The sequence below is a fragment of the Hyalella azteca genome, unplaced genomic scaffold, assembly GCF_000764305.2.
Source record: "Hyalella azteca isolate HAZT.00-mixed unplaced genomic scaffold, Hazt_2.0.2 contig3508, whole genome shotgun sequence".
Classification (NCBI taxonomy): Eukaryota; Metazoa; Arthropoda; class Malacostraca; order Amphipoda; family Hyalellidae; genus Hyalella; species Hyalella azteca.
The window spans coordinates 85,863-230,041 of NW_025933756.1; the positions used below are offsets into that span (position 1 = coordinate 85,863).

The window sequence follows — 144,179 nt, forward strand, 5'->3', positions numbered from 1 at the left end:
GGTGACTCACTGTTTTATTTCGACCGCCTCTAGAATAGAAATACCAGCTCATGTTGGCGCTATGCTTCAAGGCTTAGATCTATAACTGAGATCTGTGTGTATTTCTATGTGTGTGTGTGTGTGTGTAACACGGTAGCATTGTATGCAGGATGTATATTTTACAGTCGGTCTGACCTTGGATAACGTCGAGCGTATTAACCTTTCCTCTGCACCTACCTTCGCCTGCTGGTGTAAATAAAACGTAACAGCTGCACAGTATTTTTTATTATGATTACAAAAAATTCAATTAGGCTGAATTAATTTTCATCTTGATCAATATCTAGATGAAGACTTCTTCATCAACATTTATCAATTCCCAACGAAATCCAGAGTAACTTTTCGTTCAACTGACATTTCATAAATGTCAGTGGTGAATGAGGAAATTAAAATTTCTAATAAAAAAATTAATTGTAACGTAAGTGTATTAATTATTCGAACGGCATGCAAAATTCGCTTATTCGTTGGGAAACTTTATTCGATATAAAAGTTTGCGATTTACATGTAATTGGCTTAGCCAGACTCGATTGATTGTCCGCCTCTCTTGGCCGACGTAAGTACCGACATTAGTTGCATTCTTGTGCAACATTCACGAGTGTTTTAGTGACACCGATGGTGATTGGGCCGAGCTTTTCATTAGGTGTCACTAGCACGCCTAGAGCCGCGTTAACGACCCTCGTGAACGTTTGGCTGTTCGCGTGTAAACGCCGGTCCTGAGCGTGTGAAAATATTCTCTTTTGGTCTAAGGGATCTTTTCAGATAGAAAGTGATTAACTTCTTTTCTCGCCTTTTTAGCGCATTTTCTCATTTATGGAAAAAATGCACTATTGTGCTCGCCATGTCCGTCTGTCTGTCTGTCCGTCCGTCCGTGACCTCAAGTTTTCGTCGACGAGAAAATGCGCTCTCTGTCACTCATGGCAGTGAGTACTGAGTTATATTTTTTCGCATTCATTCTACTAGAGTAGCCAATTCTGCATACAATTGTCTTAGTCTGATAAAATAATTGGAATGAACACAAGTTCGTAAATTCGTTTTCATGCAGTTTATTACTGCTCGTGAACACATTATGAGTAGGCTGTGTTGATGACTGACGTGCTAACACCTTCCCTCGAATTACAGATGATTTTGTACTGAATTTTTAAGACATTCTCCATCGTCGAAACGGATAAGCCGTTGCATCGCGAAAAGACATGTGCCTCACCTTCCGTGTTACATAAAGTTCGAAAAGATAAGTCAAGATATTGGCGAAAACGTCTCGCATGCAGATTCCTTCAATAATAATTATGAATGATTGCATACCTGCAATGTGATTCTCCTTACAAACTGTTTGTATTTAAGATAAAACCATATATGTAAATTTTTAAGTAGCTAGGTATGCATCGATTAACATGGATTCTCGTGATCGCTAATCCGAAACTGTAAGTATCGGAAGAGAGCAATAATAAATTGTTAATAATAATTACTCTCTGGTTTTCAACAAAACTTGCATATAAAAACCAAATCTGCCCAACTATACCAATATTCGCACTCGGGACCTGACGAATCCATGATCCAGACGAATATACTTCTCGGCGTTCTCGCTTCGAGTCACCGACATGTGGAACAGCCTCCCTGTTTATATCATTGACGCTTAGAGTACGAACGCGTTCAAGAACACACTAGATAAAGCTATGGAGAAATATATGTTCAGAGTTGAAATGGCTAGCACCCTACGGACCTGGTAGATAGAAGTCTGCTAGCTATTTCTAACCAACGTCTGTTTTGAAAAGATGTTGTCGAAGACCTCTTTTTAGATCTGTGAATAAGTCACGAAAAGTACAAGAATCGGCGACTGGCCACACCAGACCTATTCTTCAACGCCGATATCGCTATGCTATTCTTCGAGTGAGAGATACAAAATAAAACAATGCAAACAATTCTTAATCACACTTACTCCCAGGTCTTCAATAAAACATGCATTATCGAACTGTATACCTATCAGGATCATTGGCACGTATCGGTCAATTGACATTAGAAAAGCCATGCATTGATTTACAGTTTTCGTCCCCGCAATAACCTCCCTCCCTTTCAAGTTTGAAAATCTGCAAGAAATGACCCTTGCCACACCAACCGCCGTGGGGATGCTTGCAACGAAAAGTAGTGCTGAGGCTATTTTTTGTTCTTACCCGCCCAGTCTTTACTCTTTACTGGCCAGCCCATATCATGATAAGGGTGAGGTCACTTCAATAAGTAGATATGATATTTTTCGCGCTTTGACAGCGTAAGGTTGATTTGGCTTCTCAGTAATCAATCTACTGGCATTTTTAGCTTTCGACTTTGGTCAAATATTAAATAAAAGTTTTTATTTAGGAATCATTTATTTAGTGAATGTGCTCAAAGCAGTTATATTTTTAATGTTGCAAATTTTTAAATATCTTTATCTTTTTCAACAGGTAAGCGGTTCAGTGACGCCGCCTGTTCAAACGTGTTCATTAACAACGAGTTTCGTGAGTAAAAACCTTACTTTTGTCGAAGCCGTTGCCTTATTCAGTAGTAATTATTGCTACCCACTAGTTCATAGACTAAATAATCTATTGCGCTTCGACATCTATTTTAAATCACCTTTATTATTTATCTATAATAATTAATGACGAATAAAAATATGTTTAGTCATTATAGATAAAACAGATCAAGAACAAATATTTGTGCTGAAGTTGTGTGAACAAATATTTGTGTGAAGCTTGCATGCAAGTTAAAGTTATTTTCAACTTGTCATGGAGTTGCTCTCTTTTTTGTACGGACATTGGAATATACATTTTAACATTATCATTTGCAGTTTTGAAAAGTTTTAAGAGTAGCCAGCATTCAAGATGATGTTCACCCCGTGCGTATCACGGGCGCTTGTACGTAAACATAATTCTCGTTCAAAAGTACCGAATACGCGGAACAATAACTTGGGTGATGAACTTTCAACTGCCGTGCATCCGATTTCACTCACGCGTGATACCTTCCTTGACTTACCAACGCTTACCATCAGTTTGTTAAAGTGCGTTCCAACCTCTTTCCGGCCGACTGCTTGTTACCGTGTGTTCCAACATGTTTGTAACCTTCTTTTTGTTACCGTGCGTTCCAACCTGTTTGCTGTTGTCTGTCTGTTACCGTGCGTTCCAACCTGTTTGCTCTTGTCTGTCTGTTACCGTGCGTTCCAAACTTCCAACCCGTTTGTTGGCGTAAATTTGTTACCGTGCGTTCCAACCTGTTTAATGTTGTGTCTGTTACCGTGCGTTCCAACCCGTTTGTTGGCGTAAGTTTGTTACCGTGTGTTCCAACCTGTTTGTTACCGTCTGTTACCGTATGATTTCACAAGACAAGTCCCAGGACTGGAGCATGCAGCAGAAAAAAGGCANTTAAAATGCGCGCAACATTCAGGTAGTTATTCCAGAATTTATTTTTACTTCTGAAGGAAGGAATTGAATTTTTCGTAATAACTTTGGACCTTCTTCCATTCAAGTTTGCTTATTTACTTAGAAAATTTCTGTTAAATAATGAATAATCTGAATGTAAAAGAAATTCACTCAAATGTTTTTTGCATGCACTTACTTGATGCCCTGTCATTTAGCTGAATCATGTTAGAATTTCCTCGTTTGAATTTAGGTTTTGTCTTAAATTGTTTAAATTAATGTGAACCACTTATAATTGTTATATGGTGGCGTTATGAACATTCCCCCCCCTCCCATATTTGCCCTAATGTACTGAGAATTTTTCGTCTAGACCGGCAGTGAAAATTTACAACGTCTCGCCTTGAGCGGATGTTTACAGGAATGTATATCTTTGTTTACTTCTGGGCCTGCCAAGCTCAACTTTCTTAATTCCTGTAGCATTCAAAAATGTATGCAGAAAAAGCACTGAGCGTGTATCAAGATTTTTGCGTAATTTTCTATTTTCAAAGTTTTTTCTCAAATAAGAATTTTCAACGCTTATATTGCTGTACTTGAATGATTCATTCTGTATTATCATTATTTATTTCAATGGAATTTCATTTTCACTTTCTCATACAAGTTCACGTGGGGTTTAGGCTCCTGAATCGCTTTGCTATTGACATTATGATGCTTAGCCTCACAGATGACTTTCATTGTTCCTCAATTTGAGCTTTTTTGCGATTTTTTTTTTCTATCCTGCTTGGTTCTTTTTAAGTGGAGGAAATCTGTAACTGGTTATCCTAGATCGCCTCTGCATGTAGCAGCTGTAGAGGCTGCATGTAGCAGAAGTAGAGGCTGCATGTAACTGAAGTAGAGGCTGCACGTAGCAGCTGTAGAGGCTGCACGTAGCAGCTGCGTGTAGCAGATGTAGCACCGGCTATTCCACACTTCCGGCTCCCATATAACTCATAAGCTACCGACACCTCGCTCACTCACTCCCGTCCTCCTTACGTCTGGCTTCTTTCTTCGACGTTTCCGACGGTTCAGCATGTGGGCAACCTCATTGCTTCTCAAATGTCGAAATGGCAACTTGCGATAAATATGAAAAAACGGGAAAACTTTTGATCATGTTAGTGATCTACATCTTTTCTTTCAACCATGTAAATAGAGTAAATTTGACCAAATAAATAACGAGGAATGTTTGAAATCACAAGTGTTTTACTGAATATTAAATTAGGATCTGAATTCCTATCATTGTTGTCACTTCGGTTGCTTCCCAATTCACACGAGTTGCCAGACTTACTCGTGATTTCCATCGATTTTTGTACTTTTTACACCCTAGATTTTTTTGGAGTACTCGCACGCAGGCCACCGGATGTGCCTCCCGTCACCGCTGCTCGGGAGTGTCGAGCTGCTGTAGCTAGCGTATCACTTCTCAGCGACGTGTTCTTCCTTCGATGTTTAGTGTATCCGATTTCTTTACCACTCGCTCTGAAGTCTTGATATTCTCTCACCGGGTTCAATGCTCTGTGTTCGTTTATTGAATTTCTTTCTATATATCTTGGTAATCAAATATCCAACAACTGAACTTATTTACAACAATCCCATGCAAGGGAATGTTACTTCTCGAGTCAGGGTTTCGTACTAATTTTTTTTTTTTCAGTTAAGAACTGCTCGCTGGTTCTTTTTTTAAGCCAGCTGCCTCACATTTTTATGGGAGATCTTATTATCGCGTTTTTTTTAATTTGATCATGAATTTCCCGTCCGTTCATCATAAATATTTTGCCATTCATAATATCCCCGAAAATCTTTACTTTAAAATTGTTAAACATTATCATTAAACAACTCTTCGTACTCTCAAATACAACTTCTTTGAATAACTTGTATTAATTGTAATATCCATGTAATTCCAATTATGTGAAGTTCATGACTAATGGATAGATTTTGTCTCAAATTCGCGTGTGCTGTAGAAGTCACGTAGGAATTTGTGTGCTGTAGAAGTCACGTAGGAATTTGTGTGGCTGACGCAAAGGCTGCGCCTCCCNGTAGAAGGCACGTAGGAATTTGTGTGCTGTAAAAGTCACGTAGGAATTTGTGTGGCTGACGCAAAGGCTGCGCCTCCCGAGACGCTGCTGCCAAACCAGGGGCAGAGGGCAAACATACACTCAGTGAAATAAGAGAAGCCTGTCTAAACAACGATACTACACTTTTCACCGGTGTATGTGTCATCATGACCCAGTTTGACCCGGCAAAAGGGCGTATCAGTGCTACGTTTGCTTAATTTCTGCTAGTGCTGTATGTAAGGAAATGTATCACTACAGGACAATTCATTCATTACTCTGAGTGTATGTAGAAGTTGTGCCTAGCTCTAGCTGCGTTATTTTGCTACATATTCATTTATCTCATATTCGAACATAACGACAAATATTTCTGCTTGTTACTATTTTTATCATATGTTCGAGAAATTTTGCGCTACCTTAAAAGGCTTTAATTAACCTATGAAGTTCTTTTCGTTTAAATTTTTTTTTTCTTTGCCTCGAAGGTTATGATATAAAGTTTTGTGTGTCAATTAATGTTTAATGTTCGTAGACGCACTAGGAGTAGGATTCGTCTTTGTCTCATCATGCAAGAAAAGTAGAAGTCCGTTATTGCGATGGCTGGCAACTTGTTCTGAACCGCGTGTCGTAACATAGAGCTTTTCATGAACTAGTCTCAATCGACTCGACTTATCGCTGGAAAATATTTATCGATAAACGTGAGTCACTGGGTAGCTGTGGATATGGATGAGAATATTGCTTGGTAGTTGAATTTGGATTTTTCAATCGATATCAAATCTTCTCATTGGATGGGTTCATCAATAAACGTGAGTCACAACCGTCTTAATTTTCGTAAGCTATTCTGAAAATGCAACTTTATAATTTAAACTGAGCTCCCTGGAGCAGCTGTGTACCCAACCGTTGGAGTTCGAAGGCTTGTCGGACGTTCAGTTCATTTGGACCTCGGTAGAGGCAGAGCGCACAGCTGACAGCTGCTTGCATGCAGTACGACCCGTGCCGTCGTAAGGGCAGGTTGTGTGGTGTTTGTCTGTCCAGCAATCGCGTGCCTAGTGTTCTCTTATTGACAAGCTATCCAACCTTTGCTGCTTTGCCAGTGATACAATACATAGAATTTTTTGAAGTTCAATATTTATGCGAGTGATTTACAATACATAGAATGTTTTTGAAGTTATGCGAGTGATTTTCGACTGGATTACAACAGTTGTATGTCACAGGGATTTGATTTTTTTCATGTCGAATTTCTAAATGTTGTTTCAAATTTTTTATTCGACAAACTCACATTTATAATTATTCGTAATGAGTAAGTTAAAGTTTTTTCGATTTCAGAATACCTTGCATTCGTGTTTCTAGCGTGTTCTGTGTTTCAGGCCTCAATCGTAGACCAATTCAATTACCGGAAATTTTTTTCCTGAAAACAAACAATTAAGTTTTGAAAAAGTGGAAGTTTACTGTGTTTTCAGTACGTGAAAATAATTTGAACGTGTATGCGAAATGATTGCTTAAAGATAATTAATTAGTTCAAGAGATCTTGTTTCTTTGTTCCATTTCTAAACTTCATGTCTCACTGAGTATTTACTTCAGTGTTAAACCGATTTACAGGACCGTTCAATCTGATGATCGATTTGATGTACTAACAACAATCTCTGTTGTTGCAAGGCAACTGATTAGCGGCGTAAATTTCCGATTCGGAACGCTGATGAAGTGAAAATTCTAGTTAGCAGCGACCACTGTCATTGACAAATGACGCTACTTAATTTAAAATGAAAGTTTCATTTCTTTAGTCAATAAAATCGCACTTGCAAAAATTCAATATCTATCGAAAGTAGGAAGTTTAAATAAAAAAATTCGATATCCATCGAAAGTAAGAAATTGAAACAAAGATGCAGATTCGCAATTGGATTTCATTCACTAGTTCGTCGAGCGCCCACAGCTCCCCTGCTCGGCATCGCTCTCCCACACCCACGCCAACGTTCAATTCTTCGTCGCCTCTGTCTCTTTCTTCGTCTCTGTCCTTCCGTCCCCGTCTCAGGGCCCAGTCCCGCGATGCCAGAGACAGAGCGGGGCCCAGAGCTACCGTCTCTGGCCGAGGACTGCATGGCCGTCGAAATCTGGACAAAGGTAAATCCGGAAAAAAATATAATTCAGTACTCACTGCAGTGAGTGACAGAGAGCGCATTTTCTCGTCGACGAAAACTTGAGGTTACGGATGGACGGACGGACAGACAGACGGACATGGCGAGCACAATAGTGCATTTTTTCCATAAATGAGAAAATGCGCTAAAAAATTCCATGGTAATTTATCCTAAAATGATTACCTTCCTATAGTGCCTAGTACAAGCCTTTACTCCGCAATACTTTTTTGGGGGTTTTGTTTAAAGTCATTGGAGAAAAATCGCGTACCGTGTTTAAATAATCCGTAAATTTTGTATAGAGTATTTAACAGAATTAATGTTTTGCAATAATGGAAACAAAATATTTTAGTATTAGATGACATAATTTACTTGTTTATACACGTGCGATTGATGATGAAATCAACGAATTCTCTGGTCATATCAATCGCACGTGTACAAAATATTTTATATACATTTTCTAGGCGTTTGAAGCTCAAATGGTGCTTCAAAATTGGCCAAAGTGTTGAAATAAAAATAAAATTCTACGATTCAAAGCTTCATCAGCAACTTCAGTTTGAAATTCCTGTATATACGCTTCAGAATAAAATAAAAACTTTAAAATTTAAAGTTACGTATATCTTGACGGAACATAACATCAGGATAACCGCCGGCTATGTTATGAATGAGCTTCACGTTTAGTTTACGTGAACTAAATTTTTTCGCCCTTCCCTGCATTGCGTGCTAACAGCTCTGATTCCACCACATGAAGAATTGATGTTTCTCTCATTTCGTTGAAATTCTTGAAGTGAATTGTTATTTGGTGACCAATTCAAAAATTAGCAAAATTTGAGTTATGTCTCTTCTTGCTTGTGCATCAAATTCGAATGCATTTTTATTATTATCTATGCATCTTATGGCCACATGAGAGGTTTATGTGTCATTTATATGAGAACAATTTAATATCTGTTGCTTGCCATGAGAAATTCATTTGTTTTTAGAATATTGCTTAGCGTTAGCAATGTGGACGTCAACTTGAAAATTGGGAGTTTTTACCTACTCCCAAGTTGGTATTTTTTTTTTTTCTTGGCTTATTACCATTTAATTTTGGGTTTTTAGTTTTTGCCTGGAACGGTTGGTTTGCATTTTTGCGTTAACTTTGAAATTTGGGGTTTTTTCCCTTCTCCGATCGCGCTTTTTTTTTTTTTCCTCGCCTAGTAACAATTAAATATCTTAGTTATCGCCTGAAACGCTGAGTTGCAACGGCACGTCGTCCTGTGAACGCTGACCGTGGGAACGCCCACGCGCGTTCGCCTGCCCACGTTCCTCTGCGCGCATGCCTTATCAAGACGCGCATAAAAGGACATTATAAAGGTGGTATCACGGATACGTCCTTAGCTACTGGTTGTGCACAGGCGCTTCTTGTAGAAATTAAAGATTATGCTTGGTAAAACAGTCCTTGTGTGAGGCATGTCGTTCTTTCTGCAGCTCGGTACGAAGCTTACTGGAGTTTCTTTTGTCGGCGTATGGTATTAAAACCTGAAATATGTGAGATTGTTTTTGAGTCATTGTTGTTTTAGTTACGATTGATTTAGTTTCTATCAATAGATGCCTTGGATGTGATACAGCTTTTTCTAAGTCTTCTCGTCCGGAAGAAATTTCCCCTGTTAATTTTTGTTTGCAATTTTGCAAATGAACCAGGCCGTATCATTTTGTATCGAGTCGGCTAATTACTTGCTCGCAAATAAACAAACTTTTTACCTTCTGATTATTGTTATTATTCATTGGCCGCTTTGTTGGTGGGCGTATATAAAAAGGAGAACCTTGAGCGTTTTTTGTTTTTGGCCTCCAGCAAAGTATTCTGTTATTAATTTTTCTTTACTGCACACCGATGCATTTTGTAAGCAACTACCTTATAGTCTGCGTTTTGCCTTATTTACAGTAGAGTAAAATTTTGATTGAATTGCGTTTCATGGGCAGTTGAAATTGTACATTGCATATTCCTAATTTTTTTATGTGATTATATATAATTTCAATATATTAAGTTGAGGTTTATACTAGTCAAATGTGAATGAATCACATGGGTGAATTTATCATTTCCATCATTGTTTGGTTCCATGCCTCATGTATGGAAATTGTTTTTTAAGGAAAATTCAGCTCAAATTCATCAAGTTTCATAGAGAGGGCTATGTAAACTATAAACGTAGCAACTCTATTTTGTCTAATTAATCCGCAGCACTTGCGTGCAGCCCGACTTGCGTAAAGCCTGACGCAATAATGCTCGCGTTTTCTTTTCAACAACTGTGATCGCCCTCAAGGAATTTAAAAGCAAAGAAAACGCCAAGTAAATTCACCATATCTATATCGTTATGGTGAATTTGCTTGGCGTTTTATTTGCTTTTAAATTCCTTGTGAACTTGCGATATAAGCAGACTGATAATATAAGTACTCGTATATGATCGCCCTCACATACGCGCTATCATTTTCTAAATAAACTGTTAGTGACGTCGAATTTACCTGGAAGAATTAGCTGTTATCAGCTGCCGTATCTTAACTACTATGCGCTGCCGTCGTCCCCTGTACACATTTATCGACCAGAACTCGGAGCTTCTTCGACGTTTTATCGACCGACGTTCTCGCTATACGTGGNACGCGCGTGGCCGTTGATCCATTCTGTAGTGAGGACACTAGAGCCTTTCAGTTTTTGAAACATCATTTCCATGGAAATTTTAGGTTAATTTTCTTATTTCTGTGTACTGTTTCGTCGATTTTTTTGTCAACCGATGAATAAATCATGTTTCGATTTTTTTGTACGTTGCCCCAAACGATTTATTCAATAGAAAATTACGCATTTCTACGGAGATGATTTTAGACAAATTTTGTTAGCTAAATAATTCATTTTTTATTTTCTTTACAATTTCCTTGCATTTTGGCAACGAGCGTATGCTGTTAGCTTAATTCTCACGTCAAATGTAACCTATGAATCATAATCCTTTACGCAAAAAAAAGTTTTTTCTTCCACTGCAATGCTCCTCTTTGTTTTTTCGAAAAACTTTTCTGAAAGTTCATTTTCCTGCCTGCATGTTACCGTGTCCCATGTTTAGAGTTCGATCCGTGTGTGCTTCTTTCTTGGTTTGGCCGAGTATTTTTTCTGGGACCATACTTTCAAAACTCGCTAAGTGAACGTAAAAACTTACGCTCTATTTTCTTGTCTATGATTGATGGATTTTCTTGAAAGGCCGTCAATGATTGGCTGATGAACTTACGATCTCTTAACTTTTTTTTGAAACCCTGTAGCTCGAAGCTATGCTCAAACGTCATGAAATGATGCAAATCTCAGTCTTACTTCAGTCTCACGTCAGTCTTACACGACTACTGTTAACGGCCTATGTGTGTCGTAAATGCACTGCATTCTAACAATTGGTATAAACATTCATCTCCTCGACAAATTAAAATATGAACTCCAGGCATTCTCGCATTCGACAGGACACAAATGTTCTGATTGTACACTTTTCATGATTTAAATTTATATATCTATTACGCTTTTAAATTTTGGGTGGCCTCTCTGTTCAACATGCTTTGGGGTTACTTGTATAAAATTCAATTGGTTTAAAAAAAGTAAAAAATAGGTTTCGGTCATGTCGCTACTTAGAGTGGCATTTCTTCTTTATACTGAACGCGAATTTTTTCCGTTGCTGTTTGATAACAATATGAAAGATTCTTGGGTCACAGGCGCTTGTAGTTGGCCACGCATGAATCAGCTATAAAGCCACTGTATTCTTCAGTCCGTGAAATTTATCAAAAAATATAACTCAGTACTCACTGCAGTGAGTGACAGACGAGAATAAGTCACGTTGGTATTTTGAAACCTTCTTACTGATGTCATCTTGGACTCGACCGAATGTCTCGTTCTTAGAGCTTAATTTTATACTAGTTATTGTTATTTTTCTCAAAGTTATTGAAGTTCTTCTCAATAATATATGTATGAAATTATAAAATCATCTACGGTAAGTGTCGTATTTGAAAATTGGACAGATGAATTGTCTATTGCATTCAGAATATGATAATCATTCTCGCCCAATTTTTCCAACGTTTTCTGAGAGTGCTTCAATCTTAAAATTCAGTCTGTTATCGCGAAGGATATAATTTCAATGTGAAACTATCTTGTACATCGTTTCGCATGAACCAATTTATAATTAATTATCAGCCTGTTAAACCTAGGATCAACGATGACCTATATTGCTATGAACTGTTATGTCGGCCAGTCTCTAAAGAGTTGTCATAATTACTTTTCTTGGTGATTCCAATTTAATTGTGGGAATCTTCTGGCGAATTTTAATATCCGATAATGATGCAGGAATTCGCTTTATTGATATTTTTACTGTGCTTAAGTGAGATAACTTAACGCTGGACCAAGATCTGTATTGACCTTGTTAGTTTATTTAAGCTATATGATGTGTAATTCTCCATGATCTGCTAAAATAAATAATCATGAGAGCATAACGAACGATTAACTGCCATGCGTGTGTATATAAGATACGAACATCTCCGGCGTGCACCGGGCCATAACATGCGGTATTCGGTGTCCAAGTCTCTCACGTTACGGTGCAGTTATATCTAGTTGGCCCTGGAGTGTGATCTTTCTCGGGTCCGGTAATTGAGCGGGCCTTTGGGACCCTATCTGCCATGGCCCGCCCACGCCATTCTGTGCCACTGCTGGGACGGCAGAGCCGGAACCGATCGACTGTCCCACTAGATCTTGTTACCGATCCCATCACTTTATTTACCAGTGGTCTCCATATCTGCCCTGTTGCCTAATGACACGAGTACTCAGTCTTGTCATGGTTTATTGCTCTATAGAGGCTAGAAGTGTGCGTATTGTGCTGCTGAGATGTACTTGAAACATAACCAAAAGTCCATTGTTGAAAGGACGAGTTGAGACATTTACCCTAACATATCTTCAAGGGAAAATGTGATGAAGACGTGTCAGATGTAGAGGATCCTAAATTATCCCGAAGCTATGTAGGAGATTCGGAGGCAATTCATTGGATTGCGATGCTCAAGCCAATAAGTCTGGGCCGAGAGATGCATGGGCGGGCAAACCGTCCCCTCTGCACGATTGCCAGAGCCTCTGAGGACGGTAATAAATTTGCAGTGCCTCTGCCGGCCGACCCCCTTGACCAACTAATGTATACTTGCATGGCGATGCGGTGCTCTACATGCTCGCCATGCTCTCACTTACTGATGCTTTTTACCATCACCAATTCACGAGGATAACGGACTTAGTTAAATATAAACTAAGGATTAATCATTCATGATTACAGGCTCGCTAAAGTAAATTCCTTCATCGTGAAGCGTGCGTGAATTGAGGTGGACACGGACTAATTATTATCGGAATATCAGCATCAGACCATCCTAAAATGCTCTATGTGGAAACGAGCGTTACGTGGATACCCCAATATATGTTACCCAATGCACTCGTTTCTCGTAGTATGAAATTACAGCGAACGTATAACGCAAATTTACCCAAGCGGTATTCCTCCCTGAGCCAAAATACTAGACTGGTTCAGGCTTCAACCGAGTAACTGTGATACGTTGACAGCGAACAAATTTCATGATATAGCGACTTATATTTCATTCTGATAAGCCTGCATACAAATGATTATATTTTTGTTCGATAATGAAATCAAACTCTGGATATTGATTCTCTATAGTTCTCTGTCTTAGCGGTCTGTGGAGGAACACGCTTCACGCGCTGCCTGTTCACCTGCGATTTGAAAAAATGTCGGTCCACTGTTTGGAAACATATTTTTTTATCTAAATTTTTTTTCGAATATTCTGGATCACAAAATACATATAACATTTTATCAATATCAATATCCGGTGTAGAAAGTAAATATTTCATCACTGGTGTAAGGTTGTTAGTTACATATTAGAAGACACCGAAAGGAAATCGTTCTTAACGACTGACCTAACGCACGGTAAGTAATTCATACGTGGAACTTTAAAAAAAAGTGCGCAATATCCGGTGATATCAATATCCGAATATCAATATTATTCTTACATGAAACTTTGAAAAAGTGCGCAAGGAAAATGTCTAGAAAGATACCACTTTTGTTCACAGGGTTAATGTGTTGGTTTATTTGAGTGTGTCCGGGATGGACTGTAGACTGTAGAGTCTCCTACGCGTGCCTGCCTTCTGTTCTCGGCCTTATGTTCGCTACCCATCTGTCGCACCCTGGCGAGTTTACTACCTGACTGTAATGCTTGTGTCATGTGATGCAAATGTGGTTAGAATGTGATGCGTATGTGAAGCCGTGTGATGTATCATGAAAAGTATGAGAAATTATTTCTACGGGACTGCTAAACTTCTAAGTTACATTAAACCCAACAATCATCATTTAAACAAACGATGTCGGTTCAAGTTTCGTTCTTTATGGAAATTTTTAATTTTGATGTCACTTTAAATTTCAGTTAACGTCATGACTATCGAGCATCTGTCTTCAAATTTAACGTTATGACTCTCGAATCTCGATCATCTTTCTCTAATCGTGAAGTAACCAACCACAAACATTACGACCACAACCTTACGTCTGACTTTCATCTTTGGCTAGCAAGGTATTAACCGATGGTATCCGTACCAAACGACCTGGTTACGAAAGTTACCGTCAGAAGACGAAGGGTTTAAGATCACCACGCAATTAGCGATACTCGTGAACTCGTACAAAGCTGTTGAAATTATTAATTATTCACACGTGGTGAGTGTTAGGGTTAACACCGAAGCACGTGGTCCGTGACTGCCAGCTGCCGTCGCTCGCTCCCGTTGTCGTCCTTTATATATAATTTCAATTTACAAATAAGAATTTTCAAATTCGGTTTATTTGTATATTTTCACGTCACAAGGTTTGCGTCTCAAGATCCCGCATAATGAAAGTGTTGCACTAAATTGAAATAAGTATCAAGATATCGAATTATACGATTCTTGAACATGATTATTGTTTTTATTGTCAACCGAAGCGTTTTTTGTAATAAATTTCTGGATTTATTATGACTTTTGAATATTATTGTTCGCGCACATGAATGCTCCCAGCTTATCGGCCATTTTTCTATTAATGATATACGCCTTTCAAGCATTCATCGGACTTAAATACTGCAATTTAAATAACTCATTCCTAGCAACTTAACACACATTATTACTTGCATCAACCTCACATTTCTACTTACGTCAACCCCACATTAATTTACTATTTACATCACCCTCACATTACTTATTACATCACCCCCACCTTATATACTTATTACCCCAGCCTCACATCACTACTTACATCACCCCCACATCACTTGTTAAATGAGCCCCACATCACTACTTAGATTAGCCCCACATCACTTAATACCTCAGCCCCACATCACTACTCACATCACCTCCACTTTACTTATTACCCCAGCCCCACATCACTACTCACATCATCACCCCCACATCATTACTGCTGCTATCAACTCTGTATAGCATCACCTGCTCCCAGCATCATCTGCTGCCGCCTAGCGCTGCCCCGCACACCACCTGCCTGGCCGCACGCCCCGGTCCACGTTGAAGTTGAATTTTTTTTTCGTATTCTCCCTTGTTGATATTGAATTATTTTGTATTTTTTTGTGCCCTTCAACGTTGAAATTAAATTGTTTCGTATTTTTTAGTGCCCTTCATTATAGAAATATTTTCTTCATAAATTTAATCTGTTGTTTATGATATCTCATGTTATCAAGCATTGTAAATTACCGCGACAGCGGGAACATTTTGAGATTATTAAATTTAGGTCAAATCGAAATAACTGGTGTAAATTCTCTCTGTTTGATTTCAACATGTTATGAACGCTGAAATTAAGCTGCATATTATGTTTTGACGTGTATTTTTTTATTAGATTTAATTAATGAACGGATTTTTTCTAGAACCGTGAGGCTAATTTGATTCGTCTTCACAAGACAATTCTTGGACAATACGAAGATTCTTGGTTACGTCGCGTCCGTCGATCAGCTTTACTTTACGTTTGCTCTTGAATTTTATTACTAATTAAAAGTTAAAACTCACCATTTGTTCCGCTGGTTCTCAAAAACTTTTCTTTGAACATGGGAATTTCTGTTTCAAAACTAGTTTTGTACATGCAACCTCTTATGTAGTTATTTATATCGAGGCAGATTACTGCTTCGTCTGATTGCTTGCAAAATCATTTTTGGTTTACACGCACGAGTCGAATATGTGTTGACCAATTTATCTTTGTACCTGTATTGTGGTTATCAAGACCGTATTCATTCTGGTAGTTTTAGTATAGTATCTTCGGCATTAAAGAATAGGCCTGGATAGGCCTGTCGCCGATTCTTGTACTTTTCTTGACTAGACTGGCCTTTTGATCAGATCTTTTCAACGGACGGTAGATTTAAAATCGCTTCTAGATATCAGTTTTGGGCAAGCATTGTTGTACAAACTAAGCAAACTACTTTTAAAATGGGATATCTGTCGAAACACATTCTTATTAGCAGTTATAGTTGCCGATATTTACTATTATTTTAAAATTTATTTTCTGTGAAAACAGTGGCTCAGATTTTGATCATTTAACTTGGAGCTCATGCAGGGTTTCCAAGCTCAAGCGAGGTTTGGTATCCTGGAGAACTTGTTCCTCCATCAATTTGCTTTTGATCGTCGAATTCTGGGATGAAATGGTCCTTTTAAGTGCCTTTCTTTTCTGCTGTGACGGATGCCAGGCGGTTCTAATCCTTGCATCGTGACCCATGCTGCTACAATGGCAACATCGTGGAGCCTTGTCTAGCCTCTTACTATTTTTAGCGCATTTTCTCATTTATGGAAAAATGCACTATTGTGCTCGCCATGTCCGTCTGTCTGTCTGTCCGTCCGTCCGTGACCTCAAGTGTTCGTCGACAAGAAAATGCGCTCTCTGTCACTCACTGCTGTGAGTACTGAGTTATATTTTTTCAGTTTTTGCCTCGTAGTAAAATTATGTAATAATTAAGTTTGTGGCTTTCGATTGAATTTGAGAGATTTCAGCCTGGGAAGTTTGTCTTTTTATTTAAATTAGGTGCTCGCGTATGAATGTACTCACTTTTTTCCCATGTTCTTCTCTTTCCAGTATCATTCATTGTGCTGTAATTCCCCATCTCCCAACACTTTATGCTTCTGAAGTTATTTTTTTTCAAAATTTTCATGCTACATTTCTTTTATTCTGTAGGATTTCTTCACGAGGTAATAAACATGGATTGTTTCTCCCGAGTTAGGGAGCTCCGTATTTTGCCTCCATTTGTTCCTGAAAGAATAAAGAGGGGACCAGAAATTTCACATTATTTGAATTGCTTAAATTGTTTTTTCTTTCGTATTCCAAGTCTGTTATGTCCTTTCTTACGAGCAGAAACATTGATGCTGCATGTACCGCGTTGATATTTCACTTATTATTTTTCATTTTACATACTTGTGATGGGAATTGGCCTCATTTCTAACACGTTGAACCACAAAAATTTCTTACGAGCAGAAGCATTGATGCTGCATGAACCGCGTTGATATTTCACTGATTATTTTTCATTTTACATACTTGTGATGGGAATCGGCCTCATTTCGAACACGTGGAACCACAATAGACTTCATTTGATGTTGTCGCAAGCGTCATCTGATGGCATGTACGGGCGCTCTCAAACCAAGGAACGTCCGCACTTTGTATAGCTTATCCCTTTATTTCTGGCAGTTTTCCAGCGGATTAAGTCTCGGAAATGGCTGGTTTGGATAGCACTCCCTAGACGCTCGTGAAATGCTTACATAGGCCGACTGAAATGACTCGTAGTGCTCTGAAGGCTAGCGATACGACCATGCAGCATCGCGCTACCAGACATGTTCCTTCGAAACGCATCTGGTTGTGTCCCCATGAACCAGCAGCAAATTTCGCTTGATTCTCATCGCATTCGGTCTGGATTGTGTCTGGTGCATAAAATTGATCTGGATGGCTGGTGGGTTTGGGCGACCAGCCTAGTTTTCTCGGAGGTTTATAAGAAACATATTATTTTGTCTGGATCGAGACCTAGTCGGGACATTGCTTCTCCCTCGCATAAATTTTCATGGTTATTCCATTGGAATGTGACTATCTAGTATATGAACACAGACAATTTGAGCGTCGGCAACGAGTGTGATTTGCAGCATAATATCTAGCTAATTTATAATGCGATTCCAATTCAAATTACGTGCCGTTATTGAAAATTATCTCTGCTCTAGCTATTCGTAACCCTCTCAGATCTGTTACATGTCTGTCCGCTGATATTCGTTGCCTCTCTGAGAACTGTTGCGTCGTCTATTCGTTAATATTCGTAACCTCTCTAAGAACTGTTGCGTCGTCTATTCGTTAAATCGTTAATATTCGTAACCTCTCTGAGAACTGTTGCGTCGTCTATTCGTTAATATTCGTTACCTCTCTGAGAACTGTTGCGTCGTCTATTCGTTAAGATTCGTTACCTCTCTGATAACTGTTGCGTCGTCTATTCGTTGATATTCGTTACCTCTCTGAGAACTGTTGCGTCGTCTATTCGTTAAGATTCGTTATCTCACTGATAACTTATGCGTCGTTTATTCGTTGATATTCGTATTATTTTACGTATAACGTTGTCTACAAGTCGCTGCGATTTCAATTTCTGGGACCGCACTCGGCTGTATTCGGGGTCGTATTTATCGCTCAAACCCGGTCTTAATCATCTCAGTCTGCGGACATTAAACTCTCCCCCGTGCCGCAGTAGCTGAGGAATAAAGGCCTAAGATCAACGAGCCTTGCCAAGTCAAATTTATTGCTTCCGAGAGCCTCTTCGAATATTGCTCTTGCGTGTACGCCAGCGAAATTTTGAAATTCTACGCATACACTTCAGTTCGAAAACTTTCGCGATTTTTTTTTTTGTAATTTCATCATTTGTCCCTTAATAATTTGGAACCAAACACAACTTGTGGCTTCTTATAAGTCAATTCCTTGCTATTTTAATTCAGTCTCTGTCTCCAAATTGCACTATAGACTTAGCATGCGAATCTGAATAAATAATTCTTGAAAGCACACATATCAGTAGTATACAATACTGTATGCTGCATTCATATTTGATGATTAATAATTCTGTGAATGAGATTCCTGACCTCTTTGTCTTGCGTGCAGCCTGCTGTGTTTTGTGGAATATACTGAGGAAGAGGACGATTAGAGTTTCCGTTGCGAGCGCCAGGCGAGACTTCGTTACGCTGGCAAGATTTCTCTGTTGTCTTCCTCCTTATAACTATCATTCGGCGCTGGGTCATTATTTGAAAAATGTATTCAGGAGCATACAATTGTTTATCTTTACGAAAATGTAGATGTTGAATTAAATCGTGATTTATTTGTTCGGCTACTCTTTTATTTTTGCATATGATTATTTCTTTCTACTCGCTACGTGAAACAAAAACATTTATTATTTACGTCGTCCCTTGTGGCAAAATAATAGGATTTTTATGCTTTAAAGCCATTGATCTAATAGTTGGAAACTACCATCTCTTTATTCACGTATCAAATTAGCCTTTGTAGTTTTTCCTATCGCTATATTCATTGAACGCAAAGCTCCCGTGATTACACGAGATATCGTTGATTTCTACATCTTAGACGTTGTTTTCATCTCCTTGATTTCTCATAGTTACTTCCTCATTTTCGGCATAGCAAATCACAGGCTGTCATTTGGCAACGTCGTCGAAGTAGAAAGGGTATCCGAGGCTGCAATTTACATGCTAGACTTCAAATGTTTACTCCACGAGTGGCGCTTCTGCATCTCCTGAAAGCCCCTATACGCGGATGGGAGACGCGGGGAAAGCGACGTCGCGTTGCAAAATTTTCAGCTTTTCGGTAGCCTGCGTGCATAAAGATATGCTCAGCCAACCGAGCCGCATCTTCAATATTAAACTGTGACATTTACTGCTGGGTTCTGATGTATTTTTTTGCTCTTTTATGTCTGTCAGACCACCATGTCTTCAAACTTACGGTGCCGTATAGAGCATGCATTCCAAGCTTTTTCAGGCTCGAGGGCGTGTGTTCGGTAACGCTAAATGTCAATCGTCCACAATGACAGTGATGAAGCTTGCTGCCTTATTTAATGCGGTGAGTGCTCTACTACTCGCTACAGTTTCATATTAACGAGTGAACGTCGGTTTAAATTATTATTTTGTAATATTATGTGCACGTTACTGTCGTTCCTAAGCACGCTATGATTTTTTGTCATTTATACCATCTTCCCATATTAACGATTTGAACCGATGTTCCCTAGACATCTGATTGAAAGTCGAATAATAAGTCTTATCGATTATCGTAATTATTGAAATAGCTCTTAAATCAATTAGTTATTTTTAAAAGAAGACCGTTGCCGTCTTTCATTCATATTCCATTTAACACATTCCCCGTGCATTGTGCCATATGTGTGCCAACAATGATATTCCACTGCTGCGTATTGGGACACCATGGAGTGTACCAAATGCAATATTTTACGCAGTTTCGATAAAACACAAATATCTCGAAATTTCGTTCGTGAACTTTCTCCTTTAGGAATATTTGTGTTCACATGAAAGGTACCCCCCGGGGCTATTCGGGACACCCCGGAAAGCACATTTACAGTAGAACCTCAGTTAGCAAAGGCTCCAGTTAAGAAAAAAATTGATTAAAAACAAAGAATATTGATTACATTTACCTCGCTGAGCGAAAAAAAAAGTTCTCTTAACTGCAAAAGTTGTGGAATCCGGATACGCGGGGAACGTGTTGAAACATTTATTATTTTTATACCCATACATCAATGGATACATTAACAATTGTCAATATTGTTGGTCTCTAATGGCCAGTGGTAAAGTGTCAGTAGACAAATGCTTGATGTTATCCTAGTTTTCGACTGCATGGGCTTATACATATGCACGCTTACCTGTGGATCGCAGTTCACTGCGGAAGAAGTTCATAAGCATGTGGCAACTGGCCACAAAATCGATTGTATAATCAATACCGATAATTAAGAAAGGAACTTGGAGCGTATATGGTGATGTGAGGAATTTTTACGCCAGTTCCCACACTCGGGCTACTCACTGAATGTGAAGAGCGGAGAACACTTGCGTAACACGTGTTGTAGCTTGATCTTCTCACGCGTTATTTATACAACTTTCTTTAGTCGTTGTAAATATGAGTTTTATTTATGATAGCTTTGATGTTCTAATGCTCGTGAGCTCTACACTTCGCTCATATTAATTTTCTAATCTGTTAATCGACTTTTATTTCGCTTGTTATCGTGTTTTTAGAAGCTTCACTTCAAAAAGAGAGGCAGGCAATTAATGCATGAGCTTTGCTTGTTTATACGTTACCAGAAATAATATTGTCGAATATTAAGCGACATTGCACAGTGTTGAAGATAATGAGATCGACGATAAAGTGGAATGTTTGCACTGGTGAAGATCAAAGCTCGTGAACTGTTTGGTGTTGATGCAGTAGGTGTTCTTGTCAGTTATCTCTTATCTACTCTTTGATCTCGCGCTTAATATCTTGCAGAAGCAACAGGGTCCCGCTACTGTACGTGTCGACCAGTTCTATGTTTAGTGGGTCTCGCTTTTTTGCATCTTCAAGAATAGCGCGTAGAGCATCGGCGAAATTCCTCTCCGAGAATTCTGTGGTATTTATCTGTGTTGATTTTATGATCATTTTTTGCATAATATTACTGATTAACATCAACCGAATTTTGTTAAGACGTTCCTAAAGTTAGCCTGGACAAATATTTTAGTATAAAATTTACTATGTGATTTAAATTTTCAAATTAATACTCGTTCAGAATTCTACCAATTTAGTGTTTCGTTTTTTTTACTAACTTTGAGTGTGACTATTCGCTCATGTTTGTATCCATGAGTGCGCAGATCAATAATATTGACTTGTGATGTCTTGTAGATAGACAACGATTTTACGGCGTTGTAGCTGTCATGCATGCACCATCAATTTTTATGATGGTTTAGATAATAATTATTCCAACAACCGTGCCACATGTCGGATCATTATTAATGAGGGTATTTTACGTCGTTACGGTACTATATTTCAATTATGTGTTCAAATATCATTCGGTTGCATTAGATAACTTTATAAACTCTGAGCTTATTCTAGAACACGATTTTGAGACTTACTTCCGTTTTCATTCTTCATTCTAACATGATTTCAGAAATTATTGATGATCATTAATTTATCATAAATAGAAATGAATTAAGTAAGACGATTGTGTCAAATGACTCGTCATGACGCTAACACGTGATTTTATAATAATTATGTTGCATTCCCATCTAAACTTTAATGTAACGGCACTGTATCCCATGCACATTTGCTGTTTTAAATTTGATAATGAACGTTTTATGTTCGACTAAATTATTATATGGTCAAAGGTTCTAGTTGCGGGTGAAGAAAACAATTGAAGAAAACCTCGGCCATTGAATTTTTACCAGGTCCTGCAATTTGCCAAGTCATTTGCGTGCCTCATCCCTCAGAAATCTTCGATGCTTGACTGCACGAAAACATTGCTCATAAATTTGGCAGGCGTCACGTAGAAGGACTGGCATAAAGATGAAGGGTCCTGTCTTACGTCTCTTGCTACGCCACACTGACGACGTTAATTGGCTCTGACGACCGGAATACCGCAGTTTGTCTCTTAAACTAATGTCATATCGGCACACAACCAAGTTTGCAAGATTTGGAATATATATCGCCAAAAGTACTGTGACGATTAGTTTAACCAAGCTTCGTTAATATATTTTTGGGATTAACCGTAATTTCATGTTACCGTTTCATTTAAAGTTGTTGCTGTTGCTGGTACACAACCAAGTTCATTTGCGAGATTTGGAATATATATGGCCAAAGTACTGTGGCGACTAGTTTAACTTATCTTCGTTAATATTCTTTGTGGGGTATTAACCGTCGATCATCTCATGTTACATTCTCTTGTAATGAATAACGAAAGCGGCTATCACCTTCAAATCATACTTGGTTGCCTATGTAATAAACACTTTTTGGAGAAAAATAAATGTTCAAAAAATACAAATTAATAATGTAATAAATCATAAAACGAACATTCATAGTAAGAAGCTCATAGTGATGGCGTACCCCGCCAAGTCTATCATGCTTTCATGATATTGCGATGTGTAGCAAGAAATTTCCCGCGGTGAATAATAACGTATCCAATATTCCTGTCTCTTTCCCGCATGATTTTATGGCTCTTTTATTACCTGCGATTCTGCATCCATCGCAATATTCGTGCATACATCCAAGAAAACATTCTACACTATTCATATAGCATCCTCTTTTCAGCTACTACTTTTACAGATGCTGAGTTACGAAGGATGAATGTTCATGAAACATGGAAAATACATCGACTTGAATTGTATTTAAAATATGAATGCGGAATGTGTTTCCAATATCGTAAAACACAATCGACTTGAATTGTATTTAAAATATGAATGCGGAATGTGTTTTCAATATATCCGCTTTGACATAGTAGAGCTAAATGCTGATTAATAAGCACGTACTATTAATTTGTTGTTTCGGCCAAAAAGCCCTTTATTATCGAACCTTGATTGATAAAGACAATGCGTCTTGCGCAAAGAATTCGGTGTACAATGTACATTGTTTGACATTTCCTTATTTCGCATCGATCAAGTAATCAGAACTTGCACGTCTTATTATCAAGATGGAATTATTCATGAATTATTCTTTTGTTAAAAACAATCATGGAATGGTTGATATGGCAAATTTTTAACTCGTGGTGCAGTGTCTCAGCAGTGATTATGCCACCCCTGAGAGGAGGTTGGTTCCTAAACCGGGCACCGGCCCCTAGCCTCTCTCTCCTTATGCATCACTCGCATCCGACGTCTCTTGAAGCTTCTGAGGCCGAATATGGAGAGAACTCGAGTGCGTGTATCGGGCGTGTGTCGTAAGGTAGGATTGCTTGTCCTCGTCGTCTATGTTAGTGGAAGTTGTGAGAGGCGACAAGGTATATTTATAATAAAGGGTGCATCTGGCACAAAAAGAGACTGCGTGACAGTTTTATATTTGGGGATCCTGATTCAGGATTAATTCAGTAAAAAATTCTGAAAATATGATTTAGATTAATTTGTGAAGATCGATTCAGTTTGCGCTTTAGTTGAAAAGAAAATGACCCGGTGACTGAAATAATATCCTGCGTTATTAACGATGTACTATTTTGGTAGTTTTATGTAGTATGCTTAATTTCAATTAATCGTCAATCATCTCTAGATTTATTTTCTTTAACGTTAATTGTATTCACGCTTCAACTTTGAGTATCGCAGAAAACTTATTAGTCTAATCTCGACTGACTACCATAAAAACGATGTCCGTTTCATTCCTCTGCAAGCATAAGGTTATGGATTCCATATCAATATAAATTCTACAGCTTAAAGAGAGCCGCGTTAACTTGTACGGAATGTAGTCTGTGTCAGCGAGGACATTTTGTGGGCCCCATTTTAGTTGCCGGTGACCTTAACGCAGGTCACAACCCCGGACCCTAGCGTTTGTAGGGTGCCTGACTACACTGAGTGTAGTCTGGCATACACTACACAGAGTGTGCAGTGTGCATTACACAGTGTGCAGCGTGTGTGGCATCTCTACTGACCGGGCCGGCGCATGGCCCAGGTCACAATGATGCTGCATGCTTGTCGGGCCTCTGCAGACCGGGCCGGTGCATGGCCCAGGTCACGATGATGCTCCATGCTTGTTGGGCCTCTGCATGGCCCAGGTCACGATGATGCTCCATGCTTGTTGGGCCTCTGCATGGAATGATGCTGCGTGCTTGTCGGGCCTCTGCAGACCGGGCCGGCGCATGGCCCTGGTCACGATGATGCTGCATGCTTGTCGGGCCTCTGCAGACCGGACCGGCGCATGGCCCAGGTCACGATGATGCTGCAAGCTTGTCGGGCCTCTGCAGACCGGGCCGGCGCATGGCCCTGGTCACGATGTGCTGCAGGCGCACTGCGTTACGCACGAGTTTGGCGCACCCTTCTCATTCCCACGCGCGTTTCATTTCTCAAATGATTTTCTCGGCAGTTCGCCGGTCAGCTCAGTGCAAATTGTTGAGAATAGCTTCCTATTATCTTCATGATTGGAATATACGAGCGTACAGCGGTGAACTCGTTGCAGAACTTGTCGTGCATTTCATTCGGCGGTAGAAAAATATTCGCAGCACTCGAAATATATTTTTTTTTATAGCTTGCAGTTTCTTCGATTCAAAACCAATAGCCATATCGCTTCAAACCTGCGCCGTGATTTGCAGTGGCCAGTAAGGCTTTTTATTTTATTGTGCATCAAATTTATCGCTTACAACGACAATCGGTCTAAAAGCTCTGGTAATTTGCACCTTGTTTTCATTGCTGTGCAGAGTATTGTACACATTCCTCTCTCGAGCTTTCAAATGTTATCACCGCGCAATGTTTGTTCAAAAATAGTTGCAGGCTCGAACTTCATGAGCGAAGATTTGAGCTGTTTTATGGTGGCAGCAATTTTCATACTGAGCTTTCTTTCATCGTAATTGTTATTTTAAAATAAAAAAAAATCTATGTGATGCATCTAGCAACACGTCTGATATACTTTATGGTTCGAAAAAAAAAACATACATATCGTGATTCTTTTCAATCCTGTAAGAATGAGCACTTGAGCGCTTTGTGCGCGGTATATCCACTAACACATCTTCCTATACGACGCCATCGCTCGCCACTACACATCTCCCTTATTGTTATAGCCGCATTTCGGTGCCCTGAGCTCTTCTCTGTCGTTCCGTTTCCATGTAATGCTTTCGAGCGTTCGAACGCTATTTTCCTGAAACCTCGAGTGTTAGATATGCTTCTGTCTCGATTTGTTTAGCTTCCAATATTTTTTTAACTTGGTCAATAGTTATTTTAACCCTTTCGTTTCAAAACAAAATCTACTTTGTTAATATGTTTCCCATTCAAGTTATAGTTTTGCAAAAATTCCTTTATATATATGATATCAATTGACATGAGAGGGCTGCAGTTTTTTTTATAACGATGGCCGTGCTTCGGCTTGTTCATCTTATGAGCTCGCCGCCAATTAAAACATATTAATGATTAGACTGAATGTAGATCCTGAACAAACTTTCATTGTGTAAGTGAACTTTAAATACGACTGTCTGCGTTTGCTCAACGTGCTTCTTCAACACATCCCAGCGGCTGCGAACTCAGTCGGCTTCTCACGATCTCTCGAACATTTGTTCATGTCTCGATAGTGTTGATTATACACTTCAAAAGTTATATGAAACATTTCATTAAGTAACCACAATCAATTGTTTCACCATCAATTGTTTTCTGAACTGGCTGCTCGTCGAATTATTGATTATGTTTATTTTTCGTTGGCGTCTGGATTGTCATTTATTGGATGTCATTACATGTCTTACATTTGACATTTACAAATGTAAAATTACATGTCTGGATATCATTTATTTTTCGTTGATGTCTGGAACGCCTCATCAGGGTTAAAACATTTTCAAGTCATTTGGCAAAATTTTTTATTTCTCTCCTAACTTTTAACGCAAATCTTCTTTCCTGAATCCGTGCCTTATCGGACGGCTCTTGAAACCTGACGCTCTCTCTCGACGTCACGATGCAGTTCATGCTTAATGATTATCACTATTATTTGAATTTACTGCTCTGTTAATCATATGGTTACGCAATAGCCATCTGCTTCACTTTCCCAATTATAATTAAAAGTGGAACAACACTGGCCTCTCAGCTTCTTTATTCCATCGATGAAGCACTTTAAATTTCAAATTCTATTCGAGTGTCAATAAATTTCATTCTACTCGAGTGTCAATAATGACTTATTATTTTATTACCATTGTTGTATGGATAATTTTGCAATGTTGCATTGTTTCAAATTTCACGACGTTAGTCACGCTCTTTAAAGCTGATATTTATATTCAATAATCATTAATTGGTACAGTTTTTTTCAAGTTTTTTAGTTATTGAAAGTTATTCGAATATGCTTGCTTGTACAGTTGGTTAATCTCGTTTTATTATTATTGGATGCGATATGGTAGCAGTAATTATTTGTGAAAGTGGACCCGCGCCACAAGTTTTTGTCATATGTCGTAATTCGCTTCGGTTTTTGTTTGATGTCTCGTTCAAAATGAGGTTGACTTCGACTCCTGCGTTGCCCCACAAACTGAATACTTTATTGCGGTATATCATTATTCATACGCGATAGCTCATCCAGTCACCAGTAAAGATCACATTACTTGATAAAACAATTTAAAAATTGAATGGATGGTGAACAAAATGAACTTCTATTTTTTTAAGTTTCATCTTCTAAAATGTCGAAGTGATGTTGAAAAATCTATGATTTTCGCAGCGTTTTACGTTCGAATGTAAAACGCAACAGAGCAAAATTATCAAGGGATACTCACTTATAGCGAGTATCCCTTGTCGTGAGTGGCACTGCGACGCAGCCTAAAAATCGTACGCACTGAACACCTCGTATCCTCTAACAGAAAGTTACTCGTACCTCACTGCAATAAAAAACAATTTGCTGCGGACGCGGCCGCCCCCATATAACGGTGGACTTTTTCCTCTGCCTTAAATGGAACTTCTGCTGGAAAGGTCGTGACCTGCTGCCTCCCGCTGATCAGGCGAGGGCTGCCCTATCAAGACACCACGTAGCGTCATAAGTATACGTAGCGTCATGAGTACACGTAGCGTCATAAGTACTGTATACGTAGCGTCATAAGTATACGTAGCGTCATGAGTACACGTAGCGTCATAAATACAAGTAGCGCATATAAGTACACGCAGCGGCATAAGTACACGTAGCGGCCGATATCTTTTCTGTGTTTGGGTTCAGCCTAAAAAGCCGTCAGTGATTGGCTCATCTCAATAACATACATATCAGTTATTTGCACGATACAGTTTTCTAACTCCTTCAGTTCGATATACCTAATTAATTTCGATGCATCAAAGAGAACATGAAAAATTTCTGCGCATCTAATTAATATTACATTGAGTCTTTTTCAAGCTGAGACAATTACACGTGCTAGCAATTCTCGCCCGTTGTCCAGCGTTAGCTTTTCTTGTATAGTTACTGAATGGATGGACTCCAGGGGCCATACTTTCAAAACTGGCTAAGTGAACGTAAGTACTTACGTTCTATTTTCTTGTCTATGATTTTTGGATTTTGCCGTCAAGGCCGTCAATGATTGGCTGATGAACTTACGATCTCTTAACTTTTTTTGAAAGTATAGGACCAGCAGGCACGTGGGATGCGTGCGCGGTTACATCTCGGCAAAGTTCGGTTTACTCCGCAGCTTCTTGGCCCATTATGTTGCCCTCCGCCGACGCTGCGAAAGTGATGGCTGGGACTAAGAACAAAGAACATGGAGAAGTTACGTACTGGTCGTGTGTGTTTCTGTGCTGTGCATGAGCGGCTGACTTTGCTCCGGCTTCCGTCTGAACACACAACAATTTGCACGTGCTTAGAATATTGTGAATATGCTATGCACGTGCAAATTGCACGTGAATATTTCTATGCACTAATTCACGTGCATCAAATTCGTCATCAAATTCAAATGCATTCACGTTCAATTTCTAATATTCTATGCACGTGAATATTTCTATGCACTAATTCACGTGCATCAAATTCGTCATCAAATTCAAATGCATTCACGTTCAATTTCTAATATTCTATGCACGTATTCTTGCACGTGAATATTTCATATTGAAGATCGGTACTCCTCAACGATTAATACTCTTCATCACTAAATAAGAGCTAGGTATGCTATTGTTTTTCGGCATTTAATTATTCCGTTGAAGAAATTGGACGATGCTCTCTTCTCTTTAATTATTGTATTAGTTTCCTTGTGAATAAGTTCTTCGAAAAATAATATTTCAATTCTTCTTGCATTTCAATGAAAGAAAGAAATATATCTTACACTCCTGAACGCCGTGATTGATATGAGCAAACTTCACTTCTAACGCCGACGTCTGCGCAATATTGCTATCGCTTGGTAATTTTGCGTATAGGGTATTCATCTCGTTGCATGGTATCGCTTAAGTGAGTTATCCTATTGTGCTCTTATATGTTTAGAATTTTTTTACCTTAAGCTGTTCTTGTACGCGTCACATCTATCGCATCCAGGGATCACGTTTCATATTCCGTTCTCGCTGTTGTCTACGGCCACAAATTACCATATAATGGGTTTATTCTAACGTTCGTGCGTCACGCGCACTTTCGAGGAACGTAAGTGCGTTCTTAGCGGTCTTTTGATGTGGCTAATCTAACTTATTTTGTTATTCCTTTTACCTCTGCTGCTGATTGTATGCAGATATTGCACAGAAGCTGAGAGATGACGCGTTTAGTACTTGACACTTGCGTGTGAAAGCTGCGATAAGTCCTCGAGTCTACTCAGGTTTCGTTTTGTGGTTTTCATTTAGTGTGTCTTAGTAGATTATTGTTGCATTTGCAAACGAATATTTGGGTTCTGTATTATGTTTTTTTTTTCATTTGTTACGAAATTTTCATATATCTACCTTTTTACCGTTCAGGAAATTATTAAAAGAGGTCTTCGCAGTAGGCGTTTTGTAATTACGTTAGAAACCTTTGCTTTTTTCGTGTTACAAATTCACTGGTATTTTCATGATTAATTTGTTCTAGTATTCTTGTAAAGGACTTGGAGCTGAAGTTGCCTACTTTCCGATGCCAGTTCGTATCCCGCCGCCGCCCGAGAGGTTGGAGCGGTCGCCTCTAGCTTCCTCGGTTCATGAATTCTTCAAGACTTAAAAGGGCAACCTTTGCCTGGTGCCTTCTGTCTCACGACCATGGCTTCCTTTGAGCGCTGAATGTCGCGCATGTTTCATCAACACTCCGAATCCAAACATACATGATTAGTGAACTAATTTATCGAAATGTGTCCTGCGCGCAAAAACCGTTTCAACTTTTCGTCGAAAGATGCATTAACAGTCGTCAATGCTACTCGTAAAAGGCCGGGTTACTTAATTATGTTACTGAAAATGGAACAAGTGTTTGATGTGGCATCTCGACCTTCGATTTACTCACTTACCACGTATTTTTTTATTATAAAAATACATGTTACTTGTGTACAGCTGCATTCACATGCAATTAAGTCTTTTAGTCCTACTTTTTCATAGGTCTGACGAAGTATATTAAGCAATCGCAACACACCAAGCAATGAATCGTAAGCGGTCGTAACCGTGACTTGCACTGATGTTGCTTGCATCACTTCACACTTTTACGCGATAAGATTTTTATTTGACACGTGCGCTTCGTTATGATAGTAAAGACAATTTCGTTGCTTTAAATTGAAGGTTTGTGGACATCGTTACTCGGCTTTCATAGCTTTTCGCGGCGTAACAAGCTTAACAAATTTAGTAAGTAAGCTCCCTTGAATATCTTGCAACTTTGCCTCGTCATTTCACTCATTGGTGTTCACGATGTTACTACAAAACGTGCAACGTTAACACTAAAAATTGAATTATAAGCTGTTGTGTTTGTTCCTCCGTTTAAGCATCTGCGTCTGGTGCGCCCGAATACCATTCACAATTGCGTGAGCATGCGTGACTAGAAGCATGAAGAATAGAAAGCGCATAACGTTATGCGCATGCTCGCATGACGTTAGCGAGCTTCTTCATGCGCGATTCCGTGCTCTTCTTCGTACGCATTAGTGTGCGCTGTTCTTCGTGGCGCATCGCTCAGTTGCGAGGTCCACCTCTGGTTTTCGGGCAATATTTTTTTATTCTATCATTGGTAATGTTAATCATACTAACCACCCCCTCCTCTCCCCTAGTAAAAAAAGTGTTCTCATTCGTCGTGTGTATATTTATCCTCCATCACACACAAAAAACTCGTTAATTGTCCGTACTTTTACTGTTTGAGCGCGCTGTATCGAAATCAACTCGCATATAAATGGTTGAAAAATTGCCCTCGGTTAAAAAAAACTATGATTATGTTGCAAAAGTTACTACTTGACTATAGAGCACTCAGCCCAGAAAAATGTTTAGGTACTGAGCTGTGCTGGCTGCATTAGTTTAACGTAAAAACATTACTTTATTCACATGTTTAAGTTATTATTTAATTCACCTTGTATCATATCATTATTGTATTGCTGTAACATTTTTAGATCAGTTTCTTATTCGGACATGCTCCGAGACGACACAATCTTCATGAACTTCCGAAGCCCAGATAAGCTGTTCATCATTTCCTTGCTTGGATTCTTCCCGAAAATTGAGTGTTTAGAGTTTAGACAGTTCTTCGTATGCGTGAGACAATTCACTGTAGTTAGGTTGCGGAAGTTGTTAGTATGTGCACGGCAGTTAGTGCTCATTTAGTGGAAGAGAAATGCGTGACGAGAAGTTCATTGTGCACGCTGGGTGCTTTTGTCTTGTGACTTTCCGCTAGCTAGTGCATCAGCTGAACTTTAGATATGTCCATTTTTTAATGTGGTGTTAAAAATATGAGTTTTATATATGATGGCTTTGTTGTTTTAACGCCAGTGAGCTCTACATTTCGCTCATATTTGTTTCTAATCTGTTAATCGACTTTTATTTCGCTTGTTATCGTGTTTTTAGAAGCTTCACTTCAAAAAGAGAGGCAGGCAATTAATGCATGAGCTTTGCTTGTTTATACNTGCGTTGACATGAGTGGGATGCGAGAGTTGGTGCGTTGACATGAGTGGGATGCGGGAGTTGGTGCGTTGACATGAGTGGGATGCGAGAGTTGGTGCGTACGCATGAGTGCGATTTAACCAATCGTTCTATCAAGATTTATTGACTCACACGACTATTTTTACCTTTTGTTCACGAAAATAATGGCCTTATTATTATCTCGTTTGCAGACACATCCTACGAGAAAGCTTGCGGCTCCGACAGACGAGGCTCTGCCCCCGCCACCCCCATCCTCGGGGGGGCTCGGTCCCCCCTCCACAGGGACGCATCGCTGTGAGTACAGTTGTACAGTACAGTTGTACAGTTCAAGAGTACAGTTCAGTAGTACAGTTCATATGGATTTCTATAATGTGTTGTTTTCCGACAAAAAATAATGCAATTCCAACGGAGTTATATTCAATATCCTAGTATCGCAGTGTATTGTTCATATTTAGCCACAAATACCATGACGTGCAACGATTATTGTACGTTTTCCTTCAATATTATTCAAATAAGCGCGCAAAATATTCACGTCATAGAGCTAGTTTTTTCTTCATTCTAGCCTCTTACGATGCTGTCGAATATCGAATTCCTTTCATACCCGCGTATGCAATTCGAAGAGAGACATGTGCCTGAGAATCTTTCTTCGGCGTATTTGTCTACGAAATTTCTCTTATAAAATCTAGCGTTGTTCTATTGATTTATTATAGCCTTTTTAGCGCATTTTCTCATTTATAGAAAAAATGCCCTATTGTGCTCGCCATGTCCATCTGTCCGTCCGTCTGTCTGTCCGTCCGTGACTTCGCGTTTTCGTCGACGAGAAAATACGCTCTCTGAGTACTGAGTTGTATTTTTTATTCTATATTTTATCCGATTAATCGAGCGTTTCCTGCGTATACTCTACTTATATTCAACTTCTGCATGTCTGTGTTGATGAATCGTTGCATGGCGCTGCTACCAAGCACCCATAATCCCATAGCCTTTGCTATGCAAGTTACCCATAACTATAGCGCTGCTACGAAGCGCCCATAATCCCATAGCCTTTGCTATGCAAGTTACCCATAACTATATAGCGCTGCTACCAAGCACCCATAATCCCATAGCCTTTGCTATGCAAGTTACCCATAACTATAGCGCTGCTACCGAGCTGTACTTACGAGTCCGTTTCCTCCATCGCTGCCACTATTGCTGCCAGTTTCTCATTGCTCCGTGTCACGCATGGGTTTCCGTGAAGCTTTTTGCCGCGCGCGATTCTGTGGTTTTCGAACCTTTTTATTTTTTTCCCTATTTTACTATCCCGCAATTTCCCCAATGAAAGATATTTTATTCGTGTTATTCTGCTAGAAGATTATGTGTGAACCCATGTATGACCCTCGGAAATTAGCAAGCTGCTTTTGAGGGAGTTAATTTCCTCCCATTTGAAAAGTGGCTGCTAAATTCTTGCCCTGCAATTTTCGCCTTCTTTTCGATTGTTCCCGCCTTGGCTTTCTCCTTGTTCGCGACTGCGTATGGGTCGTTCAACAGTTTCTTTCATTAAATCGACTGTCTGTGGTTTGACATGCTTTGAGACATACTCGCTTGATAATTTTATGAGCAAAAACTTTCGATAACTTTTATTTGGTACATTTGCAGTAAAAAATACCTTACTCTGATCTCGAGTGTGTTGTGCAGAGCCAAGTTTATCGCGCACGACAGGATGTTTGGTTGCTCGAAGCAGGATACCGCCTGGCGCTTGAATGCATTTGCACTTCAGTTGTGCTCAAACCAGCGCCCTTTGTGTGTCTGCTGGTGCTTACATGTAATCCCTGTACAATTCATCTGAACCAATGTAACTTGTGCTCTCTGAATTGCTGGTGTTATCAGTGGTTTGAGCACCGAAAATATAATACTTCATCGATACTGGAAAAAGTGATACTCCACTTAGATTAGATTTCCCTAAAAAGCGAGTTTCTTCTGTTATTATAGATGTGTGTATAGGTAATTATCTCGTTTGTATTCAATTGTGTATAATTCTTTATTTTCATTTTCAATTGAATTGTGTTTAATTGCGTGATCTATACAATCCTCAACTCGCGACGCAGCAGGTCGCCAAGTTCATAAAAACTCTAAATTCAAGCGATATTCAACACACTTGATGCACGTGATACCAACAGAGACATTCACACGTATAGCATGCGGGAGCGCTAGCGGATTTCCCTAGACAAGATCAGTGGACATTGTTTTGCTATTTTCTGAATATTTAGTAAGAAGTCTTAATATTATGAGCTCATGAAACTAGCTTCTCAAGTGTCTTCACTGGTTACCTTGTTCTGAGAACTTTGCTAGATAGATCGTTCTCAAGTGTGTCGGCCTGTGTCATGCCTTTAACATTGGCATAATGTAGCCAGTAGCTACTCGACTGAACTGTTTTCCTATAGCCTTTGAAATCTTAATACTTCTAATTATTCTATTCCATTGAAAATAATTTTTTTAAATAAAATTGAAAATTCCATTTGAATTGAAAATTTGAAATTCCATTTGAAAATTCCATTGAAAATAAAATTTAAATTCCATTAAAAATAAATAATTCTTGTTTTTATAAGGTTCATAGCTACCATTATAACGTATTTTAGTCGATTACTTTACGTAAATTAGGGATATTCGAGCTTTATCTGACCGGTCCAGTCGACCTATTAGCGACAAAATTTTAAATAGATCTGTCTTTCATCAGTGTTTCGTGCAAAACTCAACATAATTACAAAGGTCTGTTTTGATGCATTCCTGTTGTCTGAATGACCTCCACCTCACTCGAGAACTTGGATGTCGAAAAAATCCCAGTGAGAAGTTACAGACGCGGCAGCTTCTGATTCGGACTACCAGAAGCTGGGGCGACTCTAAATTTTGTTACCCAGTGAAAATTTACAGACGCGGCAGCTTCTGATTCGGACTACCAGAAGCTGGGGCGACTCTAAATTTTGCTAGGGATGTAGAAACCTAGTACGCCAGATCGTACGTGACAGACCATGCCCTTCTATCTCGCCTCGGCCAATTCTTCAGATTTCTTTTACGAAGCTGGAAAATCGGTGAGTGTTTGGTGACATTTTTCTTGAATTACCTACTCGTGAATACAAATGAATACAAATGAAAGGGATAAGTTGTAGCTCGCATCTCATGTTCTCGATTTTCTAACACTGTGGAAGTTGAGTACTGAAATTATTAAACGATCCTTAAGAATCGTTTAAATTACAGGGACGATTGTATGTGTTTTTTACTAGACAAAATTTAGGGATGCCTTTTTTTGACTGCCACCTGTATATTATTATGATAGCTGTTGCATGTGCCTGGCATTCTTCAATTACGGTCTAATCAATTCAGATAAGATATCATATCTGAATTCTAACATTATGAGTCAACAGTCTCATATGAAGGATCGTGATGACATGAACGTTCGGCTCTTGTAACACTAAACTATAGCTAGCATTCACTTAGTTGTGGAGTATCGCTTGAGACACAACTCGCTCTTTAGTTCCAAGTATTAAATCAAAAACTGGTCTCGAAGTAAGAAAGTTGAGCTTTATTTCTTCAGTGTAGTGACGCTGCATGTTCTGTTATTGAGCATTCGCAAAAAGTTTCTATTCAAACGCGTGTTTTCTTCAGTTTTGTGTAATTATTGAGCTTTATTTCTTCAGTGTAGTGACGCTGCATGTTCTGTTATTGAGCATTCGCAAAAAGTTTCTATTCAAACGCATGTTTTCTTCAGTTTTGTGTAATTTGACTCGCATAAAAGTGCTTGTATCGATAGTTTGACTCATCATTTGTTTGCTTAAATCGCAAATAAAGCAGGAATTTATGAGCAAAGAAAATACCAAGTAAATTCGTCATCATTTATAATTTGGTCATAAATATCATCTAGTAAATTTTAATTTCACTCGTGGTGAATTAACTTTGCATTTTTTCTATTTTTTGTTTAATTCGGGTGGAGATTTTTAACAACGTTTTGTTTGTTGTTAAAATTACATGCGTTTATTGCGTTCTTACATCTTCACTTATATAACTATGGATCATTTGAATACCAAAAAATGTTTACTTAGATTTTCAAACAGTGTGTTAAAATTCCATGAGTGCCGCGACTGTTTCATTATTCTGACGAAATTTCATTATATGAGAGCAACGACGTGGAAATTTCTATGTTATCTTGAATTAATCAATAACTTATATATTCCTTTGTTCACGATAGTTTATTCCTAACGATTCGCGCAATCCCCGATTATCGAATTGATCGAATTCTGTCTTTATTTTGGATCAACTATACGTGATTACATCTAGCCTTGATAAATTTCACCTCCGGTTTACTCTTATCATAACTGCACGGGCTCTTCAGAATACATTGACAGTGTTGTAGTGGTGTCGTCAGCTTTGATTAGGCCATGCTAGTCTATGGCCGATTCTTGACCACTCGTCACCTCTTCGATTTCGACCTGAATTTTCACAGCTGCTTGCGGGTTTCGAACGCCTATTGCTAGAATCTTAGTGACCTTAACCACTCGACCGCTCCGAGCTCAAATTTTAGTTTCCATTAAAGCTTTCTCATTTTTTATCCCAGCGCCAAACGTGCTCCGTCTAACTCAGTTTTCGCTGCCTGATTTTCGGAGGTCGATTTCCGTTTCCTTAGCTCAGTCTTGCTGTTGCCTGTTTAAATCTCAGGCGAAATACAGACGGCCAACCCTTGTCTGTTGATCTATAATACTGGACTAAGATCTGCCTTCATGCTTTTATAGATTTATACGAAATTTATATTCCCTACATATTTTATAAGATTAGCACGATTTCGGTACGATGACTATCTTGATAATTTTTCTTATCATGATAATAGGTATCAGAGAATTAATCGTGTTAAGACCTCACTTGTACTCATAAGTTACCGTACCATCATTCCGCAGTGTCTTGTCGTACGTACGTCTCGTTGTGTTGCGCTGATGACGTTATGTAACGTCTTCTACAAATGCGAAGATCATCATTTGTTGTAACCATCTCTGTGACGGATGAAGATTTGTTACTTGCTCAATTCACCAGTAATTTACATTTTGCTTTTTTAAATTAGCAATGTCATTGTTTTTCATTTTTTACGATTAAGTAGTTGATGGTCTATACGCTTTCTGAAATTGTTGTGCGCGTTCTATAACTTGTAGGTTTATTTATTGTCAAAATTTATATATAATCATTTATGCCCTGCTTGGAGTTAAGAAAACTCTTCTCAGGTATATTTTCAACTGCTATTAATATTAAAATGTAACTGTGTCGAAATGTGTGGGCATTTTTGTTCTCTCCACTTGCAGAATCACTTCAGATTTTAGTGTGCGTGATTTCTTGCTGCATAATAAGCGCAATCGTTTTTTCTACAAATGATAATCATAAATAATTATTACCCGCAATTTATGCAGCATTTTTCCTCTTCAGCTGCAGCATTAGTTCATATTTTATTATGCGTGGTTTTCTCTGCATTCGGTTTTCTCTGTCTCTCCGTCGTTGAAGACGCGTTGTGTGCAGCCCAACCGCAAGGTTCCATCGGTTATGGCTGAATGCGTTGCATCCGCCCTACTGTTTCACGTTTCCTCTGCAGCACTTTTTGTAAAGCCCTCGAGGGCAGAGCCCGTCTTGAAATTGCATGCTGCTCATCACGATTGGTCACTCGGGTTGTGATGGGTTCACCCCAAGGCGATGAACACACTTCTAATCGGACGCGTCATACCAATTGAAACAAAACTTTATTTTGAACAACATCAATGACAGTAAAAATAATTGTTCTGGTTGGCTGAAATATTAATCGTAATCAATGCATGCAGTTACCAAGACACAACTGATACTTACAACTGAGGCTTAGTTACAACTGATATTTTTGACTCTCAATTAACCCTCTACCGCCTGCCATGTGTAACCGGAGCAATATTGTCGCAAGCCTACTTTCCAAAAAGGGTACGTTTTAGTGGGCGCAAAATGACTTGCATTTGATGGTTGCCGCCACGTACGACAACTTTAAAATGTTCTCTGTTGCGTACAAATGTCTTCGTGTTACTACACTCAATAGTTTATGTATAATTTAGTTTGAAAGTTATGTTCCCGGAGAGTGACACACGGCGGTAGAGTGTTATGCACCAAACTCACGATAATAGCGTTTCATGATTTTCCAAGAGTCAACTGGTTTTCCTGGAAAATAAGTGTTGTTGATAATAGTGACGAACTCACGTAAATGTAACGATTATTTAGTATTTTCTTAACTAATTAATACAAGTAGAATTCGACACGTTAGCAAGAAACATGCACCCTGACCCTGAGGAAGATCTCTGTAGGTACTCATTTATGGTATCTTTTCATTGTGATTGCGACAGGATGTACGACAACAATAGCTCGGTTAGACGTGCGCAGGTGTTAACGGGCGTAGCCGCTTTATACGTCTTCTGCGATCCGTTCATACCTCACTTCATTTGTTCTTTCTTGTGTCCAATCGGTCGTTTTAGGCTGATTTTTTTTTTATTACTTCACTTTTCGCTAGAGATATACAATATGCATGCAAAAATTAATCGTTTGGAATCCTTTTTCGTGAAAGCTTTTCCAGCAATGTTTTTTTTATCGACGTTGTGGTAATCATTGTTGTTCATTAAATGCTTGCTAATGAGGTTTGGCCTTCAAAATTGCCAATGAATGTTTTGATTCTTATCATGCCATGAGAATCTCAAACTTATAACATGACGTTGAAGTGGTGATGTTAGATCTCGCATCCGTTATGCAATGTTTTATCTAGTTTCAGGAACTTGCACGCAATTGTTCTTGTAGTGAAAGTCTTGCAGTTTGAAATTGACGATGTAAAGACGCCGCGTTTCGAGTTCGCTGCATTGGACGCAACAAAGAAAGGAGCGGCGTGTCTTAGTTGTGGCTTTTCGCCGGATGTTGGCCTTGGATATTCGCTGGATTTCTGTGTGTGTCTGTGGAGACTTTAATCAGGCTTGTCTGGCTGCTGGTACCAGAACTGCGAAGACAGCTAGCGACCAACAATGTAATCTGTGACGCTTCCAGCAAAACCTTGGAATTGCAAACCGCTCGTCGCTTTCAATTATCGTTTCCTTTGTTGGATTAGACTCGCTTTAAAATACTTGGTTTGGAATTGAGGCTTGTAAGAACCTTCGATAATAGTTCAAGATTAAATTGATTATTCAGACGGAAGATTTTTTGTGGAGTGCAGTTGAATTTTATCGCAAGTGAAGATTGGAATGCTTTTTTGCCAATTTTCCGATGCGACTTCCTTTTCTAGCCAAAAACAAGCTTAATTTTTCAGAGTTTTCGATTTCCAGTGCTGCCGTACATTCTTTGTTGACCAGCTCTTATTTGGGGCGTAGTTTTTTTGTTATGTTCGTGAAATGATTGAATTGCTTGTGTTGAATAGATTTTGATTAATTTCGTTTCCTAGTATGCCGCTTTTCTTTCACTTGCAAATCGAATAGAGTACAATGATATCAAATACTTGAGAATCAAATGCGAAACTGAAATGCATAACCATGAGTAATGCAAATGCATAACCATGAGTAATAATGCATGATTCAAGTTGCTTGATCGATGTACTTGTGCCATTTCTTTCTCTCTGATCCTGTAAATCAGTATTGAATCTTATTAGAGTTTATTAATCGCGTTGACTCCAAACTCGCTTACGTTGCAAATAAGTATCCATGATTGAAGGTGATAGCAGTTTGAAATTTTAACCATCAATTAAGGGCTCAGGATATTGAAGGAAAACAAAACGTTTGGTAAAATTGTAGATGAGGTTGATACCTAATTTATTTTTCGGGGCTTCTTATTATCAAAATATGTAATAGGTTTAACATTTAGCAAGCTAACGCTTTATCTTCAACTTGTAGGCTTGCCCTGCACCGTCCGGACTCGGTACTTTCTGCAATTTTCGATTTCCAATCCCGTCATTCACATAACCCCTAATCCCTTTAATTACAACAAAGGTTATGTAGTATGTATTCTAAATAAATAAAGATCCCTTCAATGCAAACCTTTACGTTGAAGATATGGCTCCAATTTTCTCTCGTTCTTATTTGAGAAACGATTTCGCGTTTTTTAACTTGAATTAGTGCATACCAATTGCAAAATCAAATTTAAATTTTTGTTTTAATTCATTCTATTCTTAAACTGAAAATAAAATTTCAGATACAGAAATCTGGTGACGCGATAAGTATCCTGGATAAGCGCCACAACAGTTCCTATATATATTGGTTTCAAACACTTACCTAAACATTGATAAACATATAAAAAATAGAGTTTAGACGTTGTTGCGGATGATAGCAAGCATATTTCCAGTATGTCACTGAGGAAACAAACTTGCCGAAGAAAAACACTTGTCAGTAAATCATATTTATCACAGTTAACTGAGGGTTCAAAAAATTATTCTAGCTGAATTCCGGTATCGAAGTGGACAAACGAATCTAAGAAAAACTCCCGATAGATAAAAAATCAGCTGCTTCACAATTAACTAATCAGAGACAGACAAATGAGTATTTCTTACCATATTTATGACGAATATTGCTATTTAAACGCCCGTCTATATGGACCATGACTCGAACCACAGAAGCGATGTGAACTGTAATAGTTAGGGTCGAGTTTTCATTAAAATTGAAATTTATTTTTAAGAAATATTTTCAAATTAATAAATATATGCTGTTGATAGAATCTTTCTGTATGGTATTTTCGTTTTGTTTGGAAGAAAAGGTTCTATGGAGGTTGAAGTTTTCCTATTAAATAGTGAGATAATAATTATTGATGCATTTTTTGGTTATTTTTAGAGGATAAGATTGGAGAAGGCATTTTCTGTGGGGCTTAATTAAGATTTGCCAGTACTCTTTATAATCTAAGGCTTCTTATTCTGCAAACTTCATCTCGGGATCAATTTAGTGTTTAATCTCAAGGTTTTAGTACTTTAATGATAACGCAATTTTAATCGCCACCTGCACAAATTTTTTTATCAATTACAACTCGATGAAGACGGTTGTTAATGACGTTTAAATTATTAGGTTAGTTATACCACGCTTTCGCTGAAATGATTGTCCAGCATCATTTGAACGAACTATAACGAAATCACCATGTAGTTATGTTTCCATACCTTCACTTTTTTCTTCTTTTAAATCATTCGCAATGTTTTGATTTTTTCAAATTTTGTTACAGAATTTCTTCAGCAAAAGGTCCATCAACCTCCCTCTGAAGCGAACAAAATCCGTCACGAAACTAGAGCGCAGCAAGCGTGGTGGAGCTGGTCCGGTATCTTCAAACCAAAGCATCCAATCTTCAGACGTCAACCAGAACGACTCGAGCAACGACCACACCGAGTACCCAGTGTACCAGAAACAATCTCATCATCTCTCGAGTACCAACTTGCACAGCACCGGCCTAGCTAATGGTACTGCTAATGGTGACAGCAATACCACCAGTACGGGACTTGCTACGCGCTTGAGAAGTTCTCAGTCGCATGAAAGTCTGCTTGCCTCTCACAACCAACAGATGATGAATACGCTCGAATTGGCTGCCGGTAAGACGCTTTACAACATTTTTAAAACTTGCAATGATGTACACTTTCCTAAGTTCTTTCCTATGTCTGTTGCTATCGTCTCTTTTTACCTCAATTAGATTCATCTTATGAAATCGTATTGCATTGAACAGAACCGTTTTGTATTCAAAATCTTGTGACAGTCGCCATTACCCTGGTTTATTCTACCGACTTACTCATTGTGAAATGTCTAACTTTTTGACAGACTTATTCATTGTCGAATTACCGTGTTATTGCAATAAGAAGTCGGAGATCTTATTTCCTTATTTTAAAAACTAATATCAAATTTACCACTTTTAACTGTTCAATCAATTCATCCTTATTGTTAACCATATCACAGGCGAGGCGGTGATCAGGCCGCTTCACGATAGCGTCCTCGGGCAGAAGTTCTGCTTCCAGGTGAGTTTCCAGTCTGCTTCTCTAGCGTGTAGTCTGATGTTGAGGCCTCGGCATTATAGTGTGTCCCTCTACCGTGTCATGCTAGAGTCTGATCTTTCTTATTGGTAATAATGTAGGCAACTGTGTTTTACCTTTAACTTTATTTTCACTCATTCTGTATCGAGTTGTTGGTATTTCATAATCAATATATCCGCTTCTTAACCCATGAACCCTTTCATACCTTGCAGTGCAATTCTTGTCCATCGGTTATTTCTTCTTCTTCACTTCATTACCATGAAAATTTTTAAGGTTCATCATTTTTAATATATAAAGTGTTAAAAATTGTACGTTCTTCTTATTATAAATACTTTATAGCCGTAACTTCTTAGTCAGTGATCACAAATAACTTGCTGCTAAATGTCAGCAATGTACAAGTTCAGAGTACCAGGATTGGAACAGCAAACTATGGGTTTGATCCCAACTTCCTGCGACAGTTCTGGTCAAATTTGTGAGGAGGCCGGGTTGTTAGGCTACGCAAAATTGGAGCAGTAAGTTGCGTGTTCGAGATCCGCAACAAACTGTGAATATTCTGCGACATAAGGAATCAGCGACTGGTCTAAGTACCTAATTAACACTGACATCGCTATACTACTAAACTCGTGTACAGATATCGACACCCACGGGCACGCGCTACTACAGCTGCCGCACGGAGGCGGAGCGCGATAAGTGGGTAGAGTCCCTCCGTCGCGCCATCAACCCTAACGCTGATTCCAAGAGTCGGGTCCACAACGCCATCCACACCACCATTGTCGAGGCAAAAGGCATCCCTCCCAAGAAAAGGTTTGAAGACTTCTCTTTTCTGCACAGTAGCATATAATTACTTCCTACATCGAGATTATGTGCATACTTTTTCTTGGTCGTGTTGAAGGAGAGACCACTAGCGCACAAGCTGCAGGAACTTTGTGATCGTGATTAAAATTGTCTACAGTTTTAATGATCGTGATATACGTACAACCATGGTCTACCACCAAGAATTACAATCTTTATCAATACCAGTATTACTAAGGTAATATTAATGTGTCCCAGAGCATTTCTACATGACATTAGTAATATTGAGAAATGACAATGGCCTAAAATATGTCGCCTGATCTAATGGTTATAGCCGAATCTCAACCCGAGAGTCAAATTTTGCTAGTTTTAACGAAGCATTCCTTCTAAACGAACGTATGCTACATTCTCGAGCATATTTTCTCTAATGATATTAAAGTAGTAGCAAAAATTCAAAACAAAGGAACTGAAATTGGTTGCACCTACAGGTACTTTTGCGAGCTGAGACTGGACGGCAATTTGTACGCCCGGACCTCGACTAAACTGAAGACTGATTTGTGCTTCTGGGGTGAACAGTACGATTTCAAGTGCTTACCCGCCGTTAACACGGTCACCATTAACATATGGAGGGAGGTGGAGAAAAGACGAAAAAAGGTGAGACTTTTTAATTAACAGGGCTTCTCGGATGTTATATAATGTACCTGCAATAGTTCCCTGAATTTAACTGTTCGAAAATAATTGGAATGATTGATACATCTACAGTACGAATCATATGTTCACTTTGGGGTTAGATGCCATACATTGTGCTGTAGTGTTGTTATGACTTATGAGTAAGACATGCCCGGCTTTGTACAACCACACCTGAATTCACAATGAAAGTCTATGAGATATAATTTATTTCTACTGCTGCTTCTCGTTTTTCTGGTTGATGCTCTCTAAATGCTGGCTGTAACAACGTTCTTGAATTGCCAGACCTCTGCTCTGGTCGGTCACGTGGACATCCCGACGAACTCGGTGTCTGGTCGTAGCGTCGTCGAGAAGTGGTATACCATCAAGCTGGACGCGGGTCCCTTCAAATACAGGAACAGTAAAGGCAACGCACCGTCTATCAGAATCAAGTGTTTCTACCAGACAGCCAACATTTTGCCCCTGGAAATGTACAAGGATTTCCATCACGTAAGCCTAGCAGTCTTTATTCCACCTTGGAGACAAATGTCGCAACTCAGAATTATCATTTTATTTAGTTCAATAGCAGGACTCAATGATGCATACATTAAGCATCATTGAGCATTATGCATTAAGCATTAGAACAGGACATTAATGATGCTTCCTTTACTTCTCTCAACATTCCGAGCCCCGAAAATAGTTCAGAGGATAGGCTGGTAAATTTTCGATTAATATCTGATTAGGAATAGATGACCAAAGTTAATTCATATTTAAAGAACTGGTACGGTATATGCTCGGTTGTAATGGAAAATTATGAGACACGTGAAATTTTGTTCGATTCGAATTATTCATGTGCCGTCAAATGTTATGGCGTAAATCTGAAAGAATTTTATATTTTGGTTCATTTCCGCATTGTTTATATTACACTAAGTAGGTGTTGTTCTTTTCCTATCCTGACATGAATTGAAGGTTTTCAGCAGGATGAAAGAATTTATCGTCGCTAACGAGATTTATAGGAATACTTTCTTAGCAAAAAAACAGTCGGCATAAATATCAAAGTTTATGGCGTCATTAATCATGAGAATATTGTTGTGTGTGCAGTTCCTACAGACGTCGTACTCCGGAGTGATAGCGCTGCTCGAACCTGTCGTGAGCGTGTCGACTAAGAATGACGTAGCCACGACACTCGTACATCTCATGCAACACAGCAATTCAGCCCCAGCACTCATCGCTGACATTGTCCTAGCTGAAATAGATAAAAGTGGTATGTGTTATACTCTCATCTGTGTTGTACATCGTACACACATTTCTGTGTTATACTTTCTATAATCTCGTCTATGTTAAGGTTTTTTGTATGCTCGGCTGTGTTGTAATTTTCATACCGTCTTATGCGTTTTACATTTATATAGTTGTTGTGATCAAAATGCTTTCTATTGTCCTGACAACGACCACCTTATTAGCCCATTTTCTCATTTATGGGAAAAATACACTATTGTGCTCGCCATGTCCGTCTGTCTGTCTGTCTGTCCGTCTGTCCGTCCGTCCGTTCGTCTGTCCGTGACATCAAGAGAAAATGCGCTCTCTGTCACTCACTGCAGTGAGTACTGAGTTATATTTTTTTAATACTTGGGATTCATTACCTTTTCATCGTCCAGACAACGACCATCTCATCTTCCGCGGCAACAGCGTCGCCACGAAGGCCATGGAGGCTTTCATGAAGCTCGTGGGTTCCAACTACCTGCGGGAGACCCTGGAATTGGCCGTCAGGAAAATCATCGACTCGAATTTGGACTGCGAGGTGACACATTGATTTCCATCCGCAACTTTTCCATTCAATTTGGCTACTTATTATATCTTGATTCAAGTATATGATTCATGTCAAAAAAACTGTATTAAAATGTACACTGATAAACGTCTTCAGTACGTTTTCATATGTATTTAGTGTAAATTTAATATAAACGAAAGTTCGAAAAATTTTCTTGGGTACAATTTATTCCTTTCTGCCAAATTCTTTGTGTAAATTAGAAGCTCCTATCACCTTCATTTTCTGCCTGACAGGTGGACCCAAAGAAAGTCAGCAACGAATCTTTGATACCAAAGAACCGCCAGAATCTCATCTCACACGTGAAGATGACGTGGCATCGCATCATCCAGAGCCCTCTCAACTTCCCTGCGGAGCTCCGAGAATGTTTCTTGCTATTCCGAGAACGTCTCAAGAGCGTGTCCAAGGAATCTCTTTGTAACAAACTTATTTCTGCGTCTATATTCCTGCGCTTCCTATGTCCTGCTATCCTGAATCCTAGTCTGTTCCACCTGACTCATGAGCTCCCCAACGACAGAGCTACTCGGAACCTTACCCTTGTGGCAAAGACTCTTCAAACCTTGGCAAACTTCACCAAATTCCAGGGCAAAGAGCAGTTCATGGAGTTTATGAATGAGTTCATCGATGGCGAGCAAAATGAAATCTGGGAATTTTTGATGAAAATATCAAGCAGGCGAAAGCCTGATCCTCAATCCCCACCTTACACCGGCGACATTGACCAAGGAGTCCAGCTTGCAAGTCTCCAGTCACTTCTCTCTGAATGCCTTCCAAATTTGAAGCCGGAACATGAAGAAGAGCATCGCTGCAGAGACACTCTTAAGAGGCTTATCGAGGATCTCGAACGTGCAAAGGACTATCCCAACAACGATCTTGTTCAGAGCTTAGCCTCACATGATGGATCAGGTACGGCGTCAAATTCCACAACCGCAACCATTGTGGATCCACAAAGACAAGAAGAGCGGCTCAACGACGTACATGGAATTAAAGAAAACGTTTTCAGGTACAACGACCCCACTGCCGGATCTCAGAAGAGCAAAACCTCGGGCGGTCCATCTCAGATTTCCGGATTTGAACGCGACGCCAGACCTCAGAAAATGTCATCAAACTTAACTGACCATTCAGGCCCGGGAGAAGGAATGGGGTTAATTGGTAAGGGTGTAAACCAACAAAACGACGCCATGTCTCGGTCGTCCACGCTACCTCGCAGCGTGCATCTCCAAGAGTCAAATCGCAAGCTGGCCATGGACCTGCACACGGCTGATGACTACGTCCACTACTCTGCTCTTGATGCCGACAGTAATTCGATACCGAAATTCGGGCATGCCATCGGTCACAGCTTTAGCCAGTCCCATATTCCTCCGGACTCTCCGAATCACGGGGCAAGCCCGCAGACGCATCACAATCATCACAGACATTTCCAAAACCACATGGGGCTCTACAATTCAACAAACAGTGGTATGAGCAGCTCGATGTATAATGCAACTTCTTACGGCCAACTATCAAATGCAAGCAGAACTCAACATCAAGTGAACCCGCAACAGACAAACGACTCTCTTAACTCAAGTCATGACTATGATCAATCTGATACCAATATGAAAGGATCACAAACGTCTATTTCTCAGCTCTCCAATGTCATTTCGTCGGGTTACCAAAGCTTCGCTTACAGCCAATCTTCGAGTCCAGTCGATCCATCGATCACGGATGTTACCAATAACAACAATGGGAGCCCTAATAGTTCCCGCAACAATAATAATAATATTCATCACAAAACCTCCACTTATAGTCACATCAATAATCAAAGTATCAACAATCGTTACATTACTGAACCTATTTCCATCGCCCAGATGCCCCAGATATCGCAAGTAATGCAGCCTCCGCCGCAAGTGGCATTAGCTTTTAACAATCCCACCTACCAGCTAGAGAACTTAGCTACTAGTTCACCTAGAGCCCACAACAAAATTAATCCTTCTCAAGCCCTTCAAAATCATTTCCTGATCAACGGCGCTCCTCATCACAACGTGCGATCTTACCCCCTGAGCCACAGTCAGTCTAGCCACGCTACAAGCCATTCTTCTTCACCTGCAACTGCTCATCAGTCAGGCGTTAATTTCAACAGCCAGCAATGCAACTCATCGCTAAGTTCTGCCCAGAGTGTGGAAGATCTCGTCTGCAATAGAGTTACAAATAGTGACGATTCCTCTTCCTTGATCTCCTCGACGTCTACTCCGCCACAATCCACTCCGGAAACACACTCACGGCTCAATTATAATCCGAATATTAACGGATATTGTGGCATTGGTCAGCTTAATAACAGAGCCCATCCCAGTAACAGATCGGGTGCTCCCAGAACCAACCCTCGATATCTACCCCCTACCTCGTGGCAGCAGCAGCAGTCAACGAATCTTCATTCATCGATCAACAATCTTTCCCACACTGACAATATTAACAGCCAGTCTCTGGATCACCACCACTCAACCTCTGACCTCCTCTCGTCATCCGCGTACTCGCAGCCTCGGCGCACGCCTCACAAGAGCTCGAGGCGCCAGTCAGCTGAGTTTGGGTCATCCAGACATCGAATTGTACATAATAACTACAATGATAGTTCCAGTGACGAATCTTCCAGTGATGAGAGGCAGAAAACTGGCTCATTGCTTCCTCGTCGCAACAGAATCGACTTTCCTGCTGCTCCTTACACTACTGCTAACTGGTCCTCCAACTCCAAAAGAGTCTCTGAAACCAAGACTCTTGATGAAGTGAGCAATGCTTTTTAATCTCAGTTCTAATTTAGTTACTATCGTCATTAAAATCATACAATTTAAAATTATTGTACTATTTTTCAGTATTTTAAAGAGCCCGTTTATTATGTGTGTGTTCGTAACTTTTTGAATGACGTTTGACGTTTCTTTTGTTTGCCATGTTTAATTGTGATATCATTGATGCTACCAATATCACGGATATCAAGACCTTGTTTAACATTCTTCTACGATACTAATTTGTGAATTTTTTCAGTATGAGGCCGACATATTATCCATGAAGAACCTACTCGAGAAGCTGGAAGAAACTCAATGCCATCAGATGCCCTCGTCTACTTCTAACAATTCCTCGTCGCTGTCGTCGAGCGCCTCGTCCAACTCGCCGCCGTCGCCCACTCCTCTTTCGCCTCCCGCTCCTGTCCCCGTTGACGGCCGAGCTTCCCTGTCGTCCAACGTTGGTCAACGGGCCTCGGCCATGCGGATGGAAATGTTCGAAGCTGAATTCACTCCGAAAATCACTCATCTCACGCACGCTGAACCCAGTGAAGAACTAGTTAGACAGTGAGTGGTTTGGGCGAATTTTTTCGCTTTTTTAATCGAACCTTCATTTTCTGAACCTGATCGGTTATAATTTTGGTTTGTGGATTTCCCCTATATTATTCACGAAAATTATTATTCATGATTAACACATATATGGACAGTCAGCGGCTAAAATCTATGATTGTTGTATTCCAGTAATATGAAGAAAGTAGAGTTGGATGCTAGCATTACAGGTCACCAGTTACCCGCTAGGTTGTGCGAGTTTTAGTTTACGTGAACAACGTTTAAAGCAACGTTTAAAGAAAAATGAACATCCATGGACACTACTACATACTTCGTCCATTAATGTGAGACTGCACTGCAATCAAGCATCGCTTACAAAGAGCATTTTCGGTACCACAAAAACTTGCCAATGCACACTTAAAACTTTATTTTTGTTTTATTTGATAATTGGGAAGGAGTAATTTGCTCATTTGCTAATCACTCATTCATATTATCTATCATAGTTATATTAATTAATCATAATCCTTGTGTGCAGGCTCCTAGAAGACCAAGCCAAAAAGGACGCCGTCATTGCTGCCCAGCAAGAAAAAATTTCTAACCTTGACGTGACCAACTGTCGTCTTCGTCAAGCCTACGAAGAGCTCGCTCGACGCATGTATGTTTCTTGTAGATTGTAATTTAGGAACCATATAGATACCATATTTTAGGCCTCGGCAACAATAGTCAAGACAATTTTTTGGTTTAGAATTACTCGGGGCCTTGTTCATTGAGTGGAGGATTTGCCTTAAATCTTAACTCATGTTTTGACATTTGTTTGTCATAGCTTGGTTTTGTTCCGGTTATATCGCCTTGAGCGCCATAGTTACTAAATATAGCCATTTACGTATTATATAGCATTACCGTTTTATGTGAGCCGCCATTTCTAATGACTTCGAATTAAGAAATGCATTTCCTTGTGATTGAGAAATAAACAAATTTCATAGTATTATCAATCCAGCAATAATGTATCATATCGTTTATTGTATTTATCGTTCCTATTAGGAGGTGGCGAATCAAAAACAGTCAAAAATTAAAACCATTTTTGTCCTGCGAAAATTTGAATTTATCAACAAATGCTAATTGTAATACATCATTGCAAAACAGTTGGTCAACTGTTTTTTTTTCTTGGTCTTGATTGTGATTATTGACTGCATAAAAGTTGACTAAACAATTTTCGTGCAGCGAGAACCTGGATTTCGACACACTGGACCCTGAGACAAAGGCGGTCCTGACACAGGCTGCGGCAGACATGAACGCGCGACAGAGCGACAGCAGCAACTACAGAGACCCACCGTCCCGCCCCAGCGACTACAACGGCAGTTCCTGCTAGCAAGCGGAACGGCAACTTTTGAATACAAACTTTAATTGAATATACAATAGAATTGTATTGTGAAACTTTTTAATATAATACAATTCTATTCAATACCAACTGCCACTTTATCATATGCTTTAAGCGTGCTTTTTTTTGGAGGAAAGAAGTATTTTGTGCGTGAAATTGTATATGCTGCCACTTTATTCTATGATTTAGACGTCATGTATCAGAGTGAAAAAGTGTTTTGTACGTGAAAAAGATGGCTTTTTTATATTTCCGTATGTATAATGCAACTGGGAAGCTTTGGAAGAAGGAAGAGGTTAAAGAAATGTACAAAGTATTAGCATATGGAAATATTTGTTGGCATAAACGCGTCTAGAACAAAATTGCGATGGCGTATCTCGTCTCAATAGGACTAAAAGGTGCGTAAATTTCTCGTAACAGAAATTTTTCTTGGACTTTTTAATTTCATATTATTCAAAGTAAAAAATGCATCTGTTATTCGGAAAATTATATTTTATCTAAATTTATATCATGTGTTCAGTTTGAACATCGCGCGTTATCTAGTATAACAAATACATTTGTCTACCAGTGTGTTACTACCTCCTAATTCAATCATTAACATTCGAAGATCCCTAGAAAAAATGAATAGCATTAAATTCAAGAGTTTTTTTATCATATTTACACCAATTTATACGTTGATGATTGAGTGTATGGAACTAATACCTCATTTATTTGGACATTATAGATTTTATTTTTCTATTGTGAATAACTAAATCTGCCCCCATATTGTCTCATTTCAAATAAATCAATCGTAATAAACTTCCTATGAAGTTCTGTGCTCTGATTCAGACGATTCAAATATTATGAGATTTTGTATGCTAAAGTTTCCATTGCTTTGATAGCTTCGATGTTGCAGTAGAGCGCTAACAACAGCCGACCAGACTTTATACGCGGATGTTATCTCTGTAATGCTAAAGATTGTACATTTGCTTTCAACGGGCGTTGGCAATGAGCCTTGTGTAAATAGCATTCAACACCAAAGATGTCTTGCGCATAGTCCTAATCCCAAAGTGTATAGTTTTTAAGTTCTCGAGATATGATCAAGTTAGCAGTATTTTTCCGTCTATTGCCTTCTATTCTAGTAAACGTCAGTCAATATTACTTCTAACTACTACTATGCCTCTACTTAGTCTGTATGATGTTCATTAAATTCCTTTCGGTCTATTTTTCTGTGTCCCGAAGAAAAATTAGATTTCTAAGTATTAGGACGCTTGCTATATTTTCCTACTCGGGAGATTCGTCTCCATTCATGGAACTCTTACTTGGGCGCCAACTTGGTACGTCCTGTCTGTATAGTTTTGTACATTTCTTTAGCAGTAAGTCGCGCAATGTAATGAAGCTAAAAGGCCCATATCAAAAAAGGCAAAATATTACCTCATTTGTGTACCGTTTTAATAGATGATTGTTCATGCTTTGCTGCGGTGCATTGCTAATAGTTTCATTGTCATGATCTCATTCGTATGGATGTGTTCCAGGCATTACCGTGACGAGTTTACTTTGAAGCTGGTGCCCTTATTACTGAGCTTCAGTTCCCCTTAAATGAAATAACGTCCTAAGTTCATTTATGCCTTTTTTAGCAAAGTACTTGTGCTTGTTGTCCGTTAATATTAAACGGTATTGTTTTCACGATTAGACGTCTCATTATTTATTTTTTATTTTATCGTTTGTATTTTTACTTGTTGTAAATTGATTGCTGTTCCATTGTCTTCTTGTGTACAGCCTTTTCTTGTATATAATGTGTTGAGACCTTTGTGCTGTTCATAGTTGTGAATAATTTTCTGTATCATTAGCTCGGGCGTGCAAATTAATATTATTTGTGTCCCTCTTCCTCTTAATTCATTTTTTTCTCGCATTTTTTCCAACAAATATATGTTTATTATTCGCACCATTATTAAGATTATTACTTGTTTTGTTCGATGTAATTAAAAGCATGGATATTAAATAAATATACTTTATATGACTTTTGATTTAATCATGTGAATTGAATCGTTTAATTCGATCAAAAAATTGCGTTAAAAATTTTGTGCATTGATGTATACAATTTATTTGATTTAATTTAAAATAACGAATCTGTTACGAAAGAGGAGAATGCTTCTGCCGACTTATCAGACATACTATACACATAAAAAAAACAAATTTAAATTCAAATATCATATCATTTTTACTATTTCGTAATTCTCATACAGCAAAAATCACCCTTGTAATATTTACTCTTAGAGCACTTAGCACAGGAAACTTAATCCATTGAACAATCGAATCCATAAAAATGGAATCATACTTTGTTCCTTTGAGAGTTTAATGTCGTAGCAATTAATTCACAAAGAGTCCTTTAATATGGTATCCATGCTCATTGACAGCGTAGTTAAACAGACAATTTTTGTTAGCCTTTTACGCCTTGTTAGCCCGCCACGTTAGATTAGCCTGAATTATCATCATACAAAACTGATCGAGCGACTTGAGTTATCATACAAAACTTATCGAATGAAGTAAGTTTGATATCGAATGAAGTAAGTTTGATTTTCGTGCGTCTAATACAGCATCAAAATACTATCTTACTAAAATACTAAAGGGCGTCCGCAAAACAGCGAAAAAATTTCGCGGACAGCTGCCGTTAATGATCACTTCATCACCAAAGTCCAAACAGTCTGCGAGTGAGACTGTGACCAGCTGACCACGTCCAGCGAAAGAGTGACCTGTGTCCTGACCTGTCACTGCAAGTGTGAGAAAGTTGGAACGTGGGAGTCAGAAAGTACAACGTTAGGCATTTCTAGCGGCTATCTGTCACGTGATATGTACTCGTATAAAATTAATGGGGCCCTGTGGCAGAGGACGAGCGAAATTGGGGTCGGGGAGAAGATATAGTACAGAAAATGTTACGAGAGATACTCAGATAGTCCGGGGCCCCGGGCTAGCGGCACTCAAATTCTCAATGACTCAGGCTCAATTGTGGGCGGCAAACCAGATATTTATTAGAATAAGTTTTTAGATTTCCTCATCTACTCAATAGTTTCATCAATATCTTATACTGATAGTGATTTATGGCAGGCTAATGCTGGTAGGTATCCAAGATAGGACTGATAGTGATAGGTACCTAGACTAGACAGATAGACTTACTATTCTACTTATAAGATGAAAAAGTCCTATACCTAATTAGAAGTCAGTTATGAGAATGATGTTGGCCTAATTGGCTAATTAAATACTGCAAATAAGTTTAATTGTAGGCTACCTACTATGGTGGCTACGGTCAAATGGGGTAATGACTAATGAGGGACGGCCGGACGGGGACGCCGGGACGGGCAGGGTAATAAGGGACAGTCCTCCAACATTTTGAAGAAATGTCATAGGCTCATAGCACTCTGTAGATCTCTTTGCCATTTGCTTCTTCCTGAGCTCTTGCTTTGAGCTCAATGAGCTGTTGGTAATAACATTCTATTGTAGCCTATTGCATTTTCAACATAATCAAATACATTGTGATAATTTTTTTCCATATTAAGGAGTAATGATCAGTAATCTTCATTGTTTCAAGCCATCATGGGTCACTCAATAACTCATGTCTCATGCTGTGGTCAGTGTGGTGACTTGTACTGCACTGCAGTAGGTTGTCCACTGGCACTCTGGTGCCAAGTTGCGCATGTGTGCTGCTGCCGAGTGCATAGTGGCAAGTGAGAACATTTTTTGCTGCCCACATGGCCCTCTAGAGGCTAAATGTGTTATTTTAATTATTTTTTGAAGAAGAAAGTAGGCAAAGTTGCAGAGTAATGAAGGTTTTTGCTTTATTCGTTGGTAGCTTCTGCCCCATTCGCCATAGTCCAGAATGGCAAAATTATGGATTTTAGTAAACTTTATGGGTCATGGCTTGATTGTGCATTTTAATAATAATTAGGTGAGAGATAATTTAAGTAGGTAGTGTGAATTTTTTAGCACCATAATGTGCAAGAAAATTACTGTCTACTGTCTGTCAGGGCTAATAAGCTCAGATAAATTAAACATTTCTTACTACCTATCCCACCCACAGACCTAGAATTGGAATTTTTCTACTACTTATTACTAAAATCTAATCTTGTGACTTGAAAGTGCCAAATTTTTAATAGATTTCAAATCTTGTAGCTGAATTGTGTACTTTTGTTAACAATTATACAGTAGGTAATTCATCTTTTAGGAATCTTGCTGAGATTCCTGAAATGCCATGATTCTCATGTTCAGTAAATGGCAGGGCCAGGAGAGCTCTACCTCTCTAGCTGCAGCTCTAAAGGTAAATATATTTCATACCAAATCCCACCTATGAGAAAGACTTATCTATTTTTAAATATGTATTTTCCAGTGGGCTAATTGACCAATTGTTGATAAAACTATACTATTGAGTGAGGGTGCTAAATGCGTGGAATACCTACCTATGTCTACTTTCCATGCCACAACATGAGCTGTCTTGCCTTTTTTGGAGCCACAAGATTTCTGGTAGCTGAATTATCTCTCCTCTAATAGTAAACAAAAGTGCCTAATCAAGCCACAAGATTCCAAATTTATTTTAAAATAAGATTTTAGCTAAATAATTCTGCTCCATAATAGCTGCTATTCTACGGTAATATACAATATGGTGTCAGAGCCTGATCCATGGGGTTATTCCATGGAAAGTACAGGCGGCCCTATTGCCAACATGAAGCTCAGTATGGATTCTGGTACAGCTACTCAGCACTTTGAAGATAATTTTATAGAGTCCCACATCCAATCAATTGAAGGTAAGAAATTTTTTCAAAATTTATTGGTAAGTCAATTTTATTGTTATTTAACTAGGTATCTAGTGAGCCTTTTAACCAAACTCTTGCAGGAACTAAATATAAATGAGATTAAATCAATTTCAAGCTTCTAGTCTTCATTTTGCACAAAGAGCCAAATATCATATAAAAAATAGCATTCACTATAGAAATTTTATTTTTTTCACAAGTGGAAAGATATTGCAGGAAGAAATGTAAAATATGTCAGCAAAATCACATCATTTTCATGAAGCTTTGTTCAAATTTTTATTTTCGTTTCAATTTGGTTCATAGGCTCACACCAACAAGATGCATGCCTGTGAAAATGCCCGTAGGACATAAATTCTTTGTTCCGGTGATCATGTTGAGAAGTCATGCTTGCTCATCACGCCATGTATTAACAATACAATATAAATTAATTACAGAATCTGATGTTGCCATCTGTCAAATCACATTCCAGGAAATTATGTTGCTCTGGATGACTCCAGCGCATACTTGGACCGTCTGCAGCAGAAACTGGACAGAGTTCAAGGGAATTCTGCAACACCTTCAAGTCGCTCCCTGCTGGATGGTTTGATGGCAGCCCGTCATTCCCACCATCACCAATTATTGAGTTCTATGCGTGAGGATAATGCCAGGCTCACGGAGGGCATATCTACTGAACAGGGCCCGGACTCATTACCAAGTGACCTGCCCCATACACGAGGCGTTCTTCTTCCAGGTGGTGAGATTTTGGTTCATGTGTAATAATTTCATTCTCCACGTCTTCGTTTTGTTGTTGCTACGGGTTTAATAAAGCAGGATTTATAAATGCGGCTGTTGCACAGCCCTTGAACATTTTATGCAATGACAGCAATGTATTCTTCATCATAGACTATACTGACTGGTCTTGCGGATGACATGTTAATCATTGCATTGAATACAAATAACACTTATCGTTCTGTGTCGTAGGTGAGTAAAACGATTATTCATTTGCGATAACATTTCTTGATGGAAAAGTGTGATTAATGTTGGTAAAATGCTCACTACAGGTCAGCACCATCTTCACAGTCTGCTCCTAAAGATGGCGCCGGATAGAATGGCGTTGTCAGCAGACGAACTCGTGCATTTGTTGTCTGCGGACGTTTTAGATTTTCAACAAATTACGACTGGTGAAATTGACAGAAGGCAGAAGACGGTCCAGGAAGTACAGAATACCAAGATGAAGGATGCAGCGTCCGAGGAGCAAGAATAAACGCAATGATTTGCGAATCAGTGACAGCGGGCAACCAAAGCTACTGACAAGTGAAGAACTTTCTCACCGAAAGGTAAATGAAGGACAGGTCCTAACCAAACGTTATGGTCATAGTAAATGTCAGGATAATAAATCACGAAATTATAATTTATGATTATTATTAAGAAAAATTTCCGTTTATAAATTGGATAAAATTGAAAATATCGCGGTCCACACACTTGATAAAAACAGTAATAATCATGTTGGCACACTAGAGAATACCAGTAACAAGAATCTTTGGCACATGTCACAGCCTATATCGCGGTAATAGGAATAACGGTGAGCGGAGGCCTCACAGTTCAAGCCCTCAATGAAGAGTTATATTTATCCAGTCATTGTTCGCTTGCTCGTTAGGTAGATGATTGTCGTTATCGCAACACGGGTGACGAGAAACGCTGCTGCAGCCACCGTAGCACATGAGCCTAGAAAAAAAAACACATTATCATGAATGATTCGATCTCTTTTGCTAACGAATATCTGTTCATTCAAGACGATATACAGACAACTAATTTTGCAACTTCCTATTTTACATGATAGATTTTTTTTCATGTATACTGTACTGTATAGTTATCATCACATTCCTATGGCTTACTAGCCAACTAATCAAACGATCAATACGGAACTGGGATAGGCATTATTGCGATATTACTGTTACGGGACCAAAACATTTTTCTTATACATCTTATTTGGCGAGCCATAACAGCGAAAACGTGGAAAATATTCTTGTGAAATAATATTATTAAAATTAAATAGTGAAGCACGTTATATAATAAGTGTCTCCAACATGGAAATACAAGAATTAGTTTGTTCTAGAGGCTGGGTTTTTTCTAATCAAACTTGAGGATGGTCGGTTTCGAATTTATTATATTAGTCAAGCTTTACTTGTGAGTGTTTGACGCCTGACACTGTAAATATCCACGCTGATACTTATCGTATCCACGGTAGTTATGTAGTATTATTATCACCGAAAAAATCTCGTTTTTATTTATAGGTAGATTTCTGTGATATAAAACGGTAAATTTTGATGCAATATTACAGTAAGACTTAGGATGATAGTTTAGTCGACTCTTTATTCAATTTTGGTCCTTTAATTTCAAAATTATTAACTGGATAAGAATGATGATGGGAGTTGGTAAGCCCAGATTTCGAAATAGCGAGATTTTCAACTTGCAATGATTGTAAATTTCAGCAGGCAACGCCGGTAAAACCTAATGGTATGTTAAGTATTATCTATACTACGAATGTTCAATAAAATTCCGTAATTGTGCATATTTCTCTTTCGACACGGATGGTTAATGGCCAGAGAATTCGTCAATTTAAATTTTCAGGGTCGAACAATATTCTTCAGATGACATTAGTTGATCAAAATGCAGGTTCAAGGGGGTAATATCACTTTATTAACGACGTTTCGAATGTAACAACATTCATCATGTTGAAACAAGCTTATTCTGCCTTCTGATACTAATTTCTCTTTCGCTGTACGTCGAAGAGTGAAGGTTGTCTCTAAATACTCAGTCTAATCCAGACGCCCGTTTTTTTCTCTTCGATTGGTTATGAGCACATATGTAGCCAACATCGCTGAGATCTGACCTTGATACTCACTCCATCGACGTTTCATAGTCAAATAATTTTTCAGAGAATTGTTGACAAATACATCCATAACGTGACTTTGATAGGAAGATTTAGTTAATTTGTGTTTGTTTTCTTTATATGATCCAATTATTTCTGAATATACATGTTCAAGAATAAGCAAAAGATATTTTTAGCACCATTTTCAAACATGTTGACGGTAGACTAAATGCCTAGCCTACTTCTCGCGAGCACAATGAAATACACGTTGCTCCCTTGTTTGTGATTATTTCGTGCTGATTCCTGAAAAACGTATCTAGGAGATTTAATCGACAGTAAAACGTTATGGGGTAATACCTGCTGAGGGTTTCGCTGCAGGAGACTCCAGAGTGGCGCTAGGGCAGAGGTGAATGAGGGCGAGTGAGCTTTGGAGGCCAGCCAGCAACTGACGGTAAGTAGCGCCTGGCTTGCCGCACCGCTATACTCAGCACCGTTCTGTTGGTGGCAGTGGGCTCGTTAGTGCATTTATAGCGCATTTTCTCATTTATGGAAAAATGCACTATTGTGCTCGCCATGTCCGTCTGTCCGTCCGTCCGTGACTTCACGTTTTCGTCGACGAAAAAAAGTACTCTCTGTCACTCACTGCAGTGAGTACTGAGTTACATTATATTTAGAACATCCCGGTTAAGACTTATTCAAGTACCTCATTAAACCCATATCCATAGGTTGGTAATATATCCGTTACCAACACAACCGGTTGTAAGTAACACGTATTCTTAAATACAAAACAATTGTTTGCTTCTGAGAAAAATAATCTATGAATTATGACACAAACATAAGTGTGGATGCTCAGCCAAACTGATGGGATTGTCAAGAGACAATATCAACCTATATCGGGCAAGTTTTAATTGAATATGAAGATTTAATGTCTCGATTCGTGGCTAGATTCTAGACAGATATTTACAAATATATATGGGATTTCATTTGAAATGCTCTTCGAACAACGGAAACGAGTATTTCGTGTAGTAATATTATTGAGAACTTGGTCATTTTTCAATTAATTAGTAATCGTTGATCAAAATTGAATTAATACTTAAGGAGTAATTGATGTGAATGACCTCATAAGTGGGTAAACCCCTTTCATTCATTATATATAAACCATAATCAAAGATGCTAGGAATTAAATCGCTGCTTTCCGAGCCCATCGAGCTAAGGGAAACAGACGGATAAAACCAATGACAACAGCCACGCTCTAATATCATAGAATTTCGCTCTGTGCCGCATAGAACGGCACAGGGCAAGTGTTCCAACCAACTCTGTCATCAAGGTAACATTGAGTAAAGAAATAACTTCTTAAAGATGATATGTCTGACCCTGACAGACGAGCATGCGTGGCAGACGTGCTGCAGTAACTGCTCACACAGCTGCTCTGCTTCTGCACGCTGCTCGGGAGAAGCACCACAGAGCAGCAGCGGCTCTACAGTGGCAGGCGCGTACACAGGACTGCTCTGACAAGCACCACACGCACAGTTCAGAGCCTGACACCAAACCTGAACCAAACGAAGAATAATTAGACATTTTGCTTTGAAAGCCTGATTATTCTGTTAGATATTTCCAGCGATATTTTTTTAATATCAACAATATTGTAATCTCAGGTAAATAACTGACTAAACTTTGAGTTTATCTATTACATCGACCTTCAAATTCTATTCACCATTAAGCAGCGATGCATAAGTTTTTGAGAACAATATAATACTAATGCTTAATCTCCAAACTTTCATACAAATATGCTTTGTTTTACATTGCAATCATGCCATTTACTTGCAATCCCTTTGAATAAAGGGATAATATTATCCCGTCACAAAAAATTCCCGCGAATCTGGTAAAAAGCAGCGATATTGAGAAAAGTGTTCACTTGACTTGAAAAACTAGTTTCGGCAAGTATATAATAGAGTTAGATACAATCAATGACTTCGTCAGCAGGCAGAATACTTTGATATTTTCTGGAAACGCAAGTCTCTTATCAATAACAAAGACTCAAAATCCTGAAATGCCATAGCCACGGCAAAATTACAAAGTAGCTTAGTGGTTCCACCTATGGCCAAAAAAGAAGAAATGTCATAGAATAGTCGATAAAATAATACGAAAGAAGATACGTTAATTGTAAATCTATTTTACAGTCAACTACTAGGACTAAAAAAGTAAAATAACCTCGAGAATCCAAATCTACACGAAGTAAAGAAAATAATGAAATTATTAATAAATATTATATACCATGATGCTGGTGGCATCAGCAGGCCTAGACCCCGACATGACAGCCTGCACGAGCCCCCTGATGAGGTAGACCCCACTGGAGGATGTGGGGGGATTGGGGGTTCCCACAAGAGCCCCCGCGATCGCCCCCACCCACGATGTTGGGGAGCAGTGAGCCCAGCAGTCCCCCGTGGGGCAGGGTGGGGACGGCGAATTAAGGCACACATTCAGGTCCCGGATGCTGGCCTTCAAACAACTGTCAGCTGCAACAAATTAACAAACTTTTATAATGAGAAAATTATTTCTGACAGCGCTTAAGATGAACAAAGTTCCCTTCACCCGTAATAAAATGGCGTAATATTCGCAATCATCAAGAACCTGGTAAATTTTTCATTCTACGAACAATTCTGTGGGGTTTCTTGGCAGGTTGTTTCCATAGCTTTAAAGACCATCTGGAGAAGTTCATGTTCAGTAAATATAAAGCATTGAGGAAGATGCCTAAAAATGTCCTTGTTTTCAATTATTTTAATCAATTCATGAACATGTAGATGAATAGTTTTTAATAGGACGATCGAACCCATAAATAACATAAGTGTGCATTAGGAAAAGAAAAAATAATTATGCGTTTAATTGTCAGCAAATTATTCAATCAACACTTTCTTCAAGTTTCAAGCACAAAATTCTGAAATATTTTGCATTATTGCTTCGATTTCGACTTGTAAAAATTATCGAACGCCGAATTCCCATCTTTTTTTAAAGATCTTTTGTGGTGCATGGCGCTTACCTTGGCCATGAGCAGCGTGCTGACGGGCCACAGAGGCGGTTAGCAGGTACAGTCGCAGTCTCTGCGCCGGACACTCCAGCGACGCTATGCTGATGAAGCTAAACGCCACGCACGATCGAGCCAAGCTCACGTTCACCCGACCGTTGCGGCTGTGATGTAAAGGGAGAATTAAAATCCTAATAAACAACATTTAACCACTCATACCGTTTGTGACGAACATCAATGCTTTTGTACTCGTATTATGAGGCTTATGAAGAGCCTTAAGTAATTTTTGCCCAGCTATAGAATTCAAATTTTTTAAAATCATTTCCGATCTTCAGTCCATTAATGAATTATTCCACTAAAATTCAATCACCAGTTGTTGAATTTGAACAGCTTGGGAGTGGTTCAAAGATCAGATTGCTGGTGTTGACCCAAATATTAACAGTTAAATTCACGTCAATAAATGTGGTTTCTTCCAATAATAGGCTCACACTGAACAATACATTGTGAGCTATACCTGAGCCGAGCAGTTCTGACAAGAAGACTGCATGCAGCGTGGACGAGTGCGACCAGCACGGAGTGTAACTGAGGGAAGGCAGCGCGCACGGCCACCAGCACACCCAACTGCTCCTCAGGATCGTGGAACGTCACGCGCTGAATCACCGTCGAGACGAGCTGACTCAGCAGACGACGTTCGTCTTCTGTGGTTAGCAAACTGCAGAAAAACACGGATGAAGTAAATAAAATTATGAGTGCCGACATAATAGGAATGTGAATTTTAGGGGCGATCGAGGAACAGATCTCAGTTGCACTTCATTTTTTTGGTAGTTAGCCGTTTCTAGAACGCCTACAGTTGCATAGCTGTAAGTGTAAAGCAACACCCCCCCCCTGTTGCAGGTTTGTCGGTAAAAAAAAAACAACACCAACAACGCCTCCAGAGAGAGGATAAACCACGGTATCTTATATGATCGATTTCAATGAGCATTAATTGACTCAACTCCTGAAGCAAAAAATGACACTAACGAGTGGCTGTTGTGCACAGCTTCGGCGAGAGCGAGAAGTTGCTGGACGAGTGGAGCGCTTGTGAGCGGCGCTGCATTGTGCAGCAGCACTGAACCAAGCAGCTGTGACAGCAGGGCTGCATCACTGCAGCACGACTGCGCTACTGCCAGCAGCGCCAGCATGCTCTCCTGCAACATTAATAAGACTTTTCAACACGAATAATACGTACATCACAGACACAAATGACACTTGCCAACACAACTAACAAGTAGCCAACACGAAGTACACGTTACCAACCCGAATAACATGCCGACATGAATGACACATTGTAAACTATTGAAGACAGCAACATGTAGTATTGTGAATGGCCTAATAAAAAAATTTCGTGGATGATTGCACAAAAAATGTGATGTGGAGCAGGGAACCCATTGTGAACAATTAAGTAAGAACCGCATGTTGAACATTACGCAAAAAATACTGTTCAAATACTGAACTGATAGTAATATATCTAGGAATGTCAATATCACTAAGACTCATTTAAGGGTGTCAAAGCTAAGAGTCATCGCCTATAAAACCTATGGCAGTATAAACTGCGTCAAAGCACATGTAAGATACAAAAAAATTGTCTAATTAAGGCTTAAATAACGGTAAACTGGTATAGTGGTCGATTAGGTTATGGAAAATCTCCATAATTTATTGCGGTTAGAAAACATAAGGAAAGGAAGAAGAGACAACGATTGTTGATTAGGGGGAGGAAGTTAGCAAGAATTAATAGCGGTTAGAGACCGATTACGATGTGCAAAGCAAGCAGTTACAGTCTTATTAGTTAAATTATCAATTAGTGCGAGGAAAATAAAAATTTTCCGCAGTTAGAACGCTCATTGGGGTGAGGGAAGTACAAAACAATAGTAACGGTCAAACCGTTGATTCAGGTGGAGAAAAAGAGTCAGTTTACCGTGTAGCAGACTGCAGACGTGGCACGCTCTAGCACGCCTCTGAGCATCGCGACCAGCAGGGCAGCAGGCACACTGTCTGCTGTCGTGACACGACGAACCATGTGACGCAACAGCGACTCCATGTCTGCAACCTGAAACAGTCAATAATATTTTGGCGCACCATGTGTCGCAACAGCAACTCCAAGCCCGCAACCGGCGAAAATCTGTTCGGAAAATTCTTAATTTGGAAAATAACTTGGCTATATTCGATAAACTTTCAATCTATAATACTAAAATAAAAACTACCTACTACTGGCATGGATAAAACTAACAACAAAATTTATGCAAGCACTGGCATAATATATGAAATTTTTATGTATATTCTAACAACATTTGCATAGACTGCAGGCACTTACAGAGCAATGTATGGCAGCAAACGCAAGCCACGGGGTAGCAGCAGTGAGGTAGCACTCGATTTCCATGGGCTGAAGTAGTGGCAGTACGGCGGCCAGCAACGGTACTAGGGCGACGCCACTGACTGGTCCCAGCAGGAGCAGACGGTCGGCGAGGTGAGTCAGCACGCAGCTGCACCAACTGTTGCTCCACGCACCTGCCGTACAGAAGCTTATAGTACTTCGTATATGGATGAAGTGCCATATAGATGAATATATTGTACTTCGTGATGGAAAAAACAAAACAAGTGAGTTAGCACGCAGCTGTAGTATATCCTGGCACCTGTCGTGCAAATGTATGTATATAAAACTTCGTAATGAAAAAGAACAATACAAATGAGTTAGCACGCAGCTGTAAATCCTCGCACCTGTCGTGCAAATGTATACAAAACTTCGTAATGAAAAAGAACAATACAAGTGAGTTGGCACGCAGCTGTTGCTCCATGCACCTGCCGTCCAAATGTATATAGAACTTGGCGATGGAAAAGTACAAAACAAACGGTAGTTCTTGAAAATAATATTCGTACGGTAGTAAAAAATTATGGCTCTGGCGTGTGTCCGTATGCTGGTATGTCCAGGCAGCAGTATTTCCAGGTATTGTTACGCGGCGCTCGAGCTGATTTGGCATGTGCAATGTCAAAAAAGTTAAATGTAAATACCATCGCGATGCAACCAGAAAAAAAAAAAACAAGGAGCTGACTTGAATGAAGCTCATTCCTTAAGAACAAATGCGATCACTGTTTCTAAATTTATTATGAAAAGAAAGTAATGAAAATTAAAACTTCAATAAAATTTCAACTAATCTGGTAATTGAATTTTTAAAACAATCCCAGCCCCAGGGATGTCCAGTGTTTAGAGTTCAGAAGACCACGATTGGAGCAGAGAGGTGCGGGTTCGATCTCAGCTCTGTGCGCCAGTTTCTGGTTAGCATTGGCGAGGAGGACGGGCGGTTAAGCAAAGCAAAATTGGAGCAGTGAGTTGCGTGTTCAAGGCCGAAACAAGCTGTGAATATTTAGCGCTGTTAAGAATCGGCGACAGGCCTGCGGATTAATAAATGCTGAAACCATTATTATTATTAATATATACTCTGGTCATCAAACAACAGCCATAAATTTGCAAAAAAAAATGGAAGGAAAATAAAGATTACTTTCTCTTTAATGCCTAATCACATTTTTTCTCCTGTTCTTCAGTACTCAGCACGACTACGCAGCGCAAATTCGCATAAGTTGAACAATTCCCAATGAAAATAAAACGTGCAATAGGTTTACAGACCCTGAGTCTGACGTAGGGCCGTGAGTTGAGCGATGCTGTGGGCAAGAGGCACAGCAAAAGCTTGTGGCGGCAAAGCTTGCAGTGCACTGCACAGCACAGAGAACTGCAGAGTGGATGCACTGCTGCTGCACTCAATCTTGCTTGGCCCCTTGTCGCTGCCCATGCCTGGGGGTCGCAAGAAGTCCTTGCACACGGTCTCGTCCTGAATAGAAAATGCACAGCAGTAATTCATTCGCTCTGCGAATACTACAACCAGAAGGCAAAATAGTTATAACAAATCAAAGAAGTTGTCACTTTAGAATATAATTTTTTTCATTAATAACCCTCTACGTTCCAATGAATGACAATCATCATGACCAATGATGGCTGTTAAATGTTAATACAATTTCACGCGGCACTGATAGGTGAAACAATACCAAACCAGTTTTGGCTTACTTTCTTAATTAAGTGCAAGTCACGTGCATTGCAAAAAAAAAGCCAACTATACTTTCAAAAATAATTTTTATATTATTCATCTCAAAAGTATAATTTTTCACCAGGGCAGCAGGCGTGAGTGCGAAGAGCTTCATGGCATAAAGGAGCAGAGGTTGGATCAGCCTGGATCGATGTTGCCAATCGCCATCCGAGCAGGTGTCATCATTGCTCCAGCTCTGTCAAGACAGTATATTCATAAAATAATTTTTCATTGCTAACAATTTTTTCCTTGCTTTTAGATTCTCATGTCTTCGGTCCATTGATTAAAGCAACCTTGAGAATTCTAACGAAATTTTTACAGTAGTTACTTGCCAAAAGTTAACCTAAGTCAATCATCTTGCACATCCAAATGATCATAATAACTAAACATGAGCGTTACACCAAATATATCCAAATATATCCAGCGTTACACCATATATATGCAGATGATCATAATAACTAAACATGAGCGTTACACCTTAATCATTTTTGAGATTTGTTATACTTCATTCATCTTGAAGTAATAAGAAATTTCTCACCCACTGCAGAGCAGCCACAGCTTCTTGTATTGATATCTTAATTTGGGCATCAGAGTAGGGCACACCATTTGTCTGTGGTCTGACACCACGGGTAGCAGCAGCTTTACGAAGGGAATAAATCCTGAGGAAAGCATTCACGACTCCATCGCTCACACCGCGAGCCCCTCCAAATATGCAGCCTAGGGTGCTTTCATACTCGCTGCACATGTTCATTGGCAAAGAAGGGCCGTTTTATAAATTAGGCAAAAGATGATCAAGTAGAATGTTACTGCAAGACAGCGAATTGCATAAAATTTAACATGAAAATGCATTCGTTTGTATAAAAAAGCAGAAAGTGATATATATTTGGCAAGTTTAGATCAAAGTGTACAAAAAGATGACGTGTGTTAGGGCAGAGAGTTGATTTAAAAACACCCAGTCTGAACAAATAAATGGCCAGAATTACAGTACCTATCTAACAATTGTCAACTTGGGGAAAAAAACAGTGGAACATAATAGATAAGAGGTATAGAATTCAATACAAATGGTATAATTGTCAAATAAAAAAAAACACCCATCGGAGTGCAAGCTAAATAAATAAGAGACAAAGAATTTAAAACCAACAGAAAAGTGGGAACTTGAAAAAAAAGTGAGAGCATAATTCATAAGAGGCATAGAAATAAATACCTATAGAATTATAATCAAAGTTTTGGAAAGACTGAAAATACCTCTGAGACAAAAGGGCCGACACAGGCAGTAAAGCTGCCTGAAGGTAGAGCCGAGGCAGCAGCTCTCTGATGGAGGCAATCTTACTCAGCCAGTTGCGGCCAGTCTCAAGCGCCAGCTTGTTGCTGCTCAAACAAGCAAAAAATAATATTGTCAGTTGTAAATCAGTGGAATCGGTTTATTCAATATTTTAATTGTACAATATTCAAGTCTCCAGTGCTAGTTCGTAAATGCTGAAGTAAGTAAAAATATAGTGTTGCTCGTTCATGAAAAAGCATGTGCAATACCAATTCAATTCAAATTTCAATCCAATTTATTTATTTTTCTCAAGCAAAACAAGAAGAAGTTATCTTCTAAGTTATCTCTATCTCTTCAGACTCTTCTCTAAGTTATCTTTATCACACTCACAGTACCCGAGTAAAACTGAAATTGAAACCACAGAAGCTATCTGTGTGTGCAAAAATTCAATTGAAGCTACTTGAGGTGACATGGGTCGAAAACGTCGGCTCTGGCCAAGCAAACACGCCATCTCAAAATGGTGCTCTGGGGAAATGTCCCCAAAAATTGTGGCGACTTTTTTCTGGATTTTGACATATTGCCAACTTTTTACCCTAAGGAAATGAGAAGCACTGAAAAACTCACCCTGACACTCGGCCTTGGACTAAGTCAGCCAAAGTATCAAGAAGGTCAGTGATGAGCACAAACTTTGTCCCGTAGAACTCAGGAGGGCCCAACATGGACAGAAATCGCACACACTGGAAGCAAGAGTTTAAATTATAATCTAATATATACACAAGTGAGTTTTTATATAATCAGAAACAGAGAATAATTATTGACATATGGTATGTTTGCTTAATATCAAATAATGAAATACATTTTTTTATTACTTCAACATAAACAAACAATTAACAAAATTTGGAGAATAAAACATGGAAAAATTGTACAAAAATTGTTGATTAAACAATATGAGAACTTTCCTAAGATTTTAACATGAATACATGTGCATAACATGTGCATGTAGTTTAATAGTACCTATGCAAGACTAATATATACTGGAGTAATTTAAATCTCGATATTCAACAAGATGATTTGTAATGCAAGAGTATTTTAAAAATCCAGCAACAAGACAAGTGATCCAAAAGGATATTCAAAGAGTTTTTTCACTATTAAATGATGCTTTCCCACATGATTAACTGTTGAAATAGCAGGTTATATTTTGGCCATAGATAATCATGATAAAAGTAAAACCTGAATGGTAAGCTTGAGAGCTAAGGAACGTTTGTCAGCAGTCCAGAGAGCTTGGAGGTGAGTTTTAGCAGCAGCCAGCCACTCTGAGAACTGATGATTGGTGAACCCAACACTGGCCGCAGATGCTGCAGCAGATATGGCACTCTTGCCACCTTCGTGTAGCTCCAGCTGCTTCAAGCGCCATGCGATGCATTGTCTTCCTGTTAAACCTGGTGTAAAATTTATGTTATTTTTCATTTAATACATTCAGAAGCCAGTATCCTGCAAAGATTCAGCCTATACCTTCAACTGCAGACATCTAATCTCTTTTGTTTCCAATAATGATTAGGATTTTCTTGCAAGAGCTTAAACTGTAATTAGAAAAGTATGTAACTAGTACTATGCAGCACTTCATTAATGATTATGAGAAATATCTAAATTTATACATCAGTATATGCATAATTACCACAAGTTTCTGCATAGACTGATAGTAAAACTAAAAGGTGAAAATAGAAGTAACAAATATAGTGCATGTAGTTTACTGTACTACCGGTACCTTAAAATAATATATATATTATGTGGAATTGATATTTCTATTTCATGGAATTTATATATTCATGAGAGCCAATATTACTGAAAATTTTTAAACTTACTTGTCTTGACATTGGGTCCTACAACAGCAGCAGGAGCTGGAGTTGCTGACCCTTGGTCACTTGATCCATCATTGCACAAATGTTCAGGTGGAGGAAGATAAGCTGACACCAAAACATTAGCATTTGTACTGCATGACGAGTTCAACTCGTTAATCAAGTCAGTCCAAAGCTGTTTCAGCTCTTCATTGAAATTAAACAAGTCAGAGGTACTTCTTGGTTGAGCTTCATGGAGAATTGTGGGTGTTTTTGTTTTTGAATCAATAAAGGAATTACCATCGGCCAAAGAAAGCGGGTCCAATGGGCACTCAGTAGGCAGAGCAGGCAAGCCTAGGAACTTGTTTGGCACAGCAATTGAGTGCTGGGAGCTCAATGGATGATTTTTGACAGGCACTGGTTTGGATGTAGAAACTTCCAAATTCCAATCACGCTCCTTCACTAACCTGCACAGTACACAGAATACATTAAAAATGTTAAACAACAAATAAAATCCTATTTTAGTATTGTGATTGTTTAGTAATTACACATGTAATAATTGAAAATAAAGTATGAGTATTAAATTAGACTTGCTGATAATGTAAGATATGGTATTCTATTTCTGTTCTTTCATCTGCAGTAGGTACCTAGCATTAGAGACAGTATAGAACACATACAATATATTTTTGCTTCTAATTCAAACCAGTAATATGTTAGAAGAATTCTCTCAAAGAAAAGCTACTTTAATAAACATCATCTACCTATCGTCAAGGACTCATGAATTGCAAATATTTTGAAATAGGTACTTGCCTTCTATTGATACCGTACTTGATTTGTTTTGAGCAATAGATTTCAAAACCAAGATAAAATAAGACCTTCTATCAAGATTTTTGTAGCTTTGATATCCTTTTAAATGCCTCTATTTTATAAAAATGCATATCTGACCTGATTTACAGCATATTTATTTATATGTTAAAAATAAATAGCTACAGAAAGACATGTAGTATGAACAGCATATATATATACTATAAACAAAGTATATATAATTTAAACCTAATTCTAATTTATATAGCTTTAATATAATTATATATAACTTTTTCAAAGTTAAAAACAAATCTATTAACTTGAAATAAAACTTTAATCTTAATAGATCATAGTATTTATTAGTAAACTCATAATAAATTTCAATAACTTCTCAACCAATTGAAATTGCAGGCAGAATAGGGTTAAAATACACTAGTACCCGCCAATCTGAAATATTGGGAACATTTTCAAAAAACCACATGTACAAACTATTCTTTTACAAGCAATTTTGTAAAATTAAAGGCAAAATGAGCTCTTTTAAAAAATAAATTGGACATGCCGCATGGGCCATGTTGTTATTTTTCTACTTATTTCTAATTTGGAATTTTGCAGCTCCAAAATGATAAATTTTTTTATACATTTGTAAATGCCTGCTGCCTGATTATGAAGTTTTATTAGCATTATAAGATGATAGGAGCTATTTCATCAACATCAAGCAGAAATATTGCGACTCCAAAAATGGTGGGATAGCTCTCATCACAGCTAAGCTAAGAGTAAATATAGGTATTCCAGTTCCATGCCTGGTAGTGCCGTAGTGGTAAGAGCCATAAAAATGGGTGAAATTTACTGCAGTCTGCAAGCACTGGTTATTTCATCTCATTCATATTTCATAGGTTGCCCAATTTTCCCAAATGATAGGTAGCCTAGCTATACACATATCAAACAATTATTTTTAACAAGATAATATTAAGATGCTTCTGGATCTGGGGACACTGGACTGAACACCTCAACACCAGAATGGCAAAATTGATAAATAATTTTGAAGTGCAGAACTGGTAGGTATGCTTGCTGGCCCTGGGTGGAATTCTAGTTTAATTTTTACCAGTTTTAATTTTAATCAATTTAGGAGACAATGCAGAGACCACAAGTCCCTAACCTAGGTAGACTATACCTATGTAGCTACTGCCTACTGGTCACAGCTTACTAATAGCCTACTAAGCAATAAGCTGAAAGTAAAAATGAAAAACTGATGAAAAATGCTGGTCAGTGGTCACTCACACTCAGTCAGTCTGTCAGTGCACATTAAATGATTAATACTAGAAAAATTGTCTGACTCTTTATAAGGTTTCCTTTTACTGTCATCAAAACCTAGATGGCCTACATCAAAACATAAAAATTAATTCAATCCCAAGTTTATAAATTTAAACAAAATTACCAACAAGAAGCATTATTACATACATAATTCTATAATCTATAGTCAAAATAAACATTCTTATTAACGGTAACTACCATCCGGGGCTCCGGGCCTTACCATCTAAAATCGCTAGCCATTGTGACAATGATTATGCAGCAGGATCAGCACGGCCTAGTGTCAGATTAGCGCCGATCTTTTTGCGTTAATCGTTCGACATTCCGTCTCAGTGTAGATCATAGTTACTATAATGAATGAATAATCGACAGCAATTGTTACCGAAACTAATTATAATTGCTATTACTTTGATTAGCTATTAATTTTAAGTAGTGTAGAGCTGCAGCTGCATTGATACCTGAAAAAGTAAGAGATCGTACTTTCTCACTACCCGAGGAAGTACAAACGAATTCATATCGCCAAATAGCAAAAACAATGCATGTATTTTAGAAAAAATACAAAATTACGTAAATTTATTAGGATACTATAGAAAAAACATCTCAATGTCAAAGTTTGAGACGAAGAAATGATTATATTACATCCGAATATTCTCCGACTTTTGAGATCTTTTTTTTTTTTTATCTGATGCACACTTGAATTCAATCCGAAAATCAGTAAGGCTCTAAATAGACGTCTAAATAATACAATTGGATTTTTAATTCGACAAATAAAGCCTTTTGCAAGTTGTGGTGCGTTAAGACTGATGTAAGAAACTGCAATAATTCCTGCCGCAGCGTATCAATAATAACTACTTATATTCCAAAATTCAAGCAAATCCGTTCAGTATTGTAGGAGTTATGAGTCCTTCGGTTGAGCTGAGTCCGCAGGCGGGTCCGGAGAAGTGTCGATTCAGTGAAAATGAAGTTAGGTTTGCATTCGAGTTCGCAGGCCAGTTCGCACGCGAGTTCGCTGAAGTGTCGAATCGGTGAGATTGAGCAATATTTGCCATTAGAAGTACGTGCATTTAGCACATTCTATCCTGAGTTCGGTAATGGTACGAACCACTTGCCAAGTATTTCAATAGTGTGGTTCAATATCAAAATGTAGGTACGAGGCAGCGTTTTAGATCCAAAATGTATTGTATTTTTGGGACAAAAATTTTGAAAGAATTTTGTCCCAAACTGTATTTTGAGGAGAAAGAATAATTTTTCTCATTGGTTTTAATCAGACAGCTTAATTTTTTGTAATAATAGATTCATTTATTGCAGTTTATGAAAATAGATAAGACATGTTAGCCTACTGTGTTACGCCATGTTCAGTAATCCACTAATCGTAAATCCTGAAATCTTCACGGTTATATATATTAAGTTGAAGACTTCACCTTAATCTTGTTCGTCAGTTAATTTTAGACCGTCAGACGTGAATTAAACTATTGTGTTCATCAGTCCTCTTGAATTAGGTAGGTAATGTAAGCCAGCCGTTAATTGAACCTGAACGAAAAGCCAAAAACGTCCTTGAATCTGGCCATTTTCGGTCATTACAGGCCGGCATAGTTGCAAATCAGACATTTTTTTAGACCCTTACAAGTTTAATTTTAAATCCTATAAATAGACCAGCAAAGTATGATGGATACGGCCATACGGGATAGGCCTAGCATAACGCAAGTGAAGAAATCATAATTTTACTACGGTTACCTAGTACGGTACGTCGGTACACCTAAAAAAACCCTGGGGGAAAGAAAGTGTGGATATTTTGGAATCATACCTAGTACACCTCTGTGCTAATGTCTGTAGCAAAAAAACATATTTGCCTTATCAAAAAATTTTAGTTACATAAATTATAAAAGTTGCACATGGGACACTGGTGTTGGGCTTGAAAACGTGAATAGGAAACAGAATTTGCACAGTATCTTCATTCCAAAAATAATATATACGTTTAAAAATTAGGTACAATGAATTTCTCATTTAATTTTCGAATATTAAAAAATTGAGTTTTCTATTTTTTGATTTAGGCTATAAAATTTTTTAATAGGTTTATAATTTTATTTAATTATTTATTCTGTTAATGGATTCATCTTCATGCTTTGCCTCTGGCTTCACAGTTCACATGACATGAGTGTGCAAAATTTCAGATCAATTAGACAGGTAGAGGTAGCCTAGCCTTAAAAGTGTGTCAATTGTCAAATAGGTCTGTTAGGCTAGCTTGAACTAATCTAGAGACTAGGTAGAAGATTTGTAGCTGACAAAATTATTTTTTCAAATTTTTTAATATTGGGAAATATATTTTTTTTAATTTTCAAAATCATTTATTTTGACATTTGATTCATGCATTGTCTCAAACTTTACACAACTTACTAGGCTACACAAGTGTGCAAAATTTCAGATCGATAAGATACCTAGCCTCTAGGAAGTAGGTAGCTAGAAGTGTAACTGTATGAAATTTTGATTAGGGCTACTACAACTCTCTACAAGATTTGTAGCAGACAAACAACAAGAAGTGAAGTTGAAGAGAAGTGTTGTAAAAATGGTGGCCATTTCTGCAGGATCGGGTAATAAGGGACACCACTAGGCACTAAAAATGCATTTACAGTAGAATGTGGATTGTGGATTAGCAAAGGCTCCAGTTAACAAAAAATCAATTGACAACAAAAAAATTTTGATTAGGGTAAACGCGGTATATTCCGTCACAATAAGCTTCAATTCAAAGAATATTTTATTTAACGGATGAATGAAACAGTTGCGAAACTATCATAGTGGCAAACCAGAGATTTTTTAGAATCAGTTCATTTTTAATTTCCTCATCTACTCAATATTTTAATCAATTTCTTATGCATGAAAATGCTGGTATACAAGATACTTTCTAGTCTACTTATAGGACTCAAAAACGAACTTGAGGAAGAGTCTAAAAAAATTGCTGCTTTGCCACTATGCGTCACATTAAGGACGCATCGAGAAATGAAAAACTATAAAAAAATAACCATATGCATTACTCAAGTTCTGGTAGGCGTTTGCTTTATGTGACTCTCAAAACACCGCACTACGCGTCAGCAACAACGAAACGTCACAAAATGTTGCCATATTTATTTAAAAGCCTTTAGGATGCAAACCTAGGTACCAAATCCCTATATTCCGTCACTGTGTGTGGCTATATTCGGCACGTGGTGAGGCGTATTCCGTCCGTGACGGTCCGCGCTTCAAATTCTACTGATACGTAATGCCGTCATCCACATGTTTGAATTCCGTTCGCTGTGTGAGCTGTATTGAAATACAACACGGCTTTGAATTAGAACACTAATGAATATTGAACACTACTTAATTACGCTTTTAATTAACTATTAAGCTTTTAATTAAGCAAATTTTAATTTTTGTACACAGCTTGGAACGATCTGTGTGTGTCCAATTCAAGTTGTGACAGAATTAGTTTTCATGTGTCTAAATCCATTTCTCAACTTAATCATCTATTAATTTATTTACCACTTGAAATCAGCGAATACAAGTATACTTAAAGGATTCCTAATATATTCACAGACGTATTTAAAAGTCTCAAACCATAATATTCTTCCTATAAAAACAGTTATTCACTATTTGGTAGAGCAAGGTCAACTGTCAAATTTGACTCATTTTTCGATGATCTCACTGGGTAGCGTGCATTGTCTCCCTTTGGATCTCAATATTTTCCTGCTAGATGGCCAAGACCTAGTTTTTTAGCAGTAGTTTGACACGCAAATGTATGACATCACCATTTCAACCATCAACGAATGCATGGAACTAAAACAAAGCTTAATATAAAGGAAAAACTAGAGAGGTGACGGAATTACCCACGATGTCGGAATATACCGCGTTTACCCCTAGGTAGGTAGGTATATTTACCATACCCAGCCAAAAAAATGTCACTTAACAAAAAATTAATGAATTATTGGTCATCACAAAATTGTGCACCAGGCAATGTAAAAAAAATAATAATTCACCTATACTATGATTTATATCTCAAAAATATTATGGTTGTCACTAAAATATTCTTTTGTGATTCAGGTAGGGTAAACGCGGTATATTCCGACACATTAAGGACGCATTGATAAGTGAAAAACTTTAAAAAAAATAACCGTATGCGTTACTCTGACTCAAGTTCTGTTTGCTTTACGTGACTCTCAAAACACCGTACTACGCGCCAGCAACAATGAAACGTCACAAAATGTTGCCATATTTATTTAAAAGCCTTTAGAATGCAAACCTACCAAATCCTTGTATTCCAACACTGTGTGTGACTATATTCGGCACGTGGTGAGACGTATTCCAACCCAACCGCGCTTCAAATTGTACTAATACGTAATTCCGACATCCACGTGTTCGAATTCCGATCGCTGTGTGAGCTGTATTGGAATACAACACGGCTTTGAATTAGAACACTATTGAATATAGAGCACTACTTGGTTAGGCTTTTAATTAACAGTTATTAAGCTTTTAATTAAGAAAATTTTAATTTTTGCACACAGCTTGGAACGAGCTTTGTGTGTCCAATTCAAGTTGTGTCAGAATTAGTTTTTATGTGTCTAAATCTGTTTCTCAACTTGATCATCTATTAATTTATTTACCACATGAAATCAGCAAATACAAGTATACTTAAAGGATTCCTAATATATTCACAGACGTATTTAAAAGTCTCAAACCATAATATTCTTTCTACACAAACAGTTTATTACTATTTGGTAGAGCAAGGTCAACTGTCAACTTTGACACATTTTTTGATGATCTCATTGGGTGTCATGCACCGTCTCTCTTTGGATCTCAACATTTTCCCGCTAGATGGCCCAAACCAAGTGTTTTGGCAGTAGTTTGACGCGCAAATGTATGAGGTCACTATTTTAACCATCAACAAACGCATGGAACTAAAACAAAGCTTAATATAAAGGAAAAACTAGAGAGGTGTCAGAATTACCCATGATGTCGGAATATACCGCGTTTACCCTAGTTTTTTCACAATCTTTTTTTGTTATAGTGAATTCTCTTGACCCAATTAAAATAGTGTGAAATTACAAGCCATCCTGCAAGCTTAAAGATACAGAAAAGTACTGTATGGCTACTGATATGAAGCTTGCAATGGACAAGGTTGTTGTCAATGCTCAGTGGCTGCAGCCTGCAGTGGCATGTTCATGAGTATGGTAATATCACATCAATAATACGGTACCCTAATGTATGGATATGGTGATATCATATCAATAAAGGAATATCATGTAAAAATCACAGAAAATGTCATTTATTCTTCATCCACATCATCTACAAAGGAAGAGGAAGACTTCAGATTGCTGTTAGGCCTAGTAATAGACAAGTACACTCTGCAAAGTCTGCATGCTTCAAATGTTTAAAAATTAAGTTTTATTTCAAGTGTACCAGATAACTCCGTTCCTAGGGGTCATTTGGGATACTTCTATTTTGCATCTGGCACGTTACAAATAGCATATGGAATTTTTTTGAAGATGCCATACATTAGCCCTTGCCAAAAGCTATAAAATGAGCCCAAACTTATCATGGAGTATAAAGACTTGATCATAATTTTTACAGTTGTGAATTTGGTAAATTGGTAAAGAAAATGGTTTGAAAAGGTTTTGATGATTTTCTAAATCTCCTTACTTCATTTTCAGGTGCTGCTTGCCTTAGTTGTACTAGTTTGTTGTAAACTTTTGTTGTTTGAAATTAGCATTTATTTAATTTTCTTACTAAATTCTTGTTGCATCATCACTTGGCTGAAGTTCTACACTTGTCTATGACCATGGAGCCTCCTGATAAGCAACTCTTCTCAGTAAATTCAACTACTGGTAAGCTAAATTTAGATTCTAAGTATTTCCCATATTGTTCACTTGATTATAATTCTTATTTCATTTGTGACTGCAGCTGTTAGAAATGTCTTACTTTCTGAATCATGATAAGCATTCTTACTATTCTTTAGCTGCAATATTTATGTTGAAAGATTTATGCTGAAAAAATCTTATTGCTAATTTTGCAAGAAGTTTTAAACTTTGTTGAGTATAAAGTAAAATATTTTGGTTAAAACATTCAGTTTTTCCAATATTGATTGACAGTTTGAGATATGCAGCGATACCTAGCAAGCAAATGTTAGTCCATTCCTGGAGAAATAAATATTGACTGCTCCAGCTGTAGACACCCCACTTAGAAAAAAAAACAATATTCACTTATGTGATATCTCTGAACTGAGTTACTTGGCCTGAGTTACATTCCAATTACAGGAGTTTAACAGCTTAATTTTACAAATGAGATGTATCATTTCTGATGTAGTATAATGCACAATTGAGGCAATCAAGAGATTCTATTCTGACTTAGCTAGTCTTCATGAATGCATTCTGTAATATTATGTTCACCAGTTATTTCTTTATGAATTAAATTTTGCTGTTAGATTACCATGGCTTAATTTACAGTAATAATTAGTTTCAAAACTCATCCTCATGATAATTTTGGATCACAATAGTAGATTTATCTTAATTGAAGAGTAGTAGTGCATTCCTAGAAAGATTACTAATTATTTGTTGAAAGTTGGTACCCGGTACTCAGTTGTGCCCTAGTGATTTAAATCATTCAGTTGTGTTTCCACTTGCTATGAAAAAGCTGTGAGCTTGTGTTTAAAAATTTAAATGCATACCAATTAAACCATTGATTAAGTTCAGAAAGCTTCATGGTTGTTCATAAAGCTTCATGTACAATTTTTCCCACTTGTCACTGTTCACTAGTCTAATTGTGAGCATCTTTACAGGTACTGCTGAACAAGCGTTCGAAAGTTACGAGTCTCCTGCTACTCTTCACTTAGGTGGCCAATGCTCCAACATCTATCAGACTCAAGCCAGTGGTGTTGATCCAGCTAATACTTTTTGCCAAGACAATTATTACTATTCCAAAATTCCCAATAACAATTATCCTGGAAACATGTTTGGCACGTTTTTGAACTCTCCAATTGTTTACAATGGAAGAGCAGATTCCTCTTCCCTTGCTTACTCCAACCCTGCTTTACCTTATGGGTATGTAAGTGGAGCACCTCCAGCCTACAGTCTACCTAGACCAGAGTTTTATGGCTATTCTGAGTCTTATGTGAGCCCTCTGGCCCATGACAACATGAGAGCTAACGTTTCTCAAAGTAGTTTTGGTACTTTGTCTAATGGGACCACTTACTATTGCTCTCCTCCACCTGCTGACCAATTAAATTGGAAAGCTGTTACAGAACCTGCCCTAAGCAGTGCTGCCTCAATGTCCAAGGTTGACTGCTCTAATGACACTGCCGTGTTTAGTAATGCACATAACACACCGGCTACTGTAATACCTGATAAAGTTGATGCAGATGTTAGTCAAGTTTCTGTAGGTACCTCAGCAGCTTTTCCCAGTACCACTGCTGAGGTATCAGCTCAGCTTGACATGACGATCAAGATTAATATGAAAGCTCCTCACACAAATCTTAATTCAATTTCTGGTGATACCTCGCAAGGCTATCAACAAAGTTGCAATTACAATAGCAACCACACTAGAGGTCCTAGGGGAGAAAACCATGCTGGTACAATCAGAAGAGATAATTTTGATTATAGCAGAGGTCAAGGTCGGGTAACAAGAAGTGCAAGAGGTGGTTATCGCGGACGTGGTCGTTCTAATGCCCAATATTGTGAGAACCGTGTACCCATTGATGAAGAGGAAGAAATGCAAAAAGGCCGGAGAGCAGCTTTGGCAGAAGCTGCAGCATTCATGTCTTCTCAAAAGCCCAACAACAACTTATCCTCAAACATGCCCAGAGGACAAAGGAGTTTTGCTAATAGTAATGGATCACGTGGTGGTAGAGAAAAATTTGACAGAGAGCAAGAGAGACATAGAAATAATGTTCGTCAAGGCGTAAGTAACCACGACGCCATGCTACCCAGTGGATTTGAAGATCAAGCTGACAGGGGGAACAGGAGAGGTAAAGGCCGTGGTGGTAGGAGAGGCAGACAAGAAGAATTTTCTGAGCAAGAAAGAAGATATGGATATGACAAAGAATACAAAACAAGACAGGACTTGGAACGATACAGAGATGCAGCTGGCAGGAAAAATATCTTTAAGTCTGAGAGTAGAAGTCAACAGTCATCTGAACTTGAAGATGGAAAGCAACCTCAGCCACATAGTGCTCAGATTCCTGGACACCGTATGCCATCAAGGCCTCTCACGTTCTCCTCAAGCAGAGTAGACACTGAAGAAGATCGAAGAAACCAGCGTGAGCAGCTCATTGAGATGCTAAGACGTGGCACGTACGAATGCATTGTTTGTTGTGACCGCATCAAACCTCAGCATGCGATCTGGTCATGCTCCACCTGCTTCAATTGCTTCCACCTTGGCTGCATCAAGAAATGGGCTAATTCTTCACAGCAAGTAGGAGGTCAGTGAACTTTGATATCTGTTTTTGAAAATTTTTTATGCATTTCGTTCACGTTCAATTGTTTTTTCCCTGGATCATTGTTGCTGAGCGCCCCACCACTAAGCTCGCGTTGTATGTCTCTCAGTTGTGGGGTTATTATGTAGGTAGGATTCCTTACATTTCCCTTCTCTTTCTCTCTGATGCGGGCGGCCGATGCCTTGTGTACGCGACCTCTTGTTTGAGTGTCTTCGTTTCTGTTGCTTTTCACCTGTCCCTCCTTGTCACTTTGTCTCTTGAGATGTTTCAGTGGGCTAGACTAGACAATTGAGACCTTCCACCCCTTGTGGGTGAAAATCGATTTTTGATTTGAGAAGCTTTCGATGACTGAGATCTCCCACCTCTTTGGTGATGTTTATCATGATATCTGGTGCGAGATCTAAATAACTGGAGCGACAACATGTAGCCACTAAATTTAACTCAATAGTTTTTCAGTCTTTTTTGAGTTTTTGGAATGCCGAAAATACAAAGCTTGATAAGTTATAATGCTGTGTATATATTATAAACCCTGCTTATGTATTTCAGAATCAGGATGGCGTTGCCCAACTTGCAATGATCAGAACACGTCTCGTCCCAACACCTACAAGTGCTTCTGTGGCAAACTGCGTGAACCCGAGTACAACCACGTGGACATCCCCCATTCATGTGGGGAGCTGTGCGGCCGTCGTAAAGACGAGTGGTGCACCCACAAGTGCAATGAACTCTGCCATCCTGGCCCCTGCCCGCCATGCATGGCATACATCAAAAAGAGCTGCGGATGTGGAGCCCTCACCAAGGACGTGCGATGCAGCGGCGGCAGTGAGACTCTGCTGTGTGGAGGCATCTGTGGTAAACAGCTTTCCTGTACAGCGCATACCTGTCCTCTGCCCTGCCATGCTGGTCCTTGTGCAGACTGTAAAATTGAAGTAGTACAGACTTGCCACTGCACTCAGAGCTCTCGGACGGTGAAGTGTGACAGTGAGAGTCACGTTGTTGCGTCATATGAATGTGGCAAAGTCTGTGACAAGCTTTTGGACTGTGGTCACCACAAGTGTAAACGGCTGTGCCATGAAGGTGATTGTGATGAGTGCTTTTTAACTGTTGATAAAGTCAACTCTTGTCCTTGTGGCAAAAAGCCATTACAGGAATTGTATGATGAACTTCAAGTGGGAGATGAATCCAAAACTGACGGAAAGAACCTTAGTAAAACTCCGACCTCAGGAATCAACCAAAATGAGAATGAAGACCAGCTAGATTTGAATTATTTATCTAATGAAGAAGAATCTAAGGATATAGTAGATTCCAAAACTGTTGTTGGGCGACAAAAATGCACAGATCCTATCCCAACTTGTGGATCAGAATGCGGTAAAAGGCTGCTTTGTGGCAAGCCAGGATCTTTCCACTTGTGTGCGGCTAAATGTCATGAAGGGCCATGTCCTGTATGTTCCCTCAACACTCCAGTGCGATGTCGCTGCGGCAACATGGACAAAAATTTGCCATGTGAGAAGCTCACAACTAAAGCTGATGAAGTTACGTGCCAAAAGCAGTGTAAGAAACTGCGTTTCTGTGGGCGTCACAAGTGTGGCATCAAATGCTGTATTGATGTAGATCATGTGTGCCCCCTGAAATGCGGCAAGTGGCTGTCTTGTGGCAAACACAAGTGCAGTCAGGATTGCCATCGAGGATCATGCTACAAGTATGTGATAAATTAAAAGGTTCTTATGATTATTGATCATTGGAAACTCATTATTATGATGTGCAGCTTCATTTAGTGATGAATGAAAGTAAATTATGAATATCGTCATGGAGGAACTCACGATAATGATGTACAACTTCATTTAGTTGTGTGGTAGATGCTCAACTGTTTCTTGTTATACATTTGTTTATTGTTTCAATTCTGATGTGCGCATCCATTTGCCTTTTTTTTTGCAAAAAAATATTTTCAACCGAGTTTAGTTAATGGTTTTGTTCTTTGGTAATTATTTTGTGTGATAGTTGAATGAAAATATGATGAATGAAAAAATGCTTATTGATTTGAAAGTAATTATGTAGTTTTTTATAGTTGTTTATTTAAAAAATTAATATGACTCTGATTCTTTAAATAAATTTTAATATCAAACAGTGCTCTTGGGATTGCTAACAAGTTTTAGTACAGTATCTATGATGTATTATGCTGTATTACTTGTTTCAGATGTCCAGAGGTTTCATGGGACGACCTGAGTTGCCACTGCGGCAGCTCCTCCATACCAGCCCCCATACCCTGTGGCACCAAGCCTCCTCTCTGTGGAAACGTTAGTTAAAACCACCCTAAATTGAGGTCTTGGCTTTCGTTAATCTTGGAAATTAAATGATGAGATTACGTCTTAATACATAGTTGCCAGAGAATTTACTTCAAATGTACTAGAATTTTCTTTCATTTTGATTTTCAATGCTGATCGTCAAAAATTCAGAATGCCATGTAGAAAATATTCTTAAGAAACTCTGTCTAGATGTATTCATTTGATTGCTGGATTCAGTAACATTACGCGTGAATTTTAAGATTCATTTGATTGCTGGATTTAGTACATTGTTCACTTGAATTTCATGATCTTTTGTTTATCTCGCCAAAATTGATAGCCGTGTCAGCGACCGCGTGCCTGTGAGCATCCAGCGTCTCACGAGTGTCATCCTGAGCAGACTTGCCCCCCGTGTACCACTCTGGACGAGAAGCCCTGCTTCGGCAAACATAAGGTAACTTCTTGTGGGTCCATGGAATCATAAATTAACTCCATACTTTTCATTAATCAGTTATCAACTTGCAGTTTACAAAGAAAAACACTCTACTGATGAGGCGAACGTTGAACCCATGATTATATAAAAAGTAATTTGTTTGGTAACCTTAATTTACATCTGCAGTATGCAAATACAATTTACTTGACTTTTTTCTGTGTAACTTCGTTTCAAATTAGGTTGAAATTGGGAGTGTTCTTTATTATTGAGAAAGAAATTATTTACTATTAACCCAACATTTTGTGGTGCTCTTATGATTTTCAAATAACCCGAATTAGGAAATTTTTTATTTTAAACATCCATGGTTAGGTTGAATTTATTCTGCTCAAAATAACATTAAGGATAAGCATTGTGCCCTGTCACTTTTCATGTTTGAAAGGGTTTCTCTTAAATTATAAATATTCTGAGGGTTCGACTCTCGTTTCGGTAAAGAGTTGATTGCAGTAAAAAATAATTTCCTGGTCAGATTTAATGTAAATAACAATCCAACTCTACAGTTCATGTACATGGTCTCTCTCTCTCTTTCAAACTTGTGTTATAGTTCGGCATAAGTTCATTTTTTATGCATTTTTTATGCACGCGTAATTATATGCTTTTGATGAAAAGCATCAAGCTGTCGAGCTATCTGCTTATATTATTCTTTCTTTTCAACACTGTGCACCTCTCCCAGTTCTCTACAATTTCCATCATTTCAGATGATGCGCAGCACGCCCTGTTATCTAACGGCCATCTCTTGCGGCGAGCTGTGCGACGCGCCCCTACGTTGCGGTCTCCACAAATGTCAGCGCATTTGCCACGACGGCGCCTGCATCACAGGCAGTGGCTCTTGCCCCCAGAAGTGCACCAAGCCACGTCCAGGCTGTGGGCATCCTTGCAACAACCCTTGCCACTCTGGCGAGTGTCCTACTAACAACTGCAAGGAAACCGTACGTCGCTCTCATTTCTGTATACGATGAAGGATTGTGCTATTGCTTAGGAACGAGAGGTGCCGTAGCTAGACTAAAGTTTGAATGTCACAATAGAGTAGTTTTTGCGAGACAATATTGTAATTGTGGTTGGGTATTATTAATATCTCCCTCTGATTATGATCTGATGTTAAACAGTAGTAAATCGACACAGGGAGTTTAGACCTATCATAGTCACTTGATTTACGCTTATATAACATCTTTATAAGTGACAGCAAATAGTTCAGGCCCATCATTGATGCTCTCGTATCACCGCCTTGTTAGGTGACGGTATCATGCAAGTGTGGCACGCGCACCTCCGTCATTTCTTGCGCTGAGAACGAGCGCGAGTACCGAGCTATGGCTTCAGTGAAGCTCGCGCAGATGCAGCACGGCAACTCAGGGGTCTCTGTGGACCTTAGCAACATCCTGGGCCCCAGCAAGGACAGCCTCAAGAGACTCGAGTGCAACGATGCATGTCACGCCAAAAACCGCATGACCAGGCTGGCGCTCGCCCTTCAGATAGAGAACCCCGAGTCACGGAATAGTTTAGGCACATCTGCCACGACCTTAGCTTTCAGTGACTTCCTCAAGAATATGGCCAATAAAGATCCCCAGTTTGCTAGCATGGTCCACAAAGCGCTCTACGACCTCGTCCTAAAAGCCAGAGATGTAAGTCGTATATACTTAAGTTGTAAGTCGTATATACGTAAGTTGTAAGTCTTTGAACACTAGTTTCATTTTAAAGGAAATTCTTTAAAACACTAGTTGAATTTTAAAGAAAAGGTAATTGGGTTAACATGCATCGAATTTACTTTCAATGTTATCTAGCGAAACCGATGACCCGCGGTCACTATCGCCTTGCTGGAAAGTATTTCATGAAATGTCATTTATTTTCTTACTCAGGAGAGAGGACGTGCAGTGAATATACGGATAATTGCCATCGGTTGAATCTATGTGTATGGTTTGCTTTCGTTCAAGCAGAAAACCAGCAGCCGCTCTCTCGCGCTCGTGCCGGATAGTGTTGCTATGAGATGTCATTTGTTTTCCTACAGTCAGTACTGATGATCTGTAGTACCTCTAGAAAAAATGTGGCCTGCGCCACAGTGTTTAAACTGTAATCTGTTGTATATTTACCCACTGTTTGTTTAAGTCCAAGCAGAAGACCCGTAGCCACTCGTTCGCGCCGATGCCGAGCCAAAAGCGTCAGTTCATCCACGAGTACAGCAAGTTCTTCGGGTGCACCTCAATGTCGTATGACGAGGAGCCCAAGAAGAACGTCGTGGTTACTGCCCAACGCGGCATGGTCAGTGTCTAAGTATCAATATTATTCAACTAAGCTAATTATTTATGATCCATTTTAAGTCATAATCAATGCTGTTCGTATTTTTTTTATAATAGTACCTGGTGCTACTAGTAGACAAAGAGGTCAACATTTTAATGCATACGATGATTTTCGAACGTACGAACTAATGCTTCAAATTGAACGAATTTGATCGACACTTGGCTTATCTTTTTATCCTCCTAATAAACACTTGCTGATATTTTTCGATTAGAATGTATATTGGGCATGTCAAACTTGCAAACTGACTTACAAAATCAGACAAACCTTAACAAATTAAACACCGAAGCAAAAAATGAATGAGAATGTTTGTATAACATACAATTTATTAAAAGTATAATAAATAATTCAATGTGAAAATTTAGTACTACTTCATTTGCTGCTCGAACTCTTGGCATTGAATTACCAATGGTATAACAGACGAGTGTCTTGTATTAACGTGTTGACAGGTGACGGTATCATGCAAATATGACACTCAAACCTCCTTCATTTATTGCGCTGAGAACGAGCGGGAGTACAGAGCCGTGCTCATATTGAGAAAAATTTATTAATATGGCAGTATTTAAACTAGGACGATACCGCCCTTGGCCACCCTGCTCTCAGAATATCATGTTGTTATGAGAACCGCAACCAGACGTTCAGGACCCAAACTGTGCGTGAAGGTCTCCTCACTAGGCATGCGACGTTAATATAACCATTATTGAACAATGTTTAAGCGAAATCCATTCGTAATCAACGTTTTTTGCAACGTCATTTGCCTGGAGGGGCGCTGTCACATGAGAGCTATTTGAGATCATTAACAGAGCTACCTACTAGATGATCTATTAGATTATATCAAAGCTGGTCAATTCCATGCTAAACATTTTCATGCGGTAGCGTAGGTACTTCACAGCATAACTTCGTGTAAACCGGCGATTCCTCCAACTTCATGTATAGAATTAAAATTTTGCTAATGAAGAGATCTATTAGAAATGAACTTCCAGCAAAATTTATGACTAATGAAAATGTGGTGTAAATTCCACTGCATTATTTACATTCAATGTTTCATTTCTGATTTATAACCTTGGGTGTATTTCAACTTGGCTTGTCTATCTAAATTTTTCACCTAAGACCGTAAATAAGGACTGTATCTTGTGTTACTTAATTTTGTTGATTTAAAAAAAACGATTTATTGAGTTTTCAACTCGGTTGAAATAATTACTGATAATAAGACTTGCGATGAGGAACGGAGAAATTTACGTAATTTTCTAAGCCATTGATTCCAGGGGTGCAGCTGGCAAGTCGAGATTGCTTTAAGAAATATCGAGTAATTTGCTACATGAATTCAAAATGTTATATTTCTGATGAAGTATAGAGGAATTGATGAAACTTTCATTTTCAGTGAGGCTGCAGGACGTGGAGGTGCAAGTGGCAACGGCGGCTTGAAGAAACTCGAGCGGCGCGGCAGCTCAGGAAAGGACGAACCTAAACCCGTCATCGACTATTTCGACTTTGACGACTGAACTGCTCTGTAGAATCAGTCGTAACATTTATGCGATTCGGTGCAAAGTTTTATTTCTTGGCAAAAAGCAGGAAATGCCAATGTGATCGTTCAAAGGTTGTTTGATTGATGTGCGCTGTGCTGCAGCTCCGTGGCTGTAAAGCTGCACGTGATTTTTATAAATATTCGTTCCTATCAAGAGGTTTCAATGTGAACTGTTCTAAATATATATATAACAAAATTTTTGACACGGGAGTATTGCTACGTTGTCGTAACTACCTATACTAGATACGTAAAACGCGCTACAGACGACAAGCTATACACTTTGGCTGGAATTTTCCACGTAGCTCGTCATTGTCGAGTTTATGCTGGGATCTTGTCTTTTTTGTTTGCCCTGTTGTCGAAAATAGTCAACGAGACGAAAAATATATCATATTTATCATTAATTTACATTTTTTTTCTGGAATACGGGATAATATTCGGTGTTTGTGCATGTGGGAGGATGGGTTATACCTGCTGCTTCAGTTATCTTATGTTCACTTTAAGGAAAAGCGTTTTTCGCGTTATCCTCTGCTTTTTTCAATGGTCAGGCGAGCGGCTCGCAGCTTTTGACACCTTGTTGACTAAACTTCCGTATGTGCTCTCAGTTGTCTGTGACGAGTTATGTTTAACAAAAATGTAAGTCCGAGTTGCACTCTTTCAACTTGTTTTGATTGCACGCGATTTGTGTGATATGCATAGTTTCGGAAAATTGGTTATTTGGATTCGTCTTACCCTCAACCTAATCGATACTCTAATTACAATTTGTTCGTTGATAGCGAATACATATTAAGACACTTCAAGTGACATCGCAGTTAAAAATATTTTCTCCACTCATTTAGTGCCGTCTACGCATTGACCGGCTGAAAACAGTTCATGCTCGTAATTTTGACGGGGACAAATCAGCTGTGTACACAAGACAGACAAGTTGAAAAGTTATACATGTGGAGTTATTCATTTTGTTCTGATTTTCCCTCACCATCAAACTTCTCATAGTCACAACTTTGACCTAACGCTATTGACACTTCGATGACAACGAAACCCATGTGGCAAGAGATGAACCACTCATTGAGAACCTTGTTGCAATGGCCCAGCGCTCATTCCCTGGAAGCATGTGCGGACCCTACATTTTCAAATTACCGCGTTGGTCATTTGACCGTAGTACATCCACCTGACGTAAGAATTTCGTGCCGAGTAAAATGGGACCGTAACTCAAGTAGCGGACGCGATACGAAGTAGTATTCAAATCAGATTGAACCTTTACAGGGGGATTCTACCACTAGCCCAGCTCCGTGCGCTACGCAATACTTCAGCCTCAGTGATGCAATCACCTCGGTGACGAAAGGGTCAGAATGCCAAGTGTTGATGGACACTAGTCCGGTTCTCATTCCTGCTGGACTAACAGGCAGATCTTCGCTCAAGGGAACCATACCGACGCGTGGCCGATCGTAGGTTTCAATATTTTCAATGCACGACACAAAATACTTCTAATGCAACGCCGCTTAGCCATGAGCTAGAGAATATAGGATTTTCCGCCACTTATAAAGGAAAAAGCCGATTCCAATGCAATTCTTACATGCAGGTACGGCAACGATCTGCCGTCCAGACTGGAGAGAAAACCCAAGGATAGAATGAAAGTTCAATGTGTTCAAAAATTCTCGAACATTCCTACAACCTACACTCAACATTTTCTCACATGGACACAGCAGCAACTTGGGACACTTAGGATTGAAATGTTTGCAGAGGATACCTCTAGAACAGAATCTTGCGAATGCGACCACGTTCAGAGATTACTGGCATCACTTTACAAGCAACCGATGCCTCAAGGTTCCAGCTTTCAGTCCAATCATTACTGCATTAAAGTTGGAAGTCTGTGACTGGGGCTACTTATATAGCTACCACACCGTATGGGGTCCGACTCCAGGCGAAAGAGACATTACTACGTAGTAATATCCATTAGAATTTTTAATCGTTCCTCATTTCCAAGGAAATTTGAATGCTTCTGCAACAACCGAGTGGCAGTTGCAAACCTTGAATAAGTGTTAATAAGGAATTAAATCGAAAGTTCCAGTAGAACAATTTATTAAATTTGTTGCATCTTACCGGTACTTATTTGAGCACAGCACATCAGACACTCGTAATTAGATAGTTTAAAATCTATTAAAAGTTATAAGCACAAGTGCAGTCATCAGAGTACAATAACATTTCAAAGACGGGAGAAGCTTTTAGAAAAGCTGTCCAGGTATAAGATTGACTTCAAGGAAAATCTGATTAGGGAACAGAACAAAGTTTGTTAACTACCGTAGATGCATCCCTTCATGTTTATCTTAATGCAGACACGCGAGCTGTGATCTCGGGTGCATTTGCAGTGACCGATAGCAAATTATTTAAATACTATTCGCGGTACACGATATATATCTAACCATTCACAAAATGGGAAGCAATCTGGCTCAGAGCATCTTAAATGGGACTAGTAGGAAAAGTCTTCAAGATATTCATGTACATCTCAAACAATTCCCAGTTAAACTAAAACTTCTGATCAAGAAAAAAGCATCCTTAGACTTTAATAAAAGATAAAGATGACTGAACGACTGAAGACAAATTTTAGAAAATCGCGGGTGAAATATCTAACCGCGTCACATAAAATGAGCAGCCGAATTGAATCAAAGCAAAATCTGAAAACGGCTTCAACTGGAGGGATGACTGATCGTGACCTCAACTTCCTAATTCAACAAGTACTCTAAGGAAGATGCTATATGGTATCAAGATCGAGGACTTTAAAGTCAAAATGCCTCAAAAAAATTCAAAAACATGATATCTGTTTAGAAGATACGAGGAAGGAACTCCCGACATTAGTAAATAGCTTAATTGTTTAAGAATGCCCGCTAATTGACCATCACACAATAATCACCTGTCACGATTAGATACGTCAGCTACGGCCATTCAACTCATTAGACGTCTTAAAAATTTAGAATTAAAAATTTTAACGTCTTTAGTATTAAAATTGCCATAATGTACCACTGTATAACCTGGAATTAGTGCGATTCAAGCATCTTGCGCCCGACTGAGCGCAATCGAAAGGAAGCTTAATCAATTTAGTATCAAGTCCAATTCTAAGCACACTGTTGAAAACCCACTAATAAAGCTAACACGACAACACTAGAGCCGCCTTCTTTACAGAGGGGGTGAATCCACGAGAAAGTACCGTAAAAAATCACTTTGAACAAGACAGGCACAACATCGAACTCCTGAGACGTCGGTAAAACGTCTAGGTGCCGGGAACACGCAGGGCATGTTAATAAAATCTCTTACGCTGATTTTCCTTTTGCTTAGCGTACATTAGTCCTCCGATTATGACCGCTCCAGAGATACCGGCGATGCCGATCACCAGCAAAGCTATTTTCTTCCATCCCGTCAACATGGAAGGCTTAGGGTCGTCGACGTGATCTGGCAGAAATTAGGCGAAGGAGGTTGCGAATGAATAAATGTAAAGTACGGTATCGGTCAATATAGATTTAACACTTTAATCCATGACCGCCATGAAAAACTATTACAATGGCCATTCATTCAAAATAAATAGCTCAGTATCAGTACGGGTTTACTTCTAGATTACATCTTACTAGTCATTAAATTTCACTTTCACGCGCAGCTTCTCTCAGAAACTCTGAATGCATAAATATCTTGTGCAACTAACCTCTTGGCGCTTCGAAGTTTAACGCAGAGGGCACCAAGTGACTTCTGTCTTCCAAGACCTGATGGCGGAAGATAACTCACTTTAACCCTGCTTGTAATTTACTAGCTCACTGAATCTCATTTAAATTCTCATCAAATCTAACCTATAGTAAAAAAAATAAGGAGTTCGGCAGTTGCCTCTAGCCAAAATTTAGCAGAACCTGACGAGTCATAGATCAGGAATAAACGGCTAACTATATTCAAGATTATGAATACATCGTCATTTACAGCCGAGAGATTACCTCGGCTCCTTCGAGTGGCACCAAATCGTAGGTTTTGATGGCTATGACGTCATGGTTGTCCGACAGGTCGCCTGTGACGGCAGACACGCCGAAGTAGTAACCCGTAGGCAGCGCCACGCCAACAACAGTGAAACAACCCGTGTACGTCTGCCCGCCGTCTATGCTTGTACGAACTGAAAAATATGTGATCAAGATTGTGCTTCATTTTGTTAGAGACTTATCGGCATTTTTTTCTAGGATTTTTGCTGTTGACACCGATTTATATTTGTTTAGAAATCTACATATTTTAAAAATCGATACAAAAGCAACCCGAATCAAATGCCATTAAGAACGTTGGCGACAAAATGTACCAATTCTAAATTTTACATAATCCCTTAAGATTGGTTTCATGACAAGGCCGGATGAAAAATATTGCCAAAAATTTACTTAAATAATCTACCGGAGGTTCGACGATAGATTTCAAAACATTGACGTGTGTTTAAATGGTGCAGTGAACGTAACCCCGGCGGTTTCCAGTAAAAAAAAAATTAGAATCTTCTGTATGTACCGGCAAATTATTACACTATAAAAGAAGAGTTAACAATCCACAGAACGAGCTCTAGCGGAGTCGAGAACTTGGAAAAAATGTTTCAACTATACATACCTTCAAGCGTGTCCCTGATGTATCTGATAGACAAGTAGGTGTCGAAGTTTATATTTCTGAATTTACTGACGCAGCCACCAAGCTGTGTGTGAGTTCCATCTCTGTCGTGATCGTAGTGCAGTGTGCCATTGTTCACCATGGCAGAGACGTATGGGTGGCCGTGCTGAGATGCAAAATTAACTTTATGAAATTAAAATTCAACATAGCGTTATCAATTATGACTAAACTAATACATTCCATATCGCAAATCTGAAGGCAGCTTTAACTACAGCAATAACTCAACCCTATTATCGCGGAACGAAACAGCAGTTTGAGATTCCAAATCTCCTGAGGTCGCACGTAAATGCCAATAGAAATTCCAGCACATCTTGCAAAGCCCTCACCTTATGAGCCGCGTTGTGGTTGCTGTACGTGTCAGCAATGACGACCAAGCCATTGAAATAATCCATGCTACCGAACACGTCCCCTAGTCTCATGGGATCCTTGACGTACCTGCAGAAAGAATCATTATTTTATTTCTTCATCTGAAGATTGGATTGTTGCGAGCAAACTATTTCGACAAGGCCCTAGTAAACCATCAGGAAAAATTTATATACAGATTTGCTCAGACACTTCGAATGAATATGTCAAAATAATGCTACCAGGTTCACTAGATGCAGGAGTGTCCACCTGCTCCAGTATTTCATTGCATAGGAGATTGCTAAATAATCTGATAGTAGTTTAGCTCACCAGAAAGCAAAGCCATCGCCAAACAGATCTTTGCCAGACCCATGAACTTTGAACTGCAACTGGACCTCCCAGTAGCGCACATTGCAGGGCACTTTGTTCCACACTGCGCCCTTCTGAGACTGCACGTCGGCTGTCAGACGTACGAAGTTTGACGTCACCATGGTGTTGCCAAGGAAGTCCCAGTAAGGAACAGATGTACCGGTACCTGTTGACATATGCCTATTAAAGTTATGGTCCACTTACTGCTACTTAGTTAAGTCCTTGTGGTACTAGAACTTGTGTAATGCTGATTCTATCTTCCTGATAACATGAGTTGTAGCACCTTGCAGGTAGAAAGCAGTATCCAAGTTCAAGTGCCATTGGTCATCAGTAATATTGAATGACTAAGTTTCATGTAGTAGTGAAACTTGGCAACATGTAACAACTTATACTTGGCAACATGTAACAACTTATACTTGGCAACATGTAACAACTTATACTTGGCACAGACATCCCTGGACTGACAAATATTCAACAGCCAGTTCAATGTATTAAGACTACTCTATAAAAAATCTACAAGCATCAATACCTAGCTGATGTGTCAACAATGACAAGAAAGTACATTCAAGGTGCTAACAGCTGCTATAGGTGGCTAGCATGCAAGGATTAGGAGTGCAATTTTCACTTCCTGTTCCACAATCTCAAGCATGATAGTAGTTACACCATCCATTTGTTTCTGGTTCTAATGAACTAATTATTAACTATGGGCTTTTACATTATAACCAATTTCAGGAGAAGCTTTAGCAAATCTATGCTCCTGCAAACTAACTCAAGCTGAAAAATTAAATTTTGCAATTACCAGGTATCCAACAACAGAAAAGATAGGGTTTGAGTGAATGGCACTTAACACTAGGCAACTTGCTCTCATCTCAACATTAATCTCAGACCAGCTGTCATTTTGGTCATTAGTGCAAGCTTGTACATAGTGAATGTTAACCTAGCCAAATTCGAATCTAAAATTTACTGTTTTTTGCAGGGTTCTTCTTCCTTTTCTTTTTTTGTTCGAGCAGTTTCAAATTTGTACTTCTAGGAAAATCCATGCAGAAGCATGAACCAATATTACTCCTGTGGTGCAGATGGCATCATACTGCACGTGTCTGCATTTTTAAGGCCTAGCAGCACAGCGCAGATTACAAACGGTGGCTCTATTGCCAACAACCATTTTTGCATCTCAAGACAAAAGCAACAGCATGCATGGCTTCAAACTTGGTAGGAAATTCCTCATTTGCAGTAAAATCTAGACTATTTATTCAAGGTTGATTCAAGACACCAAGAGTAAGAAGTTGTATATAATTTATGGCTCAAACAAGATCATGTCTTCTAATTTGGAAATAACGCTTTTTGATCAATTAAGCAAGGCAGCCAAAAAACATTGAAGGTTGGTCAGACCTTATCTTTTTTGTCCTCCCAAGTCAAGAAATAACAGGTTCATTGAAAGATGGAGTGGCAAGCTAAATAATTTAGAATCTGGTTCATTTTGAACCAAATTAACTCATGACCTAGACTAATATTGTGAATACAGAATGCTGGTATCCACAATAGTGATACTTCACTATCACCGGCCTAGGCATGACCCAGAAATTGAATTGGGTAGTTTGAAAAATAAGACTGCTTTGCCTTTATGACGAAACTTTTATAACAGGAACAAGGGGTTAAGGAATGCATTCAAGCAAATTTAGAAAAATTAGAACTGCCATCCTTATCATTGCCCAACAGAATATAATCCAACAAACCTCAAGGAAAGTAAACCTTCAAATGATTAATTCTAGATTTAACCCCACAGTACCTACATAGGCTAATGTTGTAAGGAAGACTAGAAATTAATGAAAATAATTTTTCCACACACATTAACATGTGGCATGTAGGCTACTAGTACAGTACAATAAATCTAGATAGGGTAAACGCGGTATATTCCGACATTGTGGATAATTCTGACACTTCAACTTTTTTCCTTTTCATTAAGCTTTTTCTTCGTTCCATGCATTTGTTGATGGTTGAAATAGCGACGTCATACTTTTGTGCGCCATACTATTGCCAAAACACTAGGTCTGGGCCGTCTGGCGGGAAAATGTTTAGATCCCAAGAGTGACAGTGCATGTCACCCAGGGAGAACATCAAAAAATTTATCACAGTTGATAGTTGACCTTGCTCTACCAAATAGTGATTAACCATTTGTAGAAAGAATATTATGGTTTGAGACTTTCAAACAAGTCTCAATATATTAGGAATACTTCAAGCATACTTTTATTTGCCAATTTCATGTCATAAAGAAATCGATAGATGAAACGAGATTTCATACCTACTGAAATTATATGATATTAGAACCACGATATTTCAGACAAAAATAGGACTTTTCCAGACTAGCCCTACTACACTTACACACATTTTAGATAACACAACCCATTTTATAGTACTCCAATATGCTAAAGGCCAGAGAAACGTGAAATGTAGCCATTTCATCCGTTTCACCAGAAAATAATGAATTCTCCACTTCAAGACCTTGGCATTTCTCTATGGATACGGACTACAAACTATGAAGAAAGAAGTAGGATATGGTAGCTTAAATTCCCAAATAAACGCACATGTTCATGTCTTCATGTGTAATGTGCAAAGCCACTAAGGCAACTACCTAGGGTCAAGTGGCCTGTGGCAAGACAGGCAAGTGATAGCTAGCTAGGTAGCTACCCGTAACCCAAGTGGCCAAGTAACAATTTATAAATGGTTACCTCTAAGCTCAACACAACTTGACCTTTTCAAGTCTGCATTTAACACATCATTAGAAGTTCTGTATTACTGATAACGAAAACTCACCTAGATATGGACGTATTAGAGAATGTTCTCGCTTTAGATACTCGTGGCTCTCCAAAACTTCAGGTAAAACTTCGGTACTAAGACTTATGACTAAAGTTAACGATAAAAAGAAATTGAACGCCATATCTTCAGTTGACTGACGAGTCTAAAGGCTAAAAGTCTAATATTGGTTTAGGGTTTTACGTGTAGACTAGACCCTGCAGTCCCGCACGTTTGCATCTAGGTACGTATCAGGAGATGGTTACAAGCGTTCCCTACTGGATTACGTAGTCCGCGTCGGACCGACGTCAATTGCGGATAATGGTCGCCAACAAAACCAGCAATATAAGGTCCACCTAACCTGTACAATTTGTAATAATATTTCAAATATGTTTTATCTAGGAGACATTGCAAATAAACTTGAATTGTTTTGTTTACATTCTTCTCTCACTAGTATTTTGATGAATGGTGGGAATGAAAAACCTGTCGTGCGCCTACATTGGCCAGTCTTGCGCCCGGTTTCGAGTCGGTATCAGTGACATGGAACAAATTTCAAACAACTAAACGCATATAAATTATACCTTCCATAAAATTATACTTAATCTACGTTTAGCTAAGAGATTTTTAAATTTAACTTCATTTGCAAGTTTTACAGCAATAAGGGATGAAAATACTGCTCGAACACTTCTGCGAAAATTTTTTCAAACGGATTACCCAGATGAATTTTCACAACGCGTTCAAACACATAACATTATCTACCTAGTCGAAACCTATAATTAACGGATCTCGTCAAAGCATTTTACGTGCTATACGCTTGTGAAAGCGTTGTCAAAACATTTTTTGCCTTCTTTTTCAGGTAGTGCACTATATCTATATATATTAGGTTGATGGGGCGTGCAGATGAAGTTATAATCAGGCGTAAAGCAACCTACATGAAAAAGAGCAGACTAAAAAAAATTCTGACAATGAATTTTATACAGTTCAAGTTCAAGACCGGTTTTGATCTCACAAAGTTATGCGTTGGAAAATGCGTTCCAAAAAATTCGTCACGAAAGTGTTCAAGCCGCCCAAAAATCACGATGACCAAGAAATTTCTCACAAATGGATAAAAACGTTGGATAGAACTTCGTGCATGCAGTTATGTCAAATATCTCTTTGTGTTCATGCAGTGAGAATTTTTTATTTAAACTTTTTCTCATTCATATACGACAATGCTGGCATAAATTGTGAGTTAACTATGAAATCACAGAGGCTCGACATTTCTGCGCCGGTCGGCCAGTTAGCAGCAGTGCAGAGATATCTCTTCAAACTACTGAACAAATTTATAGAAACCTTTGCCGTTTAGATATTAATTTTGTTTATTTCAGATTGGCTCTAAATTAATCAATAGTTACAGAAAAAAAATCATCTAACCTTTACTTAAAAACACCGCATGATTACATGAGTACTAATGTAATTGCNAATGTCATTGCATATTTCGTTAATTAGTAACGCAAATTATTAGGGTTAATACGCATTTGATTTCCTTCCATAAATGCATGGGGGAGTGCCCGTCTTCAAACGCTCAAACAAACGCTTTAAAAATTCAAAGAAATAAGAAATGCCTAGTATTTGGGGCAGTTAAATAAAATATTTTAGCCTGGTTGGTGAAATGATATATTCCTATGATTTTTTCCTGTGCCATTCGTGATACAGCGAGCAATTTATATGAAGGAATCAAGTGAGCTCAGCTCTTCATTGAGAAATAGTTTTCTGTAATCGTTTAAAATGATTCATCTGATTTTGAGGTACTAGAAATTTACCTAATGAACATTCTTTACTGCTAAAATTCAATCTATGATTAGGCAAGAAAGACTTTATTTGATAATTTTCATTCGAATCATTGGATTAGATGATAATGTGTGAGCGCTTGAGCAAAAAAAAATAATGAAATATTTCAATTCTGTTGCCTTATTCACTTTCACCCAATCCTAGCAAGTGACTTTCACTTCAGCATAGTTCACTCTTGCGATTTTACAAATGTTACGTTCTTCTATAGACTTTTCTTTTAGCGTTCTTCATTTTTTAACCATAATAATTATCAGATATACGCATTTTAGAAATGTTTATCTTTAAAAACGCTCAATATTTTCGAATATATTCTGCATAATTCGACGTCTGTGAACGCAGGAGATGCTTCTATTCTCTCTTTCTCTCTCTCGCTCTTTTCTTCTCTCACTCTACCCCTGCACATAACAACTCTAGAGGATGACGTCAATGCCCAGTACCAAGCAGCTTTATCTATGGGTTATGAAATCGATATACCACAAGTAAAGAACAATATCATATTTATGCTTCGTATAGATTGGTTTTTGGCCTTAATATATTCACACTTACACTGGTAACTTTGCAAAAATTATATCCAGCTTTAATGTCATATAACTGATAAGATATGTCAAGTCCACTAAATAAATTCGTCATGTAAGCTATCAAGTGCTTACGTCCTTGTGATTATATCTATTTGATCTGCAATTTCATATAGTAAAAATAATAAAAAGCAATACAAAAAATAATTGGCTCTCATCTGGAGAATCCTTGATTGATGATAAAAAGTGGCATCGTTAGGGGCGGAGCGTTAGTGGCAGTGCGAGGACCTGCCAGTGGTTAGCCCGCGATTGAGCTCCGCGCTCTCTTCATTCTGCCTACAGTGTTCGGAGTGAACAGTTGTGCTTAGATTCTGCTCCTGTATTTTCATCGTTTTCGATTTTTATTACATTCACTTGAGTCAAGATGGTCTACAGCACGGTGAGTGTTTTATACTTTCAGTTGTGTTGGTGAAATATTATAAATCAGAAGTGTTTAATCTGCGCTGTAAACTTTAGGGATAGGTGGTTATTCTATACTCATAATACTGAGACCGAGTGAGTGTGAAAGCACGATTACCATTTCAAATGTGAAAGTATCTAATGACCTGCTAACGATGAATCACTCGACTCTAAGCTGAATCACATGTTCCGATGTTGGTATCTATAGGGTTACTTTTTATTCCGTATGAATTATTACAACTATGAGCTCGATGCTGAGTTAACTTCTAGATACTTAATTTGAATAAATCTTGCTATTCTTTTCGTTTAGAAATTTAAATTATCCTTAGATAGACGATCATACCTACTACGCAGTTTCAATCTCGCGTCGTATCACTTTCGAGTTCAACCGCATTGCCATTGATTAATTACTCTGGTCGCATTTATAGTTTCTATACCTAACCCACTTGTCAAGTGTCATTACGGCCAGTTGTACGCGGTTTTACGCATTAGCCCTTCTTTCTATTCGGCATCAAAGCGCAATTTAAATTCAATTTGATGAATTCAAAATACTTTGTTAACCTCTAGCTAGCCAGCGCAGATGCTGCCTCTTGTTGACATCAACTTATTTGAACATGTTGAAAGATTGGTATCTGAAATTGATTGTTGGTTTATTTTGTTTTCGGAACAGGTGAACCAAATGATGCCTAGCAATGGTTTTGGAAGTCCGGTGAGTCCTCCTGATCTGCATTTCGAGTGCCGCGAAGTGCCTTCTCCTTCACAATATTCTGACCCTTCATTCTCTCCTCCTTCTCTGCACTCTCCTCCTCATTTCCTACCCGATCAAGACACGCTCCTCAAGGAAGAACCTCTGAGTCCTTATAACGGCTATCAAAACAATAAGAGCATGTTGGGTGTACCCAACAAAATTATTTCTCAGGCAGACCTTGCCGAGGAAGCCATGCTCTCTTCGAACATTCACCATCAAGCCTACATGCAGCAGCAACTGTTCAGTTCTTTCCAGAACAATCAAATGCAGCCACTGCTGCAAGTGCCCAAGCAACATCACACTCAACAGCCAATGGTGTACAACACTCAACTAAACTCTCCTAAGTTGGGTTCGGCCGAATCAAATTTTGTAGATTACGAACTGCTTCAACTTCTCAACAACCCAGAGATGGCCAATACTATGGAGATGCTCGTCGAACGAGAGCTGATGCTCGAAAACGCATCCAAGGAACACATCTCGATGACTCACGTTCATCAGCCTTCCGAGCAAAATCGCCAAATGCCTCCTGCATACAGCCAAACTGTGATGCAGCAGAAGATTACTCAGGAGTGCCAGCAATCCGATCAAAACCAAGTTACGATGCTGCGACAAATGACTCCAAAGTTCCAACTTACGCAGTTGCAGCAACAGCCTCAACAACAAGCGACTACCCTCGCCCCAGACGATTTGATGAAACTCAAGTGTTGTGATGACTCGCAACTCAACCCTGAAGTTTTCACCACGATTTCCGTACCCTTTGGGCGACCCGAGCCATCACAGGAGTCTTCATCAGATCGATCTCAATGTTTTTCTCCCGAACAAATGTATCCGACTTTTGAGAGCCTCATCGATGACGGAGAAATCGAACCTGCCGCCGATGTCGATTCTGATGTGGACCCAGTCTGCGTTTTTGACTCCCTCATGAAGAGCATCTACAACGACGCTGGAGTCTCCCACAGTAAGTACCTATTTTTTTCTACAAAATAAATAATTTTGTTCTCAATGATCGGTTAGACGATTGCTTCCTGTAAACCTGTATTCTGCGTGTTTGGAGCGGTAAGTAAAATGTTGAAATCTTGGTTTTCACTGTCTGATAGCGTGACGCATTCTACAATTTTCGCATTCGCAATGCTGCACTGCATAGAGCCATCTGTCTTAACGCTCATTTATCACAATTTTTCACCTTCCATTGAGTCAAAACGAATCAACTCGTGAATTCTATCATTTTCAGAACTGTACATTCATCCCACGAGCAATTTCACTTTCAACTCCTTTGCCTCATCTAATCATTCGCTGCGGCATCGCTGAAACCCCTGCATGCGTTGTGCAACATCCTTCCGTATGTCAAGGAAATGATGACACGAGGCGAAAGCCATACGGCAGATTTACTGTTGCGCTCGTACGTTAGGATCCTGGCGAGTGTTTGTTTTTTTTAGCTGCGTTTATAGGAATATTGTGTCACGCTGGTGTTACTTGCCACGTTCATAATGACGAGACTTACTTGCATTGAGCGTATTATTTATTGTGCAACTATGGAGTATGCCTCTTTCTCAGGGAAAGCTTAATTGGCAATTTCAATATTAACTCAGAAATAAGAGGGAGCCTTCGAATTTATGGTTAACTCTTTCCTCGTGTGTCAGTTTGTAAGGAACTCGGTATAAGTAATAGCAAGTCCCTATCAAAATGCCACTCTGCTGCTATGGACTTTATTCGTATCCACCCAAGACATTTGTAACAGTTGTCGCTAGGTCTTCTTGTAATAGCGTGAACTTCAATCGATAGTTACTAGAGCCATTTTGTTGCAAGGTTCTGCACGTTGAATTTTTGCATTCAAACTATAAGCTCTAGGGAAATTGAATGCATGGACTGCTTTGCAACCAAGCTCTGACCCCTGACATTTAACGCTGTTGTAAGGGAATGATGGTGCGCAGATGAGTCCCATGACAGCCTTATCACACTCACTAGCAACCTGCAAGCCTGCAGTCACAGCGCCCTGTGGTTAATAAACTCCTCAACGTTGACGGTCCCTGATTTTAAATTATGAACAAACTGGCCCATTGGTGAAATTGCTCGCGTCTTCACTTTAAACCTCGGTATTTTAAGTAAACGTTTACTAACCTGAAAGACTTTTAATCTAAAGACTGGTAGTAAAAAATGAAATCTGTGTTGAAAAATGACGCTCGCCCTTTAGTTTGCCTGCTTGCTATCTAACAGCATCTCAAGAGTTTTGCTATAAATTTTTCGCGTTGAGGCGCATGTTGGACTCGATTCATAAGATCCATTCCGCGATCACCAAGCATATTACGCTTTTCTGCTCATCGTTTCTCTAGGGTGCTCCGTGTTAATCACTCGCCTGATAGTAAATTGATGTGGTCCTCATTAAATTTTCAGACAGAATTTTCTTCAATAATCTTTGCAGTCCTGCACGAATTGTAGTTAATCTCAGCGTGAAACGAGCTCATTCCTTTGCGAGACATAAAAACTGCTGCATTTACGGTGGCATTGATGCACCTGAACGTTCTGGCTCTCATACCACGGAGCCACAAAGGTTGTTTTTGCACCGAGCGGCTCGGGTGGAGGAGCAAGCAAGCGTTCTCAAGCTCATGTCCTTGGATGGCGCTGTTGGAGGCCACAAGGGGGGACGCCGAAGCTGCCTCGTCCTGGCGGCGGAGTGTGCAGCGCTGGGCTGAGCAACACACAGCAATTCCTTCACACGATCTTCCGTGATAACCTTCAACATGTGAATGTTTGTTGCTGCAGTCTCGGCTATTTTGATGCATGCACGTGTATGTGCTAGTTGAGCGCAGCACTTGTATAGAACTCACCATACGTTCGTGTATTAAAAAAAAGTCTCTTCAAGTTGTTGGTTAGGAGTTATGCACTCAGAGGAACTTTTTGTGCGGTCTCATTTTATGGCGTAGAAGTCTAAAGTAGGACAGCATCAGACATTTTTCCTCATCGACTTTAGAAGTTCAAACTGTCACGTTGAGAAAATATATACTTGAGCACCTTAATCAATATTTTCAATGCTGGAAGCCATAGTCTTAGTCATTTGTTGCCATCCATATATTCTTGCTATGTGCTGCTTGCAATAAAACTTATATTTCGATCTTGATCATCACACGTGTAATCAGACACTTATTTTTATTTATATATTTTCTTTTTGATCACTACTTGACAAATTTTTGACTGGCAATTTAATTGCAATAGAAGTGTCAGAGCATTCTCTTCGATATTCTTTGTTACTGATTAATTTTTTCAACATTATTCTGATTCATAGCGTCCAAATACTGAAATACTGAAAAATTACAGTTGGATCGATTCTTGGTCCGCCGTTATGAATTAAAAACTTAAGCTTGCGTTCAATCCCGTTATTTTAACTGAGTGATGATAATGCTGTGAATATCAGTTACTGTTTGTTCCCAGAGTTACTGATGGCAGTTCATATAGTCAATTAGGAATCATTATTTAGCTTTTGTAAGTGAAATCGATTGTCTAAAGAACAATGAGTTTTAGTTTGTTTGGATTGTTTGTTTTGTAGGCCTAATTTGATCATTTATTCGCAAAAGAGTGACTTGTTAAGAGTCATTTTTTAACCATTCAAAGCGGATAGTGGANCGTTCTATGCTTATTGTGTGTATGACAATCGCTAATTCGTTCATCCGGTCATCTATGCTGCCTTGCAGTTGTAGGTAGTTGTGATGTGAAGTATTTCAATGCAGTAATGCGCGCGTCACATTTAGGTGCTTCGATTGTCTAGAAAATTTATTTCTCATTTTACGTACAAATGAAGGTTCGAATTTTAATCTTAATTTTAGGAAAAATGTTCTATTTTTCATGCTATTTTAAATACATATGTTGCTGCTGTTTTTTTTTAATGCAAGTTGTTTAAAGAGATACGGTAGTTAGCATGAAAGTAAATTCAGTTAATTGAAAGTAGTTTGATTAAAAATAGATACAGTTGACCGAGAGTAGACATAGTTTTGATTGAAATTATATTTAATTTTAGTTGAAAATAGATTTAGTTTTAATTGAAAGTAGATTCAGTTTAATTGAAAATAGATTTAATTTTAATTGAAAATAGATTTAATTTTAATTGAAAGTAGATTTAGTTTCAATTGAAAGTAGATTTAGTTAATTAAATGCAGATAAGTTTCATATCACGGCCGTGAGATCTGCGAGAGCAGTACACGGAGCGGCAAGCGCGCCACGGAGATCTAAGTTAGGGAGTCGTGTTGCGGTTGTGCGATGGTGGCCGCAGTGCGTGGGTTACGTCACTCAGGAAATGCGTCATAGGTTAGCTGGCTGTCCTCTTCCTCGCGTCATTATTAGTCTCGTGCAACGGCTGACTTGTAGGTTTTGATGAATTTTACTTTAGTTGTGGCTGAACAAGCGTGAGTTGGGTCTGCATGAATAAAATTTACAAAATCGTGTACGGTAATCTTAATTCTGTATGAACTTACCCGAGCAGTAACTTTTTAGCTCTCCTCTTCATCCGATCGTACTAGCTTAGACGAGGTTATTTCATTATTTTTATTTCCTTAAAAAAAGAGAACTTTTCAGTCCTCTTCATCATCTGATCGCTGTTTAGACGAGGTTATTTAACCTGCTCTGTCTATTGCGCGATATAAACTGAGTTCATTTTTTTTATTTTTATAATTATAACATTTCGGAATTTTGCAGTTGAGCAATTTAGTTCAACTTCTTGAACTTGCAATTATTTTTCCGTTTTATGAAAATTTTTTTCGTTTTACGATTTTTTTTATCATTTATGACGTTTCGATTGTCACTTGTCATATTGCGTTCAAATCCTTTGTGAGCCACGCCTCGACATACGATCTTTGTTGTGTCACGTAAATCATCGTGTTGTCCCGAGTGCACTAACATGCTTTGCTGCAACATTAGCTGGTGCTCGGGAACACCATATCTGCTGCGGGTGTGTCCAAGTCGAGCTCACGTATTAGGAAGCGCAACCAATGCAAATCTCTTCAATTATTGTCGCCTCCATATTTAACGGTGCTGAATCTGCACGTCAAGCTAGTTTCAAATTTTTTTCTTTGCAAAGACTCGCATTGGACGTCTGAGCTTAGTAATTAATGGCTTTCGTTGTTGAATAACTCGTGCGATACTTCGTTATAAAGGAACACAGCTTGCTGAACTTCACGCTATGTGCCTTATCTTTTTCGTCATTACTACGCTGAGTCATATTTATTTACGTAGCTGATATTCAGTTCTTATGGATACAAACGATAGTATAAAAAATTTTCTGCGTTTGACGAATAACGCTTTATTTGAATAACGCTTTATTGGCGAATAAGGTTGTTACCCATTTCTACTTTAATACTTAATGCTCAACCACCTTTGTTAATTCGAATAATTCTCAATTTAATCGAGTTTCTTATGTGTGAATTCAGGACAAACAAATAAAGGGATTGAATTTGAAAGGCTGATACGAGGTAAAAATTGTCATGAAATCCCCACATGAGTAAAGTATACTTTCGGAATAAATTTTATTGCGGTCTCGGGTGGGAAGGGTGGCATGGTAGGCTATGTTATGATGACAAAAACCAGATCTTCCAAGGGCAGCCGCATCGGTCATAAAGAAGGGAGCAACTTGCTAGGGAACGTAGCTCGTGTGGTCGTCTTGAAGGTCTCTGCAACTACTGAAGGCTTTATGCGCGTGATCCTTTGTTCAGCGAGGTCTCATGCGTAGCTATTATAAAACCTGATCATGCTTTTATGGCGTGATCGTTGGCAGGGTTTGTAAATAACATGCATGTTGTGTATAAATTGTGTTCAGCATTTTAGTCTTGCTTCTTGTATGAGATCTTGTTCGGAAACTTTTAATTTGTTGTGACTAACTGTTAAACACTTTTTTGTTTGTATGTGACAGTATTGAGATTCAATGTAGAGAAATACAATTTATCATAATTTTAAATGAATGTTGACTTTGTTGTCATCGCTTGTTCCACAATCTTTAATAGTGAATTCCTGAGAACATTTATAATCACTATGAAAGGGCTACTCTAATTTACTCAAGCTCACGTAGAAATTTTTTTCCTTTCAGATCCCTACGATTGGTCGGTGAGCAGCGTCCGTTCATGGCTGAAAGCTGCTGCCAAGACCATCCAAGTGAGCCTCCCAGAGAGCAGCTTGAACTTAAACATCGATGGCAAAATGCTCCTGTCCATGAGCCCTGAACAGTTTGCCTCGGTTCTTGGATGTAAAAATGCTAAATCGCTTCTCGTATTGCTCGATCAACATGTTCGTTTTCAAGCGGATGAAAAATCAGGCTCAAACAACACTGGTATCGGTAAAGAGTTCTTGCAAGTTAAGCAAGAAGCACTTTCAGAAGAGGCGCAAATTCTTACTGAAATGTCGTCGTCCATGATACCAACATCTGTTGTAAATCATAAGTACAACGCTCATTTCACAATGCAGCCAAGACTCGCGGAAGACGCCAGTTCGAGTGCACTTTCCGTTGGTAATCACCATGTTGATGGGGATCGAAAACCGCTAATGGAGCAGTTCGTTTCGCTGCCTTCATATCAACATCAACAGCAAAAACAACAGCAACAACAGTTGCAGCTGCAACCTCAACCTCAGCAGATTTCTAAAGTTGAACGCTCGAGCGATTCAGGATCACCAACATACTCTTCATTTCAAGTGAATCAAACCAACGAACAGCGGAACGCTAATTTTTCATATAGTCCTACCAGCACTATTGTTACCAACAGTGGGACATCGCACTTGAATAACAACGCACCCTCACTTTACGTCCCTTCACCCGCTGTGGTAAAACAAGCGACTGCGCATTGTAACATGACGGCTGGCTCTTCACAAGCTGGCATGGTACACTCACCAAACGGTCAGCCTGTGCCTCTTCAAGATGGTATCAATGGTTATGTCAACGATTCCGGTGCAGATTTGTCGGCGTTGCTTCAACAACAATCGCCTCAACACCCAGCTACATTGGACCCTGAGGAGTCCATGGACACTGATGGTGAGTGTTCTGCATGTTAAGACACCAGTTTCTAACTGGTTATAATGTCCAATGCTATTTAAAATTTAAGGAATGTCTTTCTGTCCACTGTGTGCAAATGATTGCGCCGTTCTTTATTATCCATTTAATTAAAAACCTTAACAACTGTTATTGGGTTTCATAGCAACATGCCCAGTTGAACGCCCTTGCCCAGTGTTGCAGCTCATGATGCAGCGCGGTTACTCGCTTAGATCCGAGCAACGCGCAAGGCGATTGGCTCCGCCTGTCAGTTGCAGCTAGCCTCGCTCTGGTGCATAGCCACGCGCCATCAAATTACCAGTTGTCGCATCTCGCTATTCGAATTTACTTCGTCGCAATCTTTGTCATATTATTTATCTTTATATTAGTAAGTGTGTATGTATCTTCCTATTAAACGTGCCCATTGCTGCGAATTTGTATTTCACACTAGGATTCAGAAGACGTGGTTTCTAAGTGATGCTTTTATTACCAAATGCGTTCATTTAATTAATAATATCAAGCATGTTTAAGTTCAAATTAACCTTATGCTCGAATGAATTTCTTGTTACGCACATGAGACAAGTTTCTCGAAACGTAATAAGCCCCCATATTTGCGACCAAAGCATTATATTCAACGGATGAGTTTAACAGGTGCGTGTCACTGACTAGTGCATTAGGGAATATGCTTTGATAGATTGGGCGCGGGAGTGGGGGGTTAAGTGGGCGATGTTGTGACGTCTAGAGGCAGGGATTCCCATCTCGTTTTACGGTACACCTCCCCTTCTATCTAGGGGGGCTCGAAGTCCTAGATAATTTGTATACTATCTTATGTATAATTACTTCCCCTGCTGCCTTCTCTTACGTATGATTTTTCGTTGCTTGTTATGTTAAAGTTGTTCCTGACTCTTGCGGTCGGTAATTTTACTTGTCAAAAATACCTGGACCTTACTGTTCGCACAACAGTTAAGGCATAATTGTGTTGGTAATTCATGCCGATAGTGTTAGCTGCGTTTGGCGTGTAGAGCTAACTTGAAAGCCACAGCTCTCGCCGCAACAAAACTTGTCTAGCAGCTGCGTCTCAGGTTCATTCCAGTCACCTTTGTTCAGCATCGTTCGTGCTCGTGTGTGACTGTGGTGTATTAACTTGGATGTGAAACGCTCTGCACAGCATACTCTCCTTCGTAAAAAGTCCAATGTCATTGGTCACCATTTTTATGATCATCACCTCGATTAATTTATCAGTGATTAATATCACTGTCACATTATATCTTACCAACTTTCCTCTTATGTAAGCATTGTTCTCATGATTCATGTTTCTTCTCTATTTTCAATTCCAGAAGATGTCGAAGAAGACGTACCAGCGAGCAGCACGGGAGGCAGTGGCCGATCTCACATTCAGCTCTGGCAGTTCCTCAAGGAGCTCCTCGACAACAACAAAAAGTACGGTTCATGCATTCGCTGGCTCGATCGTCAGGAGGCGATCTTCAAGATCGAAGATAGTGTCCGCGTCGCAACCCTTTGGGGTGAACGGAAGAACAGGCCTCAGATGAACTATGACAAACTCTCTCGGTCCATTCGTCAGTACTATAACAAGAACATCATGAAGAAAACAGAACGTTCCCAGCGATTGGTGTACCAGTTCTGTGCTCCTTACGGACAGTAAGCGGTACTTCTGCATTCTGCCCATGATTTCGATGGCTGATGGACGGACTGACTTATGAGTTTTCTAAGTCAGTTTGGCCTGACTTTGACCCGTTGCTTGGACTGTCGTATTTTTAGAGGAGAAAGGTAATTTTCTCCGATTTGCGCAATTGGTGATCAGTGTATCGGATTTATTCCTGATCCTGATCGTGACCAATGTGTGTTTTATTTTCTGACTATATATCTATGATATATTCCCCTGAAGTAAGTTCTGTGAACTTGAGCATTTAAACGAAAGTATCAGTACGCTGCTTTTGTTTTAAGATATCCCTTTATTATGAACGAGTTCTGTAGATACTGTAGTGATCAATCCCCTGGAAAAAATTGCTGCAAGTTGTTTGACAATTTTCTCGAGTGGCTTCGGATCTACAGTCGAGGTTTAAAATATGCTAGTATAGCGTGCTGTTTTAATTTAGCGTTTCAGTTTGAAAAACTATTTTAAGGTGATATCTAAGTGTTTTAAATTATCTTTTTATTAAGTTCTCGCTTATAAGTGGACTGAGGTAGAGCGAAATATAGGCCAAACTTCCCTCGTCTTCAGTCCAGTAGCCGATAGCTTGAGCTCACCACCTGGACGCAGTTGGTGTCGTTCCCGAGCTGTCCGCGCGAGGGCTCCTCTGCAGCTCGAAAACTCGGTAGTCGCCGTAGCTAAGCGATCGTATTTTTCGAGAGACAAACGACCCCTCGTAACTTTTCCAGAATTGATGAGCGTTTTTATTAGATTCTGATGCGTTATCCTTCTATATGTTGTTAAAAAACCAAGATTTAGTTCTCAATGCTGCTGTTCTCTTTCTCGCTTAGTGACCTTGGCTCCCAGTTTCTGCATAGAGAAAACCCGATAGAATGTCTCTTTCCTTAATTGATTGACTCGTAGCTGCCAAGTGATGGTAGACGCGTTGTCGTATGATTTTCGTACTTCTTTGGGTTGCTGCTGACTTGTTCAGCAGATCACCAGAGCTTTCTCATTTCATAACTAACTTTATCTTGATTTATCTCATCGTGAGGTGCGTGCTTGAAGTTAGCACTCATTTTCGGCTGGTAATTTGAATATCATGAGCTGAAAATAACGTCCCGACTTGAACCACGCATGTGTCCAGCTCACGTCGAGCTCGATTAGAAAGTTCTGATCTTTCTTGCTGACCACGAGCGCCGCAAGCTTGCCAACTTTCACGCTCGCTTCGCCACAGCGTTGAATTTACGTCATTCTCTCGCTTTACGTTACTAACCTCCTGCACATTCGATTTTGTATGAACTTTGCGAGAGCATGCACGGCAAAGATCATATAATGTTGAAGAAACATGGCACAATATTTAGTTTCATCCTTTATCTAATTTTAAGAATCACCTATCAGTCTTTCCAATTATCTAATGCGCGTTCATCTGACTTTCTTAAATAGTAAAAAATATTCTAAACATACCTTATGTGATTTTCATTTCCTATATGAGAATTGAGGCATATGCAGACGCAGCCTGTGCTACATCATCTAATGATGAAAATATGAGAAGCAATTATGCGTCTTTCATTGTTAGTTATATTCGATTCAATCGAATGTTATACTTTTTGAGTATCTTCTTTCAATTTTATTCATATTTATCATGACGAGGTGGAATTTCGTCGGTTATCGTCGTTCTGTCAACCTCTTTCTATATTTAAGATAAGATTAAGTCTTACATCGGAAACTTGTATCTTTGTCTAGAATCGAGTATATCGCTTGTGGAGAGTAAAGTTCCAACGGAATGGACTCGTGCAAAGGCAAAGTTATATATTTTTATAATTATGTTTTTAAAATGTATTTCTGAAAATTCTTCTGAAAAATTTTTTCGCTTAATAATCTAATTCAAGCTTTATTTGGTTTGGTTAGGAACTATATGCCATCGGTCTAATTCACTGTTTACATTTCTTTCAATAAATTATTGTGCTCATAAGGCTGAAATTTTCTTATCCTTTTCTATTGTTGATTAATAGCAGGTAAACAACATTGTATTCAAAATTTTACGAACGATAGTATCGTTCCCTTTTGTAGAAAGAGTTCTACAAAGAAGTTCTTGCTGATGGATCTGTTAGGCGATGACATTCTATAGTTGTGGCTAATATAAGGCACGAGAGTTGAATATAGATAAGTTCCATCTGACGTTGAAACAACAGTGATCAAACCAACGAAATCAACTCGATATCAACCTTATTTCAACGCAAACGAGTCCTACAAAGTCTACAAACGTGGTTGTGAATACACTTATAATTTCATATGCGGTATAATTTCATAGGCGGTCCATAATAAATATTCACACAAAGCCAAATACTGCATTTTTGGTGATCCCCCGCTGCTTTACTGAGATGAGCCGCAGATAAGAATTTATTTTGTGATCAACATTTTTGTGACTTATAATCCAAAGATCTCAAAAAGTCCAATATTTTTAAATAGATTTTTCTGCCAATTTCCAAACTGGTAGTTAAGTTTTTGTACATGCAAAAAATATGAGATTGAATTGTTTGCCATCAACTGGTTCTGTAAACCTACGGGGGTTTTACCAACGGATCATTCGGTTAGGAGCACGGGCCGACCAGAATGAACTGGTTCAATGCTGAACTGGAATTTTGTAGATCGTACCCAAACAGATCTCAAGTTGGAATAACTTATTGCTGTTACCTCAACAAGGTTTACTGTCGAACTGAACTGCACAGATCGTTCACAGACAGATCTAATGCTGCGACAACTGAATTCTGTTACCTTTACAGGGTTCAATGCTGAACTGGAATTCTTAGATCGTACCCTAAAAGATCTCAAGCTGAGATAACTAAATGCGGTTACCTTTATAGGGTTCAATGCTGAACTGGAATGCTCAGATCGTACCCTAAAAGATCTCAAGCTGAGATAACTAAATACTCTTGTCTAAACAGGGAGCTTTGCGAGGTTTCTCAACTACAAAAATGAAGCTCGTTGCTTGCCGACAGATTTTTAGTAGCCGGTTGATGAGAAATGCAGAAGTGATTCAATTTAATTCTGAGTGTCAGTTAATTGGAACTTTTCTACATGTACACTGCACATCAATACATGAAAATCTTGTAATTTCTGGCATCAAAATGGTTGTTAAACTTTTCAAGTCGTCCGCCATTAGTGTGGTTATTAATTCGGGCTAAAGAAGTAACTAAAAGTTAGAGTTAAACAAATGCTTGCCTCTGCTGACTGGCAAGTGGTCACATTAACATTGAACTCATTTTTGTTCATTGGAGACGACAGTGAGCCATGGAATGAGCCGCGATGCTACGGAAGCTGCATGAGACATTGCGTCCCGGAAAACATGATGATTGTAATTTGTGATTGTAAAATGGAAAATGATGATTGTAATTTCAATTCTCTAAAATCTCAAATAAATTAAAGTGAAAATTAAATAAGTAACATGTGTCTACTTCCACATACAAGTTTGGTCAGGTTTGTCGCGTGGTGCAGGATACGGTCAAGTCCTTCGGTCAGGTTTGTTGCCTGGAGCAGTTTACGGCCAAGTCCTTTAGTCAGGTTTGTTGCGTGGCGCAGTTTACGGTCAAGTCATTTGGTCAGGTTTGTTGCGTGGTACAGGTTACGGTCAAGTCCTTTGGTCAGGTTTGTTGCGTGGTGCAGGTTAAGGTCAAGTCCTTTGGTCAGTTTTGTTGCGTGGCGCAGGATACGGTCAAGTCATTTGGTCAGGTTTGTTGCGTGGAGCAGGTTATACGGTCAAGTCATTTGGTCAGGTTTGTTGCCTGGTGCAGGTTACGGTCAATTCCTTTTGACAGGTTTGTTGTGTGGTGCAGGCTACGGTCAATTCTTTTTGTCAGGTTTGTTGCGTGGTGCAGGTTACGGTCAATTCATTTGGTCAGGTTTGTTGCGTGGCGCAGTTTACGGTCAAGTCATTTGGTCAGGTTTGTTGCGTGGCGCAGTTTACGGTCAAGTCATTTGGTCAGGTTTGTTGCGTGGCGCAGGTTACGGTCAAGTCATTTGGTCAGGTTTGTTGCGTGGCGCAGGATACGGTCAAGTCATTTGGTCAGGTTTGTTGCGTGGCGCAGGTTACGGTCAATTCCTTTGGTCAGGTTTGTTGCGTGGTGCAGGTTCAAGTTCTGTGCTCAGGTCACAACTGTTCTCTGGGTGCGACCTGCCTAGCCAGGCATCGTGCGGGCGGTAAAACCAGCCGCACTTATATTATGTCTGCCACCTGTGGCGCTGACAGCGGCATTGGAAAACACAAAATAAAATAAATAAATAGCGGTTTCATCGTTTATTAGGTCGTAGGCTTGTCGCCGATTCTTAACATCGCAGAACATCCACAGCTTGTTGCGGTCTCAAACTCGCAACTCACTGCTACAATTTTGCTGTGCTTAACCGCCCGGCCTCCTTGCCGATTCTGACCAGAAACTGGCGCACAGAGCTGGGATCGAACCCGCGCCTCTCTGCTCCAATCCTGGTACTCTGAACTGTTAACACTGGGCCACCCTGCCAAACACACAAATTTAGGAACGGCAAGGCGAGTTTCTAGTGATGTTTTACTTTATAATGTTGTTCTGGCGTTATGATGGATCTGTCATGTTGTTATATTCTATTATAAAAGAATATATTTTAAAAAGTAAATAGGCAATTCAAGAGTGAATTTTCTCTGCTGTTCAAGTATTGTTTTATTGTGTCAGAAAACTCTTCCATAAGTTCATCTCTATAGCGGAACTAATTCTGCTTAGAATATAAACAGTGTTGATCTTTAATTAAATATTTCTTTGATGTCCTTTATGGACTGTCAGATTTGATAGGATTGTCTGAGTGGTAAAAAAAGCTACGATGCATTTGAAGCGGCATTTACCGGGCAGTTAGAAACAATATTTTTTTATTTGTAGAGATAACCATTATCTGTTTTACTCTTGAACGTTTCATCCCGTGAACTAAAAAAAAAACGTCGACTGATTTATTTACGTCATAGTTTTATTGACGTCTCTAATTTTAGTCTCTCTTCATGTTATAAATCGGAAATGCATTGAAGACGCCCGGATACATATAACAGATCCGTTATAATATAAATTTTATGATTGAACGTATAACTACATTGTCTTGCTTGGCAATACAAGTAACAAACTCGAACAAGACCGTCTGACAAGCCGCGCCTTCCAAAGTTATCTATTAATAAATCCATTGATAGCATATTAAAGCCTTATCAGAAGAAGTGGAATATTCTAGAGCATCGTAAGTTGGTGTTAAATGAATTGACGTCATGATGTTATTGCGCCGCGAACTCTTCGGTGTGCATGTGCCGTAGAAGCAAAGATAAGACAGCGAGATAACGATAGATAAGAACCCCGATATTAGGTCGTACGGTGTTAAGATGTATTGTGTCGGCTAGAAAAATGCCGTTAGGTAAATCAGTCGAGAAAATACAGAAAATACATGTAAATTTGTTGGTCTGTATAGAAATTACAAATGAATTTATTGTGCGCAAATTAATGTTTTGTAGAATATGCCATGCTTAATTTAGCGCAATATAGTTTTGCCAAACATTTGTAATGTCTGGAGATAGGACCGACGTAATGGATGATGACTTTGCATCCAATTCTGTGTACAATTTAATTCAAAGTCCAAAACTAAAAAGAAAGATTCGCTTTCCAACAAAAATTCGCTTTTTTCCTGGAATATTTAAAGGTCCCTCCATTTATCAAACAATAATTCTTCTTCGGAAATATAGTGGGCATGATAGCATTTTTTATGCGCACATTAATTTTGGTTGACTTTTCTAATATTCGTTCAATTGGATTGAAAAGATTGGCGAGGATTTGTAAAAGACGTTTAATTGTTTTCTTTCTGATTCAATCATACAAATATTTTTTACGTTTTTAAAATTAAAAGCAAAAACGCAGACTTTATTTATAATTTCTTACTTTTTCGCCGCTTCTCTTGGTGTTTTCGTACTTCAAGTGAGAAAACTTCCGGAAATTGAAAAACTTACTGATATAACATGCCGAATGTTGACGCGCGAAGGTACTGACAACACATCATCTAGTGACGCTCAAGCGGCCTCCAAACAATTATTTTTACAAAATTTGAATGCTAAAATTTTCGAAGTTTCCATCGTTGAAATATAAGGCTGGATTAAAACATCAAATGCATTTGTACACTTTAATTACACTCTGGACCATTTAAAAAATCCCCTTTAGATATAAATTCCCTCAGTTTAAGGAGACCACCGCTTCCGTAGATGCATTGCGGAAATTTGAGATTGCCAGATAATTTTAACCTTTAAAAGAAAATTGATAGTGGGTTCATTTTAATTGCGGAACTGACAGCTTCAAACACAGGACACACTCAACTATAGGAGGTCAGTCTGATGTAGTTTTTTTAGGTAGCTACCACTCTGTTTAGGGAGTAGTAAAAAAATTATCCTAAGGGATTTACGCGCACGGAAAAATACAGGAAATGCCAACTGCAAAATGAGTGCAAAGAGTGAATATTGTAGCCCTTGTGTGGCGAAATATAGTTTTATTAGTATTTAAGTTATTATTAACTTAATTATTAGTTTTTATTAACTATGAAAATTATTTTTTTCGAACTCATTACTGTCGATGAAATTCTTACTGGAAATTGTACGATTTCAATTTGAAAGTTATTATAAATACGGACATGATCACTAAATATAAAATGTAAAAGGAATACCGTAACATATATTTTTGGTTCTTCCATGAGAGACTCAGAAACAACATCGAAGCTCTTATTTTAAATCAGGAAATAATGTAAAAAAATCAATCACTCCAGTTTTAACTTCTTTTGATCGTTTTCACATGAATTTATTTTACTACGTAAATTCTGTCACTGATGAATTATTTTTGTGTATGTTTCCCAAAAGCTGTACAACAGTTTTGATTATATTTCTCTTCAGTGCTTACATTATCAATAAAGTTTATTTACAGTCACACGGTCGCGCGTGGGAGCGAAGATTTAAAGTTCAATGAAGAAAGATAAGGCTGATAAGACACACATGTGTCATTCACGGGACAATGAATATGGTAATATACGGCAACGGTTAATGAGGGGAAAGAGAATATACATAATCTTTTTACTTTACCTGTATTTTTACTAGTAATATTACTCGTAGGCTTACTTTAATTTCAGTTATTTATGATGCATTCATAAAATTTTCATCATTATTTTATAAAATTATATTTTTAAATTGGTTGCTACAGTTGCTAAATGAACAGGCTGTGATCTGAAAACACTATAAACAGAATATCTGATATATTACATCGCAAACTTCCCATGGCTTTGGAATACCATATTTCTGATACTGGTTGGGGAAGACGAATAAATTTGTCATGGTAACGTTTGCTTTTTATAATCCGCATGGGTCTATTATTTAGGTAAACATAAATCACTATTATTCAATAAATTGACATTATCTAAATAATTGAAAATGTTAGTTATTATTTTTTGTAATGATGTTCCTACGGGAGAAATGGCTTTGGTTTCGAACAAACTGGAGCAGTGATCGAGTTGCGTGTTCGAGACCGCTACAATAACTATAAAGCTGTAAACGTTCTGGCTCGTTGAGAATCGGTAACGGGTCTAAAACCTAATAAACGCGGCTACAGCCATACCATATACCATACCAAAGCTGTACCTATTACTGATCGATGTCATACAATTCAGTAAGTGGTGATGAGAAGATGGGTTTCATCATACAATGATTATGGCTTGATTGTGCAACACGCATTGTATTGTGGACGCGCTATAGTCGCTATTAAAACGTGTCAGCTTTAATAGGCTTACGTCAGCTTAATACGCTGATGTAATACCAGTAATTGAGCGATAGAAAACAAGCGTGTCATCCAAGAACAAGCAACGTTTCAACACTTAGAACGTTTACATGACTTTCTTGTGTCTCAACATGAGTTGCTAACGTAAGATTAAAGGAATTTGACTTATATTTAAAAATATTTTAAATTTGAGCTCGAAGTAAATATGTGGATGAATTTTTGATCTTCGCTCAATATTAGTCAAGACTGGCTTCAATGTTTTAATCAATCACGAACGCAGTAATTATGACGATAGAAAACAAGTGTGTCATCCTAGAACAAGCGACGTTTCAACATTTAGAACTTTATATATATGCCTTTCTTGTGTCTCAACACGAGTTGCTAACTTAAGATTGAAGGGATTTAAATTATATTAACAAATATTATGAACTTGAGCTCGAAGTAAATATGTGGATGAATTTTGATCTTCGCTCAATATATTAGTCAAGACTGGTTCCAATATCTAAATCAATCACGAACACAGCAATTATGAAGCAATCGCGAAGAAGCAACACAGAGGTCAGTCACCTTTTGATCGCATATGTTAATTTTTATATTATTGAAAAAGAGAGCAATGACTTTAATTACTTTCTAGTGCTTTCTTCATCTTGGCACATAGAATGACCTTTGTATTCTGCAATCGATATAGTTTTAAAGTCTACATTCTTTCACAATGCACAAAAATGATTTAAGTTCAACTACAGGGCTTGTATAGGTCGACACCAAATTTTTCGCTCCAAATTCAGATCAATTAATTTATAACATGCATCTTTATCGCGTTAGAATATTTGAAGGTTTTAACTGAATCGCTTTGCAAGTTTAACGCTCACCAGGCTGCATGACTTAACAATATTTTAATCGTAGCCATTGTAGGTACAGTTATAATTATGGTCCGACAAAGGTTAAATAGCAGTGCCGTATTTAGTCTACGGAGAGTAAGGTTTTTCGCTGTTGATCTTTAACTGTTTTGATATTGTGGCACAAGTCGAATTGATCGTAGGAAACAAATCAAAATGTAATTCCCAGCACGCGAAGCAGAGAATCTCGTGCGAGATTTGCTGGTATAAGTGGGCTATCACAGCTATCAACAAGACGATACAAAAACCACTGAAGTACTCTTCAGGATATCGAGCATTTTCGATGATACTTACGATGATACGAGTAAGGAGTTGATGGTGGAACTAATATGTCAGGACAACCAGGATGCTCTAAAGGCAATCATTGCTGTTGCATTCGAATCGGCAACCACAAGTGTTTTTGAGGATCATAATCTGCTCGCAATGTCATGCCTGACTCACGTTGTTGGATATAAGAAGTAGGCTGTCCAGAACCTGCTAAAAGCTAAGCCCCGAATGCTGAATTCCCTTCGTATGCTCGCGACCAATCAAGAGTTTGAAGTGGAGAACGCATTGGCGCGGAAACTGGTTGGCTGTCTCGTGGAAGGTGAAGTGCCAGAGTTAGTTGATAGTCTTGTCACAATCTTGTGTTGGTCAATCGTGTGCCCACAGCCAGATAACGTCGATGAGATGACATATCTCGAGTAGAAGTTGTTGAATGTTTCGATGCAAGGCTGCCTCACCAAAGACTAGCGGCTGCGGCTCCTCCAGTGCTTGTCCCAGGATTTCTTTGAGCGTTTCGAGAAGGAGGCAAAAAACACTGCGTCTGAAGAGCGGTCGATAATCATAGCACGCGTTGATCTCATTAGCTAACTACTTGAGGGTGCAGAATAACGCGATTACGTTGTTGAGATAAACCTCCTGAATTAATTGTGGTCATGGTTTGTGGAACGTCCTACTGTTCTGTCGTCGGAGTATAATCCTGCAAATGATTTCTGTCTTGATATTTGTTTTAAAATTTTCAACCGATTATTTCATGGGGACGAATAAACAAAGGACTTAATCATTCATATTATAGACGTAGAAAAAATAATGGACGAAAACCTAAGGCTTAAGGATTCTCAGGAAACACAATTCTTCTTACAGGAATTCGTACTCCTCCTAATGAAGCAGAGTTCTGGGAAATTACTCCTCGACATCGTATTAATCTGCGCCCATCACGTATAAGACGAAATTATTCCCAACATTGATAAGTTCAGCGTGATGAGTTGCTGGTTGACCACTCTTCTTGGACGGCAGGATCCTCCTTCGCTCCTCAAGGACCTACAGAATTATCATGGAGAGCCACTCCTACAGTCATTCCTGACAACAGCAGTGCAGTAGTCTCAAGATATCCACGTACGTTTGATGGCAGCCTAAGTTTTGTTCGTTGCTATTGATAATGAAGTCATTTGCCCATCATTTTATATGGCCGGACCAAGTGCATCCTCGAGCCCCGAGGAAAACGTTCTTGAAATTTCGCTTCTGAAAGCTTTATTTTTAATGATAAATTTCCAGCGCTACTGCAAAGGCGATATAATTGCAATATAATTAACTGATCGGAAAAAGAATTGCGATTGTTTATGTTTGCTGTACTCGATAATAACTATTGGTTTTAATCAATTGGATTCAAAGAGTTCACAGCAAACGAAGTATCCAGTCAGAGAAAATCTATACGATAAAAGTACTTTGGAGAAAACACAAGTTCTTTTGCCCGAGTTCCTGCAATATGGACAAACTTCAGGTTTAGAGGAGAAAGTGCGTAATTGCTTAACATTTACACACCAAGCTCCGTTATAATAAATTAATAGTAAATTATGCTGAATTTCGCAGTCTGTAGGAAGTTACAGACAGTAATCGAACATACCTTATTCCTGAGGGCTTACGGAGATCTTAATTAAGGTTTATGCTATTTTAATTCGTTCCATGCATTGTTAAAATTGTAATTAAATAAATACTAACGATATAAGACTTTATCCTTATTGCTTGTAGTGTTTGGCTTTGAGTGTAGTAGCTTTTACCATCCTTGAAATGCTGTTGCTTAGTTCTACAAGTTCACGTATTTCACATTCAGGCATGAGCCGATGAACCAAAGTCACGTCCGTAAACAATCAGTGATTTATAATCAAATAAGCGCATTTGCTCACTTGCGATTAAGTAATAGCATGGGTTTTATGAACGAAACTCTGAGCTCTAACTATTTACACTATGTTTTAGGACCAACAATTGTAAAAATTTGAATACATTTAAACCTCCGGACCTAATAAGGCTCTAGTCACTATGCACATACAGTATTGTACTGCAACGAAACTTACTATACAATTAAGGACGCTTACTACAAAAATGAGTATCGTAAGGAACACTCATTAAAACGACATTACTGGGACACTCACTGGGTATTACTCTGGGTATATTATATATTAAATACCCAGTATGTACTCTGGTTATGTATTAAAAGAACACTCCCTACAGATGTTGTATTACTGGGATAATATTTCATACAACCGAAATAAAAGTATGAAATAACATTTTATCTGACATTTTAAAGGAAAATACAGCAGTTACGCCTAAAGTTAGCGGCTTCAAATCTCTTACAACTTTATACCCAATTTAATTCGCCACAATAAGCGCGTAATCCCTATTCAAAATTTTGCAAATTTTGGTACCTAATATGGTACATATGGCCTAATATGTCTTTTTTTTTCTCTCCTGTCCCTACAACTCTCAAAAAAATTCCTCGAAGATGTGCAGAGGTAATAGTCATAAAAATTCCAAGATTAGGCGACAAGTCACACATGGCCTATTCTCCAGCCCCGGCACCACTAGAATATTCTGTTTAAATGGTACATGTTCATGAAGAAAAAATAATAATAATTACCGAATTATGCTTTTCACTCTAGTTTGTGAAGCATTGCAATTTAAGTGAAAATTTTAAACTCATTCTGAGGTGTACGATGAGAAAATCGAATGGTTCATGTAGTCCAAATTCACTTTCTTATACCCATAATACGAACAGAGAGCGGACGTTGCTCCGATACACCATTTTGCCGGTACAAATCAGATCAGGATGACCCATAAAAATACACAAACTCCATCGCTATTTCTACAAATTCTCGCTTATTTCTCTGTGTGCAGTGTCAGTGAGAGGCGAAAGTGAGTGCTGCGCAACACACGTACGCGCGCTCCGACGCTGCGGCTACGCAAAGGAATTTCCGGAGAAGCAAGTTTGGCCTTCTGATTTGTGCAGTGCGATTGTTGCATCAATAGTTTTTACGTTATTGGTAGCTATATGTGCAGTGCGATTGTTGCATCATTAGTTTTTACGTTATTGGTGGCTATATGTGCAGTGCGATTGTTGCATCATTAGTTTTTACGTTATAGCTATATGTGCAGTGCGATTGTTGCATCAATAGTTTTTACGTTATTGGTGGCTATATGTGCAGTGCGATTGTTGCATCAATAGTTTTTACGTTATTGGTGGCTATATGTACAGCGCGATTATTGCATCAATAGTTTTTACGTTATTGGTAGCTGCTCGAGCTTGTGAAAATGTGCCATGTTTTACTACTGCGAACACAGCGACTGGAATGAGTCAATTGCATGAGACTTTTGCTTCATCTCCAAAATATGTAGTATCTAAACTCTCTACTTCTACTGCTGTAAACTGGTTACTGTTGTATAACTGGTTACAGTTACTGTTGTAAAACTGTTTACTGTTACTGTTGTGGAGCTGTTTACTGTTACTGTTGTAAAACGGTTTACTGCGATCGAAATAAAGGCTGAAATGAAATAAATCGAAATAAAGACTGATCGAAATAAATATTTTCTCAACGAATTCTATACTCGAATCACCAGGCATGTAACTAAAAGTTAAATTTCTATACCTATCATTCAGCCGTCAAAACTAAAACCTGCATGTTGAACAGAAATGTTCATTTATATGCTAATATGCATTACAATAGAAAGCGGGAAAAATAACGTGATTTCAGTTTAGCATTCGCTTAGAAAATTGTTTAATTTATTATGACAGTGATATACATACTGCATTGTGTGGACCTGCACTGTATGCGAAGTTTAACTCGGAAACTTTAATACTGCTAAGTGTCCTGTATTCAACAATGATAATGAAATACGCAGTTCAACGTGTAGAGCTAATTACTCTGGTGTCGAAATATCGTTTCCGGTTTCCAGGGCAATTTCGCTACAGAGTTTTGAGTGGGATTTTTTACATATAGTGATATACCTTTTTTACATATAGTGATATACCTTTTTTTACATATAGTGATATACCTTTTTTACATATAGTGATATACCTTTTTTAGATATAGTGATGTACCTTTTTTTACATATAGTAGTATACCTTTTTACATATAGTGCTATACCTTTTTTACATATAGTGATATACCTTTTTTTACATATAGTGATATACTTTTCTTTACATATAGTGATGTACTTTTTTTACATATAGTGATATACCTTTTTTACATATAGTGATGTACCCTTATTAGATATAGTGATGTACCTTTTTTACATATAGTGATATACCTTTTGTCCTTGTCTGCTCTCTGCTCGCGCTGTATGTATAAAGAATTAAGAATGTCACCATTTAGACAGTGTAACCCATTAAATATCGGGAATGTACATTGATTTTGGCTACGTTGTTTGTTGAAGATTGTGAGTGAAAGGCGGCTGCACTAATTTGTTTGTCGTTGCAGAAATGTTTTTTTTTTACCTTGTTTTCCGAAACTCGACTTCCGTTCAACCGCAATCATCGTTTCCGATTTTTGTTCTGCAGCAACGACGAAACGAAGATCGTAACTTATCATGCCTATTTATATTATAGTAGAATATAATTAATATTATTTTATTGTTAAATAGTATGGCTATTTTATCATAATTTTCAGTTTGCATATCAAACCTTCATGATATTAAATTGATCTCAGAATTCCAGCGGAAAGTAAGATAGTAAGGATAAAGAGATTTATAATACGCAATTTAAATTAATAATTTTATACGATCCAAACTCCTAACATGTACCGCTTGAAGTCTATTCAATAGAGTATTAGATTCGTGTACATATGAGTACTTTTAAGGTAATATACATGAATATAGAACAATACAGAATTTTTGGTGTATTCAGCCGTCTGAATTTCAGGGAATTTCCGGTAAGTCCAGGATTTCTTAATAAGAATTACTTACTTTCACTCTCATTGTTTGAGCGCGGACTAGAACAACTAGTACTAAGTTATACGGTATTATGCATTTAGCTTGTACACCGTGAAAGTTCTTGCGTCAGCCTCGCTCTTTCGTCTTTAAATACACATTTAAGTAAATGCCGCGACAGCTTCAGTGTTGGATTCATGTTTCAGTAGTCAGATGCAGTCATATACCCATATGGGTCATATACTCATATGGGTCATATACTCATATTGTCATATGGGTCATATACTTATATTGTCATATGGGTCATATACTCATATTGTCATATGGGTCATGTACTCATATTGTCATATGGGTCATATACTCATATTGTCATATGGGTCATATTGTCATATGGGTCATATTCTCATATGGGTCATATACTCATATGGGTCATATACTCATATTGTTCAAAAAGTGACGTGATTTCTTGCCCCACAGCCCTAGCAGAGAGCGGACGTAGCACTGATATGCATTTTTTGCCGGACAAAATTGGGTCAGGATGACAGGCACCGGTGCAAAAAGTGCATAGCTATTTAGTCATAGTCTAATTCATTTCTCTGGGTGAACGGTTGGCCTCGTATCAATTATATACGAAGTTTTCATCTACAAAGAAAGAAAATCATGTGCACAAAGAAGAATTGAGAAACAAATTTTAATATGATGAATATTCTTCGTAACCCACTTGATTAAATTACTGGAGTCGAAGGGAACGTTTTTGTACACCAAACTGCGTTGCAAGAATTCGGTACAGATCCTGAAACCAGCAATCTAAATGCATCTTTTGACTTATTTTATAAAGTGCTGAAATGGAATTGAGTTGTGATCAAAAGATCATGCGACCTATCAAAGATTTGTATAAGTATAACCCGTTGACATATCCTAGGAATTTTTGTATTGTGGAGTTATTCATAGTCCTTTATACATGGATAAACCAATGCGTCATATAGGGTAAATGAATTGCGGTTTAATTAAATGGATGGTGTGTATAGTAACGCATACTTCTGCTACGCAAGTTAGACGCTTTTAAAACAGAAAACAACAACTTTAAAAATTTTGCACACATGAAATAAATGATAATCATGGAACGGTCATAGGCTGGTGATAATACGGGGTGCGTGTTCAGGTAATACGGGGTGCGTGTTGATGCTGGTGATAATACGGGGTGCGTGTTGAGACGGATGATAATACGGGGTGCGTGTTCAGGCTGGTGATAATACGGGGTGCGTGTTGAGGCTGGTGATAATACGGGGTGCGTGTTGAGACAGATGATAATACGGGGTGCGTGTTGAGACAGATGATAATACGGGGTGCGTGTTGAGGCTGGTGATAATACGGGGTGCGTACGTGTTAAGGCTGGTGATAATACGGGGTGCGTGTTGATGTATGTCGAATTGTTCCTCGTGCTAATATGTCGTATCCGTATCGATCTGAAGCCTCCCTATGTACGCAAATTCAAAATAAGTAGCCTCTGCTTAAAGCATTCAAAATTTCATAATTCTATCTTATTTAGGAGGGGAGTTGTCATCGCAATTTTTCACATGTACGCTTCACGTAATCTTTCTATTTAGACCTTCAGTCATCCGACCGAAGTTTACCTGGAGATAAATTGTCATTCGTATTTCAAACCTCCTTTAGTGGCGAAACACTTCGGTGAGTTTAGCGCTGCAATTTATTAGTCTTTCATTATTGATTCTGATATAATTTTTTGGTTCACTTGGATTTAATTTTGCTTATATTTGTTTATCATGTGTATTACATAGCTAATATTTCTTATGCCATACTTGCAGAAACTATGTTTTCAAGATTACCCAAATAAAACTCCTTGCAACCTGAGTGTCGAAATTTCGCCTAAGCCACCTGGGCTTAACAGGAGTTATATAGCGCTACGACTTAATAAATAAATAAATACCATTGGGGACAACACGACGTGTGTGTCACCGTGTGACTAGCACGACAAGCTATAAATCATCACTCGCGCGTGATAAAAATGACGCAACGCAATATTTTAGTTTCGTTGATGCATTAACCACGACCTGCTCTGTGAATTGATTATTTTGTTTGCGTCACTTATCCCTTTTTAGCGGATTTTCTCATTTATGGAAAAAATGTACTATTCTGCTCGCCATGTCCGTCCGTCTGTCTGTCTGTCCGTCCGTCTGTCCGTGACCTCAAGTTTTCGTCGACGAGAAAATGCGCTCTCTGTCACTCACTGCAGTGAGTACTGAGTTATATTTTTTAGAAATTTATTTGAAAAATTATTGAGTCGGGTTTGGTATTACTTCTGTCAAAACTTATTGAAAAGAAGTTTTCTTCTTCTATCAAGAAAAAATTGACTTCCGGGAGATATATCATTTGTACTGATGCAGTGCAGAGTGTTAAGAATAACTGCGTAAATATGCTGGGACATCATTATAAATATAAATAAATTAAGTCTGGTTGACTTAATCGAGACTTAATTGACTTAACTGACTGACTTAACTGGTGGAGTTCACTGCGTACTCTTGTATCACCACAAAGCTTATTCGAATAGCACACATGTATATTGTACTGAGAGTGGTACTTGATGATTGATGTGTAATTGATAACAACTTTCTATATTCCTACCCTTATATCCATATACTTCTTCAACTGCTTCTCACGCACAAACCATAATAATATAACAGCTTTGATCCCATGCACATTCAGAGTATAGGGAAAAAACAGTTTCTATCTTCTGCACAGAGCAGAGAGGCGCTATAGCTTCTATCCTATGCGCAGAGCAGAGTGGAAAACAACAGCTTCTATCCTATGCACAGAGCAGGGATAATTGATAACAACTTTCTATATTCCTACCCTTATATACATATACTCCTGCAACATCTTCTCACGCACAAACCAAAATAATATAACAACAGCTTCTATCTCATGCACAGAGCAGGGTGGAAAACAGCTTCTTTCCCAAGCATAGAGCAGGGTGGAAAACAACAGCTTCTATCCTATGCAGAGAGCAGGGTGGAAAACAACAACATCTTTCCCATGCACAGAGCAGGGTGGAAAACAACAGCATCTTTCCCATGCACAGAGCAAGGTGGATAACAGCATCTTTTCCATGCACAGATCAAGGTGGAAAATATCATCTTTCACATGCACAGAGCAGGGTTGAAAAACATCATCCTTCCCATGCACAGAGCAGGCCGGGTGGAAAACAGCGCTCAAAATAGCTGGCCTTGTACAAGCTATACTCGCACCGCTTAGCCGTACTCAGCGCAGCGCCACTCAAGGACAGCGGTGCCTCCTTGAACTACGACCTCTTGTGCGCCGGCGCCGAGCTCCTGCTGGTGTTAAGCTCAATAGAGGCTGTCAAATTATGATATAATTTACATATAAGCTTTTGAGTAAGCTTGTATTGTTAGCATTATTTCAGAATGATGTTGAAGCATTTGCTGGTGATTACGAGCGAATTTACGAACGAGATATTCAAGTGAGATCCATGAATGTCTTTATTAAAAGAAGACCTATTGTCTGTACTCATGTCGGGCCTGCTATTGAATCTAGAATTATGGAGGAGTTCAATGAGCGTCTCTCAGATGGGTCTTAATTAATGCAATGGTGAAGCTGATACGGCTAAGTGAGCGTGCAATTTAGCCTCCCTATATAATACGGTTAGTTTCGTTGTACTTTCCTGCAGCTTTTGCAACCTGGTTTTTGTCTTTAATTAGAAGCTGAAAATATTTTTACCCTTCATTTCATACCAGACAAAAAGTTAATCCAATTAATTGGTATTGCCGTATTGGATTGTTGTTAGGATTTTAAATTATTAGCTTTCATGAACGGCTTTGGCGCAAGTCATATATATAATTATTTTCAGCGCAAATTATCTCCATTTATGTAGGTCCGATCTTAGAATTGGCATTGAACACTCATACCTATTTGTTATCAGGTAAAATATTAGCTACAGCAAGCAGAGTGAATGCTGCAGCCAAGTATCGTAGATCCATGTGACGTCAAGGAAATTAGTTAGGCATTTCCTCACCTCCTGTCTCTACACTTAGAGAAATAAATGTGTCATATTCATAACATATTGTACATAAAGTGACACATGCTGACATGTAGCAATGATACGCTCATTCGCCGAGCCATACTGGGTCAGGATGACTGATAAAAGGGGCGCGTATCCAGGATACTTATCGTGTCGGGATATTGTATATAGGGGCTGTTGAGGCGCGTATCCAGAATACTTATCGTATCGGGATATCACCTGGACCTGTAATGTTATACTGAACGGGAGATAGGGAAACATTGATGGAAAGTGATTAAAGGACTAGATAAAAAATTGATATTTGATTTATTTATATAAATTGTATTTAATTCTCCATCTAAATAATTAAATGTCGTTGAGTGGCACTGTCATCAGTGCCCTGGCAACTACGTAACGAGGTACGATGAAGAGTACGCATAAGCTGGTCGACCTCCACCTCACTTCTGGATATTCCCTGATATTTCTAAGTCGTTAGTTTTTCCAGTGAACATCGAAGTGAATTGCCAGGTGCTGGTGAGTGCGTGCTCAGGAAGTGAGAGTGCGCGGTGACCTGACCTCATGAGCTCGGATACCCCATGTGCTGTGACCGGGGCATCCCAGAGCTGCTGGGCAATCCATGTGATATTATTGAGTTGTCTACGACTAATGGTAGCAGAATCGATGTGATGTTAATGGGGGTTTACGACTGATGGTAGCACAATCGATGTGATGTTAATGGGGGTCTACGACTGATGGTAGCACAATCCATGTGGTGTTAATGTCTACGACTGATGGTAGCACAATCGATGTGGTGTTAATGGTCTACGACTGATGGTAGCACAATCGATGTGATGTTAATGGTGCTACACTCCATGAACAAACAGACTACTGGGGCCACTGTGTTGATGTTAATTTACGACTCACACGTGGATAGGCAAGAAAAATAACTTGTGATCTCCGGACTTAGACAGCAAATCATGACCATGGAATTAGTTTTTGAAGACTGAAAGGTATTTTTAGATAATTAACAGGAATATTAATAATTTAGAAACGGAGTTTTGTTCTCAAAAATTTGTTCCCAGATTCCGTATGAAGTTTGATGACTAACGAGTGGCCCACTATTAAGAAACTACGAATAAGGCATTGACATTTTTAACGAGTTTCCCGCTTGCAACGAAATGCAAAATGAAACTGGATTGAACTTCTTAATTAAGCTAGGAAGCTTTGCTATTTCTTAGAACGATATCAAGCATTATAAGCCGTCGAGAAACACATCACTATACAACTATTAATATAGATATAATATAACACATCACTATACAACTAATAATAATTATCGTTCTCCTATATATACGATATAATTATCGCCTCCTATATATATACATACCATAAACCATATGCCTCCTATATACTTACCATATACTATATGCCCAAATATATACCTACCATATACTACATGCCAGCTAAATGCTAGCCATATACTATATGCCTCCTACATACTTATCATTATAAATTATATGCCTTATATATACCTAGCTTACCACGTGCCTCCTATATACAGGGTGCGGCGTGGGAACTTACTCTTTTAAAAAAATCACAAAGTAAAAAGTATTAAAGATAGCGTTTTAATTCTTTCTTTTTTACAAAGAGCTACATTTAAAGTTTCGTTGGGTTTACTTACAAGTTTAATTCTTGAATATTACATCTTGTAGGTAACGGCTTACGTATTTTTTGGTAAAATAGTTTATTTGCTTCACTATTGTACATAATTTGAAAAAGACTTACTTGCATAGACTTGATATAGGATGAATCCAAGCAATTCTCCCGGAAATTGCAAAGGTTAAGTGAACTGAAGGAGCGATCGTTTAATAAGCAGTTGCTTCCATGCAACATTTCTGATCTTTATTTTAGAGCGGAAGTATAGGGGTATTTTTATTTTATTTTTTGATGATATTCATGACGGTTTACGTATTTCTAGTGAATGGTAAAATAGTTGAATTGATTCACTATTGTACATAATTTGAAAAAGACTTACTTGCATAGATTTGATAAAGGATGAATGCAAGCCATTCTTTTATCAGAATTGAACTACTCCAATATACATGCACCTAATAAACATCATATCCATTAGCGCTAGTTTCAGGTCTGAATTCTGAAAAATTGGGATATTTAAGAAAAAGATATATTGTCTTATATAAGATATATTGTATATATAAGAAAAAGATATAAGAAAAAATAATATATTGTCCAATACATGATTTCCATTAGCGGCGATATCAGGTCGAGAATAATAATTCTAGAACAATAATAATTCAGAAAAATTAATAGGGTATATTGCCCAAATAGTGACACACTTTCTGCACGTGACACTCAAACGACCTTTTTGCCTGATCAAACTGGGTCAGGTTGACCCACTCAACGGCAAAAAGTCTATCCCGATTTGGACAAAGTTTCACTTATTTGTCGGAGTGTGTATGATGGGTGTCAGGTTTTTATCTCAGGTATATAATATATTACAATATCAGATAATTTAGGCATAATTATTGTAAATACAACATTAATTTGTTGAGAATTTTTTTGTGTAATTGATCATCGAGGAAAATTATATCCAGTTGTACAAACATGGGCATATTTTATTTTCTTTTTTTACGATGAAAAATCCCACCGGTTAAATCGAAATGAACAAATTATAGCCGAATAAATGATTTCAGTGAAGTTTTCCATACAAGCCGAGGAATTAAAATCATTTATTACTCAAAGTATAAGTCGAAAAACTATTTAAAATATTCGATCTCCATCGAATATTTTATAAATACTTATAAAATATTTATAAATACTGTATTCATTTATATAAGTATTTAATTACTATAGCAATGAAATAATTAAGTATTTCTTGATATTAAAAATATAAGTCGAAAAACTATTTAAAATATTCGATCTCCATCGAATATTTTATAAATACTTATAAAATATTTATAAATACTGTATTCATTTATATAAGTATTTAATTACTATAGCATTGAAATCATTAAGTATTTCTAGATAATTAAGAATTAAGTATTTCATTACTATACATACTATCATTAATATAAGTATTCAAAACACTTTTGAATACTTACAAATATTCAATCTCCATTGTAATTACAGCAGAACAACCGCCCTATATATATATACTTCAATAATAATAATAATAGTAATTAAAATAGCCTCTCTTTATAATAGCTTACACAATGGCTGCTAAGTTAATAGATCAAATTATTATCTCTTAATTAAGCTAATATGTATATTGAGTTGTTAGAGCAAGCCATCTCTCAAAGAAATGTTTGTGACTTTGTTAGACTACCAATACATTGCTTGCCATGGCGTGGTTAATTGTTAATTATTGCCCAATTTTGGTCGTGGATAAGGGCGTATCATAGCTACGTAAACTCATTAATTTTAACATAACATTAACAATAAAACTCATTAATTTTAACATAACAGTAACAATAAAACTNGATGTGTATAAGAGACAGATGTTTGTGACTTTGTTAGACTACCAATACATTGCTTGCCATGGCGTGGTTAATTGTTAATTATTGCCCAATTTTGGTCGTGGATAAGGGCGTATCATAGCTACGTAAACTCATTAATTTTAACATAACATTAACAATAAAACTCATTAATTTTAACATAACAGTAACAATAAAACTCATTAATTTTAACATAACATTAACTATAAAACTCATTAATTTCAACATAACATTAACAATAAACTCATTAATTTTAACATAGCATTAACAATAAAACTCATTAATTTTAACATAACATTAACAATAATCTCATTAATTTTAACATAACATTAACAATAAAACTCATTAATTTTTATGAGTGACGACTGCATGGCGCAAGTGAAAGCGGAGGCCGAGAGAGAGTCGCGCGCTGGACACGTACACGGTCACCTGACACGTACACGGTCACCTGACACGTACACGGTCACCTGACACGTACACGGTCACATGGCACGTACATGGTCACCTGACACGTACACGGTCACATGACACGTACACGGTCACCTGACACTTACACGGTCACCTGACACGTACATGGTCACCTGACACTTACACGGTCACCTGACACGTACATGGTCACCTGACACGTACACGGTCACATGACACTTACACGGTCACCTGACACGTACACGGTCACCTGACACATGTGTATGCTTACATACCCTAATGCCATACTTTTATTATTTTTATTATTATAGCTTTTTGTGATTTTTTATGTAATATAATTTTTATGCTCTATTTTTACATGGTAAATAAATAATGACTATTGCTTGTATTTATATACACTCCGTACAGACAACTGACACTTGAGTGCTTACATACTCTGTTCACAGCCTTATATTAATTATTATGATTTATTATCGTATTTTTACCGCATTTTCTTATTTATAGAAAAAATGCGCTTTTGTACTCGTCATTTCCGTCTGTCTGTCTGTCCGTGACTTCACGTTTTCGTCGACGAGAAAATGCGCTCTCTGTCACTCACTGCAGTGAGTACTGACTTAGATATTTTTTATGCTATATATATATATTGCATACTGTTATGTTAAGTGATAAACCAATCATTAATAAAGCTTATACATCATCGCATTACTTACGGTCAAACACATTAGCTGTCACACAGCTGGCCGCCCTTATAATTTTTTATTATTGTTTAGTACCATATTTTGCACATAATATATTACATAATGTTATATTGTATAATGTATCAATTATGCAAATATTTTCTCGCATTCCGTACGAAAATCTCACATAGCTTACTGTCCTATATTTAGTATAATAGCTTACTATTGTATTTTGCATGTAATAGATTGCATGTAATCTATCATTAAATACCTTGTATATACTGACATTCCGTATAGTCAAACACATCAACGTTCGCACAGCTTGCAGCCACGTATTTATTATTATAACATGTAATTATATGTTGTAAATGTATGTTATGTATAACTCTGACATTATATTATATGATGCCATTACATATTATAATAAGTACAGATTTTATATTCTTGCATCTTGGGCTTCTACAACGTCTTATTCAATACAAATCTGGTAAAACATCACAAACATCTTCTTGTTGAAATAAGGTAAAGTCTTATTCGACACAATTCTGGTAAAACATCACAAACAACTTGTTGAAATAAGTTAAAGTCTTATTGACATGAAATTCATTAGAAACTTGATTTACTATATATTTCCCATCTGTGAGTACACGTTTCTTCCGTTAGCAATTTGATCTTACTGTTTCTTAATTGTATGGATCTTTCATCCATCACATGTTTTTTCTCACTTTGGCGCAGAAATAACCCATCCTATACATAATAACCTAATAACCGAATTGTTTATAAATTGTTGTAAAAATTAGTTAGGGCTTTTATTAATTAAAATGGAAACCATGCACTATCCACGTCATCTATTATGTATTATTGCTTTAAATGACGTCACCTATTATACCGTAATGATTTGAATGATCACGTCATCTATTAAATTGTGATGCTTTGAATGATCAAGTCTCTGCGAGGAAGTTTCTTCCATGACGAAATAATTTCCAACATACGTAATAATCAGCTCACATCACCGCCGTTGTTAGTTGTGATTTGAGAAGTAATTCTTCAAAAGCCATACTAACAAAAACTTTCACGAGTTTGTTACTCCGTCAGTCAATCAGTAACAAGTTTTCAAGCTGAAAACACCAATCAGAGACGAGAAATTGGCAGCAATGTGTACATAGGCCTCCATGTGTACATATAGGACGGGAGATGTACATATAGGTCGCTACGGGCACAGAGGGGCTAGCTCCGTGTATATAGGACGGTACGTGTACATGGGAGGCTACGTGTACATAAGACGGTACGTGTACATATATATATATAGGAAATTGGTGTAGTTCGGCAGAAGCTTTTCTTTTCGCGCCAGCAAGAAATTTGGTTCTACTCATTGAAAAAACGAACAAGAAGATTATTAATAAAAAGCATGATCTGGTTTTCAATCAAACTTGCATATATATAAGATAGTATACGTGTACTAAGGCCGCTACATGTACTTGAGTCGTTACGTATCCTGAAGCGAGTTTTGAATATAGTTAATTCGGTCAGCGTCTTCAAAGCCTAACTCAATTATTCTACCAACGTGTATCTATGATTCATGGCAATTGCTGCGAAGGAAATGTAATACAACGTAGTCTTACAGAAGTAACAGCTAGCTGGATGCTTAGGTTGTGTGATATAATAATAATAATAATAATAATAATAGCGGTTTCAGCGTTTATTAGGCCATAGGCCTGTCGCCGATTCTTAACATCGCAGAACATTCACAGTATTTTAAGGTGATAAATTGAAGCTGGACATTCCAAACCAAATGCATACTCTTATTCAAGTATAAAAATACACCATTCTTTTCTTCGTTTTACGATTGATTGTTCTCTCATTTTTAACCCAGTTCCTATTATAATTCAGATGATAAAATAAACGTTATTTTATTTGAAAGTTATCTGCAACTGGTCACTGTGAGTGTTCCAAGTGATTGACAAGTCTCCGATTTGACCACACAGTTTCGTATTATTATTATTCAGATAAGTAAATGAAACTTGTTCTATACGAGTTTCGTTTCGGAGCTGGACTCCGACACGTTTTCTAGAAAGATATGAATTTTTGTGAACTATTCTTTGCTTTTAAATTTTTAGTCAACTTGCGATTTAAGCAAATAAGTGACATACTTAAGCAAATACTTTGTTCTATTTCATTGTTACCTACAAATGGTTGCTGTGAGCTTGACAAGAGTTATCGAGGCTGAAGAAAGGAGTGGCGTAGCAGAGAAAGTCGAGCCACGGCTCAAGACTGGTTTGGTCGGCAGTTGGAAGAAGGCAATGACCGCGCGCATGAGAAAGTTACGGCCTTGCAAGGGCGTTGAGCTGAGAGAGCTTAAACACCGGGCGCTTCTTGTGGGATAGATGACGTGTACATTGTACATGTTTTACCTGGTTGTGTCTTTATCATTCATTTTGTCTTTAAGTTCAATTAAGTCTTTAATGCGTTTAATTTAATTGCACGAGCGTTGAGCTGAGAGAGCTTCAACACCAGGCGCATTGTGTGGGATAGATGACATGTACATGTTTTACCTGGTAGAGTCTTTATCATTTTGTCTTTAAGATCAATTGTACATGTGATACTTGGTAGTGTAATTAAAACATGATTTTGTCTTTAAGATCAATTAAGTCTTTAATTCTTGCCTTGCCAGGACGTTAAGGTGAGAGCTCAAACACCAGGAGCTTCATGTGGGAGGGATGAGATGCATAATACATATCATGTTTGGTATATACGTATAAAAGGAATATCACTATGACTTTAACATTAATTAAGTCTTTATTTCTTTAGTTTCACAGTCTTTAATTATTTATGACTGTGAACGGATGGGAATATAGGTACCAGTAATTATGTCTTTGAAAACTCAAGACTATGATCGGTTAAATGTCATGAAATTTGGCCTTTGCAAGGAAGTCGATCAATCAAAGATATGGATGTCAATAAAAGCATTTCTCGAACTGGAAGCAGGTAGGTGTGATTATATAGTTATCAGAACAACACACAAAAAGAACTTCCCAATGCCGGCAAAAAAATACTCACAAGGAGAAAGTTGCGAAATAATTAGTGTGATAATGCCTACCGCCATGCATTTTAGTAACTGAAAGAAGCCTTAAGTTGAATGTAACGTATAATACAGGGCAGGGTGGCCCAGTGGTCAACGTTCAGAGTACCGTACCAAGATTGGAGCAGAGAGGTGCAGGTTCGATCCCAGCTCTGTGCGCCAGTTTCTGGTCAGAATCGGCAAGGAGGCCGGGCGGTTAAGCAAAAAAATTTGAAGCAGTGAGTTGCAAGTTCAATCCCGCAACAAGCTGCGGATGTTCTGCAATGTTAAGAATCGGCGACAGACCTACGGCCTAATAAACGCTGAAACCGCTATATATAATTTTGGTGATCACATAACGGCAATAACCGCAAGAGGTAGGCGACAGATGAAGTGGATCTGGCGGACGTTCAAAACAAGAGAACCGGAACCAATGATCACACTCTTTAGAGCCTTGTAATACCAATCCTTGAATACTGCTGCCAGCTCTGGATCCCGTTCACACTCGGCGCAGTGCGGCAACTGGAAGGTGTCCAGCGAACCTTCAATTCCAGGATCAGATTAGGGATGGAAGAGTTGATCTACTGGGAGAGGTTAAGGCGTCTTGGTCTGTACTCACTACAGAGGAGACGGGAGAGGTATGTCATTCTGTACACATGGAAGATATTAACCGGAATGGCGCTAAACTTCGAGAGCGAGACTTTCAGGATTGAGACATATCACAACGAGAGAAGGGGGAGACTGTACAAGGTAACATATCTGCAGTCAGCTTTCAATCCCTGCGGGAAGGATCACATTCCGTGGCAGGGCCGAGGCTGTTTAACGTCCTACCAAAGGATCGAAGACTCCTGATACTGATCAGATCCCCAACAACTAAATTCCTCAGGATGACCTTCGATTGCAGGCTCTCATGGAAGCTCCACATACAGGCTCAGAAAGGCAGTTGCTTGAAGAGAATGAAACTGCTGAGACACGGGACGGGTTGACATGGGGTGCCGACCGACTAACACTGTTCCTCCTCTAGAGCAACTATCAGATCTGGGCTGGACTATGGCTGCATAATTTATCAATACGCCAATAAGACCACCCTGTCTGTATTGGACTCTGTACATAACGCAGTCATGCGAATACGCACCGGGGCCTTCAGAACATCTGTTCTCAGCCTATACGCAAAGAGCGGTGAACCACCACTTTACCTTCGCAGAACACAACTCACGCTCCAACTTATAACCCGTGTTAGACAACTACCACAATACCCAACGTGGCACAGCGTTATGACCAACGATCAAGCTAACCTACCCTCATATAAAATATCATCCTCTGAAGATCACGAAGCACTACTGGAAGCAGCAGTAAGCACTGATACCGCCGATACGAGTGGTCCCCGTAAACCTCAACAGGGCGTGGTAAATCCCCCCCACGTGGCAAATCCACATAGATTTTTTCTGCCCCGACCAGAACTGCCCACAAAAACCGGCAACACACCTGACAGCACTGAAAAACCGGTTCCAAAACCATATATCTTCGGAACATGCGGGATCGACGCACATCTACACGGATGGCTCCAAATCAGATGACGCTGAGGGATGTGACGCTGTGTCCGGCGCCGCAACGATATCAAGGAAACTCAATCCTAATTCATCGGTCTTCACTGCCGAACTCCCGGAGTTCTTAGCGCCCTGAACCTCGCGTAGGTTCAGGATTATTATATCATTATCATCATTTCCTGAACCCAATCATTATAGATATCCTGACGAGGCTGATAGAGATGGCGACGGCGGGAATTACGGTGCGCGTCTGGTGGGTGCCGAGCCACATGGGGGTGCGTTGAAACGAGAGAGCGGATGAGACGGCAATTAGCGCGGCAACGTCAAACATGGCGATCTTCACTGAAGAAATATCAAGCCGTGACTATTACCCCATAATCAGAGCAGGCATCCGTAGGGTGTGGCGAAATCAATGGCAGAATGTTGAGGGAAATTAGTTGCGAGCTCTGAAAGACAGCATACAAACCTGGAACTCGTCCTACCAGAAATCGCGGCGAATGTAATTGGCCCTGTGTAGATTAAGGATCGGCCACACACGGCTCACCCACAGATACCTTATGGAACATTGCCCAATGCCTTACTGCAACGACTGTCTAGTCCCCCTGACAGTGATGCAAGTGACAACAGAGTGCCCAAGCTACATCGCCGACCGAAGGAACTGCTTCCCTGATACTGTGTTGCTGAACCCAGACGAAACCCTTGCCAGGATGCTAAAGGAGACTCTCCGAACTAATTTTAGAACAGACAGCCCCAAGCAATATCTGACGCAATGCAACTTGCTCCGATAACTCTAGGCCTGCAGCATATCAACTTGGTGACTCACATACTAATCTCACGACCTAGTCGAATCCTCATGATATTGTGCATTTGTGCCTTCACCGCTCAACTGAGCGATGGGAACCTACGAGCGGACCTCCGCACTGGGACTACAAAACTGACCCCCAAATTTGGACTATACCATGGGGTTATATCCAGTTGCCCACTGATATAATAACCATGGATGGCAGTTATCACTTTTCTGAAAATTAGTAAATTCATTAGTAATTTCTGTGGTTACAGCGCTGTTTCGCAATATGTACATTCAGCCATTTTAGTGCAAAACACCATAAATTTCACTTTGAATTAGTATAATCCTTCCTACGCTCTTTAAAATTTGATTTGTGGATAATTTTACTTTAACAGGGTAGACTTAGTATCGTGGTAGTTTTGTTCTTTGAAAGTTTTGATAAATGATTTTTTAGCAAATTGCCTTAGACTATGAAAGTATTCCATTACTTGGTTCGATTTCTATTAGGTATTTCGCTCGTTATGTTAGGTAAAAGAATATTTTCTGAACATTTAAAAGTTTCGAAAAATTTATGATTGACTTTCAATATTCACTTTAGTCCTGCAGTGACTACATAATCTTTCTACCGCAGAAATGGGTTTGCAATAAATTTATTTTCATCCGCTATGTATAAATATTTGTAGCAGCCATCCTTACTTCTTGATTAGGTACACTAAAGAAAGAGATCACTTTTTGTCAACCTGTGGTTAGATAAATTTTCTCCTGTTCAGACTTCAGTGTATCTCCAGCGGTCCGTCAACACAGCATCATTCTGATCTCTGTGTATCTCGTCAGTCACTGATTGGGCAATGGCTGCCTGATCGTAACATTCTACCCACAATGCCTCGTCTATTTAGCGCGATCGTAAAGACTGTTAAATAGTTAAATAAATAGTTGTTAGGTGGCAATCGAATCAGAAAAGTCATAATGCTGACGACTAACTAGCATTATACGGTTCTCAGTTACGATCTGCAAGTAATTTACAACTCGCTGTAGGTTGGCGCTTAATGTGGCATTGACCGTTATTTAGAATTTAGAGCGTAGTCATAGTGAAATTGGTATAACTTTAATTTTCTGAAAGTCTGAGGCGAAAATGTGCGCTCTGAAAACTTTTGTAACTACCTTGAATATAGAAATTCCTCGTAAGTTACGACGCCAACGACGGGGCGGTTTTTTGAAATTTCTGCCAGCCAATTTGGATTTTTTTTATCTTCGCTCCATCTGGCAACCCTGTCAGCAACTTCCATGCATAGTCCTGAGAGACAGCTCATCAGTTACACCATGTTCTCATCGAAGACGCGTTATGCCGATTACTTCTACTTCGAGAGCGTCACAATTCTTGGCTGGGACCTGAGGTAACTAGGACGATATCTTTCGAATGAGTGATGGGTTTCGACTGATTAGGCAGCATAGTGCAATTATCTCGTCGTAATTCGTTGCATATTGTAAGTGGATTCTCCCCTCTGCTAAGGCATTCAAGATAGTCGGGTTGGACAATCTGCTATAATTTGAAGGTGAATAATTTATAGGTGAAGGTTGTTAGCAGGAGCATGAGGCGGTGCTAGGATGGTTAAAAAACAGGCGGGGAACAAATTGAGATTAGGATACATTGCTTGTTTTCAACGGTCAACGCTATTTTTACCTTGAGCCCTGGACACTAGCTTTAATGGTAAGGCAAAGTTGCAGTTACAGACTTAAAAGTTGTTCCGGCAAAAGGGTGTTCTTCTCTTCGCTAATAGAGGACTTGCTCTCCGACAGTTTCCATATCCCAGACTCCAGAAACTGATTCTTCGCTCGCCAAGCGAAGAATTTGATTCTTTTTCAACCGAGAACTCGTCACCTGCTGCTGCAAGGCACCACATAGTTCACATTGACTGTCGTCTACAGCAATTGAGACCTTATTAGCTTCAAACATTTCAATACCGAGCACCGCATTTTCAGAATTAGGGGTTAGCTAATTCTGCTTCTGGTAGTGCTTCAAATATTTTAATACCGAGCACCGCATTTTCTGAATTAAGAGTTAGCTTTTGCCATCCTCGCAGGATTTTCGGTTTGAACTCGGATGAATTAAGTTCGTCAGTGGCGGATTATATGCAGACATCGTCATTTCTTGAGCAGAATCTAGCTCCTTCCATTTGTACAACTCCACATGATCCATAAAACGTCGCTATTGTTCCTTAGCACACGTTTCAGCACGTCACTTACGCCTCTTTGATTCGAGTAGGATCGCGGTGTAGTTGGTCGTCGTGAAGCTGGATTGATTCGTAGATCCTCCCCGATGACCGCGGTAGTGCCTTCCACGTCGATGCTGCTGGCAATGCATTTAAGCCGTGGCCCTACTAATTGCGGCATAGTTGGTCGTCGTGAAGCTGGATTGATTCGTAGATCCTCCCCGATGACCGCGGTAGTGCCTTCCACGTCGATGCTGTTGGCAATGCATTCAAGCCGTGGCCCTACTAATTGCGGCTGACGTGAAATCTACCGCCGCCGACGCAAGTTCATTCTCCGGGTTAGTCCTGTTGAGGTTGGCGTAGTTGAAACCAAACCACTGGAAATTTTTGAGGAGCGGCTTTCGACAACACAAGTCCAGTTCAAGAGTCTGGTGTGCATAGAATTCGCCACGGCTTTCAGCATCAAAAGACGAATAGAGGCAAGAGTCTGTACAACATATGCCCTGAATGGGGCGCCCATACCATTTATTTTTGCAACGTGTACATGTGCAACATTTCTGTACACTCAAAGTGTACCGCTATGTATACCGGAAAGTTACCTCCTAACGGAGTATGTAAATTATTCTCACATCAATTCGCCACTTGTCTGGTGGTTGCTATTCGGATGGCGTCCATGAATCAGATCGACAAATTGGCGATGGCGGCCATGACTGCCAAGGCTGAGCTGCCCCAGGTTGATATTGGAGCCCTCGCCAGTCGCGCGTGCCTCCGGTTGTTCGCAGCAGCAACCTGCCGGTCACTACCTCGTCTATATTATTTAGCTCGATATGTTGACAGCTCGATATACGATATACGGGATTTAGCAAGAGTGTTTACATACATGCTTTTAATTATCCTCACACACTTTTCACTCGTACCAATTTTTTCAGATATATGGCACAACAAAGTTACATTTCGTGATTAGTAAAACCCACAGACTGTACCTCTCGTTCAAGACGAGCGATCCTTGCTTGCTTCGGATCGTAACCAATCTTCAAAGCCTGCCGTACAAACTGCAGTGTTTTATGCGTCTCCTCCGCGCAGTTGCACTCAGGAGAAACACAGGCAATGATAAGCGAGTCACTCTTACCTCCTAGGGTCCCTGCAGAAATGAAATATGTTGTGAAGAACACTGCTCAGCATGCGCAACAATAAACATAATACGAGAAATTTACACAACACTATGTGAGAAAGTAGCATAGGTGTGCGTGCGTCTACCCCAAGAAAAGCACCTGAAGACTGCAGCATTCCGAGAAACCGGCAAATCATCTGAATAAACGTACATAATTTAATCAACAAATACCTAAATCCACTAGCGATATGATGAAACCAGGTCTTGTCTTACTTACTGAGGTAGCAGTTTGAATCAGCCCTCGCTACTCAAGACAGAATATAATCAATGTTTCATTGCATCATACATTTTATTCTAAAAATACAAGTCTTACCTTTAAGCAGCATTGTAAGCTTTGAGTTACGGTACGGCACATGCGGGGCCGAATTAGCGAGGGCGTCCACTACCCTGCCAAGGCTGAGCAGCCCTAGGTTTATGCTGGACCCTTCGCCAGCCGCGCCTTCCGCCGGTCGTGCGCTTCCAGCGAGGTCGACAAGAAGTAATCTGCCGGTCACTACCTTGTCGCTGCAAATATAACGGCCACTTAAGCATACATGCAAAATTTAATGTAAGTGGAATATAATTTCAATGTATTATTTCTTCTAAGATTTTATAATATATTATCAAATCCTGGAATTAGATATCTACCAAAAAGTTTTTAGATTCAGATATGGAACCTGGTGATTAGTCCCTTACCCACTAGAGTCAACAAAGAAGAGCAAGAGGGGCAACTCACCTGTCTCCCAATGCTGCAGTATCACTGCGCACGTTGACTGCTGCATGTGACCGGCTGCTCTACTCTGTTCTGGAGAGTACAGCCCGAAACTCGGTTGTCACAGCCCTGCTCAACAAGAAGAAAAACAACGGTGAACTAACTAACTAAAACTAACAAGAACTCGTAATAATGAAGAAAGGTCAATATGGACATCACAAATAAATGCAATAAAAATTGGTACTGACTTTGTCAAAATACCGCATGGCTTCTTCGTAAGACGCCACCGGCAGCTCGGTGAGACCTTGGATGAAAGTGGATCCGTTAACGTCACGAAAGGCTAGCTTGGAAACTGCTCCTTGTCCAGTCGCAGCGAGTAAATTTTTCATCTTCTCCTTGTATATCTGCAAACGCATAAGAATTGTGAATACTATAAACATTAATTTTCCACATTATGATATTTATGAGCTTTATATATTATCAAATCCTATCGGAAAAAGTAGCCATCCGAGGAAATAGTCTGCTAGCAGAAGGAAAGATAAATAAACATATTTATTCATGTTTAAATAAAACGTATACAACTTTAAACAATCAATCACAAATAATACGTATGACAAAACATTTTTATTGGCCTATGATGCTTTTTCTCTTCAACAAAAATGCATCATATAAATAAAATAGGTAATAAATGCACACAAAGAGTGAGAATATTAGATGGACACAAGCAATGAATGACTTGCCTCAACAAATGAGAAGGAGATGTCGCCACGTGGCCGCTCCTCGATGTCTTCGAAGAGGTCATAGATGCCCTGGGAATTATTCCCAAGTCGCCATCCCGCTGCTGCCCCGTTCCCATGGTATATGTTTTTCCAGAAGCAGTCTGGCCATAGGCCAGAATGGTGAATGTTGATCCTGGAAATAAACAAATTATCAAATTAGATAAGATTATTGCTAAGCCAAAATAGTGATAAATTCAGAAGAAATTTATAACATTTAACCTGATAAAAGATATTAGATATTACTGAAAGACTTTAGATATTATTAAAAGATATTATTCAAACAAAATGGTAATATTTAATCCTGGAGATATAGAATTTGGAAATTAGAAAACAGCTCATGTTATTAGATTAGATCTAAAGATTAGATAACAACCTTATGCTGTATCTAATTGCTACATTAACACACTTATACACTTTCTTCAAAAATTACAAGCAATATACACATGGATTGAAAGCTAGCTTACCATTGCGTATCTTTCAGATTTTTTTTTGAACGCATTCTTTGTAGATGCGCTCTTGCGTTATTTCTCGGCCAAACACGTAGTCAAATAGGAAGGTCTTCTTCCCATCAGTCTTCTTCCCATGTCTTCTTCCCATCAGTCTTCTTCCCATCAGTCTCTCCAGTTAGAAGACTGTTCAAAAAATGCAAGAATGGGGTTGTAGAGGCAATGAATTTAAACGCCTTGATGTCAGAAAGCTAACATAATACCGGGGGCGAGTACATGCATGCTAAGCAACCTAGCCACAAAGAAGTTGGTACATTGGTTATGCGTTAGCTCATTCACTGGATCATTGTAAATTGTGTTCAAAGAGCTGGTTGGCGAGGGTCTTCGTTATTGTTGATTTTTATCGTGACTATTATGTTACGTGTCAATTCTTCATGGAGATCGTCTCCTAAAGATTTATTGTTACCATAATTATACTATTCTAATTACTGTTTTCTTGGGCCAACGTGCAATGCTGTGGATGAAGGCATATATGCCAATTTCTGACAATATCAGTATATGTTACGGGGAACTGTCTAATTTTTATTATACTTGGAAATTTTTTCCACTTTTCATCAAACAACGATGTCCATGTAGTCACAATACACCATTCAGATGTGTACATCAACATTACCGTAATGTTAATTTCACAAGCGCCAACGTGCCGTTAATTCCTAGCACAGTCGCCCCCATACACAGCTATTCCCACCCGAGTATGATTTACTCCACTACATTTTATTGAAGTATCATCTTATTTATGTTATGACGTTATAAATGCTTCTAAATCTCGTCTATGTCCATTCAGACGACATTGTTCGATATCCTGGAAATCTTTTTAAGACTGGAAATCTTTAAACTTGACTGCCAAAGTTATTCCGATTTTTAGGTTCAGTATAGTACAGTAATCCAGGCCTGTTCTTTGGCATTGAAGAATAGGCCTGTCGCCGATTCTTGTACTTTTCTTGACTAGACTGGCCTTTTGATCAAATCTTTTCAATGGACGGTAGATTTAAAATTGCTTCTAGATTTCAGTTGTTCCGCAGGATTCGAGGCATCTGAAGACTAAACATATTCTCCTGCATGGCCTTGTCTAGTATGTCTTGAACGCGTTTATATACTCGGAGCGTCAACAATATCTTCAGGGATACTGTTCCACATGTCGGTGACTCGAAGCGAGAAGAAATGTTATCGCGTGGATAAGTTGCACCGCAATTGTTTTAGTTAATAGCTGTGGCCCCTGGTGTTAGTTCTTGCTTCAAATTCTAGTAATCCTTCTGGGACCTTGTACAAACCATGAGTATACTTGTATACTTCAATGAGGTCACCACGCAGGCGACGATAACGGAGACTGGGAAGCTTCAGTCTTCAATCTTTCTTTATAGGACTATAGTAGTGCAGGTTCTGAAGCTAGCTGGCGAGACTGAGACTACATGGTTTAGGAAGGAATTGAAACCAGATACTGGAAACTAGCTCTAATGGTAGAGTAATATTGCGTTAACAGAACTTACAAGTTGTTCCGCGAAAAGTGTGTTCTTCTCTTCGATAATAGAGGCCGTGCTCACCGACTGTTTCTAGATCTCCCACTCCAGAAACTGACTCTTCGCTCACATTATTTTCAACTGGGCGCTCGTCACTTACTCCTGCTGCTGCAAGGCTGCTGCAAGGTGGCCCAGTGGTTAAAGTTCAGAGTACCAGGATTGGCGCAGAGAGGCGCGGGTTCGATCCCAGCTCTGTGCGCCAGTTTCTGGTCAGAATCGGCGAGGAGGCCGGGCGGTTAAGCAAAGTAGAATTGTAGCAGTGAGTTGCGAGTTTGAGACCGCAAAATACTGTGAATGTTCTGCGATGTTAAGAATCGGCGACAGGCCAACGGCCTACTAAACGCTGAAACCGCTATCATTATATTATTATTATTATAAGGCTGATGTGACCGATGTTGACGTACGAAGGAGCATAAGAGTACATGTACTGTTTAGCAATTGGTTCTATTGAATTGAGCAACATTTCTATCCCTCTGTTCCAAAACCCGGGTTGCATAGCAAGTAACTACGATTTGAAAGGGTATATTACATTTTAATTCCTTCATAATACTCTATCCAACTCGGCCACGAGATATTTATTCACATTTCGAGATTTGTAAAACCGACAGACTGTACCTCTCGTTCAAGACGAGCGATTTTCGCCCCCCCCTTTCCGATCATATCGGATTTTCAGGGCCTGGCCGACTATAACTTCAATGTTTCCCTCCTCTCTTCAGCGCAGATGAGGAGAGGAGATACGCAGACGATGGTAAGTGAATGATCTTTACACCCTAGGGACCCTGCAGAAATGAAATAAGTTGTGAAGAAAACTGTTCAGCATGCGCAACAATAAACATTTGAGGAGTATGCAGAAACCAATTCGAAGAATATTTATTCACATTTCGAGATTTGCATAACCCACACACTAGACCTCTCGTTCACGAAGAACAATTTTCACTCTTTCCAATCGTATCCGATTTTCGATTCTCGTCTGGCGAACTGCAGCGTTTTTTTTCGTAACCTCCGCGCAGTTGGGGAGAGGAGATGCACATGCAATGATAACAACAATCACCCTTACACCCTAGGGAGCCCTGCAGAAATGAAATAAGTTAAGAAGAACACTGTTCAGCATGCGCCACAATAAACATATGACAAGAATGCAGAAATAAATTCGGAGATTAAACAGAGTAAGTGTCCCCCTCGTACCTACGATTTTTCCGTGTGATATAGGTTAAAAAGCTTTAACCGTGAAGCCTCATCGATGATGTGCTAGAGCCTGACTAAGGACGACCTCTACAATAGCAGTTATTTATGGGTCGTCTTCCATATTCATTTCAGTCACCAATGAATAAACTCGTAGCTGGATGTCAAATTTCAGCATAACTTTTTTATGTCCATCAGTACTTCCTCAGAACGGTCGAGATGGACATAAGAAAATGCAATAAAAATTGGTACTGACTCGATCAAAACAATGCATGGCCTCTTCATAAGACACCACCGGCACCTCTGTCGTTCCCTGGATTTAGGTGCCTCCTTCCAACTCTCGGACGGTGAGCTTGACCACGGCCGCCTGGCCAGTCGTCTCAAGTCTTAAATTTTTTCTTGATGGAACTGCAAACACATAAGAATTGTGAATATAAAAAACATTAATTTTCCATTTTTATGAGCTTTATTTATAATCAAATTCTAGTGGAAAAAGTTGCCATCTAAGGAAATGAGGAAAAGTTACCATCCTTTCGTACCTCCATTATCCTTTTATTTCGCTTCAAATTGCTCCATCTGTTCTAAACCCCCCCTGTACTTCTCGAATTTTGTCATTGATTAAAACATTCCGCATAATGTTTTTGCTCAACAAATCAGCAAACAAACGAACAAATGTAAACTATAATAGAATGGCAATATAATCGTGAATAACCGATCAATATTTCAACAGCTATGTTCCAAGAATAAAATGGTAATAAGTTTCAGATTACGCTACCGCTACATGCTCCAAATGTAGCGGGCGCTACCGCTGCCGCTCCACCCACTAGATTGTAGCGAGCGCTACCGCTACCGCTACAGTAAAATATAGCGCTGCTACATTAGCCGCTACAATGGCCAAAATTATTGGAAATCTCTAAATATTTATTGTTCTGCTATTGGGATTTACTCATAAACATTTAATGATAATAAAACATTTTCAAAAGATATCAATGCAACTTTATTGCAATTAACCTAACCGAACTAGTTCGTGTTAGATACAGTAAATAAAAGTTACAGTTATTTTTATGTTTTACCTTCCCTACATGGATGTCTACTTTAATCGACCAATCTCAAAAATTATCCCCATATACATATAAAAAAAATCAGTCTTTTATTTGTATATATTTGTGGATTATTTTTGAGATTAAACATAAAAATAACTGTAAAAATAACTAAGCAAACTGAAACACGAAAAAATACCTGTAAGTGGTAACTGGTAACAACTTAACAAGTAACAACTAACATGTTGACACTAGTAACAGGCTGAGGTTGACAACAATACACCGAAATCTTTCGTACAGTTTTATTCTGTAATTTATACTATTATGTATCATGCTGGCTTTTAAATAATATTTAACACTATTAGGTAAATCTAAAAGCGTTATCTATAAATGTAGCAGTAGCGCTGTAGCGGCAAAACCTCGTATCGCTACTTAAATATGTAGAAGGCGCTACCTCTATCGCTACATTGCCTTAAGTGTAGCGCCGCTACCGCTACAGCTACTGAAAATGTAGCGGCCGCTACATGTAGCGCGCTACTGCCCACCTCTGCAAATATTTGAATTACAAAATACTCGACTAGAAGTGGCTATATCATTATTATATATCATTAATAATTTTTAATTGTCATTTGTCAGGCACAAATAATGTGCCTGACACTGATTAGAGTCTAACTGGAAATTTTACTTTCCTGACAGTAACAGTTAACAGTGGCATACCTTCTTAATTTTAGTACTCATAATTGAACTTGAGGCTGAGGGAGAGTCTAAAAAACTCTCTGCTTTGCCACTATGCCAGCCTGAGTGCCTGACAGATATAAAATAGCTACTAATTTTTCTACTTGTGATAGAATTGGGCTTGAAAACAACAATGGATTTATGAGAAATATCTATGTCTTGCCAAAGAATTGATTAAGTCCATATATTCTCTTTGTTCCTTCAATCCTTCTAATTCAGGAAGTTTCTATACATTCTGGTACATTTACTACTATTGTCTGTTGTCAAATGGGATAATAAGGGACAGGCTGCACAGGCATGGTAAATTGGGAGTCCTCTCTCATGGCGTAAAAATGTTATAGCAGCAAAACTAATTGAGATATTGCCAAACTAAAAATAGTGGCTTAAACTTCAACATATTTCTCATCTATGCAGCATAAAGGAAGCTAAGAACTCATAGATTTACTAGCTTTAAAAAATCCACAAAAAATGATGAAAAGTGATATTTTGAAAAAGTACTGTTATAATCTGTATTAAAAAAATTATTTGCTGTATTAACAAATTTTGCTTGAAAAAAAAAAAAAACTTGCTGACAGGTATTGGTGTTTGGTATTGACTTAAAACTTTATTTACGGAATTTGCTTACCTCAAGCCAAAACAAAATGGCATGCATTTCTGCAAGACGAGGTATTGCAGGACATCCCCNAGGTATTGCGGGACACCCCCCTGCCCCCAAGGGCCCCCAGGGTAATATGGGAATGGGACACCCCTAGAAGTAAAAATGCATTTACACTAGAACCTTGGTTAGCTAAGGCTCTGGTTAACAAAAAAAGAAAAAAAATCATTTAAGACAATGAAATTTGATTATATTTACCCATCTCATTTACCTATCAATTTATAAGGTGCAGAAAGTGAGCAAATATCTGAAAGATCTTTGGCAACCCATTTACAGTAAAATTAATGTTCAATCTAATATTTCAGATTAAATATTGGTTAAATGATATTATTTCAAGCCAATATTTCAGATTGGATTTAGGTTAAATGATATTTTACTTAGAGCTTTTAATTATGATATTATATCTTATATGTCCTGTATTTGGTTTATTAAGAAATCTTTCAATTTTATATCTATCACTTTGTTACAAAAATAAATCTTGGTATATTGCCAGAGTCTACCATATGGTAAAAATGTGTATTCTAAAAGCTTGAAGTGTAGCTATTAAATGAATTTCCATGGTCATAATTATTGTTTATAGATGTTGTTTGACTTGCTATGATAATATTTTAATTGTTAAGCACATGTGATCTGACTAAATGACTCTGACATGAATTAATCTTTGTGCTACATATCCATTATGGAGGTACCGTAGATATATAAATGCAAATATATGGTAATGTACAATTACATCTATTATAATTTTCAATTACATCAATTATGAATTACATCAATTGTGCAGCCATTAGTCACTCTCTTAGAAATTTATTTAACATTCCAATTAATCTAAAATTAAGAATGCAAATATGACAAAAAACTATATTCAACATGATGTACTGGTATTATCTATTTTAAAAATTACTCAGAGAGAAGTTGCATCTGTCAAGCTATTTAATTATAATTTTTTCAATAGGGCATTGCAACGAATAATTAAAGAAAGATTAAATTATTTAATTGGTATATTCTATTTTTTATTAAATTGTCTTACAGAAATCAAAGGCCTAATATAATTCTGCATGCCATTGTATTGTTCTATAGGACCTTCTATATGTACTAATGCAGCAGGAGCCTCATCTAACTCAAAT

The 144,179-nt window shown here is 38.6% G+C and overlaps 7 protein-coding genes across 10 annotated transcripts; 4 read left to right on the plus strand and 3 right to left on the minus strand.

The window, feature by feature from the left end:
- The first annotated feature begins 34,301 nt into the window (after positions 1-34,301).
- LOC108675783 (ras GTPase-activating protein raskol) lies at positions 34,302-51,119 on the plus strand. The gene is made up of 12 exons (XM_018163810.2): positions 34,302-34,386; positions 40,520-40,880; positions 41,239-41,297; positions 41,944-42,116; positions 42,593-42,758; positions 43,077-43,280; positions 43,872-44,034; positions 44,426-44,568; positions 44,829-47,345; positions 47,602-47,906; positions 48,424-48,543; positions 49,110-51,119. Exons 1-12 carry the CDS (start codon positions 34,327-34,329, stop codon positions 49,255-49,257), a joined length of 4,419 nt encoding a protein of 1,472 aa, XP_018019299.2. The 5' UTR covers positions 34,302-34,326; the 3' UTR covers positions 49,258-51,119.
- Positions 51,120-52,896: 1,777 nt separating this feature from the next.
- LOC108675787 lies at positions 52,897-55,475 on the plus strand. 2 transcript variants are annotated; one of them, XM_018163814.2, is made up of 3 exons: positions 52,897-54,038; positions 54,514-54,777; positions 55,085-55,475. In XM_018163814.2, the coding sequence occupies exons 1-3, from the start codon at positions 53,894-53,896 to the stop codon at positions 55,285-55,287; spliced, it is 612 nt and encodes a 203-aa protein (XP_018019303.1). In that variant the 5' UTR covers positions 52,897-53,893; the 3' UTR covers positions 55,288-55,475. The 2 variants fall into 2 exon arrangements, with proteins under 2 accessions (XP_018019303.1, XP_018019304.1); XM_018163815.2 differs by having other exon boundaries at positions 54,514-54,774.
- LOC108675785 (VPS35 endosomal protein-sorting factor-like) lies at positions 55,473-69,717 on the minus strand. Of its 2 annotated transcripts, XM_047879635.1 has the most exons (18): positions 69,461-69,717; positions 67,367-67,592; positions 67,153-67,336; positions 66,521-66,729; positions 65,915-66,027; positions 65,275-65,397; positions 64,568-64,766; positions 64,112-64,225; positions 63,576-63,777; positions 62,268-62,461; positions 61,872-62,003; positions 60,938-61,104; positions 60,432-60,629; positions 59,933-60,081; positions 59,170-59,411; positions 58,269-58,445; positions 57,253-57,390; positions 55,473-55,748 (listed from the first exon to the last, which is right to left on the minus strand). In XM_047879635.1, exons 1-18 carry the CDS (start codon positions 69,478-69,480, stop codon positions 55,695-55,697), a joined length of 2,841 nt encoding a protein of 946 aa, XP_047735591.1. In that variant the 5' UTR covers positions 69,481-69,717; the 3' UTR covers positions 55,473-55,694. The 2 variants fall into 2 exon arrangements, with proteins under 2 accessions (XP_047735591.1, XP_018019302.1); XM_018163813.2 differs by having other exon boundaries at positions 67,153-67,592.
- A 5,197-nt stretch (positions 69,718-74,914) lies between these two features.
- LOC108675778 (transcriptional repressor NF-X1) lies at positions 74,915-84,249 on the plus strand. Its single transcript, XM_018163804.2, has 10 exons — positions 74,915-75,089; positions 76,040-77,677; positions 78,239-79,388; positions 79,884-79,983; positions 80,309-80,422; positions 81,157-81,387; positions 81,691-82,077; positions 82,559-82,711; positions 83,319-83,422; positions 84,129-84,249. The coding sequence occupies exons 1-10, from the start codon at positions 75,038-75,040 to the stop codon at positions 84,247-84,249; spliced, it is 4,050 nt and encodes a 1,349-aa protein (XP_018019293.1). The 5' UTR covers positions 74,915-75,037.
- Positions 84,250-86,331: 2,082 nt separating this feature from the next.
- On the minus strand, positions 86,332-92,746 carry LOC108675788 (VIP36-like protein). Its single transcript, XM_018163816.2, has 7 exons — positions 92,463-92,746; positions 89,613-89,817; positions 89,267-89,375; positions 88,884-89,046; positions 88,241-88,413; positions 87,961-88,018; positions 86,332-87,713 (listed from the first exon to the last, which is right to left on the minus strand). Exons 1-7 carry the CDS (start codon positions 92,584-92,586, stop codon positions 87,562-87,564), a joined length of 984 nt encoding a protein of 327 aa, XP_018019305.1. The 5' UTR covers positions 92,587-92,746; the 3' UTR covers positions 86,332-87,561.
- A 2,385-nt stretch (positions 92,747-95,131) lies between these two features.
- Positions 95,132-106,616, plus strand: LOC108675784. 2 transcript variants are annotated; one of them, XM_018163811.2, is made up of 4 exons: positions 95,132-95,225; positions 95,916-96,951; positions 102,061-102,996; positions 104,331-106,616. In XM_018163811.2, exons 1-4 carry the CDS (start codon positions 95,211-95,213, stop codon positions 104,654-104,656), a joined length of 2,313 nt encoding a protein of 770 aa, XP_018019300.1. In that variant the 5' UTR covers positions 95,132-95,210; the 3' UTR covers positions 104,657-106,616. The 2 variants fall into 2 exon arrangements, with proteins under 2 accessions (XP_018019300.1, XP_018019301.1); XM_018163812.2 differs by having other exon boundaries at positions 104,334-106,616.
- A 27,724-nt stretch (positions 106,617-134,340) lies between these two features.
- Positions 134,341-141,170, minus strand: LOC108675779 (kinesin-like protein KIN-5D). The gene is made up of 8 exons (XM_018163805.1): positions 141,152-141,170; positions 140,964-141,033; positions 137,382-137,553; positions 136,903-137,045; positions 136,264-136,454; positions 135,758-135,920; positions 134,814-135,033; positions 134,341-134,454 (listed from the first exon to the last, which is right to left on the minus strand). Exons 1-8 carry the CDS (start codon positions 141,168-141,170, stop codon positions 134,341-134,343), a joined length of 1,092 nt encoding a protein of 363 aa, XP_018019294.1.
- Positions 141,171-144,179: the final 3,009 nt, after the last annotated feature.

Excerpts from the sequence above, each read along its gene's own strand:
- LOC108675783 (XM_018163810.2), top strand. The coding sequence starts at position 34,327 with ATGCCCTTCTATCTCGCCTCGGCCAATTCTTCAGATTTCTTTTACGAA. Across the intron at positions 43,281-43,871 it reads TGTACAAGGATTTCCATCAC|TTCCTACAGACGTCGTACTC; the intron begins GTAAGCCTAGCA and ends TTGTGTGTGCAG. Across the intron at positions 47,346-47,601 it reads AAACCAAGACTCTTGATGAA|TATGAGGCCGACATATTATC; the intron begins GTGAGCAATGCT and ends GAATTTTTTCAG.
- LOC108675787 (XM_018163814.2), top strand. The coding sequence starts at position 53,894 with ATGGTGTCAGAGCCTGATCCATGGGGTTATTCCATGGAAAGTACAGGC. Across the intron at positions 54,039-54,513 it reads CCACATCCAATCAATTGAAG|GAAATTATGTTGCTCTGGAT; the intron begins GTAAGAAATTTT and ends ATCACATTCCAG. Across the intron at positions 54,778-55,084 it reads AGGCGTTCTTCTTCCAGGTG|GTCAGCACCATCTTCACAGT; the intron begins GTGAGATTTTGG and ends TGCTCACTACAG.
- LOC108675785 (XM_018163813.2), bottom strand. The coding sequence starts at position 69,480 with ATGGCTAGCGATTTTAGATG. Across the intron at positions 64,226-64,567 it reads CTGTGGCTGCTCTGCAGTGG|AGCTGGAGCAATGATGACAC; the intron begins GTGAGAAATTTC and ends CTGTCTTGACAG. Across the intron at positions 57,391-58,268 it reads ACGCATGCTCGTCTGTCAGG|AACGGTGCTGAGTATAGCGG; the intron begins GTCAGACATATC and ends TGCCACCAACAG.
- LOC108675778 (XM_018163804.2), top strand. The coding sequence starts at position 75,038 with ATGACCATGGAGCCTCCTGATAAGCAACTCTTCTCAGTAAATTCAACT. Across the intron at positions 81,388-81,690 it reads CTAACAACTGCAAGGAAACC|GTGACGGTATCATGCAAGTG; the intron begins GTACGTCGCTCT and ends CCGCCTTGTTAG. Across the intron at positions 83,423-84,128 it reads CGTGAAGGTCTCCTCACTAG|TGAGGCTGCAGGACGTGGAG; the intron begins GCATGCGACGTT and ends TTTCATTTTCAG.
- LOC108675788 (XM_018163816.2), bottom strand. The coding sequence starts at position 92,586 with ATGGCGTTCAATTTCTTTTTATCGTTAACTTTAGTCATAAGTCTTAGT. Across the intron at positions 89,376-89,612 it reads GGCGATGGCTTTGCTTTCTG|GTACGTCAAGGATCCCATGA; the intron begins GTGAGCTAAACT and ends TTCTTTCTGCAG. Across the intron at positions 87,714-87,960 it reads AAACTTCGAAGCGCCAAGAG|ATCACGTCGACGACCCTAAG; the intron begins GTTAGTTGCACA and ends AATTTCTGCCAG.
- LOC108675784 (XM_018163811.2), top strand. Across the intron at positions 96,952-102,060 it reads CGACGCTGGAGTCTCCCACA|ATCCCTACGATTGGTCGGTG; the intron begins GTAAGTACCTAT and ends TTTTCCTTTCAG. Across the intron at positions 102,997-104,330 it reads GGAGTCCATGGACACTGATG|AAGATGTCGAAGAAGACGTA; the intron begins GTGAGTGTTCTG and ends TTTCAATTCCAG.
- LOC108675779 (XM_018163805.1), bottom strand. Across the intron at positions 137,554-140,963 it reads GTCAAGCTCACCGTCCGAGA|GATCAACATTCACCATTCTG; the intron begins GTTGGAAGGAGG and ends GTTTATTTCCAG. Across the intron at positions 134,455-134,813 it reads CCTACTCGAATCAAAGAGGC|CAGCAGGTGACGAGTTCTCG; the intron begins GTAAGTGACGTG and ends GGTGCCTTGCAG.